This window comes from Hydra vulgaris, chromosome 02 (assembly GCF_038396675.1).
Source record: "Hydra vulgaris chromosome 02, alternate assembly HydraT2T_AEP".
Lineage (NCBI taxonomy): Eukaryota > Metazoa > Cnidaria > Hydrozoa > Anthoathecata > Hydridae > Hydra > Hydra vulgaris.
Genome location: NC_088921.1, coordinates 70,486,130 through 70,609,105, shown reverse-complemented (window position 1 = coordinate 70,609,105; position 122,976 = coordinate 70,486,130). Strand labels below are relative to the sequence as shown.

The window sequence follows — 122,976 nt, the reverse complement described above, 5'->3', positions numbered from 1 at the left end:
AACTTGTTAAGTACGTACGACTTGAGTTTTATTTATGAACACAAATTATGTTTATAAACAAAGTTCATTTAATACGAAAAAAACAAATTTAATTGTGATAAAACTAAAAACTAAACTGTGAAATGTTCTTATTTGCTTTTCGCAAATAAGTTTTTTGGTCGCTACAAACCCTCCTCAGGTAGGACGAAGTATTTTTAAACAGGCATTTAAAGTGCGAAAAAGATGATGAGTCTTTTCTTCAATTTTACTTTACAATTCAAAATTGTTAGTGTAATGAACAACCACTTTGTATGATATCCAATGAATTATTGGTTGCGGAGAGTATGAAACCATCTAAATTAAAAAGACATCTTGAATCAAAGCATGTTTCGTATGTCAATAAACTAAAAGAATATTTTGAAAGGCTGTATAAATCTTTAAATAAAGTAAAAAATCTTTTGAAAAATTTATAACCGTTAATGAAAAATATTTACCAGCGTCATACTGTATTGCTAAAAATCAAAAGTCTTTCACCATCGGAGAAGATCTTGTATTACCTGCTGCTATTAAAATGGTAGAAATACTACATGGAAGTAAATATGGCGATGATATTTGAAAAATTCCTTTGTCGAATGATACTGTCGCGAATAGAATTTCTGATATTAACGAGGACCAATTAGCGCAACTTATTATAAAAATTAAAGAAAGACCAAAATTTTCAATTTAGTTGGACAAAACAACGGAGATGAATAAATTAGCTCAGTTGTTAGTATATGTCACGTACGTTTATAAAGAAAACGTGGAGTAAAAATTGTTATTTTATCGTCCTATGAAAGTGTTGTAAACCATAATAAAATAGTAAAACCATAATAATAATATTATTGTAAACCATAATAAAAAAGTCTTTCATGTATATTTTGGCTTTTATCAAATATAAGAAAAAGGCTATACAAGAACAACAAACATCTATCGTATATAAATAGCGTAACTAATAACCGTATGTATAATAGATTATATATAAATAGCGTTACTAATAACTGTAATATTCAGAAGACGGGAAGTGACGTCATTAATATTATACTACATTATTACTTAAATTATAACAGTCTTCTCCACGTTAGGAAAGTTTTAGGGCGGAGATATAGACTTAACCTCTGATATTATACTAGGAAGGAAATTAGTCATCGAGATACTTTGGCCTCTTCATAACGCGTCTTGAGGGCATGTTAGTAAGATTCTCGGGAGTAGTAACTTTCTCTGTAGGCTGAATAGGTACCGCTGTTGTAGGTCACTGATTACAAGGGATACTATCTATAATTGAATTCTCAACTAATTGGCTTGAAGTTACTTCGTTGGTTTCGTTTAATTCTTCTTGGTTTCTGTTTATTGAATTGCTGGTAATGTTGCTAATGATCATCTGCTCAATGCTCAAATCACCGGATTGTTGTCGGACTGATTCTGTTGTCTGTTGTCGGACTGATTGTTGTCGGACTGATTCTGACTTGATTCTGTGGGGATTTAGGTCTTCTAGTGGGGCGAGGTCTTTTGTTGAAACAGTATCAATTTTTCCATTTTGAAATTTTATTCGAGCGTTGTGGGGCGATATTGTTTCTAGCAGTTGAACTCTGTCAACGAGTGGATCTCCTTTCATTCGTACCTGACGTCTGTAAAGGATTGTGGATTGTTCTGTTAAGAAGTTAGGTAAAACAGTGCCTATTATTGATGAGCGTTGAAAGTTCATTATCCTCTGATGGGGTGTTTCCTTAGTGACGGTACACAGAAGTCCTCTTATGGAGGACAAAGCCATTTGCAATACTATTTCCCATTTCTTTTTTCTTAGACTTAAGGTTTTCAGAGCTAGACTAATAGCTTTTAGTATTGTTCCGTTTATTCGTTCACACTGACCATTGCCTTGGGGATGGTAAGGAGTGGTTCTAGTTTTAATTACTCCGTTCTTTTCTAGAAAAACTTTGACTTTTAAGCTTTCGAACTGAGCTCCGCAGTTTGTATGAATAGATAATGGTGCACCAAATAATGAAAAGAGGCTGAGAAGGTGTCGTATAACAGTGTCAGCTGATATGTCTTGACAGGGGAATGCAAATGGGTAACGTGAGTACTCGTCAACCACCACGAGGATGTATTTGTTTGCTGTAGTGGATTGTAAAGGTCCAACAAAGTCCATTGATAAGCGTTCCCAAGGCCTTATTGCCTGAATGAGACGACCTGTGGGTGGTTTGTAAAAACGTGAATTGAGTTCATTGCAAGATGTACATTGGTTTGTTAATTGTTTGATTTCTACGGTGGAGTATGGTAGATTTCTAGTTTTGCAGTAATGTATCATTCTTGTAACTCCAGGATGGCATAGCTGGGAATGAATACTGTAAAACGCTTTAGTGTTATTTACAGTCGAGCAACATCTTGAAAGGGCATCTGCTACAATATTTTGGTTCCCCGGCCTGTAAGAGATTGTATAATTAATATCAGCTAATTCTAAACGCCATCGTGTTAATTTTTCATTTTTGATTTTTGTTGCACTCTGTTTATTGAAAATAAGGGAAATGTATCTTTGGTCGGTTATTATATTAATATATGGTACTGAGTTAATCAAATGCCTCCATGTTCTACAGCACTCCACTATGGCAGCCGCTTCTTTTTCAACTATCGCATGCTTACTTTCGGCGTTAGTTAATGTTCTTGAAAAGAAGGTAACGGGCCTGCCAAGTTGTAATAATGTTCCTCCGAGTGCTGAGTCGGAGGCATCAGTTTCTATTGTTAATGAAACTTTTAAATTAGGGGAGGCTAGACAAGCTTCTACAAGTTTATTTTTGAGTATTTTTATTGCTTCTTTGCCATGTGGGGTTAAACCCTTTGTTGGAAAATTGTCTCTTGCTTGGGTAAGTGGAAGAGTTAATGCTGTGCAATTGTGTATCCACTTAGCGTAATAAGCAAATAAACCTATCATTCGGTTTAGCTCTTTTAACGATCTTGGCTCAGGCATATTTATCAGTGCTTCGTATCTTTTTGGGTCTGGCTTTATAGTTCCATTTTCAATAATATGGCCTAAGAATTCGATATGAGTTTTTTTAAAGTTACTCTTTTCTTCGTTTATCTCAATGTTGGCGATTTTAGCTGCGCGTAGAAAGCGACTAAGATTTTTATTGTGCTCTTGGGCATCTTTTCCACCGATAATTATATCGTCGAGATAAGCGTATGTGTTTTCAATTTATTATCCTGAATGAATTCATCCATTACTCTTTAAAAGATTGGTACCGCGTTTGTACATCCAAAGGGTAAGCGTTTGAATTCATATAACTTGCCGTTAGCTTCAAATGCGGTTAGTTTGTAATCTTCAGGTCGTATTCTCACTTGATGATACGCCGATTTGAGATCAATTGTGCTAAAAATTTTATGGACTGCTATTTTAAGTATTAAGTCATCGATTCGTGGTGTAGGATATGAATCGAGCGGAGTGTGTAAATTAATTGTATTTGAATAATCGATCACGAGGCGATTTTTATTTCCTGTTGAAACATTGAGCTCGCCAAAGGGTGAGGCATACTTGAATTATATCTTTTTTTAGTAAGCGGTTTATTTCATCTGTCATGACAGAGATACTTTTGGAATACGTTGTGAGGTTGTAGCTACTGGTTTTAAACTACGTGGAAAAGACTGTTATGGTTGTTGTCAAATTAAGGGCATCTTCGGTGGCCAATTCCATCGTAAGAGCTGTTTTATTAAGTGACTCTAGATTGTCATATGTAGCTTCAAGCAGTCGTTGACGAATAGAAGGTGAGCGAATACCAACAATAAAAGTATCACATATTAGTAGGTTACTATGTTGATCTGCTGTTAGAGGTTCTGTTGGACATTTTCTGGAAAATTGTTTTAAGTGACTCAAAGCTTTCAATCGATTCTCCTTCTTTTTGTTTAAAAAAGCAAAGTTTATGGCGCATCATGATCGCTGTCGATCGTTTTTGATACTTGTTATCAAGAATTTTGATTGCATCGTCGTATGATGTAACATCCTGAATTATCGTAAAAGCCTTCAATCCGCATAGAATGAATAAGACTTGAAGTTTACAGTCCTCTGTAACCTACTAATATGTGATACTTTTATTGTTGGTATTCGCTCACCTTCTATTCGTCAACGACTGCTTGAAGCTACATATGACAATCTAGAGTCACTTAATAAAAGAAAATTAATCCTTTTTGTTAGGTAAATTTTGTAAGGTCATTTTTGTGAGGTAAGTTGTCATAAAATTCATGGCAATCCTTGGGTATAACACTTTTTAACTGTTGTAAATGATCATATATTGATTTTGAGACTAGCGAAACAATGGTATTTCTATTTTGTGATGCACATCCATCAGTAAAAATTATGACATCTTTTGGAGATTCATCAATGATTTTAAATAATCAACAAAAAACGAAGGGTAAGTTGATGCCTTTAAATCAGTTGTTGTTTTAACCAAACCAATAACACTTTACTTTATTAGTGTCAAGATTGTATATTGTAAAATTATGAACCATCAGTTTTGTTTTGAAATACAATGCACTGGCTGTCAAGTATGGACATAATTTCACTGCTTGTAAATCAGCAGTGATAACATGAATTGTTCCATTCTTTGCAGCAATTTTGTCTAAAGCTTTTTCCTTTCTAGCTAAATCTTTCCATGATACATGTTGTTGATACTCTTGCTCTGTAATATTTCCTGTTTTATATGAACAACATAGATCGCATGCATCCTTCTTTGGTTGAAACAAAGCTGTTTACATCTTTCAAAACATCTTCAAATAGTTTTCTGGAAGCCACTTTCTGTCCATTTTTTGTAGCATTTTTAACATAGATACAATAGAGCTCGCGTTTAGACTGTATTATGGGTTCTAGATACAATTTTTTACTTTCCTTTCTGCAGTAGTGAGAAGGCAATTTAGGCATGGCTCTTAAAAATATTTGTACCAACTCTTTCAATGAGTGGCATGGCCATGCAGTATCATTATGTCTTGTTGTTGTATCCCTATTAGACTTTTCTCCAAGCCAGTACCTAACTGTCCACTCTTTAATGCCCAACATTCCTAAAAACGTCTTTAAACATACTCTCATTTTGTTGTTACTTAATTTTAAATAATAGACTTTTGTTATACTTGGCCTTGTATTAGCCCTTTCAGTAGTTTTTCTTTTAGTCAATTTTTTATCAACTAAAGATAAAACAAAGATTTTCTTGGCTATCCAGCTCATCTCCCAAAATTTTTTTAAAATATCTATTCTTACACTTTCTGTAAACTTTTTGCAGTTAATCACATTACTTTTTAAGCATTTGTTTGATTTACAAGCCTCTCCAAGTTTTCGCGCAGGTCTTACAGCGCCTTGTAAAAATTTTTTTCCTCACCAGTCTTTCTAAAACCTATGTATTCATGACCTAGCATTCTCAAATTCTTATTCCTAAATCTTTTTGAAGACATTTGTTCTACTTTTCGTTTCCTTTTCCTAGATTTAACTGCTTCTTCAGGTTCCAAATTTCTTTCATGAAAAAAATCGTAATTGCTGTCTATTGATTGAATGAAAGCTGACTGTTCAACATTTGTTATTTCAGAGATTGGATTGTTATTTGGATCAGCAACAGAATCAATCAAAAGTTGGTAATTCATTTGGTGAACTATTGTTTTCAGTATGTACAAACTCTGCAAAAAGATATGGTAAATTATCAGTCATTTTCTTAAAAGCATTCAATGTCATAACTTGATGTATTTTATTTTCTCGACAAGAGTTTTTTGTTATTCGCCATTTTAATCTTTAAACTAAAAAAAATAAGCAATATAAATATAGAAAAATATTCATAATGATTTATATACTTAGGCGATATTTTTAAATAAGAAATGCATATATATATAAATTGGCTAACATACAAAATGTTCACCTTACAATATTCAGTCATTACTAATGATTGAATATTGTAAGGTGAACCGTGCTAATGACATTAAGATGAAAACTTAAACTAATAATTTTTTTAAATGCTTATTTTATTTAAAATTATTTAAAATGCTAATTTTATTTAAAATGCAAATAATAACAAAACTAATAGACTCCCATCATATTCAATTTAGAAGTAGGAAACTAATCCAACATGACCGATCACATACGCGGTACAGACATAACTGGCCCCAGATACGCAGTATTGTTCTTGGGCAATAACCTGCATTCTATAGGTCAAATAAAAGTAAACTCAATATTGTCGGATGCCGATTAGAATCCTGCATGCATTTCCAAAGAAATCTCAAATTGGCTACATTTGTCAGATACGCGGTATTATCCAATGCTAGTTACGCGGGTTTGCATTATCCCCGACGATATGTCCTTGTTAGTTGTTACGTTTTATCAGTCAATTGTTTGTAACTAACTTATATTTATATTTATTGTGTTTATAAAAACAAGTAGCTTATTATTTTGATTATTTTTTTTAATTTAATTTTAAATTGTTATTGTCGTTGTTTTTTTATTATTACTGTGGTTCTTATGTTTATTACTACAAATATTATTTTTATTATTATAATTACTATTCTTATAATTATTACTAATTATATTTATAAAGATCTATATTTTTGGAGTTTACTTAAGATTAAGAGAATTACTATTTGTAAATATCCATGAAATTATTTTTCAGAATATATATATATATATATATATAATATATATATATATATATATATATATATATATATATATATATATATATATATATATATATATATATATATATATATATATATATATATATATATATATATATATATATATATATATATATATACTTCTTGGGGCACCTAAAATAATTAGTTTAAAAAATATAGATATATTTTATTCCTCCTTTCTTACCAACTCGTTGCAACAGTGCAAAGTATGCTCAGAGCTCGCTTCGAGCCCTTGATCTCTTGCTAATAAAATTTATGTTGAAATGTTAAAATTTTTAGTTTAAACACCACCTAAAAAAATATTTTAGAATTTTTTATGCTTGTCAATTGTAAAAAAAAAATCTTTAATTAGAATTGCAGAAAGTTTTTAACACTAAAAAAGTTAAAAATTTGTTTTTAAGGGGTATTTGATAAAAGACTTGTTTCTATTCTTCTATTTTCGTTCATTTTATCAATATTGTATTAAAAAAATCTTTGTATTTTTTACAGTGGCGTAGGAAAGGCAGGGCGGTGAGGGCGAGCTGCTCCGGGCATACTATTTTAAGTGAGGCAAATCTGTTTTTAAAAGTTCTAAAACTTATCTGTTTTGCATCATTACCCAAATACCGTCAAGCAGTAGATAATTGATGCCTAGTCAAAAAAACGATACTACGTTATACGTTCATCGCTCACCTTTTACCGTAAGTTATACGTTCACCGTTCACCATTTTAATCTTTGAATAAAATACATCATGTATACATAATAAAAAAAATGTAATAAAAAATGTTGATTCATGATTACACAATGAACCGTAAACGAAGATATAAATTAAAATATATTAATCTAAATAAAATCATTTAATCTAAATAAAATAATTTTTAATTGCGTCATTAATAATACCAAAACTAAAAAGTTGTACACGAGTTATAAATTCACATTGATTTATCATCTAATCTAAAAATAGTACAGTCTTATTAAAAAAATTTTCTACAACTTTTAAAAATTGACTTAAAAAATCATAATTTACATAAAATACTTGATGCCAATAAAAATAATATTGATGCCAATAAAAGTAAATAAAATATTTACGTAGATTTCGAATTATAGGTTCTTGAATAAAAAGAAATTTGGTATCTTCTTCTGTTTCAGATTTGTTCTTTTAATTTTGGTAAATAGTTTGTAAGTAATTTTTGGCTTGCCATGTTTTCAAACACAATTCTTTCAATGTATAAATGTAGTATCTCGATCTTTAAAAACGAAATGGTTCTTTAAAAAAAATAAAGAAACCAAATTTCTGATTTTGAATTAAACACTTTGTAGTATTGTTGGTAGAGTATATTAATGTCTTGTAATTTCATTATGAATCTAAATAAAAAAATTTTAGAAAAAAAAAAAAACTAAAAAAATATTTTGAATAAAAATTTAATAAAAAGTTTACCTAAATTTCTTGAAAAATATTCAATTTGATTTGAAATATGTTTGAGAAACGAAGTCAAAGTCATACTTTGTAAGTATGACTTTGATCTGTTTCTCAAACATTAAAAAAAATACAAGTGCATCTAAAAATAATGTCATTTTGATTGTTTTTTTTACAAATTCTTCCTTCATTTTTTCAAAGGGAATTTAAAGGATTCTTTGAATATTTTGTGAAACGAAGTAAAACGGTGGTACATGTTGATTTGTTCTGTAATTGTTGTTTTATTTTTTTCAGCTTTATTTAGAAGTAAAAGTTCTTCTACAGTTAGTGTAATTAAATTTGGTATTACAATAATAATTTAAAAAATGAAATTCTTATTACGTAAAAAATGATACAAAATAATTAAAGCTTTATTATTATATAATCATTATTATTATATATTGTTTTATTATTATATAATCTTTTTTCGTCAATATAAAATTATTTTTTTTACAAAACTGTTAACGTAACAAATTGACTGGAGCAAGCAGAAGACGATGGTCTTATTATCTTGCCCCGTTAATTTCAATTATGTTTTACAATCATTATCAATTAAATATAAGATAAACACAAGTTATAAGATATTTAAATATATATAAATATAAGAACTCCTATAAGTAAAATAGCCAAGTAAATGTATCTTTATAAATATAAATACAATTAAATGCATTTTTATAAATATAACCATAATCATTTCCAGCTATTGTGTAAATGGAAAGTAAAAAAAAAAAAATTTCAAGACGTGTGAAAGTTTTTTTAAAAATAAGAGATTGTTTCAGTAATGTTTAGGTCAAGTAACTGTTGTTTAACGCATTTAAAATGTTGAAAAGAGTTTATCGTTTTAATCTCATTTGTGAGAAATGAGTTCCACAATTGTGGTTCTCTTCAAGATATTGAGAATTGGGATTGACTCAAAGACATTTTTGGAATATAGTAGTTCTGCTTAGAATGTTTTATTTCGTATTTATGATCAATAAGTTGGAAGTAATTATGGAATATTTTTGGGACCAAATTATTTTTTACTTTGAACATAAACTGAAGGATGCTATAGATGTTTTGTTCATAAATATTAAGAACTCTCAGTTCTTTCATTATTTGTTTAGCACTAACATATCCATTTGAGAATATGCGGCATGCTTGCTTTTGTTTTTTATTGACTAAGGCTAGTTTGGATAAGTACTTGCCCAGGCAACATTGCAGTAGCTAATGTAGCTATGAACAAATGCAAAGTAAAAACTTTTAAGACATACTTTATTTAAAATATACTTAGTTTTATGCATAATCCCAATGCTTTTAGATATTTTATTTTCTAACAACTTGATATGCTCTTTCCAGCTAATACGTTCATATAGAATGACTCCTAGAAACTTCACAGAAAATGCCCTTTTTAATATTGTTTTGTCAACTAAAATCTGGAAGTTTTAATGGTAATGTGTCTGACTTTGATGGTTTTTTGAAAAGAATGATTAGCTTTTTTCAATGTTCAAGGAAAGTTTGTTAGCTTTCAACCAATCGCTTAGCTCTTCAAGCTCCTGATTTACTATGTTAAAAATAGTTTTTAAATTTAAGTGGGTGTAGAAAGCTTGGGTGTCATCTGCAAAAAGAATAAAATTCAGTATACGAGAAGACAAAAATATGTTGTTAATATAGACAATAAAAAGCAAAGGACCTAGAACATATCTCTGGGGAACGCCACAAGTAATGGTTTGAAGGGAAGTGTAAGTTTTATTGTAATATAAAGCTTGTTTACAATTGTTTAGATAGCATCTAAAACATTTTAGATTTTTGTTTTTCATACCATAATTACTAAGTTTGTATAGAAGGATTTTGTGATCCACTGTATCGAACGCCTTTGACAGGTCGATAAATACTCCAAGTGTATATTGATTTTTGTCAAACCCAGTCAAAATTTCGTTGACTAACTTTATTACTGCATGTTCAGTTGAATGGTCTTTTTTAAATCCGTATTGGTTATTAAAAAAGATATTGTGATTTTGGAGGTATGAAAAAAAGTCTGTTGAACATAATGCGTTCTAGTACTTTCGAGAAGCATGAAAGTATGGAGATAGGCCTATAGTTTGATAAAATAGAGTTATCTCCGCTTTTATATATCGGAACTACGTGTGCTAAGTTTAAGTGTTCAGGAAAAACTCCACTTTTTAATGAGAGATTAAATATATACAATAGGGGATATTCAATAACATCATAAACTTCTTTAACCACATGAGAGCTGATATCATCAAGGCCCGGACTCTTTTTTGATTGTATTGTTTTAAATGCGTTTTAGAGTTTTTTTTTTTTTTGGAAGATTTGATGAAGCCTTGTGAAATCCATGGACTTTGTAAATTTTTTAGCTTGACTCTTTTTTCTTGTTTTGGAAATGCTTTTTCATAAGCATTACTGAACTCACAGATAAAATGTTCATAAGCTTTATTTGCGTCTTTGTAGTTAATAAGTTGTTGCCAGTTTATTAGCGATAAGTGACCTCGAAAAATTTTTATACTATTTTTATTTATTTCCCTTTTCTTTATATATATTATTTTGTTTGGTATCCCATCAGATTTTTCTTTGTATATTGAATTAGAAGTAAAAAAGATTGGAAAACTTACATAAAGCTTTATATTTAAAGTTTCTATTTTTATTTATTATAAAAAATATTATTAATTGCTTGTAATATCTTTTAAATTAATGTCGAATTGGGTAAAAATTAATATTGTTTTGGGTTAAAAGAACAAATATTACATTTAGAAAATGTTTTAATTTATATCTTTGTTTACGGTTCATTAGGTAATCACGAATCAGCATTTTTTTATTACATTTTCTTATTATGTATACATAACGTATTTTATTCAAAGATTAAAACGGTAAACGTTTAACTTACAGTAAAAGGAGAGCGATGAACGTATAACGTAGGAGCGTTTTTTTGACTAGGCATCAATTAACAGTACTTGATATTTTTTTAAAAAATATCAAAGTAGTTGTTATAACGCAAAATAATATCTTCAATTTATATTTTCAACTGCAGTGACTTTGTAAATTGCGCATGTCTTTTGTCTCTAAGATTTTGTCTCTAAGAAAATCTGTCTCTAAGAAGTCACCGAAAAGATTTTAGCAATAAAGATCAAGACAAAACTTCTGAAAATAGAGGAAATTTTTTATAAGTAGTTCATTTGTTGGCGAAATATAACCCCCTGTTGCAAGAACACATTTTAAGTATCAAACTTAAAAAAAATTCTTTATCTTACTTGTCATCTACCATTCAAAACAAGTTTATTGAAATTTCGAGAAAAAAAGTCAAAAGAAAAGTCATTGAACATTAGAAAATTCTCAAATTCTATTTCATTTTTAATTTTTATTTTATTCTCTTTTATTTTTTAACTTTTCTTTTTGTTAAAAAGCAATATTACTTTTTACAGCAAAGAAGAATTTGTTGCATGTACAAATCATTCACTCAACTTAACAGGTGTACATGCAACTGTGTGTTCTGAAATATTTTTTTAGAACTATGAAGCAGTTATTCACATTTTTATGTTTCTTTTCTTATCGCTGGGATGTTCTGACTTCCATCACTGGTCAGAGTGTCAAATGCATAATGGAAACACAATGGAATGCGAAAGGAGATGCAGTTAGTGTTATGAAAAAAAAATTACCTAAAAATCTTAAATGCTGCGGAGCAATTAATTTGTAAAGTTAACTACTATTGGTTGCGTTGCAACCAAGTTTTTCGCTTTTGTGCTTTCTCAGATTGTGAGAGTTGGTCCTTTGAGAAATAAATGAAACTCCAAACCCTCCAAAAAATCTCTAAACAAAAAGATCAAAAATACAACAAAATGATATCAAACTAGAAGCCTTAAAGTTATTTTCAACAATAATAGAGATCAATTAGTTAATAAAACAGTCGTTCATGAAAAGTAAAGAAATTTGTGATAATCTGAACATAACCATGGATTTTCAATGTAGAAAAAAGAAACAGAGGGGAGGGGAAAAATCACATGATGCTGCATTGTCACATGTAAATGAGCTGAGATGAGAAATTTTATTGTCCCTTTACAGATGATGAAAACGAATTTCAATTTTATGGGTTATGACCATAATTAACTTCAATTATTAATGTTAATTTTTAACGAACTTTTAATTAGAAATTAAAAGATCGTTAAAAAGTTTGCCTCGTTAAAAGTTTTATTTCTGTTGCTGCATCACAAGACAAAACAAAAACATGGATGGATGGTGGGTCCACTTGAACTCTTGCAGTTTATTCTAAATTAAATATTGAATGCAATCTTGGACACACTTACTCTGCTTATAATAAATTTGAAAAAGTTTTCCTAAAAACTATAATTTGCACTTCCCAATTACAGTAAAATTAATAAAAGAAAAATATTTAAAATGTCCCTAGATCACAAAAGGTATTAAAAAATCCTTAAAAAAACAAAACAAAACTTTATATTAAATACTTAAAAAATAGAAATGAGACAAACCTAAATGTTTACGAACAGTATAAAAACTTGTTTGAAAAAAATCAAAAACAAATTCAAAGAAAAACTATTATTTAAATAAATTAAAAAAACACAAATGGTTATATTAAAATGGTTATATTAAAAAAATGGTTATATTAAAAATGGTTATATTAAAAAATGGTTATATTAAAAATGGTTATATTAAAAAAACCTGAGATATCATGAAAGAAATAATTGAGATAAAAAAACTACAAAATAAATTGTCATAGATTTATTTATTTTTTATTTATATTTTTAGTTTTGCCGTAGAAAGTTACAATTTGAAATGACTGGAGAAAGAAGAAGACATCAGTTTGTCTTATCACGAAGCCCCATTGTGGCTTCAATACAGGTCGTTTTTTAAGATAAAATATATAAAATCGTGATAAATGCTTGTGATAAAATATATATAAAATGTGTAAAAACTACGTTTCACAATTGATATAACTGTTTATATATAAATTTGTTTTGTAAAATAAAATAAAAACAAATAAAAGTGAAAGCAAATAAAAGAAATAAATTGTGCTAGTTTATATTTTATTTTTTTACTAAAAAAAAAGAAAAGAAGATTCCAGTCCGTAGACAAAAACGCAGAAGTCCGTAGACAATAAAAAACGCTGAAGTCCGTAGACAAAAACGCTATTTGTTGTTTTTGTTGTTTCATACGGAATATATTGCTTTCTGTTTGATAAATAATCTTTAAACCAAAGTAAGTTGTTTTTTTTACTCCATACATTTCAAGTTTTTTTGGAAGAATGTCGTGATTTCACTTTGCCACAAGCAATACACATTTTCTTTTTAATGGTCAATACTATGACCAAATTGACAGAGTTGAAATGGGTTCTCCTTTGGCTCATTTGTTAGCTAACCTATTTATGGGTGAATTTGAAAACAAATGGATTGAAAAGTATAACGGCACTCAGCCATTGTTTTATAGGACATACCTTGATGACATTTTCGCATCTTTTCCATCTAAAAAATTCTAAATACCCGAGTATTAAATTCACTTGTGAACTTGAACAAAATGGTAAATTACCTTTTCTTGATGTTTGTATTGAAAACCAAAATAACCTCATAACTAGTATATAACATAAAGAAATTTTTACTGGGCTATTGACTAATTACTTTAGTTTTACATCATTTCAATACAAATTGGGGCTAATTAAACTCTTATTGACCGTACATTTAAAATAAATAAGACCTGGGCAGGATTTCATGAAAATATTCAGTCAACTAAAATAACTTTACTTAAGAATCAATATCTTAATAAATTAATAGATAATTCCTTAAAAAAATATTTGGATCTTAAACACTCTGAACCTTTTGAAAAACCTAAATATGAATGTAAATATTTTAAATTACCCTATAATTGGTAAACGATCTTTAAACGCTCAAAACAAAATATCAGAGTTAATAAAGCGGTTTTGCAAAGAGAAATTTATCATGGCATTTACTTCTTCTAAAATTCAACAGTTTTTTTCATTAAAAGATATTATTCCCAGAAATTTAAAATATAACGTTGTTTATAAATTTAATTGTGCAAACTGTAATGTTTGTTACATAGGGCGAACTGTCTGACACATTTCTCAACGTATTGATGAACATTTTAAGGAAGATATAAAAACACATATATTTCAACATATCAAATCCAACATTGATTGTTTTAATAAAGCAACTGCAGAATGTTTTACCATTTTGGATTCTGCCAATAGGGAAACTGAATTAGAAATTAAAGAAAGTCTTTATATAAAATGGCAGAACCCTGAGTTAAACAAACAAGTTATGCACAGAGGTATTGAATTGTTCTAATCTAACTTATATTACCATTCTGTCCTTTATTGTATAATACCTTATGTGTAATGAATGTTAACTGTAAATTTGAGTGTATTTTTATTATTTCCTTTGTATTATATTTTTTATTTAAATTATGTATTATAAATAGTTTTTTTGAATATCAATTTTTAATGGATTTTTAATTACATTGTAACTTATATATTGAAAAATTTTATATTGGTCATTTTAAACTGATGATGAACTTTGTAAGTTCGAAACTTGTATTTTAAACTAAAAAGTGTTTTTTATTTCAATAATATCATTTGTGTTAACCAGAACTTTCAGATAAATATATATATATATATATATATATATATATATATATATATATATATATATATATATATATATATATATATATATATATATAAATATATATATATATATATATATATATATATATATATATATATATGTCTAAACATAAAAAAATTATTTCACAGGAAGTTGGGAATTGTTATAATTTTTTATGTAATTGTAGTATTTTGAAACCAGGAAGTTGCATTAGATAGTTAAAAAATCATGAAAAGAATTCTTCAGAATTAGGGTAAATTAGGACTGGTCATTTGTTTTTATAATTTTTTTAAAAGGAACTTATTTTCATGTCTGCATTTAGAAATTAATTCTGATTTTTTATTCATTGAATTTTCTTGATCTAAATGACTAATAATTTCAAATTTTTCTTGTAAACATAGTATACATATTTTGGAAATGTTATTATAGGCATGCGCAGTTTTTAGGATTTTTTTCTTTTAGTTGCCAAATATATTTAGACAGCATAGTCTCTTTTGAGTATTTTTTTATGTTTAAATGATTGTTTGTGGTTGGCATAACGTTTTTTCCATTTGCCCTTGGTTAAGCCAATATATTGTTTATCAGGGTTGTTTTGCAAGGAAACAATGCATTTGTAAAAAATATTTACAAATGCATTGTTTCATCAGACAGTTCATCCCGGAGACTCAAAGCCTAGTTGCTTCACAATTGAAGCAAATACCCGTCTCTCCTGATGGCCCACAATGTGCATCTTAAAGAAACCTACACCAGTGTCAAAATGTTGCTGAGTGCATTAAAGTATTAAAGTATGACAACTACTCTGTTGAACGTAATTTTTTCTAAAATTTTCGAAAATGTGAAAAGAACAGAGATATGAAATCAACTTGTTTCTCTGCGAAGCGGCCTTGTTCGTCAAGGATCGTGTTTCGAAAATATATAGTTGCGAGAGTGTTATAACCACAATTAAGTAGCCTCCTCGTCTGTAGTGACTTCACGGCCTTGGGGGAGGTGAAATAAAAAAACAAAACAAAAAAAGACGGAAAGCACCGTTTTATATTCGACGTCAAAATAAAGATTCATCTGACAACATTAATTATGGCATCAAAACTTTAAAATGCCCTCCACAAATTAAAGAAATATTCTCTTTTGAAAAAGATTCAATACATCTAGTTAAAACTGTAAAAATTTGCAACACATCATGCGACCGCAAATTTGTAAAAATATTTATCTTTGACCAAAATTAATGCAGAATGAAAACTTGAAGCTAACGGGTGATGCGGAAGTTATCGGACAAATAAAAACGTCAATAACTTATTTATAAATAAAAAAACAAACTACTATTATATTTTTTTTAAATAAAGCATTTATCTTTTAATAAAAATATATTATTTTTTATATGAAAAAACACCACCATCTGCAATTGATCTCAATTTTGCTCTGACGCCTTTCGTATGCGACTGAAAAAATGTTTAAATCAATTTCTTGTAGTTTTAGTTTAATGCGATCAATCAAAGTTTGCTCTGTTGAAGCTTGCCAATCTCCCTCGTAAACCTTCTGTGCCAAATGTCCCCAAAAATTTTCAATTGGTCGTGCTTGAGGCACATTTGGGGGATTGGATTCTTTATCAACGTAATAGACATATTGGTCCATCCAATTTAGAGAATCTTTAGAATAATGAGAACTTGCTAAATCTGGCCAAAATAAATAGTTAAAGCTTTCATGATACTTGAGAATAAATGGAAGAAGTTGTTTTTCTAAACATTCATTAATATAGATTGATGAATTGATCGCTACAGCCTTGGAAGTGCGAAACAATGGCTCGGACATACCACGGTCAGATATGGTTATCCACATTAATAATTTTTTTGGAAATTTCTCTTTTCCTATAAAACGAACACTTTCTGGGCATGTCTTTTTGTTGTTTGTGTAGTATCCAGAATTTCCAGGCATGTTGTCCCCTGCAAAACAAAAGTATTTTTCGTCATCTATGACTAAAAGCGATTTTGTGTTATAGAGTTGGTTAACTAGTTTCCTGCTTCTTTTCTTTGCCTTTATTTGTTGTTCTATAGTGTATTTTGGAGTCTTTTCACGTTTTCTATATTTAATGTTCATTTTTTTTAACTGACGACTAATTATCGATGGATTTACACCGAATTTAATACATATTTTTCTCTGACTGACCCCTTTTCGATTGTTGACAAGTCTCGTTAATTCGGCTTTCTTTTCTCTAATCCAGGATATCGAACGACCAGGGTGCTTTCTATCAGAAAACGATTGAACAGTTTCAAGTCTTTTTAGATTATCATATATTGAACTTCGAGCAAATCCTTCCTTTTCAAAATGATTTACGAATTTTTTTTTTTTTTTATATTAGGTTTATTTACAAAAAACATTTTTAGTCACTTTCGAAAAGATTCTCGTTCAGCTGCATTTAACCTCATTTTAAATAATTGTGTTTCAAATAATAAAGTTTATATTTTATAGAACGTTTATGCCTACGCATAAAATCACAAAAACTAATTATTATGCTCAAATAATGAAATTAGGATTTGTTCGATAACTTCCGCATCACCCGTTATAAAAAAAAATTTATTTAATAAAAGGTGTTCACAAAGACATCTACTACATTTTTATCTAGAATGTTCTCCCTCAGCATCAATCACAGCTTTATAATGACTCCATTGTCATTAAATAGTTATTATCAAAATTTGTATTTATGGTTTGTTCTGTTGTTTGATCAATCTAGTAAATGAAATCGTTTTCTTCAGGAGCAACAGTTGATATTTTTACAGACCATTTTATTCAAGACCAATTAATGTTCTATATCTACAAAGCTTACCAAGAGATCGTTTTTGTTGATGCAACATACAAGCTTTTGTAATTAAGTATGCCTGTTTAGTTGATGCTTAATGAAGATGCTATGGGACAGAGTGAAGTAGTTGCTGTTTGTTTTTTAGCCGAAGAAGATGCATCAAGTTTGACATTCTTTTTTGATTCTTTTAAAAAAAGAAATCCAGAATCAAGACATATTCGTGTGATAATGGCTGACAAAGACATCTAAGTAAGACTTGTTATGAAAGTATTGTTTAATGGTCCCAATGTCTATTTCATGCCATGTTTTAAAAGAGAAGTATCATGCGAAAAGTTGGGAGTAACTGCAGGACAAAGAGTTTTTTTGTCTTAAATTTTAGAAAATGCATGCACCGGACATGAAAAAGAATATGCTCAACTGCAATCTGATGCTCCATCCCCTGTAGTTAAATATTACAATTCTAACTGGCATGATATACGAAATGAATGGGTAATGGAGATGAAGTTCAGTTCTGGAAATTTTCTTAAAATCACAAAAAAGAGGTTAGAATTTTTATATGCAAAGCTAAAATCAGTTATAACTAGATAAAACTCATTAAAAATTTTTTTAGATATTAAATGCTATTCTAAACAGAAGAGTAGCTCTAATTCCATCTGGGTCTGCAAGATTCAATACTGCTCTTTATTAACAACATATGCTGCAGACTTTTTGTGTAAGCAGCTTGAATCCAGCAAAGAAGAAATTTTATGTAATGAAAATAAGAAACGAACTTTGTTGATGGGAAAATAGTAGTTTCAGTTGATACTTGCAACTGTTTGTTTCATTTATCTATGCACTTCCTTTGCAGACATAATTTTTCTGTCAGGAAAGTACTTGAATTACCTTTATTTGATAATCTATGCGATACTTGCAGGTCAGTTGAACGTTGTAAAAGACTTGTCATACTTTAAAAAAAAAACTAACACAGAACTCTGAGCTACATTGACAACTACAATAACAGAATCTACAAAAAAGTAAGAAAACATTAACACAACATCAAAAATTTAAAAAAGTTGTGTCTTCTGCCACAAAACTTGCAAATCTGACATCAAAAGTTGCAAATTTTCATTTTGAATGAAGGATTGAAATACTTCAAAAATTAGTTTGTTACTTGGAAGAAGAAAGAGAAGTTGCTTTGACCAAAATTATGCATACATCACTTAATTCTTAACACTTAATTAAGTAGTTAGTACAAATTTGCATCATCAATCAACAAGTGCATAAAATGCATTAACAGATTTTAATAAAAATCAATGCGCTGATGTAAAATCCATGAAAGAACAAGTTACTCCATTTGAATATTTTAAATCAGATTAAATGAACCACTGGAAATATTTGTGTTGCTATTACCAAGGTGGAGATTGGAACTTAGTGGAGATTGGAACAAAGTTATTGCGTAAGGATTTTTCTTGTTTAAGTTGATTGGAAAATACACTCTTTACTAATGTTTTATTTTTTAATCTAGAAATGGAAATGCCAGCAATTTTTTAAAAAAGGTGTCGTTCGATAGGGATTAATCAAATTGTAGTTGGACAGTAAAAGAAAATTAATTCAACAGTAACGCAACTTTTTTGAAAAATATAAATAAATGGGGTACAAATGATTCTGCAGCACTTACTGCATAACTAAGTTTTCCGCAACGCTCATCACGAGTCGTTTTTTCTCACTCTTCAAACACCTTTACTTGTAATTAACTTTGCAGAACTATATACAGTGTTGATACCTGATTCGTACACGCTCCAAATTGTCAAAACATTCGCTTTCAGTATACGATTGTTACTTTTGAAACAATATAAAATACTATGGTTAAAACTTCTCAAAAAGCAACAAACCCAATTACAACCTGTCATTGTTGATTATTTAAAGAAATGTTTTTTCATGCGATATTAACTGCTTTCTTGATTTAAAAACGAACTTTCAAACTTAAGCGAGATCATATTTATGTGCAACAAATTGTTATAAGTTTGGCGCAAAAAAAATAGTAAAAATGGTCTCTGAAATATCTGAATGTGCAAATGTGTTATCAGTAATCCGAATATTTTCAATTTTTGTTTTTACCATCTTCTCTTTTAATAAGGCCGCGAGCAACCACTATTTGAGTTGGAAGTTACTGAAAGAGAAAAGATGAAGTTTATAAAGCAAGATAATGATTGCCAGACGACTTAAAAGATTGCAAGTTATATGAAGCAAAAAAACAAGATAAGGGAGTGAACTTCATAGAACTGATGTTGAACAAGGAAAAAAACTAAACAAAAAAGAGTTTTTAGAGCACCTAGAAACAGTCACAGAAAAAGGATGAGACTTAATTGAATGACAAGTCACACTAGAATGAGTTTTAGTACATGGCACAAGAGATGCTAGCTTTTGGCATTTGTAGAAAAGAGAATTAAAAGCAACATTATGGCAATGTGATTATGGTTGGAGGTTGGCTGCAAGAGCAGATCCAACTATTTTTACAATGCGTTTTTGCACTTTGTCTAAGAGAGAAAGGGCATCATTGAAAGATCCGACCCAGATATGGCAATAGTATTCCATACAAGGACAAATTTAAGATTCATTGGAAATAACAAATAGAATCCGGAGTAAGAAAGTATTGAGCACAATAAAGAGGTGCAACCTTAGCAGTTGCTAATTTTGCAATCGACTTGATGAATAGTTTCCAAGAAAGATTAAAAGTAAGAGTTAATCCTAGAAGATGAAGGGTAGATGACTCATCGAGTACATTACCATTCATTAATATAGGAAGATCTAGATTATTGTGATAACGATTAGCTGAAAAAAATTAAGTTTTATCAGAGTTAAAATTCACTAGCCACTTCTGCTGCAGCAGAAGTGAGATCCTTTTCAAGCTCAAATGTCCCCAAAAAGCAATTAGAGAGTGTTGACTTTTTATCAAGACAAGAATAAACGGTAGTATCATCAGCGAACAACGCCACATTAGATGTGAGAACATCTGGAAGATGGTTAATAAAAATTAAAAAAAGTATAATGCCAAGTATAGAACCTTGACAAGCCTCTGAAGTTACAGGATGTAAAGAAGAGTATTGTCCGTTGACGACAACTTTTATACTACTATTGGTAAGGAAGGACTCGATAATCTTAAAGATGTTATTTGATGCACCGTAAAAAAAAAGCTTATGGAAAAGACAAGTATGCCAAACTTTATCAAAAGCTTTAGAAATTACAAGAGAGATAGCCTTCTCTCCCTATCTATCTTTTTTGGCAAGTTTTTGCAAATAGGGATAGCAGATTCCGCTTTCCAGCAGGCCGGAAAAAAAGACTCAGATAAACATTTGTTAAACAGTTTTGAAAGTATAGACAACAGCTCCGGAGAACACTTCTGCTGGACTATAACAGGTATGTTGTCCGGATCACAAGAAGAGTCTAGAAGAAGAGCTGCAGAAGAGTCTAAGCAGGAAATTGCTTTAGATACAGAAGCTGAAAAACACGGAAAAACAATGGATCAACCTTTTTGTCAACAATATCAGGTAAAACACAATTATTGGAACAAAGAGATGATTTTGATGAGAAATCCTTAGCAAACAACTCAGTTTTGTCTTTACGTAAGATGATAAAATCTGAACCATACAACAAAGGTGGAATAACAGATTTTCCCTTATTATTAATACTGTTAAAGATTCTCCAGAAGTCACGAGAGTCTAACTTTTGTGATGAAATACGAGATTTCATGACCTGAGAATAGCGGGCTTTGGCGTTAGACAAAATCTTATTACAATGGTTTCTAGCATTAGTAAACAGACATCTGTTTTCTTGAGAACTGCTTTGCTGATAGATATGGAAGTAACGGTTTTATTTGGAAATTGCAGTAGCACAATGTGAGAAAAACCATGGATAAGAGTAAGGCTTGACCTAGAATCGTCAAAAGGGAATAAAAGATTCCATGTCAGCCTGAATCCACAAAGTTATGTAAAAAGCACATTTTTTAGCAGGAAGATGAGAGATTTCTACCCAAAGGCCATCACAAAAAAAATCACGGATAGAGTCCCAGTCAGCCTTAAGGTAGTTGTAAGAGGTACAATAATAGGGGAAATTTGATGATGAAGAATAATGAGATAATAGTTTTAAAGTTGACTATTCGAGTTAGAGATTGAGCAATGTAAAAGCTGTGGCCCTTAATGCTTGTAGAGTCACTGACACTAAAGTCAAGGCATTCAGTGTGATGAGCATTAAAGCCGCCAACTGTAACGATATTGGCTCAAGGATAAAGAGAGAGAGAGCTTGGTCAATTTGATTAAAAATAACATCAAAAAGAGTGCAGTTTTAAGTTGAAGGAGAGCAATATAGAACAAACAGTAGTCTGTGGATTCAAACCTAGGAGGAAAAATAAACAAACGGGTGAATTCTCACGAATGTTAACGCTTAGGTCAATCTATTGAATATGACTAAGTGACTATTGAATCAAAGTAAGATAACTATTAAGACTAAGTTCACAAGATGAGACAGCTGAACTCAAACTCAAAAGCTGAACTCAAACTTACCAAAATTTATTAAAAACAATGATGATTTCTTATATAATCCTAAAGATATAGCAAATCAAGTTAATAATTTTTTTGTAACAATTGGTCCAAATTTAGAAAAAAATATTCCAATTATAACTAACACAATTAATGATCTTAATCTTCCGATAATTTCTATACTTAATAACTTTGAACTTTCGATTAAAGAGTTTGAATGTGCTTACAAAATGCTAAAAATCAATAAATCGATAGGCCCAGATCAAATAAATGGTAACGTTATAATCAGTTCTTACGAGATCATAAAAACTATACTCTTTCAGGTCTTTAGTTGTTCAATTAAACAAGGTATATTTCCTGATCAACTAAAGATAGCCAAAGTTACACCAATATTTAAAGGGGGGGGGGGGGTATTATCAAATATAACTAATTATTGTCCGATTTCTGTACTTTCTGGTTTTTTAAAGATTTATGACAGGATCCTTTACAATAAAATTTATGATCATCTTTCTAAAAATAAAATACTAAGTACAACCCAATATAGGTTTAAAAAACTTAATTCCACTGAACACGCAGTGCTTCATCTGACTCGAAAATATTGCAGATTCGTTTGAAAAATCACAATTTACTCTTGCAGTGTTCATAGATCTATCAAAAGCCTTTGATACGATAAATCATGAGATTCTTATTAAAAAACTAGAAAATTATGGAATCTGTGGTAATTTTCTAAAATTACTTAAGAGCTATTTAAGCAATCGTAAACAGTTTGTGCAAATTGATGTATCCTCTACAACAAATTTACTAGATATAACATGTGGTGTCCCCCAAGGGTCTATACTAGGACCACTTCTTTTTCTCATTTATATCAATGATCTTTATAATGCCTCAAATTTAAAAACAGTAATGTTTGCTGATGACACAAACTTTTTTTTGTCTAGCAATAATATCATAACACTATTTAATGACATAAACATAGAGCTAATTAAAATTTCAAAATGGTTTAAGTCTAATAAGTTATCAATTAACATAAAAAAAACTAAATGGACTCTATTTCATCCAAAATCCAAAAAACATTTATTGCCAAATGATATGCCTCAAATATATATATATAATATTCAAATAAAACAATCAAAAGTTATACTTTTTCTTGGTGTTTTTATTGATGAAAACCTTACGTGGAAAAATCATATTGAAACCTTGCGCAACAAAGTTTCAAAAAATATTGGAGTATTATATAAAGCGAGAAGTTTTGTAAATAGACTCGCATTAATATAACTTTATTACTCACTTATTCAATGCCATCTAAATTATTCAAATATCGCATGGGGCAGTGCTAAAAAAAGTCAATTAGATCCTCTTTATCGGCAACAGAAGCATCTAGCACAACTAATAAATTTTAAAGATCGTTTTACTCATGCAAAACCACTTTTATTCAAAATGAGTATTCTTAATATATACCAACTAAATGTTTTTAACACTCTTTGCTTTATGTTTAAATGTTAGATAAACTTAGCTCCAATACCTTTTCATAATTTATATGCAATAAAGCCCAAAAACAAATATGATCTAAGAAACGACAATTTTATTTATCAACATTATTCGCATACATACTTTGGAAGGTCTCTTATATCTTATCGCGGAGCTTATTTGTGGAACCAAATAGTTTTAAAAAATTTTGATTTTTCCCAAAGTTGGAATTTTTCTTCTTTCAAAAACGAACTGAAAAAAGTTATTTTCTCAATAGAAAATATTTTCGAGTTCTTCTGATCTCGTTTCTCTTTTATAAGTGTTTCTAAATGTAATTTAAAATATTTGTTTTTATTTTTTATTGCTTTTTTAATCGGTATTTTATTTGTATGACGGTTTTCATAAAAACGGTATTTACTAATTTCAAATATTTGATTTTATTTTTTTATTGTTTAGTTAAACGGTGTTTTATAATTGAGGTTATTTTATTTGCATGAAGGTTTTCTTAAACGGTATTTACTTTTTATTTTGTATTTTTTTGAAATAATTGGTTTATAATTTTTGTATTGTTAAACGGTTCTCGGTGACAGGATCTTATGATCCTCTTCGAGTTTCCGTGTTCTTCATATATTATGTACCAACGACACTTTTACCAGAGAATATTGTTAAATGAACAAAAAAAAAAAAAAAAAAGTCTCACAAAGAGCAATTAGGTCAGATAAAGCTCATTAGAAGAAAAGTTATCTCAAAGATCTTGGCTATTAGTGAATGATAAGTTTAGAGGACTTGGTGATGACGATGATTTTTTATTTTTTTTTAGTTTTTGGAACTTTAGTTATTTTTAAATTTGTTTCAAAACTTGACTCAAAGCACAGAAAGTACTCAGTACACTATTTAATAGTCCACGCAATTGCCTTATTACTATTAAGAAAACCATAATCCGTAAATGCAGCCTTGACAATGCACATCAAAAGAACAAACAGGAACACCATCCATGCGCAACTTGGTACTGTTAGTACTTTGATATTTTACAGCTGTTAACGGAGTCAGCCTCTTTTAGATTGCAACTACAGAGTTTTGGAAACCTAACTACCAGCCGGCCTCAGAAACAAAACTGAGTTTTAGAGCAGCACCCTCATTAAGAGACAATAGAATGAGTTGCCTAGTCTTGGAAACAGAAACACAAACATAGCCCATGCAATGAGTCAAGAAGATATAACATTCAACATCCTAAACTGGTAACAGTATATTATAAATACATCTATGCTAGCCTAATAGATGAAGAAGGGGTGCGAGGATGGTCAACATATAGAATTTGTTCACCTTTAAGTCTTTGACATAACAGTTGCCGAATGCATTTAACGTCTGTTTAAGATGAGTGTTTTTATCGAGACACCATCTCTAGCCTTTACTCAACCAGGAGCCCCAAGGCAGGGGTGTTTTAAACCGGATTTAGCTTTTCCTACCTTTGCTTAAAAAAAGCATACCATTCAAAGCAGCAGAACATGAAGCAGGTTGTGTCATTAATATTAAAACATACTAAAGTTGATGAAACTCATAAAATATAACATTTATAATTTTCAGTAGTAAATCAATGATTATTGACGTACGTATCAGAAATGTTATTGTTATTTTGCCTCATCCTATCCAAGTTTTTTAATTATGTTTTTAAAGTCATTTTGTCACTATATTAAAGCATTTGTTGGCTAATTAGTTATTAAAGTAAACTAAAACTCGTAAAAAATATAGATTTTTTTTTAACTAATTACTTGTAAAATTATTACTATTTAAAATGTTATCAAAATAGTTAGTGCGACGATACCGTAATGTAAACAAAAAATTTAAAGTAACGATAACGGGTTATTATGAGAAAATTCAAATCAACAGTTCCACGAATTTTTAAATATTTATGAATCAGATTTCGTTGCCGTGACTTAATAAATCAATTAATTAAACGTCGCTACCGTGACTTTAAAAAAGAAGTTAAAGCAACGGTACAGTTACGAACAATAGCGTAATTTTAAATAACTGCACGTTGTAATAACTAAAGAAAATTTGCATGTTTAAGAACAATCAACGAAGAACGAAACCGCTTCGAAAAGTGTAAACTACTAAATTATTTTAAAAACGGGAGTCTGCATTATTCAATATATTTGAGGCGCCTAACCATTAAATATATAGCAACTCATTGTGCCACGTAATCTGAAAATAATTTAACAAATTTAAATAATAAAAATATAAAGCAGTTGAAACTTTAAAAGCATTTTATTTTGACTTTAAATAATTTTGATAATATTAGTGATGTTAATAAAAATATAATATGATAACATCTAGGTATAACAAAAACTTGTTGGCGACTATTTTAAGAAGTATAAACAAAAGTCTGTCACAATGACGAAATATTTTGTCGACAATAAAAGACGTCAAAAAAAATATCAGTCGCTAATAAAAGATAAAATAAATAAAATATTGTTTTAGTAATCAATAAATATTGTTTAATTTAACTGTTTTTATACAAAAAAGATTAAAAAAAAGAATTCACAAAAAAATAAAATAAAAGCTCGATATTTTGAAGCTTCTTTTGTCGCCACCAATCTCGTCCTTACAATTTTATCGCCACCAATCTCGCCCTTACAATTTTATCGCCATCAATCTCGCACAAACAATACCTTAATTGTTAAAAAAAAATTCGTTTATTGTGCTTGGTTTTATTGCAGCTTGTTTTTGCTTGAAAATATTTTTAGCAGTGTTAAATGAATCAAGGAAGTCTCTTAAGGATTTACAAATAATAACTTACTTTTTCGCATAATTAGTAAATATAAGACACATTCGCACACATACCACTTATCGAACGTATATGTGGGCAAAAGAGGTTATATTACTTTGTTTCTGGATAAATATTTTAAAGCGGAAAAAAACACCTCTAAAGGATAGTCCATAACTTACGTAACGCTAAATTTAAATTTAGTAAACAGAACCAAAAAAATCGTTGACCCTCCGAGTCTTCAAATTAATTAAAAAGTGAAATAGCGCTTTAACTTTAATGGAAATCGGTAAAAAAGCAAATGATATTCTACCTGATTTTTTGAATAAATTTAGCATTACGTAATATACGGAAGATCCTTAAGCAAAAGTACAAATGCAAAGAAATCCATGACAATTTTTTGAAATAAATAGTTAAACTAAAGATAAACCTCTCCTGAGTTATCTAAACTGAGATTTATAGGCGTAGTTTTTAGTCGGAACTCCAAGGACATTCCAACTGGTACCATATTCTTTTTGATGTGAATTGTTGTTAGATACAATATAATTTCCATCAGAATTCACGTATCTAAAAGAAAATAGTCAAAATCAAAAAATTCTGATGTTTTAAAACTTAAAAAAGTAAAAAATTTACTTGTTTTTTTTGACTTGATTAATTTCCGGAGAATCCACTGATGCTACACTAAGAAAAGCAGAATGCTCATCGCGAATGCCGTGCGACACGACTTTAGTCTCGAGTGAAGCACTTTTGTTTGTAACTTGTTTAGGATTTCTTAGTCCAGCTAAATCATTTTCTCCAAAAGAATGACGACTAAATACCCTAAATATGGAATATTGTATTTCAAATATAATAAACAACTGTTGCTAATAAAAAAACTTAAAATTAATATAAGAAAATCTAAAGTTAAACTTACCCAGGTCGAAAAATATCTTTATGAATATTTATTTTATTTGTATAAAAATCCGTATTTTTTTTTGGAATGACAGAATCGTTATTTCGATACAAAAACTTCTTTGCTTGTGCACCTTTTGTCTGTGAACTAGAATCATGTATAAATGATAACGAAGCTGTTGATGGTTGCTGCATATCTAAATAAAAAACAATTTTTTTATTATTTTATACTTTTGATTACATGATTTTAATATACTTTTATATAAACTTTTAACTAATTGATTTTTTTTTATTTTAAAGATTTTGATGATTTGATAATATTTTCATCATTTTCGAATACTAGTATAAATTTGCCAGAACCCTTTTACTCATGGTGGTCAACAACAACAAAAATCGAGATTAAGTAAACTTTATTATAAGAAAAAACATGAATAAATTATTACGAATAAAATAAATTATTATGAAGGTGGCGAATCAAAACATATTGCATTTTTCCAATGAAAAAATTAATTTTGTGGATATGCATCTACTTTTTTTATGACCATTAATTAGCGATAGAAATAGATAGTGGAGATAAAAAAAGGTGTGTATAAATTTGTATTTATTCAGTTATCAATAATCAATATTTACAAATTTAATAAGATCGGGCACTATAAAAAAAGTTCATGGTAAAGAATTTGTTTAAAATACATATCCTAATTATCGACGGAGAGTCAGATAAAGACTCTTCTTTTCTGACAACAATTGCAATTACAGCTGTGCCAGCCAAATACCGTGAATATTTAAGTCTACATTTAAAACTTTAATCCAATGGTGCGCTAACTGAGGTAGTTTATAAAGAATTCCAGTTTTTAACTACTCTTATTGATGAAATTACGTCTTTCATCATATTTTTTCAGCGGCTAATTCAAAAGTGTGGCTACTTGTTCCTAAACTATACTTGGATCCTCGATAAACTGGTGTGATTTCTGGCGCCGCAAAATTGATAGAATCAATTCCAATAATTATTTTGTAATGCTGTATAAGATCAATACGCTTGCAACGAGTTTTAAGGGTACTCAAAGCCGTGTTGAATGCTCCTTGTATTTTAGGTGATTTATTGACATAATCCATTTTGTGGTTTGATGATGAATTTTTTTTTCAATTATATTTATATCTCCTATACTATGAGGAGAACACGCTGGGACGGCGAATTCTAATAATAGTCGAATATAAGTAGAACACAGGAAATGCCAAAAAGTTAAACCACGAGTTCTAAATTCTTTTTTAAATTTTCTTAGAACTCTATTTTCAGCAGCAGCTGCTTAAATTCAGGTTATTGGATACTCTAACCCCCAAATTACACTCTTTTGTTGTGGTTTTGAGTAGTTTGCAATGATCATTTTGTAATTCCGTTGTATATAAATGATATGGCTTATTTGTTTTGTTTTTTTGCCCGTGTGCATAACTTTGCATTTTTTATGTTGAATGGCATAAGCCATTTTTTAGACCAATTAACAGTTGTGTCAAGATCTTTTTGAAGACATAGCGCATCTTTATTGGACTTGATAACACCTATGAGCTTGCTGTTGTCTGTATACATCTTTATATGCCTCAAAATTAATTAAAGATAAAAAATAATGTTTAGGCAAGCGATAGCGCTTATATGTAAATAATAGCGTTTACAAGTAAGGGATATTTTGCACAAGTAAGCAAGCATCCGCAAAGTCACGGTGTAAACGATGGCGCCTATAGATAATCGATAGTGTGGTTAGTAAAGCGTCAGGGTATGTAAAGTATAGATATGAGGTATCAAAACTCATCACAATATAAAACAAATTAAAAAAACCTTTATGTCAATTACTTGTGGCACCTGCCAAACAAAGTTTTAAAGTTAAATGTATATTCGTATCGCAATCTTTATATATATATTCGTATCGTTATGTGACAATTTTAAAACATGTTATTGGTAAACTATTTTGTTTTATTAAAAAACAGTTACTCGTTTAACGATTCAGAAAAGCATTTTGCATAAATCTTTCCTAAAGATGCAAAATATTGAAAAACTCATTGTATTCGATGACTTTAACATTTCTCTACAAGATTTTAGACTCCAGTTAACATTCTGATATATTGATAAAAAATGTATAATCAATTTATTTTCAAAACTTTAACATCAGATTTTAAAAGACTTTAAGCACTAAAATCTGTTGTTTAGACTTGGTGTTACTAAGGTTACATTTTCTAAGAAATTTTCGGTGCTCCACGATAAAACCAAGTTTATGAAAAGACTTAAAAAAATGTTTTGAATCAGACAAATTTAAATCTTATCGATTGTATCGATGAATTAAAAAAAACACATCAACACTTACTTAAATTACTTTGCTATTTAAACTGTGTTAAAAAATAAAAAAATTTTAAACATTTTTAACTCCCGTAATTGTTTACCGTCATGACCATTGTTTCTCCCCTTATTATAAATGTAAACAAACCTTCAGTTAACCTCCGGTTTTCAAAAATGACACTGACCTGCTGTAAACAACCTGTTGTCTTTAAATCTTTAGGTTTCAAATTTTCAGTGCAATTTTTTCTTTGTCTTTTAATTTTACCTCTTTTTGCTAATTTCATTTTTTTTTAGTTATGCTTTTTTTTTTCAAGCATCATAAAGCAACATGAGAGTTATTCAGTTTATCTCGCAAAAGGTACCATCTGCACAAACTTTTGTCTAGAGTTGATCTTTTGCTAATGTAAAAGTGTTTAAAACAGTCATTTAGAACTATACCACATACAAATAATAGTATAAATCATTTACCTTTGTTAAATTTAATAAATACTCAAACTATTTTTAGTGTTTAATAACTACATTCTTCCAGGGACGATTCTAGGTCCTTAAAACAAAAAATCACCCAACTGAAATGTGTCAAATATCCGACTAACCAACTATATTCCTCAAAAACCGATTATAATTTGAAAATCGGCTTCTTTGGGAGGAGTGTGACACCCTCCTCCTCCATGTAGAATTGTCCCTGCATTTTGCAACTATTCAAATATTTCATACAAAAATATCTACATCTACAACTTTATCTGTTTTTATAAAAAAATTTAACATATTCTAAATAACTTTGGTAGTTTACAATAAGTATGTATAAAATAACAATGTAGAAAATAATAATGGCAATTTTAAGTAAAATCCCCAAAAAAACATACAAATGTTAATTAGTAATAATTATTATTGCTTAACATAGCAACATAAATAAACAATATTATTAAACAAGTTAAGTAAGCAAGTTGTCAAATGTTTAACTAAGTATGTAGTAAGTTGTAATATGTAAGTAAGCCTTTTTGTCGCAATTTTTTAAATTTCAAACTGTTTAGTGTTCTACTAAGATAAGTAGCCTAATTTGAACACATTGCAAAAGACATTGCGAAAGACAATGCAAAAGAAGAAGAAACCATAAGACTATTATTATGCAAAAAAAAAATTTTTAATAAAAAAAATTTCTCAGTTTTGGAAATGTCAGGTACATTGAGCTTTAATAGTTACGAATTGTACAACAATTGATAGTCATCATAATTTTATTAATCATAAATGTCATAAATTTTACTAATTACTTAAATTTTATTAAAGTGTCTACAATTTGACTTTACTGTTACCAATCAGTCAATTCATTATTATAAATCTTGATTGCTATAAGTTCTTGGATTTAAAAAAACTTCACTAAGGTTAACTATAGTCATGTCATTATAGCTTTGGTAATGTTCATAGTGTGTTGGCAATGTCATGATGGCTATGGTAATATTATTAAGGTCCTGATTATGGATTTCAAGTTATACTTATAAAATACCTTTACAAGTAAAAGTCTGATTTCTAAGCACAGGAGCGCTCCTTCTTCTGTTATTCTCCGATTCTTTTGTAACTAAATAAATATTTAAAAACTTATAAAACAAAGAATATAAATGAAACAATACACACAACATATGATTTTTTATATTACTTTTTTATTTTTTATTTTTATTTTATTTTGTGAGTTAAAACAAAAAAAGTTTAAAATAATCAAATAATTCAAGAATTTAAAAAATTATCTAATAAAAATTTATTTTTATAAACAAAAAAATATTATATTTATTAAAAAAAAAAGAAATAACATAAAATGTGAGTTGCAAATTAAAAAACTGCACTGTGCACTATTTTTTTAACCAATCAAACACCAAACCCATTATTTTAACCAATCAACCACTAAAGTGCATTTTTTTAACCAATCAACTACTAAACCTCATTAGTATTGACAAATAAATTTCCAGTAAACATTACTTGAAACATCCCAAGTTCTTTTTGCCAAAAAGTTCCTAGTTAGTCTGTTGCTAGTCAGTCTATTGGATAAAATGGTCAGACTGACCATTTAATCCTGGATTAAATGGTCAGTCTGGCCATTTAATCCAGGATTGCCTTTGTCATAAAACTAAACTAAAATATCTGGTTGGTATTTTAATGTCTATCTGTTGGTATTTAAACGTCTATCTGCTATTTAAATGTCTAACTTTGTCGAATTCTTTACGAGTTGTAGTTAGTATTTTAAGAGTTAAACACTAAACTTTAATTACTAAATAACTCCCTTGCAAAAAACTTCCATTGAATAACCATGAAAAAACTCATGGAATTTTAATTGGTGTTTGGAACAACCTAAGACATTTTCATGGTAGCCTTATATCAATAGAAACATCATGTATTATTTCCAAGATTTCCTCATTTGATTTTTTGAAATCCAATGGTATTTTAATTAGTTTAAGGTGGAGGGGGGGGGGGGGAGGAGGAATTTTTTTGTTTTAAAATATAAGATATATATACAATAATAATACATATACAATATACTTAAATGTCTCAATCGATATCATACTTACACTATAAGTATATGTATATCAATGAACATTTGTATATATATACAAATGAATTTGAATATAAATTTAAGTTTATGTATGCAGTTTTTTTTAATAACACATACATGCTATTATGAAACATTTAGTTTTCTTAGTTCTATATTTTTAGTTTAAAAAAATGTATGTATGTCAATAAAACAGAGGTATTTATTAGATTATAATGTATTATTAGGTAATTATAAAAAATAAAAAAACTACAAAACATAGATTAACCAAAACATCCAATTTTATTGTGGATATCTTCCTTATAGATCTTATTATTATATACTTTTAGGATAGTCGGTTCCCTCTAAACTTTACTGGATTCAGGCAAAAGTTTTTGTCATTGTTTTAATTGCAGGAGTAATCTTTTGAGTTTTCAGTACTGATGACTAGGTTTTGAAGTGGAGGGACGCAATTGTCAATTTCTAAAAAAAGTCCTCTATATGTAGAAATTTATATTATATACACGTTTGTATAAAACGTACGCATAAAGCACACGTTTTACATAAACAGCCTGCAATTGTTTACACAACCTATCAGTTTCGCGGATTTTCAGCAGTTTTCAACAATTTTTTTTACTTTGTCCAACCCCCAGAAGTTCTAAATACCATAAGTGGTGTTTACTAATGTATATCTAACTATTGGAAAAAAAAATCAGACCTGGGGAACAACTTACCCTGGCGGTCACTCTGGTACACAGTGATACAGTTTCTTTTTAATATTATATTCTCTTTAAAAATAATATATGATAAATTAACAAAATAACTAAACAAATTAGTTTAATTAATAAATATGTGTTAAAAACAATAGCATTAAATAAAATCAATATTAGTTATTGTGTTATAAAATAACGCAATAACAATGCGTTAAAAACAATAGCAGTAAATAAAATCAATTAAAATCTGAAATTGCTGCAAGAATGGCTTCTTAATTTTATTGGACAAAAAATTTGCTACATGCAGTCCTTTTTTCTGATAGAGTGAACTAACATTTGGGAACCATAAACTAACCATGAAGACCCAAGGGTTAACTATGAAACACATGGGGTGCAACATGAATTAAAATCCATGAACTAAAATCCATTAAAATAACCTATGAGTTAAAAACCATGGTTTAACCATGGGGCCACTTAGAATGCCATTGATTTTCAATGAAATTCCATGGTTTGCGCACAAATTCTCATGGAATATTTCCGTAAGGGTTACTGTCTTTAAAAGATGAATAAACAAATAAGAATAACATTTGTTGTGATTCAGTATTTATTATTATTAAGAACAAAAACAAATATTTGCTAAAAAAAAATTTTCTACACTGCACAATTAAAAAAAAGTTATGTTGAGTTTTCTTTGAAGAAAGTATCAACTTAAATAACATAACCATTTTAACAGTAATTAAACTAGTAATGTTAATTATGTAATGTTATTTAATTATGTTATTCAATTTTGCTGTTAAATAATAAAAGTTAAATGAAAGAAAATGAAACATTTTATTAAGATCAAGATAAACTATGGAGGATAGATGGAGGACGGATGGAGGACAGATGGAGGATAGACGGAGGATAGATGGAGGATAAATGTAGAATAGATGGAGAACGGATGGGGGTAGATTTTTTTTTAACAACTCTAAAACAAGATAAAAAAATAATAAAATTAAAAAAAAATAAAAAATAAAAAAACACCTGCCAAATTTAAAAAGAAATCTTTAAACACAACAAACTTGTTAATCTAAACATTAAAAAAAAAATTTATTCTTTGCATATAAAAAAACATAACACTATAAAACTTTTATCAATAACTTTTTATGATTATTGTCAATTAAAAATGTTAAAATTTCTGTTGCTGATAAAAGATAAACGAAGTAAAATATTGTTTTATTTTAATCAATAAAAAAACATAACACTATAAAACTTTTATCAATAACTTTTTATGATTATTGTCAATTAAAAATGTTAAAATTTCTGTTGCTGATAAAAGATAAACGAAGTAAAATATTGTTTTATTTTAATCAATAAAAAAACATAACACTATAAAAATTTTATCAATAACTTTTTATGATTATTGTCAATTAAAAATGTTAAAATTTCTGTTGCTGATAAAAGATAAACGTAGTAAAATATTGTTTTATTTTAATCAATAAAAAAACATAACACTATAAAACTTTTATCAATAACTTTTTATGATTATTGTCAATTAAAAATGTTAAAATTTCTGTTGCTGATAAAAGATAAACGAAGTAAAATATTGTTTTATTTTACTGCTTTTCAAAGAAAGAAAAAAACAAAAATTTACAAAAAAAATCATCTAATTTAAACCATTCATCAGCACATTTATCAAAAAATAACTTTCCCGCTCCACTTATAGTTTTTTTTTTCACTCCCAACAATGTTGCAACCAACCACTATTAAGTTGGGAGTAACTAGAAAACAAAGAGCAATGTTATACGGCAAAGAAGCAGTTGACAGAAGAAAAAGTTGAAAGTTGAATCAGGAAAACATGAAGATAGAGTTCCAAAGCAAAAGGAAAAAAAGGAATAAAAGTTTTTAGAGCATGAAGGGACAAATCTGTCCCTTCATGCAACTTAGCTAAATGACAAATCAAGCAAGAATGAAATTTGGTCGATAGAACTAGATATGATAGCTCCTTTGAGTAGAAACCATGATAGTATTTGTAGAAAGTGATGCAACATTGCAACGATGGGATAGTGGCTCAAGCTTGGCAGATAAAGTAGGTCCAGCTACATTTACAATGTGTTTTTGGACTTTGCTAGAAGAGAAAGAGCACTATTAGAAGAACCAGCCCAAATATGACAACAGTATTCCATACAGGGACAAACAAGAGAAGACCAGCATGCCTAATTCATCAAAAGTTTTAGATATTTCAAGAGCAATAGCCCTTTACTGGAAGTATTCTTTGTATATGTTTTTAATTTTTTTTGTTTGTATAGAAAAGTGTTACAAGAAAAGTCTAACAGCTTTTTTTTTTTTCTAAAAGTAGCCTTTTGCATCCATCTTATGTATCTTTTAGTTAGAACAGTTAAAACAGTTAGCAAGTCAGCGAAACAAGAAGATCAAAAACTTTATTGACTGTCAGATAATAATTTATTAGAGTCAAGATGAGATGTTAGAAATTTGTTGATTATAGACTCAAGACCTTGCTAATTGTAGACCACGATTTGGAACCACAGATGTCATTCTCCAACAGACAGAAAAACAAGTTTCAGTCAAGCATTTACTATCTTTAAACTTAAATAGTAGTTGATTGTAACTTTGTTAGAAGTAACTTTGCTACAAATAAATAAATTTATTAGTTAATTAAAAAAAAAAATTAACTAATAATTAGATATTACTTTTTTCGAAACCTCAACAAAGAATTAATTATATTTGTTAATATAGTATTTAAATTTCTTTTTTAAAGTAAAATTTTAAGTAAAAGAAAACTCTTCTTATGACAGTAATAGTCTGGCCATCTTCTTATGAAAGTGTGGCCAGCAACTTTTTTTTTTCTTATGAAGGTCTGGCCAGTAACTATTTTATTAGTAAATTTGATCAGATCAAAAAAAAATTGATCTTTATTGGCAACTTTTACAGTTTTTAAGTTGATAATTTAGATTGATAATTTAAATTGAATAATATCATTTTTAAAATCTTAGATTTTATTAACAAAATTATCTTTTAAATTTGCTAATTTAATTTATAAATTGGCACAAAATATGCTCAGAAAAAAAAAATTCAATTAGTTATCGTGCATTTTCTCTAACAAAAGTTTGTAAATCTTTTGTGATTTTGGTCAACTCATAAAAATTATTAAAACATATTTTAAATAATAATATCTTTATAAGATATGCCGCAACAAAATTAGCAGTTTTTAATTTCTCATAATGCGCTTACTTTATTTTCCAATTCTGATGTGGTATTTAACTTCCATTTGGCTCAGAATTATTTTTTAAATATCTTTAATTGATATCATTAAATATTATACTTTATAGTGTTATTGGTTATAGAAACTATTATCATTTTTTTCAAATTGCTCTTGCTTGATAAATTTTTCAACAAACCTTGTTAGGAGCATAGTTTATATTAGTGATACTAAAATCAATAAATTTACTAATTTATGATCAGAATACTTATATAAAAATTAAAACTTAACATAAATAAAAAGTTCCAGAAAAATAGGAAAAACTGAAAAAAATTTTTTTTGCCTTAAAATCTCTTTTTGTTTTATTTCTATTTCATTCACTCAGGTTTATTTCATTCACTTATGTTTATTTCATTAATCATATTTATTTTATTAACACGTATGAAAGTCTACCATAACTTTGTAATGTTTTTTAAAATACTATTAAAAATATACATCAGGGTGTTTCATATGTATCAATTTTTTAATTTGATCTTGCACCTAGATTTATAAATTGATCATTTGTACAAAATTTGAGCCAAAACACAAATATTTTTAATAATTGTTAGGTTCCCCACCAGCCTGATTTTGGGCAAAATATGTTGGGTGTTTCAAATGCCTTGTTGAGACCCTAAATTTATTCTATAAATTTTTTCATTATTTCAAATGATATATAGTCGATTGAAGATTAATCACAGAGAAGGAACATGTTGTAAAAATTAATCACAGAGAAGGAACATGTTGTAAAAATTAATCACAGAGAAGGAACATGATGTAAAAATTAATCACAGAGAAGGAACATGTTGTAAAAATTAATCACAGAGAAGGAACATGTTGTAAAAATTAATCACAGAGAAGGAACATGTTGTAAAAATTATTCACAGAGAAGAAACATGTTGTAAAAAAGATTTTTGCTCACAAAAAGGTATTTTATTACACAGTGCATAAAAAAACAATTTGATTTCTGGATAAGCCAGATGCCCTTCTTTTTGTCTCACTTTTCTGTGATTAATTTTTCAACATGTTCCTTCTCTGTAATTAATATTCAATCCAATATATATCATTTGAAAGAATAAAAAAATTTATAGAATAAATTTTAGGGTCTCAAAACTTAGTATAAATGGTCAATTCATAAATCTAGTAATTCAAAAATTAATAAAATATGAAACATGCTAATATAAATGTTTACCAATATTATAAAATATTTTTCAAGATGCTGTTATAAATATACATATGCATACCTGCCATATTTTTTAAAATAATATTTATAAATAAGCATAAGTAATAAGAATCTTTTTAATTTATTTTTGATATTTTTAAGCATTATTAACATATTTTTGAAAATATATATAAAAAGTAATTGTTTAAAAAAAAACATTTTTAAGTTATAATCAAACCTGATTAATTGGATTTTTTAGTAAAAAGTGCTTAGAAAGGAATGCAAGCATTTTTTGTGAAGGACGATCTATAGCAAGTTGATGAACAGAAACATTTTCATTCTAAAATAAATATCCAAAAAAGAAGATTTCATAAAGTACTACAATATTCTCATCACAAAATATAAAATAATTTTGTAAAATTTTTTCAAATAATCTTACTAAAAAAGGAAAAAATATTAAATTAAATATTAAATATAAAGGTTTCACACCTCTAACATCTTTTGAAATAACTTTTTTCCATTACCATTGCGTTGTTTTGATTCATGAATATAAAAGTCTAGCACACAAAGTGGATGACATTCATGAAGAGTTTCTTTCTCATCCTAAAAAGTAAAGCATAAAACTTATAAACAATGATTTTAAAATAATCTCTAATGATTTCTGATGACAATTTTAAATAATGACTTTATTCAAAAAATTCCTTTTAAAACTGATTGTTACTTTCTGCAAACCAAGTTTAGAGTTACTATGCTAAGAGAAAGGTAAAAATAACCCCCACTAACATAGTGCTCCTAACCATTAAAAATTGATCTATAGATGGTGATCTAAATAAATAAAATAGAACAACAAAAAAATTCTTACATAGAGAAAAAATGAGGCTTACACAAAGAAAGAGCTGCTTAACACCAACCTTCAATAACCCAGCAACACTAAAATGCAGCAAAAATAGCAGCAATAAAGAACGCATTGAACAAAAAAATTTCATCAGCTCTGCATATGATAAATAAGCAAGAATAAAAAATTTTTAAAACAATCATCATAATCATTCAATAATAATTATTTGCTCATTATTTTGCTAATCATTTTAATAGTAACTATTATATGTGATTTAATTATAATATTTATTATAGAATTATATATAACAGCGAACTTTTATTTTTTTATATATAATAGTGAATAGTTTTATTTTTTTAAATATTCATCGAGGATTCACTTGTTATTTTTATCACAGCATTCTTAAATAAAAGTTAAGAAAAATGAAAATCACATTAAAGAATTTTATTAGCGTTTTATAAAAGTCTTTTATCATAAACTTTCCCACAAAAAAGTTGTTTTAATTTTTACAGCATTCTTCTTTGTAATGAGATTACTATAGAATAAAAATTCAGTCAATAGCCTAATCAAGTTAAAGTATCTAGGGAATCTATAATAAAGCCTGATAAAATTGTTTATTTAATTACATTTGAAATGTTTATTATATTTGTTTATATATGTTTACCTATGTTTATTATATATTATTACATTTGAATTTATAAATTTAGTACCATTTTGTAACTTTTAACTTTTTAACAAATCTATAGATTTTTAACTCAAAAAAATATACCTGTTACAGTCTTTCATTAGGTATAAACGGTGATTAGAACATTTGAATTTTAAAAAACTGGTAATAGGCACTTTAAGTTTCTGCGCCTAGAAAAGTTTTCATTTCTCGTTATTAATAATTTGTCTTGAATAACTATTTTAAGCATCATGTATATATATACATATACATATAATTTTATATAAATATACATATATATACATTTACATATATACATACATATATATATATATATATATATATATAAATATATATACGCACATATACACACATACATACATATATATATATATATATATATATATATATATATATATATATATATATATATATATATATATATATATATATATATATATATATATATATATATATAAATATATATACGCACATATACACACATACATACATATATATATATATATATATATATATATATATATATATATATATATATATATATATATATATATATATATATGTATGTATATATATATACACACAGACACATTTATATATTGGAATTATTATCTAAATGCAGACATGAAAATAAAAGCCTTTTAAAAAGTTATAAAAACAAACGACTAAACCTAAATTATTCTAATTCTAAAGAATTTTTTTCAAAACTAATTTTGTGAAATGTAATATAGCTAAAGTAATTTCCATGTTGCAATATTACTACACCTTTATGTTGCAATATTACTACATCTTTATGTTGCAATATTACTACACCTTTATGTTGCAATATTACTACACCTTTATGTTGCAATATTACTACACTTTTATGTTGCAATATTACTACACCTTTATGTTGCAATATTACTACACCTTTTATAGAATTAATTATAAAAACTCCTACAAAATATTTTTCTATAGTTTGAATTTTTTGATATTTAAACAATCTTCTTGATGAACCTGCTAGAGCTAAAATAGACTGTAGAAGAAACTTAGATAAGTGTTTTTACTAATTAACTATTGCTCTGTTTTTTAAGAATATTGAGCACTCTATTTGTAGAATACACTATATATAATATATATATATATATATATATATATATATATATATATATATATATATATATATATATATATATATATATATATATATATATATATAGTGTATGAAAAGAATTCTTTAGAATTAGGATAAATTTTAGCTCTGGGCATATCTCGCACCACTATGTACTCCATGACAAAACCATTAGGTTTTCTTGGAACACCTAAAAGCAAAAAACAAAAAAAAGTTTTTTTTTATTAAATTTATAAAAGTTTTTTAAAAAATTCTCTTTCAATTAAATGTGTTTTTAAAATCCTAATTTGGCTTTCAGTTAAATTCGGTTTAGAAGTCCAAATTCGACTTTCAGTTAAATTTAGTGCACGCATATGATCTAAATTTGTCTTTCATTTAAATTCGAGTCTTAAAAAGACAACTTTGCCAATCCTTAATATATATATATATATGTATTTATATTTAAATATATATATATATATATATATATATATATATATATATATATATATATATATATATATACATATATATATATATATATACATTTTACTAATGATTAAGTGACAAAAAATCAAAAGTTAAATTACTTTATAATTTACTCTCATCTATGTAAACACCATTGGCGGCAAAAACCACTTTACATATTCTTGGCCTTCTACAACTTCTTCAAATTTTTGAAATCAATTTTATGACACTCACTATTAAGTTTTTACCACATAACTTTTTGCACTATTAGGCATTACTTTTTTTACATTTCTTTTAGTTTATCCCATAAAGGTTTGATAGGAGAGATATCTGGTGATTGGGGAGGCCAAACCATTCTATTCAGTACTTGATCATTCTCTAATTACTCAAGTAATTTCTACAAAGTTTTGAAGAATGCTTTGAATCATTATCTTCTGGAAAAACAAATGGGTCCTCAATAATTCGACTTCCTAAAGGTATGCATGACTTTTTAATATGTTCAAACACACTTCTTTCGTCATTTTCCCCTCTAATTTTACAATGTTATCGGTAGTATTTCCATTGAAATAGCCCTAAACCATAAGACTATTTACACCATGTTTCACAGTTAGCAACACACTATATTTTATTATCTGTTGACTGACTTTTCTTCTGCTGGAACCAAAAACTTGAAACTTTAACTCACCTGTCCAAAAAGCATGCTTCCAGCCATTGATGGTTCATTCATGTAGTTTTGCCCACGCCAGTCTTTTTTATTTATTTTGGGGCCAAAGGAAAAGTTTCCTTGCTATTCTGCAATCAATTGCTTTTTCATCGCTGTAACTGATACCAGAGTTCCTCAAGAGCAATTCAAAGTAAAGGTTTACTTCGGAGCTGTTAATAATCTATTTTTTTTACTACCGATTGTAATTCTTCTGTCTTTGGCGGCATATGTAATTTAACAATGTCTCAATCTTTTTCGAATAATCACACTTCCAGTTTCTTTCTTCTTTTTTATAATCCGAACTTGAAATCTTTTTCTGCTGTTTGAAAATTTTTTCTTGCCACAATGTAAATATTGCAGATCATTTTTCTACAGTCGACGCTCATTTTCTGGCCATTTATCATGTAATATCAACAATTATTAAACTATTAGTGTGAGACTAACTATCAAAATTCGGTCTAGCAAAATTATAGCATAAATAAATCTTTTGATATAAAATATACAGTAATAGTTAATTGTTTATGTTTCTTACATTATACAATCTTCACAAAAACATCAGACTTGATAATTGCATGATTTATGAACAATTAAAATGAATATAGAGCATGATAATTGCATGATTATCCAGTGATTAACAAAATAGCACGCTTATGTAAATAAATGCTTAACCCTACTTCAACCAATTTAAACACATAGTTTGTTAACTTTATGACTTTTATCAATGTATTTAAACCAATATATTTTTATATTACCTAAATTATCTAACAACACAAAAATAAAAAATAAAGAATAGTTAAAAATGAAAAAGAAAAAAACTTTTATTAAGGAACTTTAAGTTTCATGCCTAACGGCAATCATGAGCCATATATTACAAAATTAAAAATTAAACATTAAAATTACAATTAAAATTACAGTGACGTGAGTTCTAATGACTCCATGGAAACAAAATTTTGAAAGTTTTAAAAGTATATCATGGCGTTAACGTGACGTAAATGAACCAGGATCAATCTGCGGTATTGAATGAGGAAATAAGTAATTTATTTTTGTGCCTACACTTTGAGATTATTTCACTCTTTGTGTTATGTAGGTTTTCTCCTTTATACAGCAAAATTTGAAACTTCGCAACAGAGGTTGCAAACTCTTGATGCTGGGTTGTATGGTTTGCATTGTTTAACAATCTTCCATCTGACAAAAGGTGTAAAGTTTTTTTCTTTTAGTTTCCATACTTCTTTAGATAACTCTGTATCATTCTTATATCTAATTGCATCAAATACTTTAAGTGGTTTGCATACCGAACTTTAAAAAATGTTTCCCTGGGTCCACTTTTTCTTTGTATTCCGGATTGTTTGAATAAATGGTGACCTGATAAACAATGTTGTTAGAAAGGCAATAGTTGTTCATTAGACATTTGGATTTGTCAATTCAGTTGCATGTCTTTTCATTAATTTTTGTCTCCTTATGTAAAGTGTTTTTATTGTGAGAGTTGATAATGGACTTTATGTTTGTCATGCAGGAATAACTTATTTTGATTGTGTTTCTATTAAATATTTTACTAAGTCTGTAGTTAACTGAAAAGTGGAAGTCAATGAGGTTTAAAAACATTTACCTATTTTTGTTACAACATTAGCACTGAAAGGAGGATTATACCAACTTATCCTGCATTTATGATTGCCATTTGTTGATTTTATACTTGGATGGTATGCAAGTTTTGCAATTTTTCAAGGAGGAATACTTTCATTAAAAATTGATTGACTTGACAATGCTGCTGATAATCCTAATTCAATATCTTAGGAATACTTTTTATTACACTTGGTGGATGATTAGAACTAGTGTGTATATAATATCAAACCAGATAATATCAGTATTTTATCTGGTTTGCGGTATGGCTGAAAAGAACCACAACTTCAAAAATAGCGAAATTAATGTTAAATAAAATAGATTTTAAAATTCTTCCAATCTTTTTTTTAGCAGGATTAATAAGTCTAATAGTTAGTTTATCTAGGAAGTTTTCTTTATGGTCTTTTAGAGTTATGAAACAATCTGCAATAACATTAATTTCAATTTTATTGTATACATCATTGTTAATTAAGATTTTTTTACCTTTTTTATTTATTTGATCTTTGAGAGTAGGGTCAGTCTTTTTATATGTGGAAGTAATTGCATTATTAAGGAGATGGTTGTATTGATCTTTGGATAGTTTTGGATCTTTTGGACATGTTTGATGTTTTGTCAGCTTGAGTTAAATTTTTTTTCAAGGTTTGTATAGATATTATATTGTTTGCTATTTTTTCTTGAAAAACGTTGTTTATTTTCCGGAATTTGATGGTTTTAACAAGATTTATTAAATTAATTTAAAAAGAACACATTTCCTTAATTTGTGGAGGATATTTAGAAGAGTTAATACTGTAACTTATGTAATCAAGAGAATCTTTTTCATCCGATTGTTTGTTAATGAAAAAAACGCTTTCCACCTCATTCTTCTTACAAGCGTATCGGTCTTTTATTTAAAAATCAGTTGAAAATCCGAAAAATTTATAAGCTGCGTGCAAAGTATCAAAAATCAAGAAAAAACGGAGTCGAGAGAAATTGAGGAAAAACTTCGTTGGAGTTGAGAAAAAATCAGAGTTTTGATAATATTTTGTTATAAATTAAAAAATTAGTCTAGTCGATAATTAAACATTGTTCTTGTATATATTTTTTTTAATTTTATATATTTCGATTTATAATTCATTATAAATTTTTAAAAAATTTATAATTTCATATTTCTTAGTACTTAAATATTTTTTTAATCACAATTTTTTAATGAACAAGTTTTATCTAATAAATGGCTTTCTAACCAACATCGGTTAGAAAGAACGTGAACTTTCAGTTAAATGCTCTTCTGCAGTGCTCTGTAATAAAGGCTTCTTGGGGCACCTATAGTAAAAATTAAAAAAAAAGTATTTATTATGAAGATCTTTTTAAAAAGATTAAACCATCTATCATTTCATCAGAAAGTGAACTACAAAACTTTGTGACAAATCTGGAAGACGAGGAGAAAACTCTGAGGAAGTTGCTTGAATTCTGTGGATGGCTAGTTCAAATTTCAAAATTGCTTCTAATTTCACACCAGTTACTTCGATTTCACATTCAGTTACTTCTATATTTTGATCATATAATATTTTGATCATATAATAATGCACTACTCGTACAAAATAAAAGTATTATATGTTTAAAACTTACCTCGTTATTTTAAGACCAGTTTTTGTAGATATTAAAAACAACAATCTTAATTTTTTTTTTGTAAAGGTAAACTATTGAATAGTTAAAATATATTAACTAATATCAAACTCGCTTATTATTTTAAAAGTTATTGTTTACTATATCTTTGCTTAAAAATTAAAAAAGTCTTTTTAGCTATTTTTTTTTTATATTCCAATCGTAAAAAGTGCTGAGTTTTCAGAGCCATAATTTTTGACAATTGCAATAACTCAGTAGATTTTTGTCTCCTTGTATTTTTAAATATCAAATTCTAACTCATTTAAAGTCTTCATTGAAAGATTAGCTTTTTTGACCAAAAAAAGGTATTTTATTATGCATTACATTTTATTATACCGCAATTGATTTTTGTGGATTTAAAAAGATACTATTATCAAAAAGATGCTATTATACTCAAAAGAGTTTTTGAAATAATACAATGGAAAAGTACAAGAATGTTTTATTATATGGTTTTGAATAAAATAAGCTTTTTTTTTGAGGTTTTTTCCACCACCACCACCACCACCTGCCCCACTGTGCATTACCAATTGCTTTGCGATGTAAATTAGTGTTGTCATTAGTTGTTATAGTGTTGTATATATATATATATATATATATATATACATATATATATATATATATATATATATATATATATATATATATATATATATATATATATATATATATATATATATATATATATATATATATATATATATATATATATATATATATATATATATATATATATATATATATTACAAAATTTAGATACGAACAGGTAAAAATTTATTGGAATTAAATGTCAACATATTTTCAAAACCTAGAGCAAGAAAACAATATTTTTTGAATTTTGCAATAAAATTTTAAAAAATAACTTGTAGATTATACAACATTAAGTTTGATAAAGTAAGTTATTTTAGAAACAGTGGAAAAAAAAATTAAACCAAAATTATTAAATGGAACCAGGAATTCAATGGATAGTGCAATAAATGATGTTAAAGACTTGGAAATCAAACCTGGGGAGTTAAAAGTCGAATTTGTGGAATGACTTCTGATATTATTTCATTAAACTCTGAAATTAAAACTGGGAAATGTCTTCGTTGAAAAAAAAATTAGAAAGTGGTTGATTTTATTTGTCTGTCAACACCATATTTTGTATATTGCCAACATCATATTTGAGGAACATCAAATTTTGTTGTAAAATATTTGTATACTTACCACCGTGTGCCTGGATGAATCTGAACCTCTATGAAATCACCCCAAAAAACTTTTTGTGTAATTCTTTTACATATATAAAATAAAAAAACTATTTTTTTTATCTAGAGGTTGAATTTTAAAAATATACATTTTTTTCCCTCCATTTTATTATATTTTTCAGAAATTTACTATAATTTCTTTAATTTATTGTTATAGCTCCAAGTTTCAATAACGGAGCATTTTAAGCCCAAAATAGCAAAAAATGAGCTATCATTTAATAGTTTGATTTCAAATATATATATTTTGAATTAAAACATCTAAACAATTAATTAAATATATAAAATATTATTAGGTTAGTAAATATAACTGCAAAATCAAACATTATTTGTGAGCTAATTAAAATGCCTCCAAAATCACACGATGAAAACCGTGCACAAGTTTGTGCAATTTGCTTTTGCACAAGGGGAAAAAAAGCAAACAGACAAGTTACACAAGAGGTTGGACTGAAGGCTCATTTGGCAACTTTTTTTTATAGAAAATCTATCTTTAGGTTAGAGGTGGAGGAGGTAGAGGAGTATTTGTTGTTTACTTTGTGTATGAGTATTACTTTTAATGAAATGTTACAATTGGTTGTTCAAGTAAAGTTTAAAATAAAATGAGTAGTAAAAATAAATTTAAATATAAAAAGGTTTTGCGCATCAATTAAATTACAAAAAAAAAAAAAAAACATTCATACCAAATTTATTTAACATTTATCGGTTTTTATCAGATCTATGGAAAGATGTAAATGCAAAATTTGTAAAATTGCTAGCTTGAATGGTCTTCAGTGGAAATTATTTGTCAACAAACAGAAGAATAAATCTAATAACTCAAGATTGTTTGCCACATGAATCTGTTCACACTGCTTTGCTAGTATCTATAGGGGATCAAACCACTCCAAAGATAAGTGTTAACTAAAATTGGAAAAGTTAACCAACATTACAAATTTAATTGATCCCAAACAGGCTGAACAGATCAGTTATAAAACTATCCCAAACAGGCTGAACAGATCAGTTATAAAACAAAGAATCAGGCAATTCAGTCATCTGCATTACGTTCCCTAATGGTGGAAAACCTTTGATACTATCGCCGGAAGAGAACAAGGAAACAATAGCTGAGGGATTTCTGACTGCAGAGAATGTCTCTATAATACAACAGGAAGCTAGACTGTCTCATTGTCAAGTTATTTCAGTTCTTAAAAACTTGAGACTTAAATGGGGATGGAAATGAATTGTTCCTCATATAAAGGAGGCTATGAGAGATCAGAAAGGTATCTTTGGAAAGTTATTTTCTCAGAAATTAACTACATTTTAAGACTCTAATGGAAAAAAAATAATCGAACCATTTTTCTTCTGTTCCAATATCTTGGAAAAACTAGCATATCTTAGGTAATCATAACAATTTTGGTCCTTATTTGTTTTTTGAGATTTCATATTCATTATTTTAAACTAATTAATGAATATTTATATTATATATTGAATTGTAGGGAACAGCTTTTCTTAGAGATGGCTTCAAAGTTTGATCTTGACTTTGGAAAAGGATATCTGAAGCTAACTCTTACACTTTATGATCCAGATGATTTAACATTCATCAGACCTTTAAGCAGAGTAACCAGGAGGGGCATTGGTTCATGTAAAAATAATTTTAATTCTCACATGCTATTGTTTTTAACTTATGTGTTAACTTTTATTAAGTGTTCAAAAATATTAATTTAGGAAATCATTACAAAGATACTGGAAGGAGGAAGATTCAGATCATTGGATCAGCTCCAAAGGTTCCAGAGACATATAACTGCAAGTATTCATAGAGAAGACTCAAATCAATCTTCTATTGATTAACTTCACTGGTGAACTTAAACTCTTAAATATTGTGTCTGGAATAATGTCATGTGCATTAAAATATCCATGCTTATACTGTGAGTCTTCAAATAGTGAAGGAAGTGAAGCCTGGCAGACAGATGCTACACTCAGAACATTCAGGAATATTAAAAGCCACAAAGAGGATTGGATAGCCTACAGAGGTAAAAAGATCAAAGTAAAAGAGTATAATAACTTTGTGGCCACTTTTTTGCTCTTTCGTGAAGATGATCGTGATGATAGCTTGGTGATCCTTAAGAGTCCAACACCAGCTCTTCATCTTAAGTTGTCCCTAAATCATGTCCTTTAGGAGCTACAAAAATTTGGCCAAGACTTCAGGATTGGTTAGCAGGACATTCTTTTCTCGTCGAACCATACCATGGTGACACACTTGAAGGTAATAAGTGTTCTAAGGTTCTAAGACTCCTTGATAGATTGGAGAAAGTACTTCCTATAGAGCTGTCTGGTTTTTTGGATTACATGCATGACTTTTCAAAGGTCATTGACTCTACATTTGGTGTGTCTGTAGATCCTGATTATAAGAATGTTTTAAAAAACCTAAGGATGTCTTGTAAGTCTTTACAGGAAGAGTTTGGAGTATCTGAAACCCCTAAGCTTCATGCAACATACACACATATTGAACAGTTCATCAACATAACAGAAAGGGGACTTGGTCAGTTTTCAGAACAGGAGTTCGAAAACTCAAATTCAGCATTCATCGAGGTTTGGGAGTGAAACTTGATAAAAGACATTTCTTCACCTTGATATATGGAAAACTACTCTAAGGCTATTCTAAACTTTAATGCTAATAATATTTAGTTACATAGTATACAATTATATGTATTTTAAGTTTTTATGTCTAAGTTGTATTTAACTGTAAACTATATTTTGCATCATCTTAAAAAAAAGATTTAATACCTTTTTTTAATTTTGCGGTTTTTTAAGGGCTGTTTCTCAAAATTTTCCCAACAAATGTTTTTTATTTTTATAAATTTTACAACAAGTATATGTATGTCAAAGAATGACATAACACATTTTTGGGTGTTTTCATAGAGGTTCGGTTTCCCCCAGGTACACGGTGATCACACGCATTTTTTTTTTGCGTGTGATCACACGCAAAAAAAAATGCGATCACCTCAAATTTTGAAAAGAATACAAAATTAAACTGTTACACTGTGGCATGTTCTCAAACAAAGCACAAGTTAAGTAGTTTGCAGCACACAAAGTCAGCAACCAAACTCATGCTTCAATTCCCAATATGTTACGGTTTCTGTTAATCAATGCCCAACAAATCTGATTCAGGATGCAATCACTGATAACAAACTTTAACAACAAGGTGAGACTATCAATTCTGCAGATTATTTGAAAATTTTAAAGAATAATGTGTCTAATTGGTTTTGAACAAGAAAGTTTGATTTTCATGCACAACTGGGCAACTGCCATCAGGTAAAAAAAACATGGCATCTTCAAAAACTCTGCTATGTCTTAATAACACTAGAGATTTTTGAAGAGATATTAGAAATAAAATTAGAAACAGTTTTAATAATACCACTGTAGAAACATTATCATATACCTTTGCAGATGCAATGCCCATTTCATCAATAATTGTACTTAAATGTTCATACTTCTGGTTCTGTCTAATAACATAAAATATAATTTAATGCTTAAAAAAAATGCAACTGATAAAGTTATTGAAAACATAAAAATTAATAAAAACAACTAAACGTCATAATAAAGAGTGCATAATGTTTTTCTGTTGGTGCTTTTGGTGTGTATTATTGAGGTCATTAGGTTTATTAGTAGGAATAAAACAACATAGTTTTAATTTAATAATCATTTAAGGTAACAAGTATTTTCTATGTTTACCAAGTTTGTTTTAACTCCTTAAAATAATACTACATTTAATGTTGTAACCAAAAATGTTTAACATAACAACTGTTCTATTCTTGATGTTGCTTCTAATAAAATTGATTACTTTTTCTTTACAAATTGCTGTTTTGTTGGTTACTTTAATGCTTATCACACTAAATGACACTCTCTTTTCCTTTTGATTTGACCCTGATTCCTTATTTTCTCATACTTCTCCATCAGATTGCCAAATTTCATTTAACCATATTTAACTGACTGGAACTCTTCAAACTATATTCTTTATAAAAGTTTTTAAACTAATGTCCTCCATCTTTCTGCTGATAAAGGCAACAAAATGATGTTTTTCACCTCTTGGATTGTATGAAAACTTTTATTCCTTCTTGAAGTTTCAAAATTAAGCCTTACTAATTTTTATGGTTTTCTTTAAGTAATACCTTCAATATTAATATACAGTTTGTTATTCAGAAGTTTTTGTGATTTTAGAAAACCTTTGAAAGTATTATTAACTAAAACAAATCAATGCATGGGTCTAATCTTATTATCACCTCCCAGGAATAAACATGAACTGTTTGCAAAAAACTTTGTAAACAATTCATGTTTATTATGTTATTTATGAAGTGTTATTAATTCAATCTATCTATCATATTTCTATAAGACTAAAAAATTATTATTATTATTATGTAATTATAAACAGTCCACAATAAAAATATTAATAAACTTCTTATTGCGGACTGTCTATGAATACATATCCAATTTGCTAATTTTTAAAAATACAATAGAAGTTCTTACATTATTGTATATTTGTACATGGTTGTAAACAGAAAAACAAAATATTTACATGGCATCAGTTAGTAACATACAAATAACAAACTGGCAAAATACTAAATAACATATAAGCTCTCCTAAACCTTAAAAGAGATTGCAACTTTAAATCAGTATCAGCCAATGTTTACTGCGATGAATCCATATACAAGCCATAGACAGCGTTTTCAGCCAATGGCAAATTGTATCAATTTACTGATATACCATTTGGTCCAACAAATGCAGATGTTGTTTTTCAATAAAACAAAGTGATGAATTTAATAATTGAGAACACTTTAAAAAGCACCTATGCAAATTTAGATATTATTATGGTAGCAGGTATGACTCAAGCTAAAAACAACTTAAATTTAAAAAATCATACAAAGCAGCTAAAGAAAGCAAGCTAGTCAGCAGCAAAAGTATAATTTCAGTTAACTCAATGAATCAACTTGTTTATGTTGTATTTCATAATGGCCAGACCCAGAGAGAACTCCTACTTAATTTTAATTGTAGGACTCTTCTTCTCATACTTGAAGTTTCTACTCTAAAAACTATTTTCATTATTACAAGTTTAACTTCCCCACTCAATGTGCAAGCTATAGACGCTTTTAAATAAAATAAAACAGATACTGCAAACGCTGTTGTTAAAACAATCTATGAAACAGTTCCATTTGTTGAGACAGATGTATTTAATTTTTTGTTAGCAGCAACATTAAATCAAAATGGATAGGCAGTGGCCTTCTTCTCAAAACCTCTAGACAAATGTATAAAACACCAAACCACTTTTGAAAAAGAAGCATACACTTTTGTAGAAGCCCCTCAGCATTTGACCAGATGCCATTTTACTTTAGTGACTGAATAACAAGTTGTTTTATAAATGTTCCATCAGAACAATTCAGGCAATAAAAAACAATAAAGTGTGCAATCGTGTACTGAACTTGGTTGTTACAGCTACAACATCATTGGGCATATAAATATAATCAAGTATGACATATCTGAGGACTTAACACATTCCTAATGTTTTATTATACTCAGTCAAAAGTTATCTAAAAATGAAAGCATACTCAACTTGTTCGTATATCAGTAATAATAAATTAAAATTAGTAAAGAGCATCATAATATTCTCACTTCACCCAGATGTTGCAATGATTACCCATTTTTTTTTGTAGTTGGAATATATCATATTAAAACTAAAACTGCCGTAATCCGGTCATTAAATGTTGTGAACAGGTAAAGCACTGTTATAAAAGCAATCCAACTATTCGAACCCCTTAACATAGATTTTCAAAGTCCACTTCCAACATCAATTTTATATTATATTATTAACTTTATATCATTATATCACTAGAATTAAGGAATAATCATAATTCCTATTTTCCTTGCCCTGATACTACTTTGATATCATAGTGTTTTAAGAACCAGTTCTCTTTTTTTAGAATGTTTTCATCTGTTCATTCTGATAGAGGCAGCCCTCTATTATCAGATGTTAAAAATCCTATACACTGATCAGAAGAAATTGATCAGAAGCAGAATTACAGTTTATATTAAATTTCTAAACAGACAAAAATTTACTATATTTATCAGAAATTCTATACCATTAGGAGATAAAAACCTCCTCATTTAAATACTGAAAATGCTGAAAAAATATTATCCACACAGAATATACCTTGCAACTTATTAAACTCAAACTACAGATAAAGAAAGTATGTATGATCCAGAATTCAACATTAAAACTTATTCACAAGTACAACCAAACCATCTTCCTAGAAAACTACAATAAAACAGAAAAATGTACAGAGATAGAGATTTGAGTACAAATAATTTTATTGATTGGAAGAATATTATAAATCATAACTTATTATTACTTTATTTTTATTAAATTTATTATTATTTTTATTTCTCTTGAGATTTTTGTTGCATTATTAATTACAATTTAAATTTTTTTATTGTATTATTCTAAGTGACACATAATAGATAAAGCTTAATAAGTTAAGAGGTGCAGCTTTGTTGGGAGTGAATTTTTTTTATAAGAAGAGAAAAAAATTATTTTACAATAATATCATTTAATTGTTAATTAAATGTTTATTATTATATAAAAATTATTAAATATTGATTAAATATCATTTTTGTTTAGTTTTAATCTCCCCACAACTGTAACTTTTTTTCAAACCTTCTTTTCAATATAATGATTTTTTAAAGTTTGAACAATGAACTCAAAAAATAATTTTCTAAATCAGTCTTTTGTGATTATTGTTTGGAGTAGCTCTATTTGAAAGTCTGCAATAATGCTGCATATTGAGATCTACTTTTTTATGTAAATATAGAATGATGATCTTATTTCAGAAAAAAAAAACAGTATTATAAAATTAAAACTCATAAATATTTACAATTATATCTAATAATATAACTTATAATAATGCTATAAATATTTACATGGATTATATATTCGCACCAAATTGTATTTACACAGGTCTATTACATATTCATACCAATCAATCATTTGTATATACACATATATTAGGTATTCACACTAATTGATTATTTGCTACTAGAAGTTCACAAACAACTTCTTATATAAAAAGACTTTCTATATTTGCAAACTTTAATTACAACAAATATAGAACAAAAATATTTTGTTAAAAAAAAAGATTTTTTCATTTATATAGATGCTTGTAAAATGCCTTAAGTCCAAACAAATTCCTCTTGATCTAGGAAATCTTGAACTTATACAATTAATATAGTAAATATATATGTAATTAATTATATAACTATTTAATTATATAATTAATTATATAATCAAATATATAATTATTTAATTATATAATTATATATATAATAATATAATTAATAATAATACTCTTAAATTAGGAAATTAAAAATTCTTTATTTTGATCAAATATGATTCTTGAAATCAAAATTTTCATATAAGAAAATATATTCAACTTTAAATTATACTATAATTTTGTATGCTACTTCAGCATTATTAACTTCATTAACTTCAGCAGTTATAATATACACTGTACATCATGTATATTCAATGTATTTGTTTCTGTATGTTTCACAGCATTTAAATATATATATAAGTATTTAAATATATTTACGTACAATAGTATAGCATTTATAAATATATATGCAATATATATGTTATTTTAAATCTTTTAATTTTATTTGATTAAGTTTACCCGCAATTTAAAATCTTATGAAAGTCAAATACAGTAAAAAATTTACTACTTATGTTGACATATATCTTGCATTATTTGGTAAGATATGTAAATAATTTAAATCAGCAACACCAGAACTTGAAGTATTATTGTGAAAATTTACTACTTTTATATTATATTATTATATACCTTGCATTATTTGGTAAATGTAAATTACTCCAATCAGCAACATCAGAACTTGAAACTATAGTAATTGAATCAGGTAGCACTAGATTAACATCAAACAAAAATTCCATTAAGTTGTCAAATATATAAACATATAAAATGCTTATAATAAGCATACTATGTTCACTTCATATTTGTTTTTTATAATAATACAAATTTTTGCCATCTAAAAATAAAGAACTAAAAGATTATCATACAATATTGAATTTTAAAATTTCAAAAAACATAAAATTAAAATTTAGATTCAAAATTTATTATCTTTAAAGAGTATTTATTAGCAAAACGTAAAATTATTTAACAAAAAAAATTCTTTAAAAGAATTAACTTTTATCATCAAATCATATATTATATATATATAAAAAAAGGTCTTTTTAAATGATTATTATTACTATTAAATGTGCTGTTGAGTTATTATCCATGTAAAAAAATGTTGAACATGGTTACGAAATCACATCTTAAAAACGTGATTTCGCAGCCGTTTCAAAATTTTTTAAATGTTGCTAACCGCTTAACAACTGCAAATCAGAACAACAAACTTTTAACTTAATTATTTAATAAGCAATGTTAATTGAGTTTAACAAATAGAATTCATCGCTAATTCTATTCGCATCTTTATCGGATATCAAATTAAAGTTTTGTTTAAGCTGTACGTACTACGTTTCATTCATGCTTGGTTTCCGAGAGTTGAAAAAACGATGCACTACAGTTGTGCGACGTTGTTGTACATCAATTGTTACACAAATTGATTTGTTTTTAGTTCCACAACAGTTCTTTTTACAGCAAATATTTTTTTTGTAGAACAGACGTTAAATTTTGCAACTTTCTTAACCTTCCTACACCACTGTTTGTATGACATGTTGGAAGCTTTTATTTACCGGTAATAAAATAACGGCAAACGGCTCAGAGGCTGCTTTTGAACTTTGGAGGCCGTGGGCAAGATCAAAATGTGAGGCCCCCCTGAAATGAAAAAAAAATATTTTTAATTATTTTTATTAAATTATTATTACAGTCATGACTTCATTGAAACTTGACTTTACGAGCTTTAATATTAGCAAATATTTCAACTAATCCACTAATATCTATGTTCTTTAACTCGTCAATTTCAATTGATATCTCAGCTAAGCCTGTAAGTCTGCCCTGTGACATATTTGACCTTAAGTAGGTTTTAATTAATTTAAGAATCCAAAAAGCTCAGAAAGTTCTTTCAGTTGATTAAATCGACTTGTTAAAGATGATAGCACTTGATCTACCAGTACATTGAAAACTTCCACCACATATTGTGTTTCTGGATTTAAAATTGGTTCATCTGCAGATTCATAGGGAAAAAGAGTTTTTTTCTTTTGGGGACAAACTGTGTTTTCAGCTTCAAACTGAGGACTTACTTCTAATTCTTCTGCAATTTCCATAGCAAAAAGTTTGGCATCCTTAATTCCTTTATCACGAAAGTCATTAAAATACTTGAGTAGTTGGTCAATTTCAGTTTGTGCTGTTGATTGATCATAGTCTGGAGACGGCATTTTTTTGCTGACCAAATTTACTTGAAATAATATGTCATACCATACACTCAAGCTTACCATGAATGTAAATTTGGACATTTGCTTGGCAAGATTATTTGCCTGAAATTTGGTAGATGTATCATACTCTGAACTGTTAGCAATTTCAACTAGAGCATCATAAACTTTGGAATATTCGTATTATAATGTCTTTAAGCTTTCCACTCGAGACTCCCATCGAGTATCAGACAGTGGCTTCAAAGTCAAAGTTTGCACTGATTTCATTAAAATGGCCCATCTGATATTAGAACCTGAGAAAAAGTTATAAACTTCTTGTACCAAACCAAAAAATGACACTGCTTTTGAAGAAGATTTTGCAGCATCACATACCATCAAATTCAAACTGTGGGCACTACATGGCACAAAAAACGCTCTAGGGTTAATGTCTCTTATTCTTTTTTGCACTCCAGAATGAATCCCTTTCATGTTTGCTTCATTATCATATGATTGACCTCAACAATTTAATATATCTAGACCTGCTTCTGTCAAATGTTTCAGGTAAGTTTCTGTTAAAACTTCACCGGTTGTCCTATTTACATCAACAAATCCAATAAAATGCTCTTCAACTGCAAATAACTTGCAGTTGTAAAATCTAAGAACTAGGGTTAATTGTTCTTGGTGAGTTACGTCTGTAGTGCAATCCATAATTATTTAATAATTTTTTGCATTCTGACAACTTAAAATTATAGATTTCTTTATCTCTGAACTCAAGAGTTCAATAATTTGGTTTTGAACGTTTTTGCCAAGATAGTGATCACTTACTTCGTGTGATTTAAATTTTCTTAGATACTCTTGAAGAATTGGATCAAATTCTGAAATCATTTCAATCAAGCCCAAAAAATTTCCATTGCCTTTAGAAAATAATTTATCAGTGTGTCCTTGGAATGCTAAATTGTGAGAGGCAAGAAATTTTATAACTGAAATTATTCTCTTCAAAATGTTTTGCCAATACTCCACTTCTAATTTGATTTTTTTTAAGTTGCATTCATTGATAGTCTCATTTTTCTTCATTCTTGCAGTCGAATCCATACACTTTATAAAGCATTCCTTGTGGTTTACGGACTTCTCATGGTCCTTGAGATCTGATGCTATATGTTTCCAATCAGGATATCCATTTTCAGTTAATTTTGTGCTCTTTTTTCCGATTGAAAATATTTTGCAAGGAAAACAAAATATGCTGTTTAATAAACTAACCATTTTCTTTCATAGGTTTCCCCATTTGGAAAATGCCCTTTATAATACATCACAGAGAATTTTCGTCCATGGTCATCTTTTGGAAAATCTTCCTCCTTCAGTTTTTTCGGACCTTGTTGAACCAGAATTTCTCTAAATGAATTCAATAAGATTTTGGGCCAAAGAGCAGGATCCTCAATTCTAAATGCAACAATTAAGGAAATTAGAATTGGATCTTACAGTGATTGTGCGTGTTTATATAATTTAAATAACGCAAAACAAGGCAAAAATATGCAAAATATCAATAGAAACTGTAAAAAGGAAAGGTAAATTAACAAATAAAATAAAATAAAAAATGGGAAAAAAAAAATTGTTTTCGAATAACCAAGTGACGGATAACAGGAATTGTACTGTTTTCATACAAAAATAATTTCCTACTTAGAGTGATGTTGATGGAAACGTAATATTTTCTTCAACAAGATTATTTTCTGGAACATAGAGGGGCTGTTGATCATCTTCGGGTTGAGGGCCATAAATCCCATTATCATCTTCTTCAAGCTGTATTGGACCTGGATCATCTTCTCCATGATGATGAGGTAAGGTATCTGGACCATCTTCAAGCGCAGGAAGATTGTCAAGATCATCTTGAGGTTGTGGATCTTCAAGATGAGGGGTATCATCAGGATGAGGACGATGTGCAACTTTAGAAGTAGCAATTTCTTGAGTATTTGCATCACTCAGTGGCTTTAGGTGACGCAAAATTGAATTCTTCTGAATGGCGAGGTATTTTTCTTCCTCGAGTTTTTTTTTTCTCTTATTAAGACCAAATTCAAACTTTCTCCGAGTCATAATTACTGTCGGATGAGTTTTGATGTAGCAAGCAATTTCTTTCTGCGCCAACAAAGATGGTGAAACAAAACAGAACTGACTGAATGAAAGTAAAAAAGCCAAAGTACTTTGGAAAAACAAAAAACAAAAAAAGTTATAGTATATTTATTCCGGTTGGTATGCTTTTCTTATTCAAATTGTTCAAATGTTCAAAAAACGCAAATCCAAAGAAAAAGATTTGACAGACATATAAAAATATTAATATTTTTATTAAAAAATATATACTTAAATTTTAAAATTATGAGGCCCGAAAAATCCTGAGGCCCCCAGCAAAATCCAGAATGGCCCCCCTACCTCCAAAGGCAGCCTCTGAAAGGGCTATATTGTAGACACTAGATATTCGGTATCGTGTAAGTCAATATCGAGAAAAATGGTTTTGTCCTAGTGAAAAAAAAAGCTTGCACATCATGGTTTCCAATGAATCCCACACGGAACCTGCGTGGTGCCCGTGTGTGAAAAGCATTATTTTTCACTGCGGTATCGTGTGGTATCGCTTATATACTAATGTCGATATTCAGTATCGGTTCGGTATCACACAATACCAATAATAAAAGAATCATATAGTATCGAATGTATATATCTCCTATATGATATGATCTCCATGCCTACATGGAGATCATATCATATAGGAAATATCAATAAAATTGAACGAACTCAACGAAGAACTATAAAAGTTGCACAATGTATGAAAAACTAACGTATACACATCGAATTACTAGGCTTGATCAAACAACGCTGGAAATAAGAAGAAATTGCAAAAATCTGATGCAAATATTCAATTTATCAACAAAAAAATTAGCGACTGATGAGTGGAACTCACCCCTAACAAAGAATATTAGAGGAAATATTGTAAGAAAAATTTGTAAGAAAAATCACCATATTTTTGATATTCCAAATTTGATGAATTGCAACATTCTTACTGAACTATCTACATTATGTTTTCTCAAATTATCATTCAGCGCTAATATCCTAAGAAAACCATTATAAAATATATAATATTATATATAATATTAATAAAATTAATTTTAAGTAAGCATTAATCTTTAAAACAAGGACCGAAAAGCATTTTAAATGTTATTGGACCAGCTGTAGCTGCTAAGTTTGTGCCTCTGTTCCCTGATCGAAAGGTTGCGTCTTTCTATTTTCTACTAATACTATCTTGGTTGACTTGTCTTATTCCTTCAAGTTGGTTGTATCTATTTATTCATAGAACTTTTTTTTTGCAAACATTGGTGCTTTTGAATTATGCCAAATAATCATGTTTTAAATCATGCTAAACTATCATGTTTTAAATTATGCCGAACATGTTTTGTTGACACATACAGTTTACAGTTTTTTAAGTCCTTCTTTTTTTCTCTTTTTTCATTTTTTTTCGCTTTCTTGTTCTTTAGCTCTTTAATTTATTTTCCATTAACTCTCGTCTTAATTAGTGGTTGTCTGCCACTGTCTCTAATTTGATTATGTAAATAACTTCTAACTTAATTAGTGGTTGCTTGAAGCCACTTGTTGGCAATAAATTTTTTTTTTAAAAAAAAGAAAATAATTTTCACTTTAGAGGATAGATAGAAGTAGAGGAGGATAGATAGAATGTGGATTAAATTATCTAAAAAAAGACTATTTTAAAATTATTTTTTAGCACAATATTATAAATATTGTGCAATGAACTTTTTTAACTTTCAGTAACTTAACTAAATTCTCTGAAAAATTATATATCTAATAAAACTTTTACTACTAATAATATATGAACGAATTTTTGTTGGTATAACACTATTTCAACTATAACATTACTGCTTTATGGAAGCATAACCCTAATACTTTTCCAAAATTGTATAACTTCAAACTGCCCACCCAGTAAGCACGCTTTAGTTGGACCAACTGACTGGCCAGTATTTGCTATAGTTAGCTAACTGTTGGCATTCCATGCCAACCATTAACCGACTGTACACCGCGTGTTTTTGAATCGTAAAAGTTTCCCGTAAGTTTTATCAAAGTGTTTATAATTATAGTTCATGTAAATGTTTAGTCGCGTTTGTATAATATGAAGCAATTTATAAATTTCAACTTTCAAACGCTTTTTTACCTTTTAGTTAAACTTTTAAACTCAAACTTTCCTTCACCTTATAAAAAAACCGTTTTGCTGATAAGTACAAATACTTTACTTTTAATCATTAGTTACACATTCAGATATAAATTTTGACATTTGTTAGAGTTTTTAATTTAACATTATGATGATTTTATTATGTATCAAACATTTTAGCTCTATTTTAACTATTAATAAGAGTTAATACAGCTAAAATGTATATGTGCGTAAAATACAGCTAAAATGTATATGTGCGTATAATGTAGTATGTTTACGTGTGTATTTCTGTATATATATATATATATATATATATATATATATATATATATATATATATATATATATATATATATATATATATATATATATAAAACATGCATACATAAAGGTTATTATATTCTAATATATAAGTAAATATAACTAGTGGTAATTGCCGGCAAATAATTCTGGGGTTAATTGCCGGCAGTACCGGCAAATTAGCAGTCTTAGAACTGCTTGCAACGCAATGAAAGACTTTAAAATATCTGTCGGCAGTACAAAAAACATATAATTGTGAGTTGCTTGTAATGCAATAACAGACATTGATTATCTACCGGCAGTAAGATTACAGTTTTGGAACTTCATACAATGCAATCAAAGACTGCAAACTATCTGTCGGCAGTGCAAAATATAATATGAACAGCTTGCAATGCACGAAAGACTTTAAAATATCTGCCGGTAGTACAAAAAACATATAATTGTGAGTTGCATGCAATTCAATAACAGACATTGAATTATTTACCGGCAGTATGATTACAGTCTTGGAACTTCTTACAATGCAATCAAATGCTGCAAATTATCTGTCGGCAGTGCTAAATATAGTATGAACTACTTGCAATGCAATGAAAGACTTTAAAATATCTGTCGGCTGTACAAAAAATATGTAATTGTGAGCTGGTTGCAATGCAATAACGGACATTGAATTATCTACCGGCATACAATAAGGGTATTGTAGTGCAGTTGAAAAAGATGTCAAATATTTGCACGCAATTTGGTCTGGTTAACCTTTCGACGTAAAAATTAAAACATTCATTTTGAATATTTAATTTAAAAGTGATAGAACATAGGGTGCACAATTTGGCTTTAATTTTTTTAAAAAACAAATGGTTATATGACTTATCATTTTACTTTAATTATCATTTTACTTTAATTTATTAAATTAATTTTAAAAATTTTAAACTAATAAAAGTTTACTAACTTTTGACTTGAATAGTCGTTTTTTCTTGTTCTATATTTGATCTGATTGTTGCCTAATGATTCAAAAGGTAAATTTCTGTGTGAAATGTACCAAATGATGTCATTTCAACAGTAACCATACCACGAAGACTTCTTAGCTAACCTAACCAACAAAAATAAATAAATTAATATTATGACCAAATCGGTAAGTGTAAACATGTGTACGTTGTTGGTAATTGTAAAAATTAAAAAATCCTGTGTGTCCGTGTATATAAAACAGCCCAGAATAGTCCCAGATTCAAAATTCAAGCGCTATTATATATCTATTATACAAAAATCTCTGTATTATTACTAACTTTCATGCAACTAAAATATATTAGATAGCCACTAATTGTACTGAAAATGTAGCACAAAATCAATAAAAATACTATATCATCTTCAGTTCTTGGTTTAAAAAAACAGATAAGATAAAACTAACTGGCTTTCTTAACAAACTTCAACGCTATTATATAAAAATATAAAAACTCTCTGTATAAGTACTAACTTTTCAATCTGCTTTTATAAAATATAATAAGAAAGTAATTGATTACAATGAAAGTTAAAAAAGGAATCAATGAAAATACTATATCAACTAAAGTTCTTGGTTTGTAAAAGGCTTTTTCAAAATGGTAGCCTTATCACCCTCACTCAGACAACAGTGACAAAATAACTTTTTAGACGGTTTTCCTGTAATACCACTACAGCAAACGTGATACCAGTTTATACAGTGATCACACTGCACCCAATCCGACTGTGGAAATTGTGCCGGAGATTCATTCGATTTACAATCATTGCATCAATACGACTTTTTATCTGCATTAATGAAACACTGTATTAATGAAATTAGGTGCCATGCATCAGCCAAAAAGTAAGACTTTAGATCATTTAAACCAAATCGACTATCACAAACAATAGCACTTAAATTACATAGAATATTTTTGCGCTTGCCTTTACGAGCACAATTTAAAATATCTCCAATTGCATATTCACTAACAATATGCTTTAGTCTAAATGAATTTTTTTCTACGGTTGTCATTTTTCCCCATACTTTCAGACAAGTACTTTTATACACTCGCTGAGAACGAGGCAAAGGAGGTCTACCCTGTTTTATTGCTATAGCAGGAAATTTAGATGTTGAATTGACATATTCAGCTTTTGATCGTCTAAGATTTGACTATTTATACTTTTGTTTGTCAAATTGTTTGTCTCTACAGCTAAATTTTCCTCATTTAAACTATTTTTAAAAATACTAATAGGACTTACTTTGTCTAAATTTTCACCATCAACATTTTCCGACAAACAAGGCATGATTGAGTTTAAAAGCCCTGAACGTTTGAATTTCCTAATCATGATAAAATCAATAAAGTGACGTCTGCTTCAACTCCATCTGGCATTTGATTATGCTGTTGCCATTCTCCACGTATAACCTGTTGTTCAATTGAATTTAGATATTGAAGAGCCTGAAGAAATGTTGCCTTTGACTCATCACTTAAAATGTTAGCAATCTTCATAGCAATAGAGTACGCAGCCTGGAAAAATTTTAAATTATTAAAACAATTAAAACATGATAGTAATTATAGATTTTTTATAAATAACCAAAATAATTAAGAGTTAAATATCTTGTGAAAAAATCTTCAAAAAAGTAATAAAAATAAACAATCAAACCATAAATTTTTTTTCACACGTATCATACAGTGTTGAAGGTATAACGTGTTACTTTTGAAGAAACATTTAATGGTGCTACAGTTGTATTTATAACCCATCTCTTATGAACTAATGTTACATCAAATATGTGCAATGAAAGGGTTTGCCTGTCATAAAAAAGATGCCAACAAGGAAGGCCATTTCCTGTAAAAGCATTGCAAGTACAAGAATCAGATAAAGATCTTATTAATTTTTTTTTCACATTGAAAAATAAACTATTGTTACAAACTTCCTAAATAAAAAATAAATAAAGTAAATAAAAAATAAATAAAAGTAAAAAAAAAATATATATATAAAATAAAAAAATAAGATAAAAAATTATTCATTTGTTAAAAGAGAAATATAAGAAAAGTGTTTAAGCACTCAAATGACTTCAAACTAACATAGGTTGCATCATTGGATTTCATGAAGTATAGTTGCTTCACCATTTTTTTAAGTGCATATGAAGATACTTTTGCAACAGCATCCGAAAGCTCGTCAGTATTTTTATTGGTGTCTTCATAGTTGCATTAAAGTAGCTGTGTTTTGTTTCCACAGAACGAATCTAGTTGAATAAACGCATCAGTTCAAATAAAATTTTTAACGGTAAAGAGCTCATTCATATTCCTTCAAGAGGTAGAATTTCATATTTTAGTTTTTTTTTTCCACAAAATAATGTCAATAACTTAATGGACTACACCTACTTGAAATACTTTAAGGTTGTTATTTTGTAACTTTTTAAACAACTTTGCCTAATCATTCTTGGTGATTGTATCCTCTTGATTTATCATCAGAGCCTAGCAGCACCAAGCCTGTCAAGTCAGTAATATAGTTGTAAAAAAAGCTATTGTAAGCTATTGTAATATAATAAAAAGCTATTGTAAGCTATTGTAATATAGTTGTAAAATTTCCTGGAATGTTGTTTATACTATCTTATTTAGCTTTTCTTTTGGTTTTAAAGTAATATTTAGTTTATTTACTTGGTATTTCTCCTAAATTTATTTATAATTTTTTAAAAGTAAATACCATAAATGGTATTTACATTTAAACAAATAAAAATTAATAAAAATTGGTTATCAAAAATGCAATGTGTAAATTGATTTGTTCATTAAATTTGATCACCCTGTAAACCATAATTAAGCTCACTAAGCTTTTCTGTGATGTTGCACGGAAAAAATGAAATTTATATTTCACCATTCATTATTTTAAAATTTAATGTAATTTTAACTGTATTGTTGTGAAAAAATACGTAAGTATCTTTCCTTAAATTAATAAATTGTTTAAAAACTTGTACTGAGGTAAAAAAGACATCACTATGATTAATGTTTATGTCTATAAGTAATCACTATAAATATTTGCTAAAGAGCACTTTTCTGTTGATATATTGCTCCTGGACTACACAATGAAGCAGGACAACATTTTGAGTACCACTGCAATAAATATTTGCCAGACCCAATACTAAAATGTTTTATATGAAATATATATTAAAAAAAACTACTTACGATTGCAATACTAAGTAGCTTTTCAACTAGAAAAGACATTTTGATTTGAATTGATGACTTTTTTAATTTTTGCATGAAAGCATTCAAGACGATTTGTAGTGTGGTTATCCAGATAAAGCTTACCAATATGAGTGTAGCCAGCAAACATAGGAATCATTGAAACAGTGTTCCAATTATGGTTAAAATAATAACTAAGTTCTGACCCAGCATATTCAAATTCCTTGACTAATACATCATACTAGTCTTGGGAACTACACTTTACCATGTTTTCAAAAATCTGATAAAAAATTTAAAATAAAATTATGAACTTGAACTTAAAGTTATAAATTAAAAATAAACAAAAAAATAAAAATCTCTTATTTTCAACAAGATAAAGTAAATTCGTTGAAATCAGCACACTAGTCACCTAAAATATACTTTAGCATATTTTGAGCATAATGTAAAAACACCAATAGAAATTCTTAAACATTTAAAAGTGTGATCTTGGTACTATTTTGAAGAAATAAAAATAATAATTATTAACAAAAATTATATTACAGTATTTACTTCGATTAATAGCAACAGTTCCCCGTAAATTTTGCTACGTCTTCCGGAAATTTATGCTTGTTTTGCTATTCTAAAAATGCTTAAAGCATGTTAAAGCGACAAAGAAATATGGAGCTACCAGGAAAGGTGTTTCGAATAGCCCCAATTTCAGCAGAGTCTTTATCACTAACAAATATTGCTTTGTTTAAACCTTTTTTAAGCCAAACTAAAAATTCAGAAATACTAGGAATATCTTCCCTTTGCAAAAGACAATGAGCTATGGGTTGACCAATTCCAAAAGCATCAGTGACTAGTAATGTAAACAAAGGGAATCCTTCGGAATTGACCTAAAAAATATAAAGGAAATAAGATTAATGATAAAATAAAACAGTGTTAACGTTGAAGGTTGAATCCATCAGAATAACATCACCATATTGTGACAATGATTCTAATTGCTCCGATGATGACCACATAACTCCCTTTAGGGTGACACCATCATCATCAACTAAAATTTTGAAACGCACATTGGGGCGCCTTAATACCTCTTCAAGATGAAGCAAATCATTGCAACCTAAGAAATGTGATTTGAAAAATAATTTTAAGATCATTTATCATTACATTTAAAACAATTATTAGTTTTGAATTTAATATTTCGAGTAAATTAATAAAATAACAAAAAGAATAGAAATTAAATTTTTTGAAAAATTCACATAATAATTTCTTAGTTTACTAAATAGATAAGAAATACTCTTGGTTTGGAATTTTTTCAGAATGTTTTGCACATCTTGTCTTTTAACTTCAAACCCCTCTTGGTGCAAAATTCCTTGAACAATAGTTGGATTTGCTCCAGCTGACAGCATAACAGCAGAGGATTGGATGAGATTGTTGGATGGTCTATAAACACTTGAATATAAAGAATATGTGCTTGGTGTTATAATATCATGGCCAGAATGGCTTTGATGCAGGTGTTCTACTGAGAACATTCTATTTTTGTTTAGCTTTAAGACAATTGAAAATTTGCAGTCTGCAAAGAAAAATTCATGTATAGCCCACATAAAATACATACATAAATACATACATACACACTAATTTAAGCAACTTTAAGGGTAGAAATTTTTCAAAATATGTAGCATTTTCAAATTTTTATTCAAAATATATAGAATAAAAACTCAAAAAGCTTAGTAATTTGTTTTCTATGCACGCATACTATAATTACTACTAATTAGTATATATTACCAAGCTCAACTAGAGTTTATACAGAAGCACCGGCAAAGTCTGTTTAACTTCGCTGATCGCATTCAAATGAAGGCTGGATACCAAATATTCCTTAAACTTCAGTTACGAAGTTTAATGAATACGAGGTATTCCAAACTTTGGTTGAAAAGTTTTACAAATTATGAATATTTTTTAATCGTAAAATTTTAGTCACTAAATATGCACTTCGCTATTCATTCCACTATTTGTTAAAAAGATTAAAATCTAGTTTTAACTTTAAACCAGATTTAATATTTGTGTACAAATTGTGCAATATACCTTTTAATTTATTTTAAACTTTTATTAACATATAATAAACTTTATTAGAGTGATACACTTTAAAGTTTAAAACTTAAGTATCTGGTTTTTGCTAAATTGTTTTTGTAACAATTGCTACACCAATATTTCCATTTTGGACATTATTAACAAATTGCTAATAATGTCAAAAATTAGTATTTGCGCTATTTGCATACCAAAATTAATTACATAATGATTGGTACATTTGATTACCTAATGACTACCACAATAGATACATAATGATTGGTATTAGCGATCATTCACATGGAATTCATGTGAGAACATAAAAAGGCATAGCGCTAAAGTTATGAATCAGATGTTAATGAGAAAACAACATTCAGTTTATAACTATTTAATTTATTTAATGAAGTGATATTTATTGTTTTTGTGTTATTTTTATTGTAAACTAAATATTTGCTCCATGAATGGTTTTTATTTTTACTATTTGTTATTTGTTATTATTGTTACTATTGTTTTTTTTTACACTGTTGTTTCTATTATATATTTTTTATGATCAGTTTTTATTATTTTGATATACATAATTATACATAATATAATATACACATAAATTTTTTTATATTGCCATTTATTATTACTGTTAGTGTAATAATTATAACTTTTAATATTTGGTGTCATTGCATTTATCAGATTACTGTTTGAGGGACACACCATCAATTACAGTCGTTTCATAATTATTTAATTATTATTATCATCATTGCGTATAATTGTAATTATTATTATCATATAACGATAAGTAATTTTGTTAATATTATTATTACTGATGATTTTTACCTTAACTTGATTATATACATATTTATAATGCGAACATTGCTTAGAAAAAAAATATTGTGTTGAGAAATTTGCTGCATTTAAACACCACATATTTTGAAAAAATGCCTAAAGTAAGTCCGATTTTGCACCATTATGACAAAAATACGACTAAAGAGGGTAAAGCTTCTTGCAAGCATTGTAAGAGTATACTCAATACATAACAGTAAACTTATACTCTTCATTCGCTAACATAACTATTTTTATCCACACCATAATGCTTGCAAACATACCTACAATACTGAATGGTGGATTCAGGAACATCACCAATTTTTTGCTTTACTAATTTATTAAAATTAGCATCCTAAACAAAACATAAATAACGTAATGATTTATACAACACATAAATACATCAAAGTGAATCAAATAACTTGTTGTCAGTCAACTCTGTTGAAATGATTGTTAATGTTGTTTAACGCATTTAAAAGCCATCTTGTTTTTAATAAATGTTTATTTTTTTTACTTATAAACAAACTCGTCTTGTTACAAAAATGTTTTTGTTTTTTTTGTTAATTCACCTCCTCAAGGCCAAGAAGGTCACTACAGATGAGGAGGCTACTTATTTGTGGTATAACTAGGGTTGCCAGATGTCCCGGTTTTACGAAGGAGAACTAAGTAAAAATTTTTTTTACATATTTGGCGCAGAATTCTCCTTCGTAAAATCGGGACATCTGGCAACCCTAGGTATAACCCTCTCTCAACTCTATAACTCTATAACTATGAAAAATATATTGGTGTTCTCATTTCAAATTGTTAATGTCACAAAAACTGAAAGTTGAAGTTTTGCAGGTTATTCTTTTAGCTATTAGAATGCGTTAAAGTATTACCAATATGCCAATCACCAACTTGAAAAACCTCTCATATTTAGTGGTGAACTGGAATAATACTATATTAACTTTTTGTATTTAAAAATGAATAATTTTATCAAAAACACTGTTTTATAAAATAAGTTTTTGTAGATGGTAAAGACCAGCAAAAAATTTGTAGAATATTCTAATGGTAAAGCTACAGCTTAAAAGCATTTTTTTTTTTTGCTTTTTGCTTTTTGCGCTCTCATCAATGGAAAATTGCTGCCCCATGCCAAACCCTCATTCAATATAGTGAATTGTAGAACATTAATTGGCTTTAGTACATTGACTATCTTATAGCCCACAGCTTCAAGGGAGTGACGCTACATCAACTGAGGGTTTTGCATGCGGCAATCTTAAAAAGTCTCACTGATGTAGGTATGTGCGTATCCAATGAGTTATGGCACCAATTATGTAATAGAAATCTTTGACCATTTTATCAAAGCGTGCTTAGTGTTTCAGTTGTAAGGATATATTCTGTTGTGGTATTTTTTTAGATTTTATATCAACATTGACATTTTTAAAAAAGTAGAAGAGTTTAACTTTGTTTTTGTATAGTTTTTTTTTATAGTTACAACGCTTGTATTGAAATAACTTTTCTTAAAAACTTTTTTTGATCAGTTGTTGATCAGACATCAGATGTACATGCCAAATTTTAGTGAAAAAGATAATGTAGCAGACATCTAATTTTATGTAGCAGAATATGTTCCTAAATTAAAATTTTGTAAAGAATGCATTATGCTTCTAAACAAAAAGTTTCATAATAAAACTACTGTTAGCCAAATCTGACATTTTAAAATTGGTCGCAGTGTTATTAAGCAATCCTTGTAATCAAATTGTTACTTAAATGAGAATAACTTTTTGTGGAATTGTTATTTTGTTATGAAATTTTCACTATTGTAATGCTGATTTTAGCCTCTTTTCAATGATATATAATAATCAATAAAAAAAATGGTTTAATATTTTTACACACGTCCCTAACTGATGAGAGCACAATAATCAAAAAAAAATAAATAATAATTTTAGCCCCCATAACTGTAGCAATACCCGTCTTTACACCTTTCTTTTGATACCGAGTTATAGAAATTTGATGTGAATTGACCAAGTTGTAGCTAAAACCCTACTTACTAATAAAAATCTCATGAATTTGTTACCTAGGACCTCAAAACTTTTTATAAAATTGACAGAATGAAAATCATTAAGCAATTAAGATTATGAGCGAATAACATTTAATCTATTTAAATTCATTTTACTTATTCCATTTTATTTATTTTACTTATTCCACCTTAGATAAAAGATCATGTTAAACATGATCAAAACATGATGTTTTATTTATACTAAGTGTTTACTTACTGTTCTTTTTGTATCTTGATTAATTGGATGGCAGTTGTCTTTACAAAATTTTAGCAAAGCTTCTTCTGCTTCTTCATAAGATGAATAAATGGCACCGTGACAGAAATTAGCCATTTATGTTAACAAAAATGTTTAAAATTTAAAATATTTAATCTTAAAAGCTAGATGTGCCTTTTTTAAAAACGAAAATATGCGAAGAATTTGATACTTTTTTACACATTTAATCAAAAATTGATACTTCAATACATCCTGCCGGCAAATAACCCCACAATTAACTTATTTATAGCATTATTTTACAATTTGCTTATATAGTTGGAAAAAAGTTATGAAATCCATTACACTTTTTTAACTTTGTTTTTTTGGGATTTCATTATTTTATATTATGAAAATTATAGTTGTCAAAACTACTCTGGGTTATTAACATAATTTGAATATTATATATATATATATAGAGAGAGAGAGAGACTATTATTTAAAACCATAACCTTGAAATTTTTAAATAACTTACTTCAAAATTTATTTGATTTAGTGTGAATCTGCTGCTATAAAGAGAAATTTTTGTCAAATAGTTTCTTTTTAATTTATAATCACATTAAAAATTCTTTTTTATTGGGAGTTTTTATGAACTTTTTGATTTGAATTGATTTGTGGGTATGATTGAATTATAGATTGTGGCCATATAAGCTTATATATTCTTTGGTTTTTTGTAACTAAGTGTGATGTTTTTGTTTTCATAAATAAATACAGTGAATTCACGACATCTTTACCTCCGGATAATTTGAACTTTCATTAACTTATAGTACTTTTGAGTTCCCTTTGAACCCTCACTAATACTCATAAAAATTGGTAATAGCTTGTTAGAATACATTATTATAATTTAATAACCTTTACAAATCGCTAGTGTATAAATGTCATAAACTATTTTTGTGCATAAATCAAATCAAATATATACTGAAAATAGTTGAGTGTTAGTAATAAAGAGAATAATAATAATTTATAAAAAAAAATTAAAAACGACAAGTACCCAGAAGTATTAAATCAGAATTTAAGCAGAATTAATTATATATTAGAGTAAGCAGAAGTATACAAAGTTAAGAATGTAATAGATAATTAGCAGTAGAGGTGAATTAACTTAAGAAGAATACTTTATTAACAAAAAATTAAATAGATTATATTTGAATTTGAAAATTGTTGGGAGGCATTTCACCTGGGAGGGAAGACTATACCAGGTGTGTATGCTCTGGTATTTAATACGTTTATGTCCATAATAACCAGTTCAGTGTACTTTTATTATAAAAAAGTTAAAAAGTTAGTAAATGGAAGAGGTAGGGTTTTATGTTGTTTCCAGACACAAACAGCTTGAGTGTTAAATGAAGTCCTTTAATTTAAGTATTTTTGATATGTAGTAGAGGATGTTAGGGTCTGAGTTGAAATGTGAGATAATCTTAAAAAGGTTTTGGACCAGGTTTGTCCCCATATTTGACAAGCATATCTGAGATGAGATTTAAAAACAACTTAGTTTCAGAGCTAGATCTTGAAGATGGTATAGAAAACTTTGAATCAACTTTGATACCAAGATATTTGATAAAATCCAGAGGATCTACTTTTTGACCATTCAATGTGGTATTTTAGTTGATCTGGAGATCAACAAAAACAACACATGCAAACAGTTTATTATTTATAATTTCATTGTCCGAATTGTCCATTAAAACAGTTTATTGTCCATATTTATCCCAAGGGAGTTTTGTTGATTACGCAAAATTGTATATAAATTGTAAAATAGTACGTATCAAACAGAGTTCTTAAAAGTGAATATAGTTGTCGTTTTTATAAAAATCACTCTATAACTCAAACTTTGTTAGCTTGAACATAGCTTGCTAAGAACTTGCATTGCTCCAACTTGCTAAGTCAAACCTTTTTATCTGTTCCCGTGGCTAATATTCTTCTAATAACTCGAACTTTAGAAGACAAATAAATAAAACAATTTAAGTAAAAGTTATTATTTTTACTTTATTAACTTAAACTTTTTTACCTTTTTTACTTTTTTTGACAAAGGTTTGTGTCAAAAAATGTCTCCATAACTCAAACATTCGTCAACTCAAACTATTTTTCTTGGTTCCTTGGAGGTTTGAGATATCAAGAGTTTACTGTATCATTAATTTTTATGAAATATTATCTCCTGTAAATTCCTATTTTTAATGTATTATGAAGAATAAATAATGTTTTTTAATATATTTATGTTAATAATATAATTTCTATAAACACTTACCTAATCAAAGAAGGCTACCTGATTATGCTATTGCTAAAGCAGAAACCTTGTTAGGTTTGAAAGCTAACAAAAAATTACTTCAACGAGAATTGCTAAATGAGACTGGGAAAATGATAACGCTCCGAGATTTATCAAATATTGCTGCTTCTGCACACAAAAGTGACACCCGGAATGATTTAACAACCTTTATTAAAACTTTAAAGGAAAAATACAGTAAGAAAGTTATCAAGTTATTTTATCTTCTGTAAAGTAAACTGTTAACTTTTGATCTTTCAATTTCAATTACTCTTTTTTTTGTAAAAATGTTAACAATAAATAATATTCCTTAAATATAAGTTCATCATTTATTTATTGTAATTACTTTTACATAAATTTTGAAAAAATTCACGATTGACAAGTTTCATATACAGGTATAGTACCCTTAAAAAAACAGTGCCCTTAAAAAGACAAAAAAATTATATTGCTGATGACTATTGCTAACCAAAACCAAACAAAAATTTGGATATTCCAAAATATAAACAACCCATATAACCTTTAGAAAAAAGTTAGTTTATAGTGCAGAAGTTCAAAAATTTTTCTAATTTTGTATCAGAAGTATTTTAAAAAATTTTAGTACTAAAATCGACTAATATCTAATATGCTTTTTGCATACTATACATTTTCTTTCATGTAAGCCCCTAATCATTGTTTGTAGTGACAAACATTTTTCTTTTCAGTTTGAAGCTTTCTTTTTCCTATATATTTGGCTATTTAAGGTTTAAGCTTTCATTACTAATACTGACTTTTATTCCAGTTTTTTGTATCGACTCTGGTGTGGCCCACTTCTCCCACATACTTGCAAGAGATAATATAAAAGCCTCTATTAATTGTTTCATGTTGACTAAACAAACTTTCTTTTACATTTTCATGTTCTTGAAGCCCCTTGTTGATTTGATCAAAAAGTTGCGTTACCCAGTAGTGTCTGGAGGTTATATATACAAATGTATTTCTTTCTCTCTAAGAAATCGAAGTATGGTATAATGAAAACGACAACTGTGACCATCTCTCAGTAAAACAACAGGGCAAAGTATGTCTTTTGCAATAAGGTGCCTATCAAATAATTTATAAAATGTAGGTAAGGATTTCTGATCTTGTGATCCATTCTCTGTTACCAAAATTAATAAGTTTGAAATACTTCGAACAGCATTATGTGGAGCCATTTGACTAATAATTCCTTAAGTACCAAATATTACATGGCAGGTGCATTTTTCACCTAAATAATAATTTAAGCAGTGAAAATGTGTGTGAAATTTCAAAATATAAATTACATGTCTTGTCTTAAAATATATCTATTTTCAAACTTGTCATTTTTTTGACAATATCCACTTATACTAATAAGCACTTATAGTAAAATGTTAATATATAGAAAATAAAAGTTATGAAATAGGTTTTAATATCTTGTACTATATAGCATAATATAATAATTTAAAGTTTACAATTATTTTTAGTATAATGTACCAGATAACAACCTCATTGGATTTTTTGTAACACATTAACTATAATGTCTAATCATTTTTTGACAGTTTTCATAACGGCCACCATCTACTAATCCGCTACCTGAACCATTAACACCATGGTTAACAAACTGTTGTGTTTCATTGAACTGGTCTGTCAATTTGACCAGTCCAATGACCAGTTGCTTCTTGATTGTCTTCAATCATGATGCCACAAATCACCGATTCTTTTGTAAGATCATCTAAAACATAGTGAACACTCTATCAAATTTTCCAATAAAAAACAAAATTTGAACACATTTTATATTTTTAAATATATATTAGCATTTCTGACTTATTTTAATGAAGTCATTTAATCTAGTTCCACATCCCAGTAAAAACATACTGTTAACTTTTGCGATATTCAAATTTGTTATTGCCTAAATTAAAGCAGGCCATTTCACGAGTACAATTTATTGCTCTACTCATACTGACGAATCCTTGTTTTTTAAAAAAACATTGACATTTTTGGCATCCCATTATCTCCAAAACAACTTTCTCAGGCTAGAAATAAAAATATAATAATAATAAAACTAACTTTTCAATGATGTAGTAAAGAATTACATTTGTCAATACAATTAAGAGTTTGCACAGATAATAAATAACAGTTTTATAGATTAAATTTTGTTTGGGGTTTATATATTGAAAAGTACAATACAGTATTATATATAAACAATTTACATGATAGAGCACTGTACTTATTTGTGATGTTCTTTTTTCTGTAAATTTGTTTTAAACTGACATGGACACAGAAACTTTCTATATTTAATAATACAATAGAAAATTTTTTACCTTTTCTTCAAACGAGTTTTCCATTTGCAGTCAAAGCAATAAACATTCTTCCTCCTTTTATCTTTTTGTTAGTATGATCTTGAATTTTTAACACATCCATAATAAGATTTTTTAGTTTTTTTCTGTTCATACCTTGGTAATTTTGATTTTAACAGCGCACATACTCAATAGTATCTTCTTCTTCAGTGGTTAGTATCATTACAATTTCATTTCCTGTAAGAAGTTTATGCTGGTCCTTCTGGTGTATTGGCAGAGGTGTTGAAAGCTTCAGAGAATGTAAGTTTTCAATGGGTGTCTGATCTCTGCAATCCAATTGGAAATGAAGGTAAAATCCCAAAAAATTAGAAAAAAAGTTGGATGGTAAAGATTCATAAAGGAGGCAGAGACACATTAGAATGTGGTTCTTATAGAGGAATCAAATTGCCAGACAAGGTAATGATGGTTTTACAAAAAATTATTGAAAGCAAAATAAGGAGCAGTGTATTTATCAATAACATGCAGTTGGTTTGAGGCCAGGAAAGGGAACAACAGATGGCGTATTCATTGTAAGGCCATTTAAGAAAGGTTTTTGGAAAGGAAAGAAGATCTGTGGATGGCATTTATTGACCTAGAACAAGCTTTTGACAGAGTTCCAAATTAGGTGGTGTGGTGGGCTTTAAGGTGTTTAGGTGTTGAAAAATGGCTAGTGACAGATATCATGGCTATGTATGAAAATGTCACAACAATCAAAAAAGAGATGGAGAAAGTGATAGTTTTTAAGGAAGGTTGGTGTGCACCAGGGCTCAGTGCTTAGTCCTGTGCTTTTTATTATTATTTTGGAAGCTCACTACGAAGAGTTCAGAGTTGGTTTACCATGGCAGTTATTCTATGCAGATGATTTGTGCCTGATAGCAGAAACAGAAGAAGAATTAGTATTCAGATTTCAGACTTAAAAAGATTGAATTGAAGCAAAAGGGCTAGATAAACATGAATAAGTCTAAAGTTATGCATTGTAAAGTCAAGAATGAGCAGAAAATACTAGGAAGTGGACATGTGGAGTATATGGGAAGGGAATTGGAGCAAATTATATTGTTTGTACATTTTGTGAGCAATGGGTTCATAACAGACTTAGTGATATACAAGGTTCTCTTGAGATGTTTGGTTTTGAGTGTTAAATGTATTTATGGTGAGTATGGAAAAGAAATTAAAATTGAGATCAAAAAGTGTAGGAAAGATAGAGTGTGTTAAATTTAAAAATAAATTAGTAACTTTATTATCTTTGAGATACAATTAGATCAGCTTGTAGGAGCAGAAGAAGCATCTAGGGCGAGAGTAAGGTCTGCTTGGGCCAAGTTCAAAGAATTTCCACTTATAACAGCAAGAGGTTTTTTATTAAAGATTATGGAAAAGTTATACAGCATATACTTCCAGAGTGTTATGATGTATGGCAGTGAAACATGGGCAATGAAGGTTGATGATGTTCAGCGTTTGGAAAAGACAGAAAGGATGATGATTAGATGGATGTGCAGTGTGACCAGAAAAGCTGTGATGATCTAAAAAAAGAAAATTTCAAAAATTTATAAAATATTTCTCCTTCTTATATATATGTATTCATATATATATATTTAGTTTATTTGTATAATTATAGTTTATTTTCTTATCAGTATATAATATAAAATATATTTTAGGTGCTAATGTTGAAGTTTTGACGGATACAGGCAATAATTTGCAAGGGCTTTTTTTTCAAAATTTTTTTATGCACAGTGCCTACAATGCATATCCTGAGTTTTTATGCATGGATGCGACATATAAGTTATTAGAAATTCGTCTACCCGTTTATATTCTGCTATGCGAAGATGGAGCTGGTTGGTTTGAATTGTTTATTTATCAAAGTTTTGATGTTTATAAATAATTAATAACCTTAAACATCATATTTAGTTATGCCTAATTTACATTCACTTTTTTGTATAGGTGAAAGTGAAATAGCTGCTGTAGGTTTGCTTACGCATGAAGATGCTGCATCTCTTAGGTATAATTTCTTTGCTGTGTCTGGCTTTGATGTATATGCATAATAACAGACAAAACTAATATTAAATTAATCAAACTGACATTTTATATTCTTAAATGGCATTTCAAAAATGTATATGTTACATTTATAAACCGCCACAATAATGACTAGTCAGAATAATATTTTGAAGTTGTTGAAAGACCATCTCGACTCTGTATATATATATTTCTCTATATATTATTTTTTTATTATTTGTTTTAAAGTTGGTTTGTTGAAAGATTTAAGAGTTTCAATATTGCTTGGCCAAAGACAAATGTCTTCATGACAGACAAAGACTTAACAGAGAGAGAGAGATTTTACGTAGTGCTTTTCCAGGGGTTTCTCTATTACTCTGCTTATTTCACACCATGAGGGATAACAAGCGGTGAACAAACTTCATCTTTAGAACTTATTCAGAAATTGGCCTATGCTACATCAGAGGAGGTTTATGATGAATTATATAGATTATTTCTTTCATCTTCTCCAACTACCGTTGTAGATTATTTTAACAAGAACTGGCATAATATTCGTGTTGGTTGGGTTTTTGGTTTAAATTTTGCTAGTCGAAACTTCATGAACAGCACCAACAACCATCTTGAAAATTTCAATGGTAAATTAAAAGAAGTGATTGACTGCAACAGTTCATTAGAAAATTTTCTGGATAAATTCTATGTTGTTTTAGCATCGATGCGTAACGAGAGAGATCATAAGACTATTTATCAAATGCAAAAAGTTCTGGTTGACATGTTCGATCCCAACTCAGCTGAGGCAGCATATAAGAAAGTTCTAACATTGTATGCAGCTCAACATGTTTTAAAGCAAATGAGTTTGTGTGGAGACATTAATTTGTTACAAAGAGAAAATGAATACTTTATGGTAAACACCACTGAAGGTCTGCATACAGTGACTTCGAATTTTTGTTCGTGTATGTTTAGAAATTCAATTCACTTACCTAAAAGTACTATCGTCAGCGCCAACGAGCTTTTAATAGTCCTGTAATGGCTGATGAGTCGAGATATGTAGAGTTTCATGTAGCTCCAAAAAGAAAACTACTTTCTCAGCATGAGAAATTTAAACTTGCTCTACAGGAAACTTCATTTCTTGCTACCCTTGTTTCTGAATCCACTGGACAGACTTTTGAACAATGTCTCAGTCTCAGTAAAAAAAGGTTGGACTGATGGTAAGGTCATGTTAGTTAATGAACTTATTGATGAGGACATTTGTTCATCACAACCAGAAAGTACATTACCTAGTGCATTAACTATAATTACAGATTCTCCAATAAATTCATTGAGATGTGTATCTGGAGTTAATGGTGTAAACACTTCAGTAGCACCGTTAATAGTCAGTGAAGAAAATGTTTTAAGCACTAAAAAAAATGTTTCACAATTAGCTACAGAGTATGCAATTGATAACAACAGCATTTTATTTGAGCAAGCTATTATTTCTGAAAAAACGCTATCTCAATTAGAAGAGTTAACATCTGTGAAAAACTATGCAGGTGCATGTTTAAACTGTTTCTCCCCTTTAAAATATTTCCTTATTAAAATACAAATAAATCAACAAATTTAGTATTTTCACACTTTAAAAACCATAAATTTCTTGTAGAGTCTAACCTGAACAGGATTCGCATGCCGAAACATGTTTCTCGATGTGGACGACCTAAAGGTTCTTCTCTGACCACTATTGGTTTGCCAAGAAAGCGACAACCTAATTTACATGAAAGAAGAGTACCTTTTTTGAAGTTACATCCATCAAAAAGACATGCTAGTATGTATAAAAGATGCAGATGTTTATTTTTTTATTAGTATTTCTATAATATAATTTACTTGTTAATTAATCATTTTTTACTAACCATATATTACAAACTTTGCATTTAGTGATGCTGGGTTGGTTTTTAAAACCAGATGATGTCCATAAAGCTCTTTCTGGCATTCTCATTGAAGGTGTTGAAGTGTATTGAAAAAAAAGTCAATCATATATCATCTGCTATTCTTGATGGAAATGCTGTAGGAGCTCTTTTATCGCTACAAGGGTATTTTACCCCATTTGGATGGAAAGTGCTCCATGAACTAATTGATGCCAAATCTCGTCAAAAAATTTGGCCTTGTGCTGTGTGCCAAAAAAGCACTTGCTTGGGTAATGACATTGGGGACTCAGTAGGATGTGATTTATGCCTTTTGTTGTTTCACAAAAAATGTGTTGGTCAGAAAGAGGGGTATCTTCTAAAGTCAAAATACTGGTTTTGTCATTCTTGTTAGAATGTTTTTTTATTAATAAAATGTAGTTATACTTGGCTATACTATATTTGGTATCAAGTGCTTAACTTATATATTATAATTAACATCATATGTTTTATTTTACTATTATATTTTAAGTCTACTGAATTTTTTAAGTTTTTTTACTCATTCATAGTTACAAATCGTATACTGAGAGTCCTCAGGTTGTATGTTAATTTCCAGGTTTTGCAGGTAAACTGTTTTCTCCATTTATTCTTTGATCTTATATTCAACTAAATTTACGTAATATAAATATAAATAGGCCGCTTAACATTTAACACCAGGGCGAAAACAAAATACTTACATAAAAAGTAAAGCTAGTATATCTAGAATTAGAATCATTAGAATTTTTAGAGCTTTAGGTAGTTAAGAGTTTTTTCTTTTACAGACACAAATAATTTTCACTAGAGTTTTTAGAGCTTTAGATAATTTAAAGTTTTAAACAAAAAATAATTTTCACTAGAATTTTTAGAGCTTTAGATAGTTTAGAGTTTTTAACAAAAAATAATTTTCACTAGAATTTTTAGAGCTTTAGATAGTTTAGAGTTTTTAACAACAAATAATTTTCACTAAAATTTTTAGAGCTTTAGATTTTTTAAATTTCAGATTTATCTATAAAATTTTAAAATAGTTTAGAGTTTTTTCTTTTCTTTTAGCCGAAAGTAATTTTCACTAGAATTTTTAGAGCTTTAGATTTTTTAAATTTCAGATTTAGAATTTAGAGTTTCATGTTTCATTTTTCAAAGTTCATGAGTAAGTAAAACAAATAAAACTTTCAAAGTAAAATAGTTGTCATTTTATTCTTAAATATATGTTATTTAAAGATAGGTAAATAATTTATTTTATGGTTAACATCTTCCATAGAAAAATTAACATAATTGTAGAATTTTTTGAACTTAATATAATTTTTAATCCGAAGTTTAAATTTGTTATTGTATTATTATTTTGTTACAAGTTTGAACAAGTACTTTTTATTATATCTTGTTTTTCCTTTTTCTCTAGTTCTTCTAATTCCTGTTTGAGTTAGCTTTCTGTTGAAATATGGTTTAATTTAGTAAATTTTCATTATTTGAAATTTACTTTGTTAATTATTAGCTAACAGTTACAGAAAATTTGAACTAAACAATATTAAGGTAATAAGTTTAGTTTACTGGTAATATTACAAAGTAGATCCTTACTGGTAATTTTCAGGGTTCCCACTCCTCCTTAAAAACCTTAAATATCCTTAAAAAAAAAAAAACTCCTTAAAAGTCCTTAAATAACCTTAAAAAAAGTTAAAACTTGACTGCTCTCCTTAATTTCTCTTTACTTTCTTTTTTTTTTATCATCTAGGAAATTTTATTAAAGCAAATGGGTTATACTTATCTATAGAGAAGCATAGTTACATCTTTGATGAGTTAAAATCCTATACTTTTGTTTTATATATATATATATATATATATATATATATATATATATATATATATATATATATATATATATATACATATATATATATATATATATATATATATATATATATATATATATATATATATATATATATATATATATATATATATATATATATATATATATATATATATATAGTTTGTTGCGTTTGGGAAGCACGGAAAGAAAAAAGTGATTCTTACGCCAACATATACGTCACTTTTAATTACTTTTGGCTTTCATCCAACATTTGCGTGTTGGATGAAAGTCAAAACCATTAATTTAATTACCAATTAATCGTTTTTTAAAAAAACCACAAAAACGCAAATTTAATTGACCAGAATGTTTTTAAAAACATTCTGAATGTTTTTAAAACATTCTGAATGTTTTTAAAACATTCTGAATGTTTTTAACAATATAAACAATTTTTTTATTTTTATTTTTTTTAATAAAATGTTTTTTTTTTTTAATAAATTGTTTTTATTTTTTTACTGTAAATCATGCGCGGAGTGTTGCTACATCGACTATCTTATAGCCTGACTCGCAAGGGAGTGCTGCTACATTGATTGACAAATAGCCTGACTCGCAAGGGAGTGCTGCTACATCGACTGACAAATAGCCTGACTCGCAAGGGAGTGCTGCTACATCGACTGACAAATAGCCTGACCCGCAAGGGAGTGCTGCTTCATCGACTGAGGGTTTGGTTGGGCAGGCAGTCTATCATTAATAAAAAAAATAAATTCTGGTCTTGCATTTTAATTTTTATTTTTTGTCAACAAAATATGGAAAAAACTTTCGGACAACATATAAGGGTTCTATACATACATTTATATATATATATATATATATATATATATATATATATATATATATATATATATATATATATATACATATATGTGTGTATATACACACACACATATATCATATATCAACCCTCTGAGTATTAGAGTAAGTTTTTTAATGAATGTTTTTGGCTTTTTGTATTTAACTTTCACTTTCTTTAAATAATTTTATTTTGTTTTTTTAACAAGTGAACACCGTGCTATAAGGGATAAGTATTTATTGACCCTCTTTTTTAATTAAAGCTATATATATATATATATATATATATATATATATATACATACATATATACATATATATATATATATATATATATATATATATATATATATATATATATATATATAAACATATATATATATATATATATATATATATATATATATATATACATATATATATATATATATATATATATATATATATATATATATATATATATATATATATATATATACATGTATATATATATACTTAATTACAGCCAAATATATATACTTTAGGGAAAAAACCATTAGCAAGATGTTAAACAAACTTCGTATTAAAAAGATTGTTATATTTTTTTCACTAATTACCTTTAGATGCCTAAATATAAAAGTTTCCGGAATATTTCGTTAAATAATGATAGTTACACTTCTTGATTTCAGAAAGATAAATATACCAGCCTTGCAAGATGCAAAGTTTGTTTTAAGTTGTTCTCATTAGCAGGCATGGGTATAAAGGCTCTTTTACCCATTTTACCCATTGAAAGTTTCCGCATCTCTGCATTCCGGATTTTACCAATGCCTAATATAAATTATTTTGCAATAATCAAAATTTTTTCGTGCTTTTTTAAAATTTGAATCGTGCAAATTCGTTTTTTTAACTATAACTTTAATTAAATAAAGCTAAATATTAAATAATCACTTAAGTACCTTAGATGTATAAATGTATTGATGGAAAAACTTGATTTATCAAATTGTGCAAAAAATCTGTTTCAGCAGAGAAAAATATTTTTTATGGTTACACTTACGGAGTACAAAACTTATTAAGATTTTTAAAAAACCATATTGGTAACTCTAAGAAATTTCTATACTATAATTTTAGACTTTGCTACACACCTAGATCTTGAATAAAGTGTTTAATATTCCTAATAAGTTCAAAAAAATTATATATTCAAATATATGTGTAATTGTATGAAATAATATGATGTAAAGCGATTGCCTAAAGAGGGTTATGTTGTTGTGTTCAAAGAAACTTTGCAATCAGTACCACAAAAGCCTATCAAAGGAATGTATCATTTCAGATATGCTTCAGAAGGAAGCAGTTTTGAAAGCAGAATTAATTTGGTATTTAAATATTGTTCAAAGCAAATACTCTTTTAGATGTGAGAATAAGTCTAAACAATTTGCTTTGATGTTTCCAGATAGCAAAATTGCCAGCGACTTTTTATGTGGTCGAACAAAATCTGGCTATATTGTAACTCATGGTCTTGCCCCTTATTTAAAAAAAATTCTGATAAAAGATCTTACCCTGCAGGACAACTTTGTATGTCTTTTTGATAAGTCTTACAATAAAGTTATAAAGAAAGGTCAAATGGACTTACATGTGCGCTATTGAAATGAAGAGAGGAATACTGTTTGTACAAGATATTATAGTTCAGAGTTCATGGGAAAAGATGTAGCCCCAGATATTCTAAATATGTTTAAATCCCGCATGACTGGTTTGAATGCTGAAAAAATGCTTCAGGTTTCTATGGATATCTCTAATGTAAACAAACTCTTTTTGGAAATGCTCAACAAAGAATTTCATAACAATGAATTAAATACACTCATTGATATTGCCTGTGGTTTACATACTATCAATGGATCCTTATAAACTGGTGCTAAAGCTACAGATTGGAACTTAAAGAAGTTAATGTCTTCAATGTACTAAATGTCTTCAATGTACCAAAGTCCATCAAGAGCAAGTGATTATGAAAGAATAGCTGAGGCAACATATTTTCCTTACATATTTTGTGGCACTCGATGGGCTAAAAATCAAAGTGTTGCCAAGAAAGCAATAGAGGTTTGGTCAAAAGTAGTCTTGTTGACTACTGGAAGTCTTTACCAAAAAGTAAGCAACCTGGACTTGGTAAATCAGGGCAAAACACCAACTTTTAACATCAAAGTACTCAAACAAATAAAGTTTTAGTTCCTTTAAAGTTGAAGTTTTTTGAAGAAATTAGTGGCAGTCTAAATACATTCCTTGGTAGGTGATATTTGATCCAGATGCAATTTTATTGCTTTTTATGTAATATATTTTGTTTTATTAGAAAATTATAGAAATATTCTGAGATATTCTTTTCATATTATTTTTAAAATTTTGAGAAAAAATCACAAAATGTTATTTTCAATCTTGCATTTTTTTTTTCTTCCAGTTTCTTTTCAAACTGATAAACCAATGGCTCCTTTTCTGGTGGTGACTCTTGAAGAACTATTACGCAACTTTTATGCGAAGTTCATTCGGTTAGATGTTTCTTTTAAATGACAAAACTACAACATCTTTGTTAAAAATAGATTTGTTTAATTACACAAACTGGCTTTCAACCAGCAAGATTAATGTTAGTTTTTCATTGAAGGATTATCTGTAGCAACTCAAGAGAAAGACAAAGATTACTGATGTTCAAATGGACAAGTTCAAAAAGGAAATATGTAATTTTGGTGTCTCAATGTGAACTCATATTATTGGGAAAAGCCCTTTGTCTTCACTGGATGCTTGCTGTCTGGTGTGTATTTCTCCATCGTTTATGGTTGAATATCACAGAAAAGTGTGATTATTTTTTTGACAAACTGTTGATGAAGCTTGTTACTTTCAAGAAAATTAGAGCTTCTGTTGGTGATTTAGCTAAGAAAGAATATTCCAGGTTCTGTAAAAGTGTAGTCGTTGATAACAAAAGTATTTTTGACTTTTGATAAAGATATGGATTGGTTGGACTACTTTTTGTGGGAATACACTGATTTAAAGATGTATGCAAATCTACAGCACATTTTCAAATTGTCCTCATTTTATCGCATGGACAAGCTCAAGTTGAACGTGGTTTTAACAGCAACATAAGTCTGAAAGATGACAATATGTCCCAGACACTAAAATCTCTTTATGTTCAATCCAAGATTACCTCACATTTCATGGGTTCATGGCTCATGAAGTTGAAATAACAAAAGATTAATTAGATTACTGCAAACAAAGAAAGAAGTATTTTGATGAACAATGTTCAAAAGCCCTGTCTATAGAAAAAACATTGAAAATGGAAGCAAAAGGAAAAGTTATGGAAGATATTGAAGTTGTCAATACTTAAAATTGACAGACATTATCTATAATTGAGAATTTAAAGAAGTCTTCTGATGAAACTGGATTCTGCGCTGAAAAAAGAATAGCCTTAGGTTTATTCCTTGAATATAAATGTTTTTTTTCGGTTTATATCACTAAATGTAATGTCATTATTTAATGATTCCTTTTCCATTTAGATGACATTAAAGCTGATATATCATAATCTAATGCATTAAAAAGAGCCACTTGCAAAAAACAAGAGTTACTAGAGAAGCTATATGTTAAAAAAAAGAAACTTGTTGGAAAAAAAAAAAGAAATTATATTTTGACGACGATGATATATAATATATATATATATATATATATATATATATATATATATATATATATATATATATATACATATATATATACATATATATATATATATAAATATATATATATATATATCCAATATATATATATATATATATATATATATATATATATATATATATATACACACACACACACACACACATATATATATATATATATATATATATTCATTTATAATAGTTTATCTATCTGTATTTAAACTTTATGGAAAAAAGAAAGATTCTGTTTTTAATATAATTGTTTTCTCCTTAATTCTCCTTACTTTTACCTTCAAAAAATTGTCATTCACGAATGAATCTCCTTAAATATTAGGAAAATATCTCCTTAAATCTCCTTAATATCCTTAATTTTAGCCCCAGTTTTAATAGTGGGAACCCTGATTTTGTTATTTCTTTTTTGTACCTTTCTCTACCAGTATACAGGCGTTTAAATGTTTCATCTAAACTACAGTTTGTATTAGTTAATAATAAGTATAATTATAAGCTATTTTCATTACATACAGTGACTGTTCTTGAATGTTTTCAGAAGCGTTCAACGTATTTTATTGTTTTAAAAAGTTATCTTGGAACCAGTGGTCCCAAATCACTTCTGGATAACATCAATGGTAATAGACACAAGTATGGGGTCTTCCATAAAGTTCGAACACCTAAAATTTAGACCCTCCTTCTCTAAATAGTATGCATCTCACTGAGTCTGTAATTTGCTCAATGCTTTAATTAATATTTAGCCCTGTGGTAATCTGTTCTAATAGTTATCAAAATGAAGTATGAGATGATTCATAATTGAAATGCACTAAAAATCTCCTATATATTTAAACTACTTTTTACTTATATATTTAAATTAAAGTGTTTTGGAACAGTACTACATAAGTACCTAATGTATAAGTACATTATACATTAATGTACTATATACATTATTGTGTAGTGTACATAGTACCTAATGTATTTCTACAATTATTTCTTGAAAATTATAGTGGTTACTGCAACAGATAAGTATACGTTTTTTTTTTTTTTTTAGTTGTTCTATCAATTTTTTACCAATTTTAAAACAATTATAATTAAAATAACAGCAATCGATGGTAAATGAAAAATTAAAAGCAGCATTGGGGCAGTAGAATAGCAATAGACACACAGTAGCTGAGGGAGATGTGGAGTTTTAGTTGCCTTAACCACCTAAGATAACTTCTTTTCATTCATTTAAATAGTATTTTGGAATAAAGTTTTTCATATTAGTTTTTTTTTTGGTATAAAATAAGTTAAGGAGCCTACACTTTTTTGCAATGCATTAGGAAACTTGCCTGCTTTTTACATGGTATATAAAATAATATGTAAAAAATAATTTTTCAGCAAAAATCAATTTATATAAAAAAGACAAAATTTATTAGATTTTTAAAAACTATGTGTTGGTGCAGAGTAAACAATGTTTTTTTTATCTTTATAAATTAAAACTTTAAAATTGTTCTTTCTTGAGGACAGGCCAAGACATAATAGTAATAATCATAATTAAGGAGTCATTTAAGGCCTATAGATTAGGAATCAGTAGAGAAACATTAAAATTTTAAAAAAGTGTTTTTTTGGGACACCCTGGTATGTACTTCTATAATTGACCCTCTCCATATACCAGATACACTTATGAAATCAATTAAAAAATTGAATAAATGTTTTTAATGGATGACACCTAAAAGTTAGAATTATTGTATATCATTAATAAAACCTCCTTAGCATTTCATTAAGCTATTGAGTATTTATTGATATAATAATAATGAAATCAAAAATTACCTGTTTAATGTAATTTTTCAATCCATTGAGTAAATTAGTGAACTGAGTCAATGGACTTACTTTATAAATAATAATAACGATTCTGAATATTTATAAAGGATAACCATGTTAAAAATTAGAATTGCTGCTTTACAATTAAGTCCTGTTCTCAGGTAGAATTTCAATTTAAGGCTCCAATTTAAACAAATATGGTAAACTGGAATCAAAATTTACTTTGATCCAGCCGGGTATTGAACCCAGGTGGGTGACATCAAAGCCCAAGTGACATACCGCTAGACTAGACTACTAATAATATCTTTTATAAGCTAATATTGCCTTGGTTTTTAGTTCATAAATTAGAAAAGTATTAAACTCATCTAACTTATTTAACGAAATGCACCACGAGAAGGTAAACCATAGGACTTTGCATTCCATTGTATAATTCCAACAATTTTCCAGATTTATAACTTTTGATAACTATAATTATTATGTATATTTTTAATAGCGTTTTATTTATTTAGTATTTTTATAATATTTTTAACACTTGATATAATCTCAATAGAGCCACTAATTTATATAAATAAAAAAAAAGCTATTATGTGGAATTTATTAATTATGTAAGAATTTATTACTTTTTCAAATAAATTATTAAAAAATAATAATTTTATGTAAATTTTAAAATTTCTTAATCTTTCAAACTCTGTATCATTAGTTTTGCAATAGCGTCGTAACCATAATTGTAAGAGGAAAACATTGAACCTACCCACGTTAATAATCCATTTTATATTGTACATAACGCTTTAATAAGGCGTTTATTCAATTTTTCCCCTTAAAAAGATGATTATTAGGCAATCACAAAGATATGGAAGTAACATAATTAAGTATATGAATATAGTTTTTTAATGCAATCTTGTTTATTTGAGACTGGAAATAATTAAAAACTATGCTTTTTTAACCTTATTTGGGCTTTTAAAATATTTGTTAGCATTTCCTACATGCAAAAAACATCTGTTTTTCATTGGGTTTTAATTGATTTTGACGAACTGAGAAAGATCTTGTTTTTCTACAATAAAACTTGTTTGTTTTGCATTGTCAAGATAAATCTTGTTTCTGTTAATAAACTAAAGTTCTAAAATTTACTTAAGAATTTAAATGGTTACCATATACCTATAATTGGACCAAGTGTGGTGGTTTAAATTTTGATATTGTAGATAGATTTTGAAAACGTTGACTCAATTATATTTTGTATGAGGTAGCTATCAATATATACAACCAATCGATTATATATATTAATCAATCAAATACTTGAATGTAACAGTACTATAGTTCACCAGACCCTTCAAGTCTTACTCTAATTAGTGTCATGATCGTTAAAATTACCCATCATTATTTTACAATTTACATTTTTGGATTTTTCGGAAATAATTACAAACTCTTTATATTGATTTATTTAACTCAATGGAAATATAGGTTATTTGTAGGTACATCCTCCAATTAATGTTTGATGATTTCTTATTACAGATTGAACACAGAGTTTGATGACTAACCACATATTTTTTCATTGCTAACAAATTTAAATTTTTAATTTCCAATTCCTATAAAAAATTATAAAACTAGAATCAGTTATCCTAAAATATCCTTGTACTCAAATTTGTTAACTGAAATGTCATTTCGTTTATATCAAATTATCTAAAATTGGAATTTGTTTTTACAAGTGACTTTTGCAACCAATGGACACGCTTCCGGTACTATAAGAATATTTTCTTATAGTACCGACTTTCGGTACACTATCCACGGCGAAATATATATGTTATAATATAGTAATTTATATGTATGCATTTTGTGTTTGAGAATGACTGAATTTATAAATGTAGGTATAGCTTATATGGTATTATTTTTAGCACTTCCCTACACGACTACTTCTATGCCCTTATTGCTATTGACAATAATCTATCAATGTATTGATTTTCGATTCATATATGATGTCTTTTTCTTTGTGTTTACTTATTCGTTACATTTTTTCATTTCATATTTACCATATGATGGATTTATGCGATATAGAAGAACAAAGTATTGTAAATTTGTATGAATTTTTATAAAAACATCTACTAATAATTAGTACAGTTGACATCTAAACTTCAATGTTGCATATGTCATTTTTAAATTTGTGCTTATTCACATGGTTTTACAAGCAAGGTCTGCAAGCAAATTTGAGCTGAAAATTTTTTTTAGCCTTTAATGAGGATTAATGTTGTTCTGTGTTTAATTTAATTTGTTTAAATATAGTAGTTTTAATAAATAAATGTTTGTTTGTTCTTGGTTTTTTACTTATTTGTTTTAAGATTCTTAAGAACTAGGCAAGTTAGCTAAGCAAGTTTTGTTTTATTTTTTTGGTGCAATTGGAAAGAGCTGAAAGCTATTTTTTAGTGCAATTGGAAAGAACTGAAGTGCTTTTTAGTCACTTCACACAGTATAACTGATACTGATTTGAGTAAGTGTACTATTTATTTATTTATTTTATATTGGATTTATTTTATATTAGATATATATTTTATGTACTTAACATGGAAAACTAACTGTAATTTGTTGACACAAAAGTGATCAACAAATTACAGTCAGTAATTTGTTGATCACTTACTTAAATAATTTTGTCGTTGTAGTCTAGATTCTTTGTTGAATTAAAAATAATTGAGGTAAATAAATATTGTTTAATATTTTTGATAAACGACTTATGTATATAAACATAAAAAGATATGGATTACAATGAATCTTAAGTTTAAATGTAGTCTTAGATTAGAAAAGATCACAATTTGTAAGATTCTTTTACGTTTTTTTATTATTCAGCTTTAACAATAGTAATGTTACTGGCAGAGCTGGATTTACAGTTTTAGGGGCCCTATGCCAAAAAAAAGCCTGCGGCCCCATATTTAGAAGTAATATGTTAGTTTAAAAAAAAAAATCTTAGTTTAGCGTAATTAAAAGTTTTATTTCAATTTTTTTTTAATATTTTTAAAAATCTACATAATCTTTTTTCTGTATTTTTCATTAACGAAATCTTTAATCAATGAATCTATAATAATTGACTTCATTTTGTCTGCTTTGTCTTGCTTGATAATAATGCAAAATTGTTTAACGTTTTTTGTGACGTAATTGATCGCAAATCATTTTTTGTTAATTTTAATTTTGAAAATGACCTTTCTCCAGAGCAGTTGGATATCATGAAATATTTGAAAATCCTAAGAATGATTTCAGTATTTAGAAATGTAGTCTCCATTTGTTTTTCCTTTTTAATTTTGTACAAAAACAAATGGGACAATTCAGGAACTTGAGTATTAAAATGTTCTTTCAAATACAGGTGTAGATGTTCAATTTCTGCATATAAATTATCATCAATATCTTCGGTGTAGTCTTCCACCATACAATTAACGCATGTCTTCAGCTTATCTTTGTTGAATCTCATATCTATTAAAAATACAAATTTGTCATTCAGTTCCTGATAGAATTGAGCTCTTTCTTTTAAATTTGTAGTAAGATTATTGATATTTTAAAAAAAAACATTTGTCTTGAACTCTTCTGATCGGTTTTCACCTATTAGCCCTTTCTTATTACGGTGTCTCTTTTGTAAATAATCTATGTCTGGTAACAGTAATTTTGCATCTTGTTCTATTGAATCGAATGTGTTAGTTAATCCAAGAAGATAATCTCGAAGAGATAAATAAAGTTCAGCTCATGTATCTAGAGTAATAGTTGCACTTTGCAATGCTTTGGAAACAGCATTCATTCGTAGCAAAATTTGATCCCATATTATTGTTTGTAAAGTAAATTTTGCAAAATTGATCCCATATTATTGTTTGTAAAGCAAATTTTGCAAAATTTGATCCCATATTATTTATTGTAAATCAAATCCATATATCAAATCAGTTGCAAAATTAGCATCTGCTAAGGTTGCATCTCTCTATCAAGCTCGTCACTTTCTTACTTTGGATTCTATTCTCTATCTCTATAAATCCCAAATCTGGCCTTGTATGGAATGCTGTTGCCATATCTAGGGCGGTTCTTCTAATGATACCCTTTCTCTTTTGGACAAGGTGCAAAAACGCATTGTAAACATAGTTGGACCTGCTCTTGCAACCAACCTCTAACCATTATCACATTGTCGTAAAGTTGCTTCTCTTTCTCTTTTCTACAAATACTATAATGGGCACTGCTCTAATGAGCTAGTGTCTCTTGTGCCATCTACTAAAATTCATTCTCGTGTTACTCGTCATTCAATTAAGTCTCATCCTTTTTCTGTGACTGTTCCTAAACGCTCCAAAAATGCTTATTTGTCTAGTTTTTTTCCTTGAATATCAGCTCTTTGGAATTCGCTTCCTTCATCTTGCTTTCCTGATTTATATAATTTGCAATCCTTTAAGTCGTCCGTCAATTGTTATCTTGCTCTACAATCTTCGTCTTTTCTCTTTCAGTAACTTCCAACTTTAATTAGTGGCTGCTTGCAGCCTTGTTGGAAGCGAAGATGTTTAAAAAAAAAAATTCAAAAGTTTCCATTTTCAATAGTAAATTTCCAGCCGCAGCTCTTGTTTGATGTTTCAAAATTTTCCCACTCATTGATTTTGACCAATCCTTCCATTAATTTATTGTAACTTTGGTGAATGGTTTTGACCGAGTCAGCATGAGCGCTCCTCCGAGTATTCGATAGTGATTTCAATGAACTACTTGCAAACTGTTCCAAAACACTCCACAACTTTGTAGAAGCAGAGAAAAAATTGTACAGTTCTTGAAAAAAACCAAAAAAATTGATTCCCTTGATGCAGCAATCTACAGCAGCCTCTCCTACCAAGTTAAGTGAATGATCTCAACATGGTAAGAATTTTGCCAGCTTATTTGACTCCAAAACTCTAGTTTTCATTCCTTTATATTTTCCAGTCATATTGCTTGAGTTATCATGAGACTGGCTTCTGCAGTTGCTGATTTCCAAGTTCAATTTTACGTTTAAAAAGTCCACGGTTGCATTTGCTAAATTTTCCCTGGTGTGATTATCGATGTGAATGAAGTTGACAAATCTTTCAATAGGCTCATTAGAAATTTGATCAATGTACCTCAAGATCACACATAGTTGATCTTTGTGACTCGCATCAGGTGTTGAATCTACTGATAATCCATAATACTTAGATTTTAAAACATCGTCGCTGATTGATTGCAAAACTTTTCTTGCCATCAATGCAGTTAATTCATTACATGTATTCTTTGAGAGGTAGTTTGTTTTTCCAGAACCACTGTCACCATAATTTTTTATGTGTTTGGCCAATAAAGGATCAAACTGAGCAATCAACTCAAGCAGACCAATAAAATTCCCGTTGCTTTCAAACCCAAATTTTTCATTTGAACCTCTAAAAATTAAGTTTCTTTCGATCAATGTGCAAATTACAGCTATAACTCTTCTTACAACCTCTCTCCAGTAGTTTTTTTTCTTTGCGAATTTCCTTAAGAAGTTGATTATTTAAAAAAAACTTGTTATTTTTTCTGTGAAAGTATGCTAATTGATGCCCCTGAATTTTTCCAATCTTTATATCTCGTTGAAGCTAAAGCACATTTTGAGGGTTCAAAAGATTAGCTGAAGTTGGTGAGTTATCATGACATTCTGCTTTTAATAAAAAACTTTCAAGTTTTCAATGCTTCTTTATGTTTTTTTCTATTTTTTTCTTTTCTTTCTTTTTGCAGCTCCACTTTTATAGCTTCTTCCCATATCTGTTAAAAGGTTCTGAAAATGAACACATTTAATTAATTTAATTGTTATTGTTTACGAGCACTGATTTTACTAATAGATAAGACTCCACTTTTTTACTAATAGATAAGACTCCATTTTTTTTATTGGTAAAATTAAGTAAAATAGCCTACATAAATAAGCGAAAGTTTGTTAAAAATAAACAGGAAAACAAACGTTAAAAATTTATGATTACATTTTTCCCAGCGCACTTATTTACTTTACTTAAAAGCGTCCAAAATATCGCTTAAGTTTAATGCAACTAAAAATTTAAAACAATTACTTTCTTCAATTACTAAGATATTTTACTTAAAAGCGTGCAAAATTTTTCTTAAAATAAGCGCATTCATTTTATTTTAAATATAATATTTTAAAACATTATGCACAAATAATATGAAGACAAATTTATTAACTACCGTTTTTAATATCAACCTGGAAAATTAATCAGGCTGTTTTGCATATAAATAATGTTTACTACTATTGTAAACCTTAATTAATTAGGAAAACAGCCCTAGTTATAATTATTTTCTTTGTTTGGTAAGTTGAACCAAGTAATTCTAGAAAATAAAATTTTAGAAGGTTCTTGTTTGAACTTTTAATAAAAAAATGTAATGTTATTAAAAAAACGTCAAATGTTAAATAAAATTGTTGAGTTGATTGTTCGTTAAAGTTATTATTTATACTAATGAACAAAATGTTGCAAAATGCTTTTTGTTTAATTTTCGTCTTAAAATATTTTTTTTTTTTTAATCACGAAAATATTTAGAAAAATAAAAGAGTAAAATTTTTTACACTTTCTATTGAAAATGTATGCACTTTCCAAAAATTAAAATTTAATTTTGTTGCAATTTGATTTTGGGGCCCCTTTTTTTGTAGGGTTCCTAGGCCATGGCGTATTTGGTTACTGGCAATATGTTTAATGATAATAGTGAAATTGAAGCGGATAATATTAGGCTCAAAGAAGTTATTAATGTAAATATTAATAGGCAACTTGAAAATAGTTGTATTTACGTAAAAGAGATAGGTCTAGGCAAGATGAAATTGATTTTACTTTAGACAATTTAGAACAAAGCAAAGTATGAATTTTACTATTTATAGTAACAATTAATAACAGTATTGAATTTAAATGATTTTAAACTTTTTTACAATTTCAAACATAATTATGTTCTTTTTTTTTTTAGTTGCCTTTGTCATCACTTGATTAGTTTGCTTACTGTTGAAACATGGTTTTAATTTTGTAAATTTAATATGATGTGAAATTTACTCTATTAATCATTAGTCAACAGTTAGAGAGAAGCTGGAGCTTAATTAAGAAATGCTGGAAATTAAAACAAAGGTAAAAATAATTTTGTTTACTGGTAACATAACAAAACCAGATACTACTATTTATTGCGTGTTTTTTACGTTTTTTAACATGCTGCTTTGGAAACACTTTCTTTCTCTCCCTCTCCCTCTCTCTCTCTCTTAGATGAGAGGGAGAATTAATAAAACTTTTTTAATTACTCGGGAGACAGTATTGTGTGCTTACAAATAAATTATGCTATGCGCTATTGTTGCTGTGTTTTGTGTCAATAGACCTAGGCTGTTATAGCTATTTTTTATTCTTTATATTTTCTGTTATACTATTATCCTAAATCTACTAGCATTAAAATGCAAATAATACTTTTTTAATTAAAAATTGTAGCTTTTTTTTTATTTCCTTTTTTAGGTTTTTGCAAGCTTTACTTGACTTCCATTTCCTGGTACCTTTGTTGTGACAGATTTTAAAAAGAACTTAACTGATGTTAATGCGGTCATTATGTCGTTAACTATAAGCAATGATATTGCTGATAGGGAGTCAAAGTTAAAATATTATTTATAGATAAGTTTGTATTTAATTTTTCAAATAATATATCATGTTAATAATGTGTTTTTGTTATTAATGATTTAATTACTCATAACCCCTATTAAGGGTTGCTTACTGCTAGTTTTTTTTTATAATTGCTACTGTTGTAAATTTCTACTGTTATTATTATAGTTGTAGTTGTTATTGTTATTACTACTATTATTATTACAATGATTATTACTGTATTATTACACAGGTCAACAACAAAAAAATTTTCTCATTTAAGTGCATTTTATATTCTTCTTTAAAAGAGACCTTCCTATCTTTGCCATGCATGCAATCAAGCACTTTACAGCCTAAAACCATGAAGGGAGTACCATTAAATGATATTGAATCATCTTCCCATCTTATTCTGTGGTGTTTTGCAGAAGAATCTTTAAAGATAGTAACAAAAATATGTCATTAATGATAGATTTTAAAATTAAGAAAAATAAAATTTAGTAATTGCATGCTCAAGTTAGTTCTTTAAAAATGTTATACCTATATTGCCAAAGTTTTTAGCAGCTGTGTAGCATGAAAGTTTTGACACAGTATCAGTTTCGTAGTTTCTGATCAAAAAAGTACTTCGTCGTATGTCTGCAGTTAACCAAATTCTCTCTTATGAAATAATATGATTTATTAAACAGTAAACAAGCAATATAATGTTTGAGCAAACAAACAATAAAACTGATGCATGTATCAACAAATCTTATTATAAATATGATTTTAATAATTCATTAATAATATTTTATACCTCCTCCACTCAATGTTGTTTTTTCTAATAAATTTAAATCATTATCATCTCCGGAAAACTTGTCAAACGATAATACTTCTTTTTCCAATAAAATATTAATTACAACCCTTTAAAATATTAATTATGTCATAAATTAAAATATAAATGCTAAAATTAATTATGTTTACTCAGTACTGGACAGTTTGCGGAACAGTTTACGGGACCTAACTTCACGCTATGGAAACATGTACTTACCGAAACTTTTACGATTCAAAAACACGCGGTATACAGTCGGTTAATGGTTGGCACGGAATGCCAACAGTTAGCCAACTATAGCCAATACTGGCCCGTCAGTTGGAACAACTGAAGCATGTTTACTGGGTGGGTATTTTGGTTATGTTGGCAAAATGTAATTCATATTTTTGGGTAGGGCCCACCCTACATCTTTTTCCATCCTACCTTAAAATACGAATCACTTTACTCGACTGTTGTATTTAAAAAAAATCTATGTTGATCGAGTAATATAATTTTTACTTATCTTACCGGAGCATCAACCGGATTGAGTATCTTAGTTCTTAATTTAGTTTAATAACTTTACCGGATTGAGTATTTTAGCTATTAATTTAGTTTAATAATTTAACCGGAGCATCAACCAGATCGAGGTACGGGATAATAAGACATCTTGGTCTTCTGCACGTTTTTGGCCACATATATTTTTATATTTATATATAAAAATATATTTATATGTATAAAATATGTATAAAAGTCTATTTTATAAAAATTAATATTTTTAAAAGAAAATGAATTGAAATTTTTATGAAGTTGTAAATAATAACAAAATTTAAAAAAAATTAAAAAGTTTAAGGGGCGCTTAAACAGGATAGAAAAACTACCGAGATCTCGCCTCTCTTTTAAAACTCATAAATTTCGTTCATATGTAAAACAACTCATCCCGTCTAGGCTAGATCTTGCATGCATATTCTAAAGTCAGGTCAGGTTATCTTGCTACTGGTAACATGTAACCCAGTACAATCTGTTTCATGTCCTGCTGCCTTGTAGGATACGCCTTTTTAGGCAAAGGCTAGGAGATGCCAACTCCGATTTAAAAACACCCCCTGCCTTGGGGCCCTTGGTTGAGTAAAGACTAGAGATGGTGTCTCGATAAAAATACTCATCTTGGGCAGATGTTAAATGCATCCGGCTATTGTCTTGTAGAAGGCCTCCTAGGCAAAGACTTAAGGGGTAAACAGATTCTATCTGTTGACCAGCTTCGCACCTCTTCTTCATCTATTAAGCTGGCGCAGATGTATTTTTAATACATTGTTTCCAGTTTAGGATATTGAATGCTGGATCTTCTTGACTCAATGCATGGGTTTTGCTTGTGTCTCTGTTTTTATGACTAGGCAGCTCATGCTATTATCTCCTAATGAGGATACAGCTCTAAAACTCAGTTTTATGGTTCTGAGGCCGGCTGGTAGTCAGGTTTCCCGAACACTGAGGTAGCTCTCAGAGAGACTGATTCCATCAACAGCTGAAAAATATCAAAGTATTAACAGTGCCATGTTGCGCATGGATGGTGTCTCTATTTGCACTTTTGGTGTGCATTGCGGAGGCCACATTTGGAGTCCTTTGTTACAGCTAAGGGTTTATTATTAGTAATGAGGCAACTGCTTGGGTTATTAAACAGTGTTCTGAGTACTATCTATGCTTTGATTCAAGTTCTTCAATCTAATTTTAAAATGAATAAAGTACCAAAAACTATAAAACACAAAAAACCAAGATCATCACCAAGTTCTCTGAACCTATCATTCACTAATATTCGTGGTCTTCGAAGTAACTTTTCTTCTGTTGACTCTTATCTCTTGCAAAGTTCACCAGACCTACTTGCTCTCTATGAGACTAACTTGAGTTCAGCTGTCTCATCTTGTGATCTTAGTGTTGATGGTTATCTTCCTTTAATTCGTAAAGACTCCAATAGTCAAATGCTTGGCCTGGGCATTTACATTCGTAAAAGTTCACCCATTTGTCGTGAAACTAGGTTTGAATCCACAGACTATTCTTTCATGTGCTTTCGTTTAGCACCACTTCACTCTATTGCCTTTCTCTTTGTTCTATATCGCTCTCCTTCATCTCAAGACTGCACTCTTTTTGATGTTATTTCTGATCATATTGACCAAACCCTCTCTCTTTATCCATCAGCTAATATAGTTGTTGTCGGTGACTTTAATGCTCACCACTCTGAATGGCTTGGCTCTAGTGTCAGTGACTCTGCAGGCTTTAAAACCCACAACTTTTGCCTTTCACAATCTCTAACTCAAATAGTCAACTTTCCAACTCGCTTTCCTGACAACCCAAACCATTTACTTTATCTACTTGACTTATGTCTTGTTTCTGATTCTAATCAGTGCTTAGTTTCTCCACATTCACCCTTAGGTGCTTCTGATCACAGTTTGATCTCTCTAAAACTAATATCTCATTCTTCTTCATCACCTAAATCCCCCTATTATCGTACCACTTACAACTACAGTAAAGCTGACTGGGGTTCTTTCCGTGATTTTCTTCGTGATGGCCCTTGTGTAGAAATCTTTAGTCTTCCTGTCGACAAATGCGCAACTTACATAACTTCGTGGATTCAGGCTGGCATGGAATCTTTTGTTCCCTCTCGATGATTCCAGGTCAAGCCTCACTCTCCTCCATGGTTTTTCTCACACTTTCGATTGCCAATCGAAACCGTTACTTCCATATTTATCAGCAAAACAATTCTCCAGAAAACAGACGTCTGATTATTACTGCTAGAAATAATTGTAAAAAGGTTTTGTCTAACGCCAAAACCCGCTATTCTTAGGTCATGAAATCTCGTATCTCATCTCAAAAATTACGCTCTCGTGACTTCTGGAGAATCTCTAATAATATCAATAATAAGGGCAAATCTATAATTCCACCTCTCTTGTATGGTTCAGACTTTGTCATCTCACCTAAAGACAAAGCCGAATTGTTTGCTAAAAACTTTTCATCAATATCATCTCTTGATTCCACTAGTTGCGTTCTACCTGATATTGGCAACAAACAGGTTGATCCATTGCTTGACATTCATATCACTCCAGCATCTGTATCTAAAGTGGTTTCTTGCCTAGACTCTTCTACAGCTTGTGGCCCGGACAACATACCTGTTATTGTCTTGCAGAAGTGTTCTCCGGAGCTGTCGTCTATACTCTTAAAACTATTCAACAAGTGCTTATCAGAGTCTTGTTTTCCAGCCTGCTGGAAAGCGGCATTTGTTATCCCTACCTTCAAAAATTCTAGAGAGCGATATGATTCGTCTAACTACCGTCCCATAAGTCTTCTTCCTATCATAAGCAAAGTTTTTGAATCTTTAATTAACAAACACTTAATTTCTCATCTTGAATCTAATAACTTTCTGACCATCAATATGGATTTCGATCTTCTCGTTCTACAGCTGATTTGCTAACAGTAATAACTGACAGGTTTTATCGTGCATTAGATAAAGGTGGAGAGGTTAAGGCCATCGCTCTTGATATTTCAAAAGCTTTTGATAAAGCTTGGCATGCTGGTCTTCTCCATAAGCTTTCTTCTTATGATGTTTCTAGCAACATCTTTAAGATTATTGAATCCTTTCTTTCCAATTGTAGCATAAATGTTGTGCTCGATGGACAGCACTCTTCTTCTTATTCTGTCACTTCAGGGGTCCCTCAAGGTTCTATCATTGGCCCTATACTCTTTGTAATTTACATCAACGATCTTCCAAACATTCTCGCATCTAAGGTGGCATTGTTTGCTGATGATACTACCATTTATTCTTGTTGTGATAAGAAACCAACACTCTTTAATTGCTTGGAGGGGGCATTTGAGCTTGAAGAGGATCTCACTTCTGCTACAGCATGGGACTCACAGTGGCTGGTGAACTTTAATACAGATAAAACTTACTTTTTTTCAGCCAATCGTTATTGCAATAATTTAGATCTTCCTATATTTATGAAAGGTGATGTACTCGATGAGTCATCTACTCTTCATCTTCTAGGATTAACTCTTACTTCCAATCTTTCTTGGAAACCATATATCAAATCAGTTGCAAAATTAGCATCTGCTAAGGTTGCATCTCTTTATCGAGCTCGACACTTTCTTACTTCGAATTCTATTCTCTATATCTATAAATCTCAAATCCGGCCTTGTATTGAATACTGTTGCCATATCTTAGGTGTATCTTCTAATGATGCCCTTTCTCTTTTAGACAAGGTGCAAAAACGCATTGTAAACATAGTTGGACCTGCTCTTGCAGCCAACCTCCAACCATTATCACATTGTCGTAATGTTGCTTCTCTTTCTCTTTTCTACAAATACTATAATGGACACTGCTCTAAAGAGCTAGCGTCTAAATTCATTCTCGTGTTACTCGTCATTCAATTAAGGGTCATCTTTTTTCTGTGACTGTTTCTAAGTGCTCCAAAAACTCTTTTTCGTCTAGTTTTATTCCTCGAACATCAGCTCTTTGGAATTCGCTTCCTTCATCTTGTTTTCCTGATTCATATAATTTGCAATCCTTTATGTCGTCCGTCAATCGTTATCTTGCTCTACAATCTTTATCTTTTACTAACTTTCAACTATAATTAGTGGCTGCTTGCAGCCTTGTTGGAAGCGAAATTGTTTAAAAAAAAAAAAATGAACTACCGGAATCCCGGTTAGACAGGGTGAAAATTCTTTATATGAACACAAGCTGAAACCCATCTTTGGGAGACTGGACGGCTTTGTTACAAAATTAAATTGTGTTTGCTTAATTTTTAGATTTAGGTCGTTTGACCACGTACGTTAATAAAACTGAAAGATTTGACGTGAAGTTTTTCAAGGCGAAATTTTTTTTGTTGTTGGTTAGTTATATATTATTTATGATTTTTATTTTGTAAAACACTCAATATTTATTTCCCGCTTCTTAGGGATCAGCTCCTTAGATCAGCTCCTTAGGGACTGATTTTTGATTATTGATATTCTTTTGACTAATCACATGGAGAAAACTAATGGTGCGGTGAAAAACGTTTTTTAAGGCCACGTGATGTTTGTTTACAAATAATTATTCGCGTCAGTTTTTAAATCAAAAATTAAAAATGAATGTTTAATAAAAACCATTTAGATTTACAGATATGCATAAGAAAATTTTTTTGATATTATTGCGTGTTTTACGAAATAAAAATTTATTTGCGTGTTTTACGAAATAATTTATAATTAACTAACGAAAGAAAATTTTTGCCTTAAAAATCCTTAAGTCAAATGTTAATAAAAAACGTGAGTATTTAGAACGAGATTTAGAAGTTGAGCGCGGTACATTCACACCATTGGTTTTTGGTCATTACACTACTGGCTCACGAACTCTATTTAGGCACTACCACTCTGATGATGTTGGTTTAGAAAATGTGCAAAGTGGACTTATTTAGATTGTTTTTGTAAAGTGCTATTATGTAAATTTGTTTATTAGTGTAATTTAAACCATTAAAAAAAAAAAAGTTAAATGTTAAAAATACGTCAAGCGACTTAAATTTAAAAGCTAAGCAAATACTATTTAAATTTTGTAACATAGCTGTCCAGTCTACCCGGGATGGTTTTCAGCGTGTGTTCATATATCATATAATTTTCACCAAGCCTAACTTTTTTTTGTTGTTGTTGTTTTTTTTTGTTCTATTATTTCTTCACAATAACTATTACAATAAAATAAATGAAAAAAAGTGCATGTAAATAAAAAATTGTAAATTTTGTTGCATATAAAATAAGAACGCGGAGACTTACTCAAGAACCGCTTACAATCGTTACGTGTTAAAACAACTTTATAATGTGTATAAAATAAATAAGGAAGTCAAATAAAGTTTATAAAACAAGTTGGAAGTAAAAATTAACGTTTTAAATAATTACTTAAAATACAAGACTTGATAGGTATAAAATGTATAAATTTAATTAACATGATGCACAAAAACAAAATTAATAAAGCAAAATTTAAATATACAAGTATATAGTCAAATAAATATTTTTTATATTAGAATTCGTAAAAACATTATAAATAAATCAAAACAACTAAATTTAAAAATATATAAGTATGTTTTCAATAGATAATGATACTTTTTAATTTTCTTTTAAATGCGAAAAAGTTCCAGTCGTGAGAAAAATCAAAATGTTTCAAAACTATATTGTTCCATAAAAACGCCCCTCGAAAAGAAATACAAAACTTGCCTAAATTGGTTTTGAAACTGGGATCCCGGTAGTTCATAAGCAAAATCTCGCCAAGGCTGGGTAAACAATTTTACATAAGAACGCAATGTTAAAATTGTACGAGTTTTAAAGAATAGGCGAGATCTCGGTAGTTTTTTTTATTCCGGTTAGGTGATTTTATCCATACGAGAAGGCCCTAAGAAAGCTCTTCTTTATTGCGCAATATTTCTGACCTGAGCGCGAATGATTAACGCATGCGTTCTTAAGTTGAAGCGTGATCACAACTTTCTTTTAAAAACACTGAAAGCTGGACAGAAGGCTGAAATAATCAACTCCTTGTCAAATAGCGTGAGGTATATATGATATGTAAAATTAATTTTACTTTATTATACCAAACGAAAAAAGTAAAATGTATAGTTATTGTACATTTTATTGTTCATAACATGCAATGCTTATTAATAAGCATTTGAAACGAGTAATAATAAGTATAAGCTATACATAAGGATTATACTTTAAGAGTTGATTTTTGTAAATTATTTAATTTTTGTTGTTTAATTTTCTCATTTTGATTAATTTAAAGACAGGTTCATTACTAGCATTACAGAATGTCTTCTGAAACAAAGCGGGATCCTACTGAAGGTAGATTATTTAACTTAATTATTTATTTTTATTATTTAAAACCAGAAAATACTCACGTAGCATATGTACCTCTCAAATGTTAACCAAAATAAATATAACCAAAGGGGTAAATGTATAGGGCTAGAAAAAAGATTACGAATTCCATATATATACATATATATATATATACATATATATATATATATATATATATATATATATATATATATATATATATATATATATATATGTGTGTGTGTGTGTGTGTGTATATATATGCATATGTATATGTATATATATATACATACATATATGTATGTATGTATATGTATATATAAGGAATTGTAGTAATCCTTGTTATATTATTACTGTAAGTCATAATATTATAAGGCCAAAGTTAGTGATATTTTAGTCTCAAGGTGTGCCAACAATATAAATATATAGCAAAAAGTGTGCTTAACATTTTAAATGTTAAAGTGTAAAATTCACAATGCAGTTTGATATTTGACATTTACAGTACAGTCTTATATTTTTTACTTATATGTTTCTAATTTTATAGTTTTTCTTTATATTATAGTTATTATAGTTAGGAACTGATTGCTGTTATGCAATTATAGTTAAGAACTGATTGCTGTTAAGCTTTGACATTAACTGAGAGTTTTGTGGCAAAACTTTTTTTGGTTAGCCAAATCGTAATAATAGGTAAAATAAATATAAGGTTGAGAATTAAGTCTCCTAATTTGAGAATTAAGTCTCCTAATTTATTGACTTTTAAAGATCACTCATTAAGTGTACATAAGTAAAGGCTAATAAACTCTTATTTTAACTTTTATTGTTGTAAACTAACATAAAATAGAGTCGCCAGTGAAATACCTTAAATTTTTACTGCACTTGAAGTTTTTTGACTATTTAATTTATTTTTCTCATTATGAATGATTATGATAGAAACAATATTATTATTGTTTCTATCATAGTTATCATAATGACTAATAAAGATATGAAAAAAAAAACCCATAAGTTTAAGTAACTAAAAACTATAAATGCCAAAGTTTACCTTTACAAGTATGAGAAGGTAATGGTTACTTTTGTCATCAAAAACAACCAAATCAGTAAAACTGAGTCAAAAACAAGTATATTTGAAAACTGTACCCAAATTTACTTTGAACTCAATAAGCAAGAAGTTCTGAGTAGATAGAGAGTTTAGAGAGGGTTGTAACAACAATAAAGTAGCCTCATTAACTGTAGTGCCCCTTTTCGCTCTTGGGATGTGAGTAACATTGCCAAAAAAATGATGATTACATGATAGTTATTACAAAAACAATTCATAAATCTAATAAATTTACAATTAAATATTATAATAGATTATTTAACAATATACGATGCTGTGGTTTTTTGTATACTTGTGTGTATTGCACATTTTTAAGTCCTGAATTTGTCTTAAAGAGGTCTCAAATAAAGAATTATAATAAACGGTTAAAAAAAAAAACCAACTAAAATAATAGCTTAACTATGATTATTTAATTAAAAATTCAACAAAACTATATTAACATAGTTTGTGTCTAGTTATTAGGAAATATATTTTTATTAAGGGTATTCTACAGAAGAGTTGATGAAAAATCCACAACTTATGGCTGCTGTCCAAGCTCAGCTTAATGGACTTGTTGGAGAAGGAACAGGTTATATAGAAACTTTGCCGAAATGTGTCAGACGGAGAATTAATGCATTAAAAAACATACAAGTTGATTTTGCTAAAATTGAAGGGAAATTTTATGAGGAAGCTCATTTATTAGAAATGAAGTATGCAGAAATCTTCAAACCTCTTTATGATAAACGAAAGGATATTGTCAATGCTTTATATGAGCCTACTGAGGAGGAATCTAAGTGGGTTGAACCAGGTGAAGAAAGTCCTGAGGAAGCAACAAAGAATGATGAAAAGTCAGATGAAGAAAAATTAGCTGAAAAAGTTTTATCTAATCTAAAAGTTGATGAAAATACTAAAGGAATTCCAGAATTTTGGTTGACTGCTATGAAAAATATTGAAATACTTAGTGAAATGATCCAGGTAAGTGTTTTTTGCTTGGCACTATTAACATTTTATGCACGCAAAGTTAAAAAAATTTTTTGTTTAATAATATTTAAATAACTCAATTAATTTTTTTAAATATTAATTAAGTAATTAACACTTGTTTTAACATATTTAACATATTTTAGCATTATTAACGTATTTTACTTAAGTAATTTAAGTAGTTATCATTTTAAAAACTGCTCATAGTTGTGACAAAAGTTACAGTCAAAATTAAAGTTAAAAATGCAGTCAATAGTTACAAATGTACTACAGGGTTCCCCCTCCTAAAACCTTAAATATCCTTTTTAAAAAGTTGAAATTTGACTGCTCCTTATTTTCTCCTCTCTTTTTTTTAAAGCATCTAGGAAATTTTATTAAAGTGAATTGATTATACTTTTTAATAATAAAGAAAATATATAGTTCTTTGATAGTTTGCAAACCTATATTCAGGCTCGGACAGAAATGGCATGCAATCAAGCTCTATTGCTTACCATGCAAATGATTTTATTTTTTGACAACTTGACCACGACTGTTTAGATGATTTTTAAACATTTTAGAAATGCGCTAAAAGAAAGAAACGCTAGAAAATAATTCCTTATGAAAAAAATATAAATATTAACACTAAAATAAAACTTAAACTCAAAGCAAAAATTAATTTTTGCTACGTTTTTAATTGAGTTCAATATAAATTAATTTGAAACTTATGTATATTATAAAACGTTTTATTAAAGTTACGCAAAATGCTTTAACAAGTTGCTTCTAATAATAGTTTAATAAATAAACAAATTTTATGTAAATTATTAAAGTGTGTGTGTGTGTATATATATATACACACACACACATATATATATATATATATATATATATATATATATATATATATATATATATATATATATATACACACACATATATATATACACACATATATATATACACACACATATATATAATGTATATGAGTATAAAGTAATTTATTAATTCAAATTAATATTTCTGTTTAAATTTAAAATTTATTAAAAAAAATAAGATTCTGTTTTTAACGTAATCCTTTTCTCTTTAATTCAAATTGATTTTTCTTTTAAAAAATTGTCATTCAGAACCAAATCTCCTTAAATATTAAGAAAATATCCCTTAAATCTGGTCAAAATCCTTACTTTTAGCCTCAGTTTTCATAGTGTGAACACTGTACTACATAAATGTAGGAAATTAAAAATAAAATTATTCTAAGCAAAATAATCTAGCAAGCATGTGAATATTTATTTGGACAGTGTTAGTTTTACTTAGTTACATTTGTTCAGTTATTGGTACTAACTTGACTCTTAAAAGTTTTTTTATTTGGTTTCTTTACAATGACTGATTTTATAACTTGACAGGCCCAGTGTTCATTAAAAGCATGTTCGCTTAAATAAAGCTAGCCTATATAAAAATTAAAGTTGTTTAAATATTACATGTTGTAACATGTGTTTATAACACATTTAAGTAACTTAAGTTTATTACCTCATTTTATCACTCAAATTTAGTAATCAACCATTTTGTAAAAAAAATTCATGGTACGAAAAAAATTCATGGTACGAAGTGCCAATTTTAAAAAAACATAAAATAATCACCATTTTCACAACCGTAATACTTATTCGAAAAAGAAAACAATCTTTTTTATTTAAAGTTTATTTTAATTTCAAGACAATATGATTGAGCCAAATGTTGAGAAAATAAGTATTTTTATATTTTAAAAAACAGGAATCAAAGTAAACATCGGATAACATTATATCATATTGTTTATTTATTGTTTCAGTTTATATATTTAATTATTAGTTTTGGCTTATATATTTAATAAACTAGTTTTGCAGTAAATTGAAGTAGTTCAAAAAAATTAGTCAATAAAATTGAAAAGCATATAAAAAGAATTTTACGATGTCAAAAACTTTGTTATACAAGTGTTTAAAGCAATTTTTATTTATGTAAATTTTCTTGTCCCTTGTTTTAATGAGCACTTTTTACTCATGAATTTAAGTAATCTTCCTTCATTTGTTTATTTCTTCTTCCTTCATTTGTCTAAGAGATCTTTTTGGCAAGCACAATATAAGCACTTATTATATAAAAGGTAAAATTTAAATCCATATTTTCCCTGGAACATACTGTGTAACTTGTGCCATGGTCAAAATAATAAAAGTAATAGTAATGTTAATAATTATTATATAGGGGAAAAGTTAGTAATCTCCATCTGAGATTGCAAATTATCTGATACAGATTTTTTATTGATATCAAAACATACAGAAATAATTTTCAAATATTATAATAGCAATACTCCTTAAAAGTCTCTAATGGTTGTAGTAAAAACGGCAGTATTTTGTTTTATGAACGGATTAGATTTTGTTAACTCGTTAAAAGGTTAAATTAAAAACATTTTTTTCTTGATCTTTTTTCTACAGTTTATTTTCCAAACAACATCCCTGCTGCCCTCTTACAGAAGTATTTGCCAGAACTCTTAATCTGTACTCCTATTTTCTTTTCTGCTGGGAAACACTATGCCATTTCTCTTTTTAAAAACTAGAGCTCTTTAACTCTGAGCTACTTAACATGAATAACAAAACTTTGGGGTTTTCAACCATCATCAAATTGATTTTTACACTCTTATGGCATAGATTTTTGAGTATTTACTTACTAATAATTTTTTAATTAATGCAGCAGTTCATTTGTTGTATTGTTTTAAAAAGTTCTATTGTCAAATTTATTGTGCCAAAATTTGATTTAAAACTTGATTTGATGAGTTTTATAAGTAATTTTTGAAATAAGATTAAAAAAAGATCTGTAAATTATTATTGAAATATCTTGAGTAGTTGCTTTATTAATCTGTAATCATTTTCTATCTTTTTTACAAGAACATGTTTCTTAAGAACTAATGTCCTATTATTATTGTGAGAAGCCAATATCAAAAAGTCTGATTTTCAGCTCTGTTACTCTCAGTTTACTAAATCTTAGCACAAACCAATGGTTTTGTTACAATTTGTGTTGAAAACTGTAAGCAAATGTTGCAATATTGTTGTAATAATTTACTGCAAATAAACATTGCAATATCGTTGGCATTCATATATTGAAAAATGACAACCCTTTCACTCTCAGATAAAGTCTTTTATGTAATTAGACTTGATTTATCTACCATGCTTGAGCCATTCTCTCACTGTCGTAAGGTTGCACTTCTTTCTTTTTTCTACAAATACTATCATGGTCTATGCTCAAATAAATTATCATCTCTAATTTGATCAACCTAAATTCATTCTTGTTTGGCTTCTTATTCATCCTTTACTGTATCTGTCCCTTCATGCTATTAAAACTTATATTCCATTTTTTTTCCTTGGTCATCAACAAAACCTCTTAACTCTTATCCGTCTTCATGTTTTTCTGGCTTATCTACAACTTTTCAAGTCTTTAGATAACTGTTTCCTTGCTCTTAAACTCTATATTCTATTTTCTAGTAACTCATAACTAAATAGTGGTTGCTTGCAGCTTGGTTGGAATTAAATTATAAATTTTTTTTTTCTTGCCCCGACTATTAACCCCTGCTAAATCAATTTTTCCAGGGCTGGGTTTGTAAAAAGTCTTATTTGTAGCTGGGGCCCCTGACCTGGGTCACTTAACACAAACAGTAGATGTTCAATACATGTTCTGTGTCTACTGGGCAAAGTTTTAGATCCTTTAAAAAAAACCCAAACAAAGAAAATCCAAAAAAAATCCATTTGTTTTTAAAACTTCTTTATAAATCTCATGTTATTTCTTTTGTTGCTATGTAAATGATCTTTTCGAATTCTAAAGAGATTTACTGATAATGCAACTTATTGCATTTTTGTCAAGTCTTGTTAATAACTTTTACCTTTTCATTAGATAGCTATGAACATTATCTTCTTTCTTGAAAACTTGAAACCAAATATCCGTGTAGAAGTTGCATCTCCAAAGTTTATCACTTTTTATCGTCTCATTATTTATAGTGTTTTTTTTTTTTACAAATTGCTGGAACAATCATTCTAATGTAAAACACAATTATAGCATAAAATTATAACAAAACGCAATTAGAGCGTAAAACTATAACAATTATTGAAATAAAAAACAAGTTTAGATTGACCCCTAAATTTTATTAGTCACAAAAATTACTTTTTGTAAGAAGGGTTAGGGTTTTTCTTATTGTCATTAGGTTGTTCCTTTTTGTTTTGTGATTATCATTTCATTTTATTATATTTAGGAACATGATGAGCCTATTTTAAAACATCTTATTGATATCAAACTTTTGTTTACTGGGAAGGCAGAAGGCGATACAAGTGATTCAACAATGGTAATTATTCTTTTCATATTTTATAAATATTTAATAAATGTGGTTTATTGAATTTTGTTTATGTTTATTCTTATTTTTTTAATGCAAGGTTTACAATCTCCTACTGTAGCTTGCAATAGAATTAATGCTTTAAATTTCTTTTTCTAAATACAACTTACTTTTACTATGAACCTGCCTGTCCCATATTTTCAGCATTAAATTGTTGTCTGTTTCAAAGATCTAAATTTTTATTCTTTTTTCTTTTCCTGTGATCCTCCAACAATTCTACATCTCAAAAATTATATTTTTAATTTTTTTTCTAGTTACACTTTAATTTTTGAATGTAACTTAATTTTAAAACTAATTAGATAATCTATGCACTGTAACCTAAATTTAGACTAAGTAAATTCTCAGTTTCAAAAAGTAATATTTCAAATGCACATTTCCAATGACTGGAAAAAAACTACAGAGTGCAATCTTTGGTTTTACGACTACAGCACAAAGAAAATACATTTTTGTTAAAACAAAAATACATTTTTTTATATTTTTGTTGGTTCTAAGGAATAAAAGTGTTTCAAGACTCTCCATTTTGTTTTGGAGTAAATTCTGGCAAAGATATCAGCTCTAGTCTTAGTCAGGGAACTGCATCATAAAAAGATCTTGGATGTACTTGGTGCTCACTTCTTGTCAAGGGCAGTGACATAGCTTGATGAGACGTAACTAAGGTTCTATGATCAACTCCCATTTCATATTACTCATTTAGTCTGCTGGGAATTCTGTTGTGGCTAGTCTTGATTGTGATGTTGCATCTTAGTATCAATTATTCAGCTTACATTAGTGAGTTTCCTTGCCCCAGTGATGAGTCATTATTTCTAACTGGCATTCTAAAGTATGCCTTGTAGGCCTCACACATTTTATGACTTGCTTCCACAAAATACTTTTTTGACCTTGTCTTTTATAAATTGCCCTCATGCTTAGAAAAATAGTCTTAGTATGCTTTTTATTCTTTTATTCACTAAAAACACTAACTGAAAGAATGCCTATGCTTTTACAATTATATGACTACTTCTAGAAATTTCTGAACCCAGCGATAGTTCAAACAGTACTGGTCATAAAAGAAAATACAACCTCCATCCTCCTTCTGCTTTCTCCCCCTTTCTCCTTTTCCCCTCCACCCCCTTCTCCCCCCCCCCTCCCACAAAAAAAAAAGTTGCTCATACAATTTCTTTTTTTTTTTCAATAACTGTGTATTTAAAATGCTCCTTACAATGAATGGTATTTAAACATTTTGTTTTACACAGTGGACACAAGAAGTGTTTTAAATGTCGAAAATATGTCTTCAACCTACTTAAAATATGGCATTTAGGAATGCTGGCAGCCTACTTAAAATATGGCATTTAGGAATGCTGACTGTCAGTCAGCATTGTCCTTGTTTTTTATGTTTTACATGTTTTATAGTAAAACATTTGTGTCAAGTTTTTTTTTATGAAGACTACATTGTACTAGCAAGACTTATGCATTGTTTAAACTTATTTTTTATTTAAAGAATTACAATTATAGATTAATCTCCATGTTTTTTTTCCCTCTAGGGTTTTGTTCTAGAATTTGTTTTCTCACCAAATGAATACTTTACCAATAGTGTAAGTTCTGAATTTGCTTATTTGTGTTTCAGAAAAATGTGTAAGTGTTATACATAATGTGTAGACATTGCTTTGTTATTTCTTATTTCTATGTCTTCCTTATTTATTTGATAACAAAATTATTAAATAAATAGGCAGTTTTTTTTTCTACAGTTTTTTATTTATTTTTAAACTTAGTTAAATGACTGACTGTTTTTAAAATTAGTACATTTCTAGGTTTTAACAAAAACATATAGAATGAAGTCTGAACCAGATGCAGATGATCCATTTTCATTTGAAGGACCTGATATTGTTTCTTCTACAGGGTATGATTGTTTTGTTGGGTTTTTAATTCATATTTAAAAAGATAAGATTTTTAAAACTAAAAAATAAAAGTGTATAAATATCGTGATAAATAACTAAAAGTGATAACATAAAAATTAAAGTGATAAAAAAAAGTTTTGTTAACCATAAAACTAAAAGGTTTATCAACTATAAAATAATTTACAATATTATATTATATCTATTAATATACTTGCAATCACACTTCTATTTAGTTGCAAATTCTTTATAAAATAATTAAAAATGTATGCTTATAAGATTTTTTTTTTTTTTTTATGAGTTTTTATATAGATTTTTTTTATACTCAGTTGTAAAATTGATTGGAATCCAAATAAAAATGTTACCCAAAAACAAGTCAAAAAGAAACAAAAACATAAGGGTTAGTTAAAAAACTTTTGTTATTGATTTTTATTATATTCTGTTGTATATTTTTGTAAGTTGTTTATAATTGTTTATATAAGTTGTTTGTGTGCATGTTTATTTTATAGCAATGAAACTTTTTGTTTATATTTATTTTGTTACTTTTAAGGTCGAGGCCAAACACGCATTGTTACAAAGACTGTACAAAACGATTCATTCTTCAATTTTTTTGATCCTCCTGAAGGTAATTATTTTAAGTGCTATATTAAACATAACTTGAAAATCCATATTTATTTTATTCAAATATTTGTTTAGTCACAGAAGAAGAAGAAGAATTGGTATTTTTTTTTTCTTTTCTTTTTTGTGGGTATTTCGTTTTTATTTAGATTTTTACATAATTTGTTTTTACTTAAATATAAGTAAAAAAATTTAATTTAACAAAAAATATTTTGATTTTACTTGAATAATATACTTTTATTAAGGATGAAGAAACTGAAGCCATCCTTGCAGCAGATTTTGAAATAGGTCATTTTTTCAGAGAAAGATTAATTCCTAAAGTAAGAGGATATGTTTATAATTTTATTACATAAGTCATAAAATTAATTATAAATATATATCTAACTTAAAAATATTAGTTATACTAAAATTATGCATTTGTTAAATTTGTTTCAAAAAAAAAAAATTATGGTTTTTTGAAATTAAAAAAATATGTTTTTAGGCTGTTTTGTATTTTACTGGTGAAGCTATTGACGAAGATAGTGACGATGAAGTATGTGTTTATATTCAAAACAAATAAGCTTTTATTGATTCTATTGGCATTAGCTTGAAAATTTTTAAAGCATTGTATTCAAGTTTTTTTTTTTTTCCTTTTCAGTTTGAAGATGAAGAGGTATGTAAGATTTTAATAAATAATAAGATGAAGAGGTACGTAAAATTTTAATAAATAATAAGATGAAGAGGTACGTAAGATTTTAATAAATAATAAGATGAAGAGGTACGTAAAATTTTAATAAATAATAAGATGAAGAGGTACGTAAGATTTTAAATAGTTTTAAATTTAAAAATGTCTTTTATACAAAATATTGTTTTAACTGAACAAATATTTTAGGGTGACGATGACGAAAACGAAGACGACGAAGATGATGACGAAGAAAACGATCCTGACTATAAACCTGTTGCAGGGGTGTGTTTATTTTACGCTAGTTTAACGTTATTTCAAATTTTTTTACGATTATATCTGCAAGTAGTCATGTATAAGAATGTTTTATTATTTCGAAAATCTTTAGCATGTTTTTTTTAATTTGATTTTCAGGATAAACCGCAAGAATGCAAGCAGCAATAACTGTTTTATGTACAATGTTTGTCTGGCTGTAAACATGTGGCAATTGATTGATTGGGAATTACGCTAACCCTATGAAGCGTCTCGTTGTTTGATGTCGTGAATCGGTTAAACCGCATAAAAGTTATTTCCGTTAAAATATTCTATTTCCAGTAGAACTCGTAGCATTAAATGTTTTAGACGGTGGTTGGTTTACAAAAGAAATGTTTATATATTAAATTCCTTCGGATTATTCAGATTAGATACGCTATGGATATGTATTAATTTAAAGTTAAAAAATTTAAATACATTCGATATTAGCAAAAAAAATTGAGTATTAATTTAATTTTTTTAATATATTGCACATTAGGTTTTTTAATAAACCTTTTGGCGATGGGTTTTGTTTGACGACGAATTGCTTGTCATTAAGTGTTGATGTTGACATCTAATGACTCGATAAATAGTATCTTTTATCATTACAGTGTAGGCTGGCGTCAATTAAAATGATGATCTACAAAAAGATTCTCTGGGTTATTTTTTTTTCATATTCTCGAACGGATATATTTTTCTCTTGATTATTAAGCAATTTATAGATCTATAAGTCTACTAGATATGTTGGAGTAGTCACCTTGGGATATTTTTTTATTGATAATGCATTATATATTATAATTTTGTTAATCACCCTGATGTAAATATCTTTACAAGGTATAAATGCAAATTAACAAATATAGTTTAAAATCAAGCAAGAATAAAAGAAGATAAAAAATAAAATAAGTATCCTTTTTTATTTTTTATCATCTTTTATTCTCGTTTGATTTTAAACAATATTTGCTAGTAAGAACTAACATAAGAAAAATTCTTATTTTATTGCTGTTATTGATTTCTTCGCTTTTGCTTTGCATTCCAACAATGAACCGCTAGTACGAGAATTTAAAGAGTATCTTAAGGAATTACATTTTACATTCAAGTCACTAATTTTAACTTACTTAATCAGCATTTAGTTATTCTTATTCAATCTATGAATTTTATTATTCCTTTATATTATCCAGACAGATGTTTTACTGAAAAATAATTGGAGAGCTTAGTGCTAAAAGAACTTAAATCACTAAACAAATGTTTTTAAAAAAACTACTTTGATCAGAAACTCGATACACTACAAAATAAGGATTTGAAATAGCAGTTTAAAGTATATTTTTTCAAAACATTTTGTGTCTTAGGTACTTGTAGCATTAAGCTGGGAATTATTAATTTCAAGTTGTCATATTGTTTAAAAGGCAGCATTTTGTATTGCTGTATGCAAGTTGAAATTTCCTGAACTTCAAATAAGAATAGTTAAGTATTTTTGCTATACTTGATAAAAAAAATTGAAACATGATTTCGCAAACTCTGAGTTTTTCGATTATATGCTACTTCGCGGAATATTTGTTATAGAGTAAACGAAAGAAATCAGGGGGCCAAATATGCTTTAATACGCAAACGGTTTAACATTACTTGATTCTTAACCTCCATAAGTTATATGGATGGCGTATAACAATTTGTTTTTCTTTCAATGTTAAAAACTACGTTTTTGTTTACTTCAATAAAAATTACATAAACATAAATTTAAAAAGTTACATAAATCTTCTTGTTATACAGCTGATTTGTTAACAGTAATAACTGAGGTTTTATCGTGCATTAGATAAAGGTGGAGAGGTTAAGGCCATCGCTCTTGACATTTCAAAAGCTTTTGATAAAGTTTGGCATGCTGGTCTTCTCCATAAACTTTCTTCTTATGGTGTATCTGGCAACATCTTTAAGATTATTGAATCCTTTCTAATCGTAGCATAAAAGTTGTCCTCGATGGACAGCACTCTTCTTCTTATTCTGTAACTTCAGGGGTTCCTCAAGGTTCTATCCTTGGCCCTATACTCTTTTTAATTTATATTAACAATCTTCCAGATATTCTCGCATCTAAGGTGGCATTGTTTGGTGATGATACTACCATTTATTCTTGTCGTGATAAGAAACTAACACTCTCTGATTGCTTGGAGGGTTTATTTGAGCTTGAAATAGATCTCACTTCTGCTACAACACGGGGCTCACAGTTGCTGGTGAACTTACACATACAGATAAAACTCAATTTCTGTTCCTAAGTGCTCCAAAAACGCATATTGGTCTAGTTTTTTTCCTCAAACATCAGCTCTTTAGAATTCGCTTCCTTCATCTTGCTTTCCTAATTCATATAATTTGCAACCCTTTAAGCCGTCCGTCAATCGTTATCTTGCTCTAAAATCTTCATCTTTTATCTTCCAGTAACTTCCAACTTTAATTAGTGGTGCTTGCAGCCTTGTTGGAAGCGAAGATGTTTAAAATAAAAATATGATAGTTCTCTATATAAAGTACAAATATAGTTGTGTTTATTAATGATAAACTTGTATCAATATTTTATCTTGAAACAACAAAAAATAAAATTAATGGTGTTTTAGGTTTTAAAGGTTAATGGGGATTTGTTATTTACTTTTGTGAAAATATATTGTTCGTTTTTAAAGGTATACTAGTTTGCTATACAATAATTCAGCATTAACAAAAAAGTCAAAAAATCTGTTGAAAATAGTCTAACGAACTGAGTTCTTTGGACCGTTTCTCCAGATTTTCTTGTAAATATAAAAAAAAGTGATCAAAAACTGTAAGTAAAAGAGATCAACATTCCTCTGAGTAAGTAAATAATCTTGTTAGTAATATTATTAATTAATGTATATAATTACAACATTTATACACATGTGTGTTTGTATTCAGGGTCAAATTTCAATAATCATTTATGGGGAAGAAGGGTGAAACCCCTCACCCCCTCCCTTCTTTTCATCGCACTGTTCTTATATATTTATAAATATATATATACACGCACATACATATACCAAATAAATCTATTGACAAGCTCTTGGATCAAGATAATAATAAACAACAATAAACATAAAACAAAAAAGTATTATAGATGTGAATTAGCTCTAACCTTAACATCAATTGAAACTGCATATATAATATATAGATCTATACAACACAGGAGCAGCTAAAAAATAGTATATGTGTGTTTAGAAAAGAAATTAGGATTTGTAATGTATTTTTGAAGTTTTAGCTGTATTAATACATAATTGCCCATCCTTTGATTCTTATGACTTTTGCGCGTTTAGAAAGCATACTATCTACAAGTCTTTTTAAGTAGTCCTTTGGCAAAGCATTCCAATCAGCGAGAAGAATTTGGAACAGTTCGTCTTCATTTGTTGCTCTACAATCTGGCAGTTCTCTACCCAGTATAGACCAAAGATTTTCTGTTGGATTTAAATCAGGAGACTGAGCTGGTCAAAACATAAGTGGTATCAATTTTGATTCCAGATATCTTTTATTCAACTATGCTATATGTTTGGGATCATTATCTTGTTGAAAGATATAGTTCTTATTATGGAAAAGTTCTTCTATACTTGGTCAAAAAGGATTAACTAAGATTTTGTGATACAAATGCTGGTCCATGGTACCCTCAACCCGGTAAAGCTTTCCAACTTTATATGCAGTGAAACAACCCCAAATATTATTCTTTTTGTCATGTTTAATGGTTGCCTTGCATTTTTGGGGTTGAACTTTTCCCCAATTAATTTCAAGCAATCAGATCGACCATTATAAAACAACACAAAAGGAGACTTATCGCTCCAAATAACTTTAGCCCATTGTTCACATGTCCAATCTTTGTGCTCAATGCATAACTTTAATCTTTTGTTGCGATTGATTTCACTAACAAAGGGTTTTTTGTCTACTTCCCAGAAAAAAACTAACTTGATGCTTTTATTTGATGAGATTATTTCCATTTTGAGATATTAGTAAGTTTCAAATACAGTTTTTTCTCAGAATATGTAAATTTACGATCTTTTTTAACAACCTTAAGAAAGTATCAATCTTCCTTTTTTGAAGTTTTAAGTTTTTTCTCAGATTCAATAGACCTTTCAGCTGTACTATTGTGCTTGTATTTCTTCACTAATCTACTAATAGTTAAGTTTTGTTGTTAAAACATTTTCCGATGCTTCTGTGAGACTTTCCTTAGTCAGCAGCTTCAATAATTTGTCGATTCCTATATATGTTAGTTGTTTTCTAAAACATTAAATGTGTCAGTATTATTCCGTTTTTTAAATATTTTATTTATTTAAATATTAGTGTATACATAAACATACCTTTTTTATCCTAAATTTTTCACTACCACATCCAATTTTTTTAATTTTGCTTTATCATACGTATATATATACATATATATATATATATATATATATATATATATATATATATATATATATATATATATATATATATATATATATATATATATATATATATACATATATATATATATATATACATATATATATATATATACATATATATATATATATATATATATATATATATATATATATATATATATATATATATATATATATACATATATATATATATATACATATATATATACATATATATATATGCATATATATATATATATATATATATATATATATATATATATATATATATATATATATATATATATATATATATATATATTAGGGATATGACTTTTTTGCAACCTACTAGGCCTGTATCGTAATTCAATGAACTTTTATGTAAAAAGAACGAATAGATGTTTCATTTTGACATATTTTGAAAAAAGGTCACCCCAAAACCAAAAAATCGAATTTTCAATAGGTACACTTTTGTACAGTAAATGAATATTAAAGGCTGAAGATGTTGTAAGAGTCATACTCCTGTTGTTATTTTATTTATTTATGCAACATGTACTGTGATATAACAAAAAACATTATGTGATATATAATTATACAAGTATTACAAAATTAACAGTATCAAAGCGTCTAGTACAACAATATACATAACTGTCTGTGTCTATAGGCCTACTGTGTTTAGTACATGGGTCACATGATGCTCACGTCTCATAAAGAGTCTAGCGCTTATTACTTAGAATGAATCGAAGTTGCAGTTTGTCTTTCTTTCTGCAGGAAGCATACAGGTCTTGCATCACCTTGATTGCACGTTCAGCTATCTGATTACTTCGTGGTATGTCGATGACGGATGGCTCTTTCTTCCAGTGATTTTTGAATGACTGCAATGCCTTTTTGTAAGGCTTCAATACATCAGATAAATTCTTGAAGTCATTGTCATTGTACTTTTGACTACTAAACCAATGTTCTGCCCACTCATATGAAATGAACCTGCAAACCTTCTCCAAATTCTTTCTCGCTTCAGGCATAAGAATGAACGCCAGAATGGCGAGAATGGCTCTTGAGTTCCATCTGGCATTGCTCATATTAGGAATGTTCTGAAAGTGAATCAGAGGGAAGTTTCTTTGTTCTTCATAGAACCTAAACACTCTTGTTAAATGGTACAAAAACTTCATATCGTCTCTCCACCCTGATTTATCAAGAATTTCTACAGTTCCATTCACAAACTTATCCTTCAGTTCATCATACTTATTCAACAGTTCAGACACAAATGGGTATTCAATGTTTGGAGATTTGGTATCACCGCCAAGTTCTTCGTCCATCACCAGACGGAGAATCCTGTCTAGTACGTGATGCTGACAACCGATAAATTGTGGTATTGTGACACCCTTTCATTTAAACATACGTTGCAACTTCACAACAACTCCATTTCTCTTCCCAGTATTGACGTTTGTTGTATCAGTAATGATCATCTTAATTGAATTCCACAAATTGTATTTATCAATAATTTTGGCAATTTTTTCAGCAACAGTTTTAGATTTGCCATCTTTTAAACGCAGTGCATCAAGTTTCACGTCAGTTCTTTCATTCTGAAGTACAACTACCTGATATTCCTTATCATCTATTCGTTTGCCGTCAAAGTGTAAGGACCACTGTTCCATTTTAAGTTGTTGTATCATTTCTTTTTTTAATTTACCTGCCTCTTTGAATATGGACTTGTAAATTGCTGATTGACTTGGAGTTGGAATATCAATACCTTGTTGTGATAATACATTGCATACTTTAGCAGCTTTCTTTGTGGAAACTCCACTTGATGTAACCATACTTACAGCAAATTTACTTTTGTAGTGCTTTCTAGTTTTTTTCTGAGTGTCCTCATCATCGTCTTTATCACCGTCGTCGTCTTCATCATCTTCACTCTTACTTTTGCAGTTTTCAGATTCAGTACCACTGTCTGTGGTAGACAGGACTTGTGATGTGGAAGGTATTGCTGTTCCAGACTGGACTTTCCTTCTCTTGGAAGGGTGAATGGTTTCTTTACTTGCCACTTGTCCTGTTGAGTACCCCACCTGTCCTTTACTTTCTTTTTGTAGGTGGTATAGACGTTTATCTTCCGAGGATAACCACTGGCCATTCACTTTCGTGATGTCAAATAATGCATTGAGAACATCATATTTTCCACGCTTGACACATTCATCATAGACCTTCAGCACCTTCATAAGCTTTGCTCTTATCACTTGATCAGACACACGTGGAAAATTCAGTTTATTGTCCCACAATTTTGTAATTTCCTTAGAAATTTGGTCTATTCGTTCTTTTCTTCCTTTAACATATGCTCCGAGAAACTGGTATCTTCCTACGATCTGCAATTGAAGTGGTATTCTGGATTTTTCATCGAGTGAATGTTCTTCTACAGCCACGCTTCCTCTTCTTCTGTGTGACTCTTGAAATCTCACCAAATTTTTAGTCCAAGTCTTCTTGTTCTTTGTTACTGTGGTATGACTTTTCTTGTGAGACATCATATAATATTGTTACGACTTTACGGATAGCTGAGCGTAAATATCCGTTTAATAAAGTCGTTTAATTAATAAAATACTTTAACTGTATAGTAATCCAATTATAGTTCGATAATCCAGTCAATGTTGATAACAGTTCGATAATCCAGTCCGTATCCTAACGATAATGCTACAACTACTTATACTTCGTACACTTACAGCGTCTTTTGTTCGCTACAGTAGTTCCTTATTAGCTCAGTTACACGCAGAGTACTTCATAGAACTATTCACATTATCAACACTGAGCTCTGACAGCAGCTCGATTATATAATTATTTAGAGCTTCCAGAATGTTCTACTAAGTTCTATAATCTTCTACAGTCTGTTACAGTCGTCTATATCACCGAGTTAACACAATGACGTCATCACATAACAATTCCAAGTATTTGCCGGCACACGGCCGTTTCGTTGCCATGGTAACGTGTGGCGTTATATTTATAAATTCATAACAAAATAATGAAATAAATAGAATTAAGCTGAGAATTAAGCTTAAGATTAAAACATCGGTCAAAAATGAATGTATAAAAATGGTAAATCAAATTTTTATTTTGGGGGTGACCTTTTTTTGTTGCAGAAAGCTATTTGGGCCTTTTTTCATGATTTTAGGTAAAAGTTCATCGATTTATGATACAGGAAACATTTTATTTGAAAAAAAATTAAAAAGTCATATCCCTAATATATATATATATATATATATATATATATATATATATATATATATATATATATATATATATATATATATATATATATATATATATATATATATATATATATATATATATATATATATATATATATATATATATATATATATATATATATATATGAGTCTGTGTATGTATTTAACTTTTAAATTTTATACTATACTACTAGAAGGAATCTCTAAATATGTTTAGCTAATGTTAATACAGCATTTATAAATTAAAATCTTATGAGAAGGTCAGTCATTATATGACATTTGCTATTTACCATACAGTTGCGTTATTAAACCTTCTAGGAACTGTATTTGGGTAATTAAGAACTAAAAGGTGCATATATAAATAGACCTTACAATAGAAAAACGAAATTATATTTATAATCTTTTTTAAGTGGTCCAAGAAATTTTTATATTCTTGTGGCAAAGAATTGAAATCTCAACCTAATCATTTTTTTACCCTTACCAACATCGTTTTTAAAGATTATCTGAACAAACTAAAATGTAATTACTCGACCGTGTATGTATTTATTCTTTTCAATACGTTACACAATTTTTTTATGCATTATAAAGTTACAGAGTTATGCAGCTAAACAAGTTAGCTCAAAGGTCAACATTTTTTCATCAGTTTCTCGAAATTTTTATTAACTTTTACATCGTACTAAACATTTAATATTTTGCCGAAATAAATGTTAAGTTAGCGAAAAGGTCTATTTCAAATTAAATTATTTAACCTTCCAAGTTGGTCAAGTTACTTCATTATTAAATCTTTATTTTTACAGAGCTCTCGACCGCGAGTTAGCATCAAAACTGCAATGGATTTGTACAACTGGAAAATGAAACTTGGATGTGCATACCAGATTCTAGATTGAATCAAAGTTTGGGCTGTTGTTTAAAAATTTGATACTCAAGAGTTAATATTTATTATATTAAGAGTTAATTTTTTTTTGTCTAAGTAAGGCCCAGATGATTAAGTTTATTACGAGACATTATTTGATGGTCGTCTTGGGTTTCATTCAGTTAGTTTTTTGTTTTTACGATGAGTAAAAGTTCCGGTTTGACAACATTTTGCTTTATGTCGTTTAAATTGTTGTACATATTGCACCTTGTAATAAGTCTTTCTTAGCCTGATAAAGTAGAGCTGCGAAGAATAATGTCATCAGCATTAGATACAACGCCATTAAAGTTTTTAACGCCATAACTTTTTCTAACGCCACAACTTTTTCATATATCCTTGTCTCACTCCTCGCTTAAGAGGAGATGAAACAGATTTGGAGACTAGGTATGATACAATTGCACTGCTGTTATGGTATAAAGAAGATATTGTGTTGACTATTTAGAAAGGTTTTTATCAAAGTAAAGTTAATCAAAGAAAATATCCAAGTTGCAGCTGTCAAAAGCTTTTTTGCGTCTAGCAAACATAAGTAGATAGGCAAATTATTGTTGTTATGATGTTTAATTGTTTCGTTTATAAAAAAATAAGCAAGGTCGAACTCGTATTATTAAAACCAAATTTAAGCGGATGATTTCCTTTTATCTCCGAGCGAGTAAAATAAGGTATTCTAAAAGTTTGGTAAATGTTGGAAAAATGCTAATACCATGGTAGTTGTTTGGATTGGTTAGTTTTTTTTTTATAGTGTTTAACGAGTGGTATTATAGTTGATGTCAACATTAACGAAGGGGGACATCCATAATTAATTGAAAAGTGAAATAATTTTTCGATCCGTTAGTTCGGCGTATTAGGAATGTTTTAAATGTTCTGTAGAGACATTTAAATGAATTTTTTTATTGGATTTATTTGATTTTAGGTTTAATATAATTGTTTTGGTATTTTCAGTAATTATTATCTTATTAGAGCTTTTACAAGGTGGAATTTGACGATTAGTATATGAGTTATTCTTTCAGTGTTTAATCGTTTTTCTAAAATAGTAGCAAACTCAGTAGTGATTCTTCATCCTTTCTCTTGTTTATTGCAAAAGGTTTTAGATTTAAATCCTTTTTTTTGCACTTAAAAGTATTCTAAAAAAGTTTGACTTTTTGAGTTTTTTAATTTTTATGTATTGTTGACAAAGGTTATTATTTTAGACAGCTTTGCGGAATTAAAAAATTTCCGAGCAAATAGATAGCGATTAAAAAAGATGTTGAGTCTTTTACGAGACCCGTTTCACTCCATTTTTGAAAATGAAATGAAGTAATTTTTTTGCTACGAGTTAGTTCGGGAGTTCACTATAATTTTGAATACATCGATTGTTTCTTTGACTTTAAGTGTTTTCTCAGAGCCCTTTCTCCACTGTTAGTAATAATAACCTTGATTTGAATTCATTTTCGAAATTACTAATTAGATTAAGATTAATGAAACTGGTATTCAAGTGATTATTTTATTAGTTTATAACGTCTAGATTATTTTATACATATCTTGGAATGCTATTGTTCTCTATTAATTTATGTATATTTTCTTGAAAATTCTGATCTTTAAGGCAAATTAAAATGGATAGTGGCAAGTAATCGTTAACATTTAGAAAAAAGAAGGGAAAACGAAGCATTTATTATATATAAGAAATGTGTACTTTGTAATAGTTTTATGATCAATATAAGATGAGTTTGGTAATGTAACGTGTTAACATGTTACGTCGACTAATTATTTGATTCAATTAATTCCGATAAAACCGTAAAATAATGGTTTCTCTTGAGACTACATTGCTCTAGTAGATCGTATATTCCGTTAGGATATAGTTGGAAATCTCCATGTATAATTTCTTCACCATCGCCATCATAACTATTTATAATTCCTTTAAGCATGTCTAATTGACTGGGTCATGTTTCTAATGACGTTTGGTTATTTCATGACGAGGTTATATATGGCAATACAATTATGTTGGTATAATATTTTTTTAATTTTATTGCAAATATATTATCATCTTCTAAAGAGATAAGTATTGTGAAAATGATTCTTTCGTATAAAAAATGCATTTCCACCAAAAGGTCTACCGTCTTCGTGTTTATTTGCCTAGCTGAAAAATAATGATCGGTAGTTTTTACCAATATTTTTAATTCTAATATATATGAGTTTTTGATACCTAGTGATTGCACAGAATGTAATACCACGAGAGATTACTAAAGTCTTGGAACATTTAATATTTACTTCAAGTCCCTTGCAATTAAAAGTACACAAGCTGAACGATTTTAAAAGTTTTTTTTTTTATTTAATGAGGTGTTTGAAGCCATTTTGATTATAAATTTTCTTTTAGTTTACCTTAGACTTTAAATGTTGGTCAACGTTTCAATAAATGCGTCTTTTCCGAAACGGTTTAATAGTTATGCTATTATGCCATATAGAAGGCTTGAATGTTTTATTTTTTTCTGAACTATTTACAGAGGCTCTGTATTAAACAGAGAAAATGAATATATTCATTAAACAGAGAAAATGAATATATTCATTTTCTCTGTTTAAGGTTTGTTAAACAGAATAAAACAAATATCATATTATTGCTTTTCATCGTACCCGTTTTTAATGAAGATATCAGTTAAAAACTTTGTTTTGCAAATGAGGTTTACTAATAGTTTGAGTAAGCTCTGTAGAGCAGTAACGAATCCAAAAGTTTTTGGTGGACGAGGAAGGAGGGATGTTGATGCCAAAGTCTCAAAAAAAAAATTTTTTAAGTTAGTTTGATAAAAGGGCATCCAAAATTAAATATGTATAAAAAAAAATCAATTTTGGTGGATGAGGGTGGGGGGGTGGGGGGCGGAGCAAGCAATATCTTCTACCCCTCCCCCCTCCTTCCTTGGATCCGTTACTGCTGTAAAGAAATCTTTTTAATATAACGGTTCAAATATTTGGATAGTGATTTTTAGTAATCACTAACACTCTAGTTTTTAATTAGAATAAAGTATTAAAAAAAAAATGTTACTTTTTTTTGATATACTTTATTCTTGATATTTTTTTATATTGTTACTTATAAAATGGTATTTTTCTTATTTTTTACTTCAATAGTATACTGTATAGCAGGATGTTTTTGATTTCCTTATAGTCCTTACGGTCTCATAAAGTACTGCAAAAGAGCATTTAACTATGAAGTTCACGCTTCCTCGCTTACCGTTGTCAATGGGCATGAGCCAGCGTCGAATGTTGGATCTCTAGGTTCTGAGCCAGAACTCTAACCACTGCACTATAGTTTTGCTTATTTAAAAAATGACTTTAAGTTAAGTGCAGCATTTATTGTAATGATTATAAGTGCTGGATTTATTGTTAAGGTCATATAAGTATATATTTTAAATATTATACTAATTAAAGGAACTTTTAAGTTGTTAGAGTTGTGTTTACTTGGAGGCTACCTAACAGAGCTTAGCTTACAGTTCATATAGTATAGGTAAATTAAAAGAAAAAAAAACTTTCATATAATAAAAGGTTTTTCATAATATGATATTTGCTGCGTACCTTACAGTTGTGACCCTCTTACCTAAACTCTAACTTTTTATTTAAATTTTTCACAGACAACAAAGTTTTGTTTAACAATAAAATAGTTAAAAGAGTAAATCCAGAAAAAAAACTTTTTATTATTTCAGAAATTGGGTTTTTTAGGTTTTATTTTTAAACGCCAGATATCATTATTAAAATAAAAAATTAAATATTAATGACTGCATTATAATCATAATAACAACTGCATGACAATCATAATAATGACTGCACGACAATCATAATAATGACTGCATGACAATCATAATAATGACTGCATGACAATTATAATAATAACTGCCTGACAATCATAATATGGACGACTGCATGACAATCATAATATGAAGATTTCCTATAAAATTCAATGAATACCATAACAAAATTGTTTAAGATTTTAAAATTTCAGCAAAAGATGACATAATTTTTTTTTCTCATTTACTTAGCTGTACAAGTATTTACAAGTTCCGTGTTTTATAATATATATAAAAAAGGCAAGGACGAGAAGAAGACAGGTTTGCCTTATCACCAAGTCCCTTGTTTTTTCATGACATTTATATAAATACGTTGTAACTAAAATTAAAAATTAAAAATAAGAGATAAAAGCAAAATGTTTTAAAGAAGTTTATATAAAATGCAAAATAGTTTAATAAAGTCTTTCGAAGTTATTTTTAATAGTTAAGGAAGTAATTTAATCTCAATAAAATGA

General features: G+C 28.4%; 4 protein-coding genes and 1 long non-coding RNA gene across 6 annotated transcripts; 2 read left to right on the top strand and 3 right to left on the bottom strand.

Annotated features, from left to right (window-relative positions):
- Positions 1-16,099: 16,099 nt before the first annotated feature.
- LOC136076272 (uncharacterized) lies at positions 16,100-16,819 on the bottom strand. Its single transcript, XM_065789746.1, has one exon. It carries the CDS (start codon positions 16,817-16,819, stop codon positions 16,100-16,102), a length of 720 nt encoding a protein of 239 aa, XP_065645818.1.
- Positions 16,820-25,746: 8,927 nt separating this feature from the next.
- On the bottom strand, positions 25,747-53,443 carry LOC101237472 (alpha-tubulin N-acetyltransferase 1). Of its 2 annotated transcripts, XM_065791838.1 has the most exons (12): positions 53,240-53,443; positions 48,793-48,856; positions 38,708-38,793; positions 37,988-38,033; positions 37,593-37,706; positions 37,342-37,443; positions 33,730-33,775; positions 30,980-31,051; positions 27,178-27,352; positions 26,898-27,083; positions 26,695-26,831; positions 25,747-26,169 (listed from the first exon to the last, which is right to left on the bottom strand). In XM_065791838.1, exons 1-11 carry the CDS (start codon positions 53,389-53,391, stop codon positions 26,705-26,707), a joined length of 1,170 nt encoding a protein of 389 aa, XP_065647910.1. In that variant the 5' UTR covers positions 53,392-53,443; the 3' UTR covers positions 25,747-26,169; positions 26,695-26,704. The 2 variants fall into 2 exon arrangements, with proteins under 2 accessions (XP_065647910.1, XP_065647911.1); XM_065791839.1 differs by lacking the exon at positions 48,793-48,856.
- A 2,036-nt stretch (positions 53,444-55,479) lies between these two features.
- LOC136076271 (uncharacterized) lies at positions 55,480-56,025 on the bottom strand. Its single transcript, XM_065789745.1, has one exon. It carries the CDS (start codon positions 56,023-56,025, stop codon positions 55,480-55,482), a length of 546 nt encoding a protein of 181 aa, XP_065645817.1.
- An 18,760-nt stretch (positions 56,026-74,785) lies between these two features.
- On the top strand, positions 74,786-76,891 carry LOC136076599 (uncharacterized). Its single transcript, XR_010636415.1, has 3 exons — positions 74,786-74,950; positions 75,057-75,114; positions 75,357-76,891. It is a non-coding gene; the product is annotated as an uncharacterized LOC136076599 (long non-coding RNA).
- Positions 76,892-99,902: 23,011 nt separating this feature from the next.
- LOC100198755 (nucleosome assembly protein 1-like 1) lies at positions 99,903-110,567 on the top strand. Its single transcript, XM_065791837.1, has 14 exons — positions 99,903-100,035; positions 100,263-100,321; positions 101,890-102,362; positions 106,603-106,692; positions 108,261-108,311; positions 108,528-108,616; positions 108,941-109,011; positions 109,162-109,236; positions 109,308-109,330; positions 109,475-109,549; positions 109,711-109,761; positions 109,867-109,881; positions 110,101-110,175; positions 110,305-110,567. Exons 2-14 carry the CDS (start codon positions 100,288-100,290, stop codon positions 110,332-110,334), a joined length of 1,152 nt encoding a protein of 383 aa, XP_065647909.1. The 5' UTR covers positions 99,903-100,035; positions 100,263-100,287; the 3' UTR covers positions 110,335-110,567.
- Positions 110,568-122,976: the final 12,409 nt, after the last annotated feature.

What these genes read in the sequence shown, in the direction of transcription:
- LOC136076272 (XM_065789746.1), bottom strand. Translation starts at nt 16,819, where the DNA reads ATGAACATTAAATATAGAAAACGTGAAAAGACTCCAAAATACACTATA.
- LOC101237472 (XM_065791838.1), bottom strand. Translation starts at nt 53,391, where the DNA reads ATGCTTATTATAAGCATTTTATATGTTTATATATTTGACAACTTAATG. An exon ending in TTTCTTTTTAAATTTGGCAG is followed by an intron (nt 31,052 to 33,729) that starts GTGTTTTTTTAT and finishes ATATTTATTTAG; the next exon opens with TTACAAAAGAATCGGAGAAT. An exon ending in AATCAAGTCAAAAAAAACAA is followed by an intron (nt 26,832 to 26,897) that starts GTAAATTTTTTA and finishes ATTTTCTTTTAG; the next exon opens with ATACGTGAATTCTGATGGAA.
- LOC136076271 (XM_065789745.1), bottom strand. Translation starts at nt 56,025, where the DNA reads ATGGTTAGTTTATTAAACAGCATATTTTGTTTTCCTTGCAAAATATTT.
- LOC100198755 (XM_065791837.1), top strand. Translation starts at nt 100,288, where the DNA reads ATGTCTTCTGAAACAAAGCGGGATCCTACTGAAG. An exon ending in GATATTGTTTCTTCTACAGG is followed by an intron (nt 108,617 to 108,940) that starts GTATGATTGTTT and finishes TTTTATACTCAG; the next exon opens with TTGTAAAATTGATTGGAATC. An exon ending in CAGAAGAAGAAGAAGAATTG is followed by an intron (nt 109,331 to 109,474) that starts GTATTTTTTTTT and finishes ACTTTTATTAAG; the next exon opens with GATGAAGAAACTGAAGCCAT.